At 39.9% G+C, this 127,148-nt stretch overlaps 4 protein-coding genes across 5 annotated transcripts; 2 read left to right on the plus strand and 2 right to left on the minus strand.

Annotated features, from left to right (window-relative positions):
• Positions 1 to 11,983: 11,983 nt before the first annotated feature.
• CRLF2 (cytokine receptor like factor 2) lies at positions 11,984 to 27,799 on the minus strand. The gene is given in 9 exon segments (XM_061459970.1): positions 11,984 to 13,312; positions 13,315 to 13,498; positions 14,527 to 14,611; positions 16,568 to 16,682; positions 18,360 to 18,522; positions 19,229 to 19,368; positions 20,924 to 21,096; positions 21,863 to 21,974; positions 27,632 to 27,799. Coding segments are annotated over 9 exon segments (1,134 nt in total). The 5' UTR covers positions 27,708 to 27,799; the 3' UTR covers positions 11,984 to 13,226.
• A 28,554-nt stretch (positions 27,800 to 56,353) lies between these two features.
• On the minus strand, positions 56,354 to 87,977 carry LOC133272558 (interleukin-5 receptor subunit alpha-like). Of its 2 annotated transcripts, none has more exons than XM_061459799.1 (11): positions 87,514 to 87,977; positions 79,563 to 79,763; positions 79,057 to 79,211; positions 78,775 to 78,922; positions 78,130 to 78,238; positions 77,860 to 78,044; positions 76,127 to 76,263; positions 65,436 to 65,580; positions 59,180 to 59,267; positions 57,556 to 57,649; positions 56,354 to 57,055 (listed from the first exon to the last, which is right to left on the minus strand). In XM_061459799.1, exons 2-11 carry the CDS (start codon positions 79,663 to 79,665, stop codon positions 56,933 to 56,935), a joined length of 1,287 nt encoding a protein of 428 aa, XP_061315783.1. In that variant the 5' UTR covers positions 79,666 to 79,763; positions 87,514 to 87,977; the 3' UTR covers positions 56,354 to 56,932. The 2 variants fall into 2 exon arrangements, with proteins under 2 accessions (XP_061315783.1, XP_061315784.1); XM_061459800.1 differs by having other exon boundaries at positions 57,563 to 57,649; positions 87,514 to 87,976.
• A 10,241-nt stretch (positions 87,978 to 98,218) lies between these two features.
• LOC133272562 (granulocyte-macrophage colony-stimulating factor receptor subunit alpha-like) lies at positions 98,219 to 105,309 on the plus strand. The gene is made up of 9 exons (XM_061459808.1): positions 98,219 to 98,415; positions 99,179 to 99,308; positions 99,400 to 99,575; positions 100,320 to 100,459; positions 100,703 to 100,741; positions 101,676 to 101,814; positions 102,367 to 102,454; positions 102,977 to 103,058; positions 104,013 to 105,309. Exons 2-9 carry the CDS (start codon positions 99,181 to 99,183, stop codon positions 104,082 to 104,084), a joined length of 864 nt encoding a protein of 287 aa, XP_061315792.1. The 5' UTR covers positions 98,219 to 98,415; positions 99,179 to 99,180; the 3' UTR covers positions 104,085 to 105,309.
• Positions 105,310 to 109,691: 4,382 nt separating this feature from the next.
• On the plus strand, positions 109,692 to 121,634 carry LOC133272559 (granulocyte-macrophage colony-stimulating factor receptor subunit alpha-like). Its single transcript, XM_061459801.1, has 10 exons — positions 109,692 to 109,861; positions 110,608 to 110,701; positions 113,345 to 113,474; positions 113,560 to 113,735; positions 114,560 to 114,699; positions 117,821 to 117,859; positions 118,853 to 118,982; positions 119,453 to 119,549; positions 120,294 to 120,372; positions 121,204 to 121,634. Exons 2-10 carry the CDS (start codon positions 110,617 to 110,619, stop codon positions 121,276 to 121,278), a joined length of 951 nt encoding a protein of 316 aa, XP_061315785.1. The 5' UTR covers positions 109,692 to 109,861; positions 110,608 to 110,616; the 3' UTR covers positions 121,279 to 121,634.
• Positions 121,635 to 127,148: the final 5,514 nt, after the last annotated feature.

Below are 127,148 nucleotides of genomic sequence, written 5' to 3' on the forward strand. Positions count from 1 at the left end.
ACACAATTCAGGGCACAGTCCTTACATGAGTATGATCTTTATACCAAATTTTGGGGGAGACAGAACATTTTCAAAGCACATTTTTCTGTTTTCCTCTTTTGTTTGTAATGTAATCTAAAGAATATTTTATGTAGCACCATTCTCAGCACCATATATGCTGTTCAGCACCATTTATGCTGATCAGCAAAGTAACTTTTGTTGCTCAAAGACCTTAAAACCAAAGAGCATATGGAAAAAAACCGTCCTTCAGCAGTCCTATGGCATGAGGAGTTTCAGCTCTACAGCTGAAGTTTGCCAAGCTATAAACAGCTAGTGAGTTTTAAACTGTGTAGTGATATAATTTTAGCTAACATTTTATCTATCTCCTGCACTATAAACCCACTATAAATGTTACCAGAGCAGCATTAGAAACTAAAGAAGAATTTTCAACCATATTTTATATAGTTACTGAAAAACATGAAATAACATCAGTGACAGATATTTACTTAAATAAGTACTCTGTAAAGACTGTCCATTGATGGCATGTTCTTGATTCTTATGTTCAAAACTAGGTTTGACAAAATGTTCCAGGCCCTCATCATAATAAACTATGTTAGTTTCTCTGTCACAGCACCATGATAAAGTGAAGTCATAATCAGCATCTGAATACATCATGTATAACGAGGATATGCTTCTTAAGAGTGAGATCCGTCACACAGGTTACACTGAATGTTTTATAGATTCTCTGATCTTATTTTTGGCCAACAACTTTTTTTAATAAGCTTGAAAGGTATTCCATCTCTGATGTAATAGACCTGATTTTAGGTGGCTGAATATGGAGACAGACTCATAAAAGTTGATATTCAGCTTTTAAAAATTTCTGAACGGTTATAAAAGGTTTGAAGCATAAATTATTCAGCTAAAAATATTTTTTAATAACCCAGACAAGTCCTGCCTCAAAACAATACAAGTAAAAATAATGTAGAATTTTTCTATCCACATTAAAAATATTCATATTTGGTATGTTTTCATTTAATATTATTTATTTTCATCTTTTGGAGAATTGTATTAAATTATAATAGTATCTTATTTCTTGAGATCAAAAGAATCTGCATTTAATATTAATAGGGACAATTGTCCATATGGTCTCATATTATCTTATTGGAACATCAAAGCTTGTTTTGGATTTCTTCTAGTACCCCCTGGGCAGATCCCATGTTCACATGGAAGCTATTGGCTGAGATTCAGGACTGACTTTCATGTTGGAGGAGGAGAAAAAGACTTATCTCATACCTATAAATGGACCACCAACAGATGCTTTGAAGATGGGATGGAGGCAAAACACGCACTATGCGTGAATGATTACTTAGGAACTTCTTTCATGTGACTGTTGGGAAGAAGTTTTGTTTCTAATGGACAAACCTGATGACAGACCTGGGGAAACTGGACATTTCTATAAGCTTTCATTGCTGTTTTGCTTATGAGTGTAGGCATATTTTGAAAGCTTTTTCATGTGTAGATGTTGTATACAGGAATGTCTTTTTTGAAAGAGTTTTACAATGGCTATTGACATCCATTATACGTATTTCTTAAAAGCCCCTGATAATCTCTTAATTTATATGTGATCATTTTCAAAATGCATTTAAATGTGATTGTGTAGGGTTGTACATTCATGTGTAAGGTTGGACATTCCCTTTCAAACTCACCCATGTGAAAGTTAGTGGACTAGACACAGCTGACTGTCTTAGCTGCACCCTACTCAACAGAGAGAAACAGGAACCCTCAGAAGTTATCCAAACTGATTTAGGCAGGGAGGGTGAACTCCTCTCTAGAGATACCTGTTACTTTCCATAGGGAGACACTAGATGATTTGCTTAAGTGGATGTGAGACAGTAACACTTGGTCAATTCAGCAAGCTAAATGACTTGCTTTCATACCAGTTTGCTTTTGGAGACATTGCTCAAGATGTCAGAGTGTTTGTCTAAGACATTGTCCCTAGATATCAAGTGGAAAAGTACTACTCAAAAAAAATCTTACTGCAGCTCATGAGCTGTTACTGACAGGGAGGTTGTGAATGCTCCACCCCTGGCAGTGTTCAAGACCAGGTTGGATGAGGCCTTGGGTGATATGATTTAGCATAAGGCGTCCCTGCCCACGGCAGGGAGGTTGGAACTAGATGATCTTAAGGTCCTTTCCAACCCTAACTATTCTATGATTCTATGATTCTATGATTTAACATTAGACTTTGGGTAGGTTATTTCCTCCTTGCTGAATAACTGTTAAGTCTGATGTGATATCTGGAGATCAGGCACAATACTATGGGCATCTCAGGTGATATGAAATACCTATGTCTGTACCTATATCCAGTACCTGAATTCAGATACTTATGTTTAGGTACATGCAGCTTGGTGCTCAATCTGACCTGCACTGCTCCCCTAGCATTAAGAAGAAACTTCTTTTGTCTATAATTTACTTGTTGATTCAGGAGTGTTATGCATCCATTGAAGTTTAAATGCAGGCTCACATCTCTCTCCAGCTAAAAGTTACAATATTATCTCAGCAGAAAAGCTGGATTTGTTGTATTTGCCCAGCCTTTAACCTCTTCAGGGAAGAAAGAGTAGGGTCTAATTCAAGCAACAATAGCTACCTTTTGTCACTACTTATTCAGGGAGCTACCTGTTTCTCCCTTGATTGTGTATGAGGTCACCAGTATGAGAAGAGAATCCCAGAGAATCTTTACGTAGTTTTTCTCAATCAGATTTTTTTAAATGTGTGTTCAGATGATGGCAAGAAAGCTGGGTGCTCATTGTATGGGATCCTGTGAGATTGATAAATGTCCCTAGGGATATTTAAACCATATGCTTCACCACAGTGTATAGAAAACTACACTCAAACTCGTGTTTAAAAATAAACAAGAATATAGAAATTATTATAGTGAAACAAATAAACAACAAAAGAAATATGCTAGCCTGTTCTGCTGTTTCTAGTATATACTTTACATAGATAGGTACAAAATGTTCCAAGTAGGCTGAAGGTGTAGCCTGTTAACCCTCATGCTTTAATCTGAATTTAGAATAGGTAGTGTGAATTTAGGTTTATGCGTTTTTTCGATTTCTTAAATTTCCCATACTATTTAAAGATACTATGATGATATCAGTAAGACATCTTTACTGGAGACTTTGAAAAAAAAGATAAACACTAGATATCCAGAAGGAAAAATATTCCACTGGAATATATTATGGGGGAAAAATAGCAAGCAAACACAGTTGCTGTTTTTTGAGAAAGTTAGAAGTAATATTAATCAAAATGGAGAGCTCATTTTCTCTTATTTTTAAACACCTGAAAGATTATTTTTTCAACATTTGTCTAGAGAAAGCGCTGTGATCCTTTTGTACTTAAAATCCTGTACTTAAAATACTTAATATTTCACATAATTACATAGATTTCATAATATTAAGCTAGGTAGAAATTGAAAGACAGTACTCTTGTGTACATATCCCACTGGAGTGTAAACATAAGCATCATGGAAGATTTTATCCCTGAAGATTTCATTGCACTTGATGCGATATTGCTGCACCAGGGAGAACCACCCATTTGAAGGACGTTCTGAGGGAAAGTGTCCTAAGTGATTTTTCAGGTTGGGTTTGTTGGAAGAAATACAGACTGCTTCTCATCATGTCACCAGAGAATATACTAGAAATAAATAGAAAATATTTTATTTTTAAGAACATGTGATATGCAAGTTTGTTACTGACTTGATGTTTTAAGTAATCTGTAGTATTCACTGGAAACTTGCAGAAATCAAACTACCTCTTTATCTTCATCAAACTTTGTAACTTGCACTGTCAGTTCAGATCAGCAAGGTCACTCTTTGTCTTCAGCTGTCTAGCACTTCTTATAGCCATCCTTGATATGATGTGCATGCTGATGTTATTTAGTCCATAAGACGGCTTAAGGCTCCTTAGACTTTAAAAAGTTAATCTACTAAAGGAATAAACTGAACTTCTATGCAAAATAACATAGCATGTTGTGATGATATTTTTCCAAAATACCCAGAGGCAGTTGACTATTGTCAGAGTACTACAAGGACAGAAATACATCTGATACTACTAAGATGCTCTCTACATTGGGGTGTGTGGTCAAATAGCTTGTCTGTATCTTAAAGGACATATTTTTATCAGATTTGCTAAAATATTTTGCCCTTCAGGCTGACTTTGTTTACAAAGTTTCTTCCTTGTCTTCAAAGACTACTCTGCAAATGCCTATATAAATGCTGACAGAGTGCGTGAATGACGTCGGAGCATTTGTATTTCATCTTCAACTCTTGCTTCTTTTATAGCCATGACAGTAAAATCACAAGACAACAAAAGGTTTGTTTTCTACTGAGAGCTGAATTTACTACAGCATGTGTGCTTTTCCTTCCTTGCTCACCTAACTCCCTGTTTCTTTTTTAATTCAGCTTTTTGCTCTTAGTAGATGTTGCCTTTAATTCTGTGCACTCATGGCATGGTTTCTAGTATAACAGTGTTCCACACTCGGTATTCTCTTAAATATTACTTTACTAAATGTAGCAAACAGTAATTTATTATGTTATTGTTAAAGAGACTGCCACCTTCCACAACGTGGTATTTCTTACACTGCTGCAGATCAAAAATGCAGATGAACCTTGCATTTTACATATACACAGAAGTGTCACCTGTGCAAAAGAATTTGCTTATCTTTAGACAGGGATCTTGAAAGGCTGGAGAAACAAGGTGGTAGAACTTCATAAAGTTCAGCAAAGAGAAATGCAAAGTCCTGCTCTTGAGGAAGAACAACCTCAGGCATCAGCATAGGCTTGGGGCTGACCAGCTGGAAAGCATTTTGGCAGGGAAAGCAAAGCTGTTAAGAAAGGTAGCCATGAGCCATCAACAGACCCTTGTTACAAAGAAGGCTGAAGACATCTGGGCAGCATTAGGCAAAGCCCTGCCAGCACCTAGAGGCAGGTGATCTTTCCCCTATGCTTAGCACTGATGAGGTTCATCTGGAGTCCTGGGTTCAGCATAGGGGTCCTGGGTAAAAGAGATACATACTCTGTACTCTGTGGTACAGTTAATGTAATTGCAGTACAGAATCACACAGAGGCTTATATAAGCAAGACTTTTAGTCATAATTTTCAAATGTGTCTTTCCAGTCAGATTGCTCTTCTTTTCCTTGAAAGAGTAATTTAATTTTTCTATGAATTTCCCTGTTGCTGCATAAGCAGCACTGGAACAAAATGTTGTGTAAGTTCTCTGTCTTTCAATTCCTTTGGTTTCTCAGCTTCAAAGAACCACATCAAACATGCAACAGAACAAACACCAACTGGATTTTCTTTCAGCATGCAACAGAAATCACATTCTGCCAACTGCCATGCAGAATATGGGGAAATGCTGCCAAATTCCTCCTTGACATACAACAGAGCCCACTAACACCGAGATAGTTTTATGAGTATGTTGCATGATATTTTGCTTGGCTTCTTTAAATGCATTTTCATATCAAACCAAATAGTGCTGTAAAAAACTGATATATAACATCTGAAGCAAGATCATACTGTTGAAACACATCATTCAGTTGTCTGAGTTTTGTCTCTTAAAGCTACGACCCTTGCATGCTTCCACTTTCTCCCCATTCCCTTGAGTTCACTGCTGGGGACAGCCTTCCCACTGAGTACCATGAAAACAGAAGCAGCACCTCTTTTAGGATGTGAACTGTGAAAACAATTCTGATTTCACTTATTTCAACCCAAGATGTGGAATAACTTCATAGGTGTGGGTTTAATCAAAATTAAGAAGAAGACTCTCTTCTGACTGTCTCTTTTACCTCTTCTTTTTTTAATCTATATCATATTAGCTGTGCTACCTGTTTTAGTCTAGGGGGTAGTAACTTGCTGAGATTTTTCTGATGTGGAGATCTTCTCCAATACCTGAGTATTCAAATCTTTTGTGTTGTTGATTGTCATCTAACAACTTCTGCAAAATAGCATGCGAGAGACATGAGACATTTGCACACGTTGAGATACCATGAGCGATAACTCCGCTCTCAACCATCTGATAGACCCTTTGTTTACTGCTGCTCTTTGTACTGAAGTTCAAATATTTTGGAAGGAATAGGGGAAAAATTGCACAAGAAGCCCCTCAACTCAGTGTTAGTTTTGTTATGAACAACATCTGCAGAATATGGTAGGAAACAAACCCATCTGTTTCCAGTGACTTTTCTGTATTGTGCCTTTCTACTGACTCATACACAAACCTGAAACCAGGCTGTTTAGGGCGTTCTCTGCTTAGTTGTTATGTAAAAAGCCCTGGGAAAACTCAGCACGCAAAGATAACATAGAGTTGGAGCAGGTATTAGTAGGCCCACAGTAAGGCTGAGCTTCACAACTTCTGGATGAAAGATCTTTTGGATGGAAGTGGAGATTGAGGTCTTGGATACCTACAGAGAGAGAAAACCCAAAACATCCATTTTCTAGTGGTAACATTATTGTTCATAGCAAAATTTATTGTGAAGTAGAGGCAGGTTTTTGTATCTATTGGTTTCATCTGGTCTATGACAATTTAATGCACTGGAAATGTGATTGTTTATGTAGCAGACTGGTGTGCCTGGTTCTGCTGTCCTCGTCTGTGTTTTGCATGGATATGCACGAGATGCTGGGCAATGCCTGTGTGACCTAGTAAGTGGATGTGGTGTCCCACTGCCTCTATGAATGCATTTAAGTGAATTGAATTAAATTAGTATTTGAAAATCCACCCTTTAAGAATTTCAGGTGAGAAGCACCATTTACTGTTATCATTGTCCAAACATAGCTTTAAAATTTAGGCCTCCTTGTGCACGCAAATTGAAATTTTCCCTTCATCTCACCAGGGAGGGGGAGTGACCCTCTCTCACCCTCTCCCTGTTTAACCCTGTAGCTCACCAGTTAGAGGACTCAGAAGATGTGTAGAAGTCAGGTTCTTACTGCTCTTCTTTGTACTAAACAGGACCTCTTATTAAAAACCATGATATGTTTATGTATGCTGTTCTCACCCTTCTTTTGAAGCTTGGTTCTTTTGCAGAAACAAACCTCTTCCAGACTGGCTGGCTCAGAGGGGTAAGAGCTGTACCCCTCTGGTATGGCTCTGCAGCCCCAAGATGCAGATGCCCACCAAAAGCAGGGCTGATTTTTTTTTGCATGGACTTCATCCCACTAAACAAAGTTACTGGACAAAGAAGAGCTGTTTGTACTGAGATATAGCAGTGTATGTAATACATGTTCCTCCCCCCCTTACTACTGGCAACTTTAAGATCTTCTCTGGATAAGAGATATACTAGGGACAATTTCTAAGTAAGTCACATGTCTTGTATGGATATGGGAGCCTCTGCAAGTATATTAGGGATATTTCATCCTTTAAGGGGGTTGTGCGGAAGTGTTTGCTCTTATTTATGCAATTACCTAGCATTGCAGAAAGCTAATGTTAGGACATAGCTCGTTCTGCCTCTCGACCTTACAAGACCTATTGCCAAAAACTTATCAACCTATCTTGGTTTTTTTTTATTAAAAAGCTGAAACTGATTATATTCTTCCTTTTAATAACCTTTCACAGATCACAGTGATAGACACTACTTTTTAACTTTTTAACCAAAGTCTTTTTAAGAGAAATATAGAGCAAGAAAGCATTTATCAAAATATGGTGATCCTTGGAGACCACATAGCAGCCTTACAGCATCAGAAGGGGGCCTACAAGGTTGCCAGAGAGGGACTCTTCTCCAGGGACTGTAGCAATAGCACAAGGTTTAAAATTCAACAGGGGAAGTTCAAGTTAGATATAAGGAAGAAGTTCTTTACTGTGAGGGTGGTGAGGCACTGGAACAGGCAGTCCAGTTCTTACTGCTCCATCCCTGGCAGTGTTGAAGGCAAGGTTAGATTAGCCTTTGAGCAACCTGATCTAGTATGAGACATCCCTGCCCATGGCAGGGAGGTTAGAACTAGATGATCTTAAGGTCCTTTCCAACACAACCCATCATGTGATTCTATAATACAAAGAAAACGGAGGAAGAAAGCCAAATAGAGCCATGAGACAGTATTTCTTCCTCTTCTATTTTGTATAAATGTAATATCATTCAGAAAAAAAACATATTCCTCTGGTCCCTCTTCTGCTAACGTTTTCAACCTGACTAGATATATACTATATTTTTTTAATATGGCGCTTATTGTTTCTTTATCACACGTATCCTTCATGTTTAGGAAACCAGAAACTCCCGCTATGGAGCAAGTGGGCAAGAATCCAATCACTAATCTCAGGGATTTTGATTTGACAGAGAAATGGTGGTATTTCACTCAGAAAGAGACACAGGCTTGTCCATCTGCAGCCCATGACAGAGCCTCTTCAGGGCTGCGGTGCATGGAGAGAAGCCAGGCTCTGCCTCCACCTGCTCCATTGTCCTTGCTTAGCTCAGGTGAGGAGGAGAGAGAAACCCCAAACAGCTGCTCCTTCCTGCGTTGCAAGTTTGGGGCTCCTCTCTAAGCTTGCCACATGGTGAGCATGGATGCACACAGGGACCAGTTGCTGCTCAGAGTGAGTCTACACCTGCTATTTCCAATTCACAAAACCTTGTGCCAGCAGCTGGCTACAAGAAAGTGAGCTGGAGCAGGTCCTGCAGGTGACACTAATCCATCTCACAAATTGTAAGGGTTACAAGAAATCTCCAGGAGAGGACAAGTTATTATTACATTTCTTCTCCTATTGCATAATACTGGGTTTTCAGCAAATAGATTAGTCAGTGGTAGGTGTCTACTTAGATCCTCAGTGACAAAAGGTCAATTAGGGTCATGTTTGCTTTTCTTGTAGAAAATGCTGTTTGCCCTTCTTATTTTGGCAAGCTTAGACCTGCATGGCTTTTCCCAAAAGTATGATTGTATCTAGTTCAGTGTTCCAAACTTTCAGAGAGTGTGACCCTCCGTTGTCATCTTTGCAGCTCATGTAATTTTTGGAAAAAGGGAAAAAGCAAAATAGGCTGTATTTTGCATGGCTGAGTTTAGTGACTAAAAATGTAAGCCACCAAGAACAAAAATCAGGGATAGTTCTGAAATCTTTTATAAGTACACTGTAAGAAAATTCTAGGCTCATTCCAAAAGAAGCAACCATTTTCTGCTCAAAATTAAGCATCTGAAAATTATGTAAAATGTATTTCCAAATAAATTGAAAAACGCAAATGCAATTAAAAAAAAAAAAAGAAAAAACAGAAACAACAACAAAAAAAAAAAAGAAAAAAAAAGAGGGAAAGCAGAAGTTACTAGACTGGCTTCAATACATCCTGTTACTTGTTTAAAAAAAACCCACGTGATATCCTCCTATTCTTCCTCTCACTGAAACTCAGACATCAAAAGCAAAGCAAACAGTATAGAAGTTCCATCTAGCAAGGTAAATAGGTTCAGTACTGGTATAGTTAGCACATGAGGGATAAATACAGTCTGTTTGTTGTGCTATTGAGAAAATACAGTTCTATTAGTCTGAGCTACCATACAATAGACCTACAATATTTCCCTTTCTGTAGGATATAATTAGGAACAAGTTGTAGCATCTGAGGAACTCATGCCTTTGGAGAACATGACAACTTTTGAATAAATAAGAAGGAAGATGTGAAACTTGCTGTGTACCCTTCTTCTCACTGTGGGGAGTCGAACAGACTCTTTCCTGTCTGGCTGTTTAATTTGCTCATTTGTAGAAACCTGCTCTGAGGAGGGGAGGAGAGGAGAGGAGAGGAGAGGAGAGGAGAGGAGAGGAGAGGAGAGGAGAGGAGAGGAGAGGAGAGGAGAGGAGAGGAGAGGAGAGGAGAGGAGAGGAGAGGAGAGGAGAGGAGAGGAGAGGAGAGGAGAGGAGAGGAGAGGAGAGGAGAGGGGACAGAACAGAAGATGATGACACAATGATGAAAAATGTCAGATGGGTGAATAGGAAAGCCTCAGGTTGCTCTCTTTCTGACTTGTCACTGTTTGTGGCAGTAGCTGAGAGCAGAAAACCAGTCTGCTATTCTGTTCAGTAAACCACATGGAGCAAAGGCTCTTGAGTTTTGCTACAGAGCTGCCCATCACTCTCTTGTCAAATGAACATTAGGCCAACAGGCAAAGATACATGAGAAAGATTCATTTTATAATGTAAAGAAAGTGCCTTTTATTTGAACAGGAAGGTAATACGCATCAGTTTGTCACAATCTTAGAAGATATAGAGTTTTATTGGAAGCAGCTTCTGAATGGCTTGGGTCCAAGGTGATACCCTCACAAGTCTATAGCCTATATAAGAGACAGTCACTATTTGGTTCAGTATGTCCTAAAAGAGAAACCTGAAAATGAGGTTGGGGTGGTTGGTTATGCAACATAACTGAAAGAAAACTGTGTTCTCAAACTTATCTGGCTTGCTAGTATTCCTCTCTGAAGTGTCAGATGCACCTAAACCTTCTTAGATTTGGTGTAGAAAGCATACAATTATATTTTCATCGTGACATTTTGTTCCACCCTTCAGACACTTTTTATGTGGGTTCATATTTTCATACTCTGATATTTTCATTGATCTTCCACTGAGCAGTGGTTCAGCGTGAAGCCACAGTGTGCCCAGGAGTGCTGGCTCCCAGCTGTTCATGCCAGGAGTTGGGGCAGAGAATGCCATAGGCACCAGGTATCCTTTCTGAGGAAGCATTGCCTGCCTGGTGTGGCTGAGGGCTAGTGGGCTCTACATCTCATCAGAGATGGGCTACAGCATTTCCAGGAGAGCAAAGATCAGTGACATGCTTGGGTTCCCTCAGCTTCCCCAAAACCCACAAGCAATGAGTTTTGCTACTTGGATATGTGTCTTCTTGTACAATGTTTGACAAAATCATCATCGAAATTTGGGAGAGGACACTTCTTGCTGCTTAAATTGTGCTCTTCATCATTCTGTAGACATTTTTCTAGAATTTGACAAGAATGGAAGTTTCTGGGGAAAAAAAAATGCTTTGATTTGCATTTTAACAATTCCCAGTGGTTTTTTTTTCTTCATAAAGGGTTGTTTTAAACATAAATATTTGAGTTATGTGGGGTTTGTATTTGTTTTATTTCTAGTCTGATATATAAAATGTGAATATTGTTGTATACATACACAAAAAGAATCTTTCTAAAGTATAATACAAGATATAATAGCTTGTACTAAAAACAAATTACTAACATTTCAGTTCAAAAACATTGCTTAAAGAGCACACTTCAGCATAACTTTCTTCTTTTTTTTTCCACAGTAAAATTTTGGAAAATATGCTAAAACATTTTGTGTTCAGAGAGAAGAGTATTTGCTCAACAGAAAGTGGTTTAATTAAGGTATCTAGCTAGCTCTGTAGACAGACATATGTGTGCATGGTTCAAACATGAGGTAACTAAGCAATGCATTCTCAGCTTTACTTCCCACTGTTGTTTGAACCATTACTGGAACAAGTTCTTGTCTGTTGTAAATCACTGTAACTTACTTGGTTCTTATGCAATAATGCTAATTTATACCAGATGAGAACAGCTGAGCTAACTTCTGCTCATCAAATTTTGTGCAGCTTGAATTAGTTCAAAATCCATTGCATTCTTACAATGCTGTTGAAACTTTTTATGGTTATCTTTATAAAATATTTCCAGACATGTGAGGTGTAAAAAAGGCCCAAAAATTTTTGAACACATCTGTTCTACGTAGGAAAAGGCAGAGACATTTTCAGGATTATTGGAAATCCTTTGTTAGGATGTTACTCTTGTTAGTGAACAATCAAATCTGGGGGAATGTCTAGAGAAACTTAGGGAATTTGCTTGAACTACCCTTCCAGCTAAGTTTTGAAGGTATTGGCCAGAAAATTTCTGGATTTTAAACACTGGGTCACTTAGAAACATATCTTGAGACCTAATGATCCATGTTACTGTTTACTATTCTCAAAGAGTTCTGGAGTTAAAGTGTTTTAAGCGCTGAATTAAAAGTATACTCATTGCTGTAATTTTTTGATAACATGAAATTTCCAAGGTACACTGTAAATTAATCTATGAAAGTATGCAATTGGAAAAGCTTAGTCAACTGATAAGGTAATTTAATGACTAACAAATAGGTAAATGACAGGTAACTAATTGGAGCTAATTTAACATATAATCATAGCATATCTACAAGACCTTACCCATATCATAGATGTTTTTAGCACTTAAACTTTTTTACAAAATTTGTGTTCAACCATCATGTAACCTAAATGATAGAGGGAAACTCAGACTAGTCAAGATTTTTTTCTAAAATGTAATCGATTAGTATATTTCATTTTAAATTTAAAATTAAGCATATTTTAAAAGATAGTATTCTTAGAAAACATAAAAACGTATTTTGAGAGCAAAAGGCCAGTATGTGGAATACAAATGATAAGTGCTAATTTGGGTCTACATCTTCTGATTGCACTAAAACCCAATTTTAGATAAATGCAACTGAGTTAAACATAAATATTGATCAAAATTAACTTTAGCTTTCTAGAAGAAGTTGCTTAGTCATGCAAAGACTGTAAGATGCTAAGGTCCTGACCTCAGAGGAGGCTTATGAAGCCTTGCTGTTGTGGAAGAAGCTGCCTACTTGCAGGATAAAATGTGATTCGGTACTGTACATCCTGAGCCTTCTGTTCTTAGACATGGGGCTTATTCCTTATAAAACCTCTGATGCCTGCAGTGCAGCACAGGGATCACAGTGGGAGAAGCAGCTTACAAAAGCAAGCACTTCTAGTCTAAGGAGTATCCTATCACTGCATTCCTATCACGGTATCCTATCACTGTGAAAATGAGCAGATTATGGTCCGGTCTTCATGAGACAAAGACCATTAGCAGAAAAATCCCTTTATTTCTCTTTCGTTGGGAAAGAATAACAGTTCAGTTTGCATTGCTCTGCGTACTTCATAAGCACAAGGACTGAGTCTTGGCTCTGTGAGCCATATTACAGAGGAGCTCTTGTTCTCTCCTGTCCATCACAGGAAAATGTGGCTCTGTTTAGTCTAAGAAACCCCAATCAGAACAATAAATCTTACCTCTGTAAATTATTAGGACCTTGTTTCAAACACTGAGCCTACCCAAATGATCTTAAGTGCTGGGAAAGTGCAGATTTGAAACCAGATAACACAGCCTTTCTTGATGCAAATTTACTCATGAGAACCTTTTGTATTTAGCCACACCCCTAAGCTCATCAGGATCTTTCATGTACTTTCCTAATAATTTCTGTATTATGTGGATTTTATAAGATCACATACATGTCATCATTCATTAAAATTTGGAAGCCAGCAAAAGAAGCTATAGTGTTGGACATCGGCATCAGACAGCAAGCTGAGCTTCTTTGGGGTCATTATTTTCAGTTGCTCCCGAAAAAGTGAAGGTTTTTTCTAGAGGCCTGTGTTCCTTACTTTTCTTCTCATCTTCTTGCGGGCTTTCTGCCTCAGTGATGCACTCTGGCTCTTCATATTCTAGCTTGGTTTGCACCACTGCATGATCAGTTTTGTCTATCCATTCCTAGGAAAATGAAAATGTTGATGTTGGCAGGGACTGAGATATCAGTCAAAAGAGACCTGGTTGCACAGACATCGATTTTCCTTTAGATATGGCACCTTTACAGGATAAGCCATAGTGAAGAAGATTAAAAGGAAGCAATATAGAGAAGCAGGATATAATATAGCAGGACACAAGTAAAGCAGACTAGCAGGAAAGCAGACAGGATTCCACAAATGCATACAAACTCTTATTTGCTATTGAGACCACGTTAAATACAACTTCATATTTAATCAGGGCCTTTAAGAAACCTTGAATGTGTTAAACACCTGGCATTCCTTCCTTGAAGGACTCATGCATTCTTTGACCCACATCCTGACTTCATCTAAATTAAGACTGAGCTTACATGGAGATTTAGGCAACATAGCTTTTCTGTATTAAAACTTCAGTATTAATTTGCATTTCATTCTTTCTTCTTCAGTTTCAGTTTAAAGCTATCTTATATATAGAAAGTTTCATTTTGCACTGAAACATTATTACTACTCTCTGATATTGTCATTGGGTTTAAAGATGTAAATATTTGACTTGTCTCCACTTAGAGGAAACTTAATAGTAATTAAGATAAAGGCAGCCCAATTTAATACAGAAAAATATATCACATATGCTATGTAATGAACTCAAGAACAGTAAGAAAACGAAAGCAAAAACTGTGGCCCATACATTTGACATCCTTTTTGTGTCTAAAGGTTTAGCACCCATACACCTCTGTGGCTAAGAGAGGATGCTGCTTACTCGTGCCTCCAAAGGCATGAGTGCCAACGCTGGTTCAAAAGTAAGTATCACAGCACTTCACAAACATAAAGCAGCACTGCACTGATTGTATGAGCTCTGGTATTTGTTCTGTGGATCCTCTTGGTGATGTCGCATGAGGGGAAGGGCTTTTTTCTTGGGTCAGAGACTGGGTTTTCTTTGCGGAGCAAGTATCAGTATTTACTTTTAAATTATTCTCAACACTGCAGAGATTACAGACTTGCTAGGATAGCAATGTTTACCTGGAAGTTTCCATTATAGTCACTGAAGAGATCATCAAATATGTGTTTTGGGTCTGGTACAGAAGGCATGACTGACTTCTGAAGCCTGCAAAGAGGAAAATAAAATACAAATTGACTTTTGTTGTAGTGTAATCATTCATACAAAAGTCTAATTCAGCACATTTCTGTAGCCACAAATATATTTTATATGACAGTACTCTAAGCTTGGGTTTTTTTGGATGTGTTTTAAAGTCAAAAAGCAATTATAACAGTGTGATAAAACCATGAGGCTAAGAGTGACTGTTCTGCTAGATTTCCAGCCAACCCCATCCTAGTAAAATCTGATCTTTATACAAACTTCCAACTAGCCGGTAAGTGCAATTCTGCTCCATGCAGTAGTCAGAGATTTACATTCCCTGGTGTCGTGGTTTAAACCCAGTCAGGTAATTCGTTCGCTCACTTCCCCCCCTTTCTTTCCCTCCCCCTGCTCCCGGAGGGACAGAGAGGAGAATCGAAAAGAATGCAACTCCCATGGGTTGAGATAAGAACAGTTTAGTAACTAAGGTATAACACAAATCACTACTGATACCACCAATAATAATAATGATAAAGGAAATAACAAGGGAACAGAATACAACACCTCACCACCCGCTGACTGATAACTCGCCCCCCAAGCCCGACCAAGCTCCGACCGATACCTCCTCCAACCCTGCAGTCTCCCAGCCCTTCCGGCTAACTCCCAGTTACATCCTGGGCATGACGTGCTGTGGTATGGAATACCTCTTTGGTCAGTTTGGGTCAGGTGTCCTGTCTCTGCTTCCTCCCGGCTTCCCCTCCTCCCTGGCAGAGCATGAGGCTCACAAAGTCCTTGGCCAAACCAAAACATCGCTATCAGCTCTGTTCCCGAGCCGAAAGTCAAAACACTGCACTGCACCAGCTACCAAGAAGGAGAAAAATGACTGCTACTGCTGAACCCAGGACACCTGGTCACATTCCCCTAGACATGAACTTGGTGCAGAAGCCAGCTGTACTGGATGACTTAGTGAACGCAAACGCAAACATGAAACATAGAATTATAGGAGAAAAAAACTCAATTTATGATCTGAAGAGTTTACCAGAGTCCAGCATACTTTCAACTCTGAAGATAGGGAGTTTTTGGTTTTTGTTTAATTTTCTCTCAAAAAGGCCAAACCTGGGGCCCTTGCAGGGTTCTTTGTTATTTGGTGGGTTGTTGTTTTGTTTTGTTTTTTTTTTTTGAAGTCTAGATTCTAAACTTGAACACAGTCATTCAACTGCAAATCCAAATATTGATACAGTCTTATTAAAGTCAAATGCATGGAAGCTTACTTCAGCCTACAGCAAGCAGACACTGAGTCTCACGAAAATTGTATAAAAGAATGTCAGTTCATAAGAAATAACCAAATTAATTGCCTTTTCATAATTTAACAAGATTATTGAAAAAGAGAAGTAATTAAATGGAAGAGACAGAATTTTATCCCGAAATATTGTTTTTTAACAGAGCCGTTCAGTTTTTTATAATTTAAGGGATTAGTTTTTGGAAGGCCAGTATACATTATCCTTCAAATAGTAATAAAGGTACTGACTTCCACATAGAATCATACAATCATAGGATCATAGAATCGTTAGGGTTGGAAACGACCTTAAGATCATCTAGTTCCAACCCCCCTGCCGTGGGCAGGGCAGCAAGGCCTCGTCCAACCTGGTCTTGAACACAGCCAGGGATGGAGCATTCACAACCTCCCTGGGCAACCTATTCCAGCTCCTCACCACCCTAACAGGAAAGAATTTCCTTCTTATATCCAACCTAACTTCCCCTGTTTAAGTTTTAACCCGTTACCCCTTGTCCTGTCACTACAGTCTCTAATGAAGAGTCCCTCTCCAGCATCCCTATAGGCCCCCTTCAGATACTGAAAGGCTGCTATGAGGTCTCCATGCATGACTTTATCAGATAAGAATTTTGGTGCTAAGAGACTTGATCCTGAATCATAACTCTGTTTTTATGACATGGCTATTTATTAGTAACCAATAAAATTATATTTACCTCTGCCATTGACACAGAAGAATCAAGAGGATAAGCATCATTAGAAGTACTGCCAGCAAAAAACTTAACACAATTACTGTGTTTGACTGAGGTTTTATATCATCACTACATGAACCTAAGAATAATCACAAAAATGTATGTGAAAAAGTTATTTTTCTTTAACAGAATTTCTAATCACGATACAACATTGAATGCTGTTAAAACAAAACAGAAATAAAAAGTTTTAAGAACAAACAAGACAAGTTCAATCATTCAATTGAAATTGAAAAGCCATCCTTCCCCAAATCTTGCAAAAGAAGAAAATTGTGTTTTTATTTATCTAAATTGACCTGGTTCAGGACAAAGGAGCAGGCTCACAGGCAAGGAGTAGGTTCATTATGAATGAATTGAATATTTCCATATCTTCATCAGATTGCATTGACAGTGATAAGCAGCTTTGTGCTAAGATCTATATTACATACACTGACTCACAATCGCCAATGCTGCTGAGGTTTTACATGTAGCCTGAATGTCTTATTTCCCAAGATAAAACAAACAAACAAACAACATCTCCCCTATCTATCTCAGCAAACAAAAAGGCAGCAAACCACAAGTGTCAATGTCCAGAATGTAAATGGTGGCAGGATATCATCTAACACACAGGTATGTAAAATTAACGCATTTGTACACTTTTAGCATTCTCATTGTTTATCCTGCAGCTTTTGTAATGCCACCTCAAAACTCTACCTGCTGCTACTGACCTGCTTTCCACATAAATGCTATAAAAACTAAATGATTATTCATGCTGAAGAAACCATCCAGCCTGTTCTGCCTGCCTGCTTTCGTCAGCTTGCCAGAGAGCCACAAAGAAAGTAAGGTCTTCAGAATCTGTGAAATTTCTTGAATCCAGCTTTGTTCAGAGCTTCCTCTGATGCTAGATTGGGGTGAACAATAACTCATCAAAGTCCTGAAGTGCTTACCCCAGTGAAGGGGCTGTGTTAATGTCACTTCAGATCCAGGGGCTCCCAGAATGACTAAACAATTAGTCTGCTAGGGGCTTTTATGAGTGCACCTCTCAGAAGGTGCACAGGGTGACATCGTCTTCTGATTTCTGGCTTTCATTTGCCACCACATCAGAGGACATATTTGCAGGTTCACCATTTGCATGGTGAAAGACGTTTCTCTGGAGTTCAGCACTGTGCCTACTACTAGTGCACAGGATACACTTACTTGAGATTTCATACCAGCTTGTGTATACAGATATTCTTCAGCTGAGTAATAGCCCACTGCATGTTTGAGAACTCAGATCTGGGTACACTGAACACCTGGTAGTTTTGATAAAACCTAGTAGGTGGCATTTCGTTCTTAGCTGATATGACACGAATGTGCTGGAATGCATCTATGAGCATCAGACTTCCATGACCTCTGGTCCTGTAGTTCAACTGGATGTATTTTCAAAACAAACTGACTTCAAACTGGGGCTTCAAGGGCTTTCTTAGGGTTCAGGTTTGATGTTTACATATCTTATGTGGACACCCATGCATCACTTCTATGTCATTGCTGAACCCTAGACACAATTGTAACACAGATAATGATACTCAACTTTGCTGATTATGGCATAAATTGAGAGTGTTATGGCCCATCAGGATCAAAATGGACACCACTTAAACATGGGCATTTAGACATCCGCATTAACTTTCTTCGATAACAAAAGATGCAACATTAATTTACAGCATGTTCCCAGCGTCCCAGCCTGCAATCACCCCTTCCCCATTTGTACTTAGACAGTATATGAATGTAGCACAACTGTTACCTAATAAGGTGCCATTCATCCAAAATGTTTCTGCTTCCCAGTCACTGCTGTAATTAACTACGTTGCAGTAGGGCACTAGCCTCTTCAGTCTGACCCGGAAAGAATAGCATTTTCTTGAATCAAAGCCTTGCTCTTCAACACTGCAACACTTAGAAGTTCTGGACTGAGAAGGAAGGTGTATCATCATTAATTCTGGTTTTCAAGATGGTGCTTCAGAATACTATACCCAGTCATGGTCACAACAAGGATAAAGGATAGGCCAACCCAAAACCTCAGAACTGAATTTTAACTACTCGGAGTTTTGAGAAATTCTGTTCCTTGACTGACTCTTCACTATTCATATCCATTCCTTATGGTCTGATACTGAGTTGTAGGTCAACAATCATTACTTAGTGCACTGTTACAGTTGCATATTTACAATATGCAAAGACACTTCAATTCAAAAAGTATATACAAGTTATATTTAAGAATGGAAAGCTTAAGTCAGTTAAATAATATTTGAAATTCTTAACAGCTAATTTCTGAATAAATAAAAATTCCATGTCCTCTCTTTTCTTTCATTCTATTTGTTATTTTCTCTCTTCTTTTCTCTACTCTGCATTCTGCTTTTCTTCCAAAAGATCTTCTATTTTGAATGTATAACCTTTCCTTAGATTGTCCTCATCTCTTTGGGTAACAAGATATAACTCAAAAAATATTTTTTTCTGTCACGACAGATATCCAGGGTCTTAAAAATCCAACTGTTTTCTACTACCAGTAATATATCAAAGTATAGGATGGGAGAACAATTTGAAAACAACTCTATTTTACGTTCTCTGGAGATGCTACTTCCCTTCCAATGTTGATTAAAAATGTCACATCCAACTCACTTGCCACTGTTTGTCAAACTTGCTTTTGTATTGAAGCTCAAGTCTCAAGCACTTCACAGCTCTCTCTGGCGTATTACAGCTTACAGTAACGGTGTCATCATTCCAGAAGAAGGTCACATTTTCTGGTCGATTGGGCTTTACTAAGAAGAGAGAAACAAATTTTGCTATAGTCTCTTAAAAAGAAGTATTTTGCAGTTAAAATTATTGTTACTCTTTCCTTGATGTTTCCAAGTACTAAGTGAACAAGGTGGTCTTTCTTCTTGGAGGGTGCATTTTTGTAGCTCACCTGCTTATTAAACATCAAAATGGAGTTTGACATGGTGACACAGCTCACAGTTCAAGGTGCCACATTCAAAGGTAGACGCTATCTCATGTCAGGAATCTACTGCGTGCACTTAAGAGCTATAATCTCCTCATACTCCCTGCAATCAAGAGGAAGAAAGAGACTTCCTAACTGGAAAAGGACTGACAAGTTCAGTACCATAAAATCTACAAGACACAATTGTGCAGATGCTGGAGGCTATGTGGGGTACAGTCTGGCATCTGCAAAAAGCACTGGGTGCCTATCTGTGCACAACAGAATATACTCCTCACTATTTCAGATGAGCCAAAATGCATGCAATGGTTTGATCTATGAAGCTTGTAATCTTCAGTAGCAGAAAATACAAAGGTCAGAAGAATGTTATCTGCTCTCTCAATCCTTCTAGTTGCTTTTTTGTATTATAAAAATTCTGCCTTCCTAATTTAAAGACTGAAGTCCTATCCTTGATATTTTTGGTTTGTTACCTAACCCTTCTGAAATTCATTTTCCTATCAGTGCATATTTAATACACAAAATTGGAAGATCAGGCTGCAGCTTTCCATAATTTGTCAGATATTGGTAAACTTATGAGATCCAAAATCATTCTCAAAGTTAGATACCACGACAGGTTTTTGTTTCATCCCTTTTGCTAAAACATTATTAATAAATGTTAATAATATATTTGGATTTTTTTCCAGATAATTCTACATTGTATATTTTCTGCATTATTTTTTCAGAAAAAAAAGTTTTTCCACTTTAAATGATGTAATTATGTGAAATTCCACAAGATTTTGACAAACTAATCTCACACTAGATGTAAAATATGTATTTGGGGGCAGGAAAAACAGGAACATCTTTTCTCTACTAGTTGAAGGATGTCTTTTATTCTGTCAGACTCTACCACAGTGACTCAACTAATTTTGTTGTCATCCAATGGTGGTTTTATGACAGCCTCTTCAATAATAAGTAGTTTGCTGCCTTGCATCACATGGAAGATGAAAAAAGAATGGAAAATTGAAAATATGAGATCACACAAGCAGAACTAAGACAAGAAACTGTCTAATTTTATTCATTTTCCTGATGTGAATACTGAGCAGGCCTGGACTAGATTTGTCACACCCATATACTTTAGTATTTTTGGTCTGATTTTTAAACTATGCTTTGGGACAAATCTGACTGTATCACCTCATTTAGCTGCCGCTGCACACAGGTCTGAGTAACTACTAGTAACCCCAAGGGAGGAAAATCAATATGAAATAGCTATAGTTTATTTTGACACACACACTAAGAATATTTTGTACACCAGTATAACTGATTTCTTCTTAAACTAAGGAGAACTAGAGAATCAGTGAAGACACTAGGATTACAAAAGTAGTTGTGATTTATACACTTACTATAAAAATCAGATTTTAGTCTTTTAGAAAAAAGCTCTTCACTTCCATTGTTATTCCTGATAGAGATGGCAAGGGTGGGTCCTTCTGTCTTAAAAAGACATCCAGAATTATAACCTTGATCCAACAAATATGTGGGACATGGCTTCCAAACTTTGTACTTGCTTTCATCAAATCTATGAATGAAATAATATTGGTGAATGGAACACTCTTACCGGTTAACACAAGTTAATTCCTTTTTGTTATTCTTTCTTTTTCTTTTCTTTCTTTTCTTTCTTTTTCAAATGATGCTATCAAGGGAAGTCTGCATATGGAGTTTCTTGAAGTAGCAAATTTCATAGTAGTGTGAGGGAATCCATTAGCCAAACCTCATTGACTTTCCAGCCCTGGGTTTCTATGCAGTTTAAAATAATCAAGTTTCCTTAATTTTCTAAAAAAGAGAATGACTTTCTCAAACAGATGCTTTCATGAACCTGTTTCCAAGATTGTACTGTTAAAAGTTCTTTCACATATAGTACCCAGAACGTAAAGGGAAGATCACGCACTGTGACTGTCTTAAACAAAAACGTTCAATTTCTATTAGTGTCCTGGGTTCAGTAGTAGGGTTTAAACCCACGACAATTAGTCATTAATGTAGTCAGTTAATAAGAAAAATATGCACATATGTGAAAAAACACTTTCAGTAGTGTAATTAGCATAAGCATTTAGCACACTGACAGGAGAGAGTCAAAACTTTCATATAATGTCTGCTGTGACTGGCTGGTCAGCAGGCTTATTTACTTGTACACTGCTGTAGCAGGTTGTGAAGATGAACAAGTTTCGTTCTGGATGATGAACAAATGCTAAAAACATTTTCAGGTATAGTTCGCAGAAGAGTCAACTTAAATATTTCAGCCTACCAAAGTAAATAAGAAGAAAAGAACAGGTATTACAAATACTCACGTATAAGAAAATGACACATTCTCTCCAGGAAATAGCTCTCTTGCTGCCCATGTGATCTGCATCTTCTCATTATTGAAGTTGATTATTGTGGTGCTGATGGCATTTTTCCCACCTACCCATGACATTAACAGAGAATATGATTTCAAATGCTGTTTGTATGAGAAGCATCCCTTGACATTGGTAGGCAATCAGTATTTCAAAGATATGTATGCAATAGACTCAGATGATCATAAAACAAGAAGACATAAGAATATCTAAAATGCAAGGAAAGAGAGTAAAATAACCTAGAGACATTGAAATTAAAATCTCAAAATAACAAAATGAAAGCACGCACAATTTGTTGTGTTTGCATGGCCGAGTTTTGGTAGCAGAGGGTCTACTAGGGTAGCTTCTGTGAGAAGCTGCCAGCAGCTTCCCCTGTGTCCAGTAGAGCCAACACCAGCCAACTCTGAGGTGGGCCTGTCTCTGGCCAAGACTGAGCCCATCAGTGATGGTGGTAGCACCTCTGGGATAATGTATTTAAGAAGGGGGAAAAGAGTTACTGCGCAGGAGCAGATGTACCCGGAGAAAGGAGTTAAAATGAGTGAAACAGCCCTGCAGACACCCAGGTCAGTGCAAAAGGAGGGAAGGAGGTGCTCCAGATCCCGGAACAGATCTTCCTGCAGATCACGATGGAGACCATGGTGCAGACTATGGCAAGGCAGGCTATGCCCTGCAGCCATGGAAGTCCATGGTGGAGCAGATTTCACCTGCAGCCTGTGAAGAGCCCCATGCCACAGCAGGTGGATGCCCAAAAGAGGCTGTGACCTGATGGGAAGCCCATGCCTTTGGAGGCTCCTGGCTGGAGCTGTGGCCCCATGGAGAGAAGAGCCCACGTTGCAGCAGGCTCCTGGCAGGACTTGTGACCCATTGGGGGACCCACGCTGGAGCAGTCTGTTCCTGAAGGGCTGCACTCATGGAAGGGACCCACACTGGAGCAGCTTGTGAAGACTCATGTTGGAGAATTTGATGGAGAACTGTCTCCCATGGGAGGAACTGCACGATGGAGCACAGTAATAGTGTGAGGAGTCATTCCTTATGGAGAAAGGTGCAGCAGAGATGATGTGTGATGAACTGATCACAACCCCTATTCCCCATCCTGCTGTGCTGCTTGTGGGAAGGAGGGAGGGAATTCGAAATAATAAAGCCCAGGAAGAAGGGAGGAGGGGGAGAAGGTGTTTTAAGGTTTGGTTTTATTTCCCATTACCCTACTCTGAATTGACTGGCAATAAATTAAACTAATTTCCCCAAATCAGGTCCGTTGTGCCCATGGCAGTAATTGAGTCATAGCCAACTAATCCAGGCTAATCTGTCTAATTCAGAACCCTTACCAGGTGAAGGGTGGCAACTCAAAACTCTTACTTGGACTTGGACACCTGGGTAGCCCCACTGAAAAACGCAGCAGTGAATTTTCTGTTTTTTTGGAGGGTGGGCTCCACATGCAGCGTTTACCCATTGTTCTCCAGCTGTGAGGTTACAGCAGTTGGCCCAGGTATGTGAAAGATCCACTTGCACCAATTTCTAGTGCTAAGCAAGTGATGTGGGTTGGGTTTGCATTGCAAGACTGGTCTCAGGTTGCTCAGCATTGTAGGAACGCTAGTACCTGAAGTCTGAAGGGAATTGTAAGGAAAACAAGTAAGTTTACTGGTGAAGAGTAGGTGCTTGCAGATGTCAAATGTTTAATAAATGTTTGGGAAGATCTTGTAGAATTTACCATGAAAAAGTGCCTTAATTGCTCTAAGGTGTTCGGTCAATTTGGTCAAGAAGGCTGTACAGGTACAGCAAAAAAAGGAGGAAAAGGAAAAAGGGCATTTATAACCTAGGTAGGCAACACCACTAAAGAGAAGAAAGGAGAGGAAAAGTGTAATTTGAACACCTCCAGGAGTGAAATACTGCAATGATATATGGCTTATGTTTCATTACTCCAATTTCAGCATGGTAAAATAATATTGTACTGCTTAGCCCTTCTCCATGAACTTTCTCTTACTGGGCATCATAAATAACACTTTTATTTGGTAAACTGTGTTTATAGGTAAAGTGGTGGAATTAACACAGACAGCACCTGTTCATTAACTGTGAGAGAGAGCACACAGAATTTGCTCATGATTTTATTTATTTTCTTAATACACCTGAGGAAAACAATGGTGCCAATATTTACACTGAGTTTGCCTCTCAGATACGTGCTGTGTGCTTGGGAAGCTCCTTGAAACTGCAACTATGTATCCCACAACTCTGACACTGACAACAGAGAAAGTAAAGATTTTGGTAAAGTGGTAATCCTCTCTTCCCTCTCTGTATAGGCCAAATTTTGAAGTCCTTTTTCAGGGTGCCACATTTACCCTCAATTCTAGTGTAAAAAGAACACAAGCATCAAAACCCAGAATCCCACAAATTTCCTTTAATGGGATGTTTGATCTCTTCAAACTTGCAATGAGTGTTTGGCTCTAAAGGTGAATAATAAGGAATCCAGAGGGACCACACAGAATTTCCACGCACTAAGGAGCAGATATGCCATAAAACCTGAGGGTCTGATCTGACTGGTCTGTTGGAAGGAAACAAAAGTCACAACTGCATTCTGAACCTTGGACAACACTCATTATTCTCTTTTTTCAGTCACGGTATGATGGCTTTGTACTACTTCTTAGAGGCTGCAATTCAGAGATGCACAGTAAATCCTGGGGTTGGCAATGGATATTTTTTGGATAACAGGGAAGAATATCAGTTTGGCTCCAGTCCTGCAGTGAGGACATCATCATACTGATGAACTTTGCAAGTTATGAGCAGTCCACTTGACTTGAGCAGGATTACTCAGAGCACATCAGCTTAACAATACATATAAATCTTTCTAGGATCTAGGATTACATAATATGTAAGAACCTTACATATCGTGAATTGAAACTCTGTGATTTTAGCATTTAAATATAAGCTCCAGCAACTGCAGTTATTTATGTACTAAAACGGAAGCTAATGCATTATGAAATATGTTAATAATAAATAGAACCACTTAATAGAAATAAAACAGAAATTTTAATAATCTAACATATTCTCTTCTGTTCTCTAGTTTTTAAGAACTTCATATGAAATCAGTTTTTAACATAATTAACTGTGTAGGACAGAAAAGGCTTTACCAGTCTTTTATTATTAAAGACTGTGTTTCTAGAGCTCTAGTCAGAGCAGTTTGCTACTGTGCTTTCTAATTTCGTGTGTTTTGTAGCCTTTTTGAATGTAGTATGAGTTGTGTTTTGTATAAATTGTCAGTAAATATTTTCATATGTCTTTTCAACTTATAGCATGTATGTGGTGCACAATTCACATTTCTACATGGAAAGGTGCGTAGCCCAAGTGAGATTTTAAAAGTTTGGATTCAGTTGGCATCAAGTCCTCTGAGGATATGTACAGGTTATCTGAAATATGGTAACTTTTTTCTGATGATCTTTCTTTTGCCTTTAACTGAAAGGTGGTTAGTTTCCTTTCCTTTCCTTTCCTTTCCTTTCCTTTCCTTTCCTTTCCTTTCCTTTCCTTTCCTTTCCTTTCCTTTCCCTTTTTTTTTTTTTTACTTTTTTGAAGCATTTATACACCTATACTTCTGGAGTCAGAATCATTCATATATTTGCTTAATGGAAGGAGACAGAGAGAAATAAAATGAGATTTTTATTAATCCACCTTTAACACCATAGATGGTCCCCAGTTAATGTGCCAGCAGCTCTTTAATAATTGTAATCATTTAAAACATTCTTCTATTCATGATCCTATAGGCACACAATAGACCAAACTAACACATTCATCATTATTCATTGTATTATGATAATGGGTAGATGGAAAGGTCAAAAATATTATGAATAGGCAGTCCCTGGGCTAATGAGGTGCGGCAGCAACTTTGTGCCTGAGGATGACTTGCAAGTCTGTCTAGGTATGTAGTATGCTGCAGTGGTGTAGTACACATACCAGTACTCTGGAGCATGAGCTTCAGGAAGAATTATCCAAGTCCACATCTTTGGTAAAACCAGACTGGGACTGGAAGGGCTCCACAAAAGGTTTTAACCTCACAAGTACTGCTGGGCTTTTCTCCAGACAGAGAGGTGTGCAAAATACCACTATGGTGTGTGGAGAAAGCACTTTTACAGGGGAAAAAGAAGAAATTTCCCTGAGCGAAAAATTATGCAGACACAACCATGCGCAAGAATATGAGCAAGTACATTCCACCTCCAAGACACTTTTCACAGTTTATTACTGAGAAAAGATACTCTTGAAGGGGAGCGTAGTAAAAAGGTCGAATGTCATGGAATAGAACAAAAAAAAGAGAAAAAGGAGGGGCAGAATATTAATCTGCAAAGATAACAGAATGGAACATGCATGTACTGGAACAGTTGCAACCTCATTGAAGCACAACAAAGAAGAAAAACTACTTTTGATTTCCTAACACTGATGAAACTTGATAAGTAACCGCATGTTGAACTTCCACATATCGACGCACACTGTGTAGAAACCACTGGAGAGCAAAACCTAGATCTGAGCCTACAGTCCTTGGTTACCCTTAATACTACTGGTCTATCAGAACAGATTCATTATATTAATAGGAACACATGTAAGTCAAAGAGGAATTCTTTGCACACAAGACTGTTGACTTAAATGCACAGGACAGGCTGAATAGAAAACATCTTTTCAAGAAAAGGAACAAGGCAGCAAGACAATTTTTTATAGACATTTTGAGACAAGGCATAATCCTTATAATGTACAACTTTACATCCTTACAACCCATCAAACTGAGTGGTTTTTTTTTTTTTTTTCAGAAAATCGCTGACCATTGCTAGGTATGACAACAACTTTAAGCATCAAAACTGTAATTTTCAAAATTTGTTCCACAAAGTCATGCCACCAGTACAGCATGCCTGTGGGTGGTTGCCATCTCAGGACAGCAAAGAGTCATGTCCTGTCACAGGAGAGCCAATGACTCACAAGGGCAATTAACACTGAAGAATCAGGTGGCGTTGCATTGCCAGAAACAGTACTTACTGTACCTAGAGCAGAACAGAGAGCTGATTATAGGTTGATAAGAAGAAGGCTTAACTTTAAAGTACCTCTTTCTCTTCATAAAATGAATGACAGGGAACTTGTGGAAAATTAACATGAGTGAATATTAGATTATCGGTCTATGTGTTGGGCTTTGTGATTTCTATAATAATCCATTTATCTTTGGCAAACTGTAAATAATGGCATTGCAGACAAGCATATGAAATATTTAGGGGTTTAATGTTTTTATTAATTTAATGTTTAATTATTTTTTTGTCTTGATGCTTTTCAAGTGCAATATATTGCTGGATATTTTCCCAGTGTGTTAATTCTTCCAAAATACTAAGCACTGAAGTCTTACCTGAAATCTGTTTGACCCATCTTTGTTCAATGTGAAGGCTAGTCTTTTTTTGACAGTCTATTTTGTTATAACCTATGCCTTCAACAGTAAGAAGTCTTACTTAAAGAACAGACACAAGTTTAGCATGTTCTGCCCTGATTTTTAATTAGAAAATTCATAGAAATCTGTCATTATCATCATTGTTATTGGGATTTTTTAAGAATCTACTTTCATCTATCTCTGCTGGATATCAATTTCTGTTTAGTGGATTCTTTTCATCAAATTAATTAATATTGTAACACATGAGGTAAAGTATGCACAGAAATATTGTTAACTAATATATCAATTTCTTAAATAAATATCTGGGGATTTAAACTTACCAGGAGATTGTGACTGAGAAGCCACCAGGTTGCCCAGTGTGAAGAGCATTGAACATGCTTGAAAGATGAGTCTCATGGTTGGAATTACACAACAAGAGATGAGTAATCTTAATCTTTGGATTTTACTATTTGATTACTTTATACCAGAGGCTGCAGGGAACTAGAGGAAATGACTGCAGGAAATAAAACAATGACATATGTCTAGCTATAAACAAATCAGAAGGGCAGGACTCTGGAATGCACACCTTTTACATACTATGTTAAAAAAAAGCAATTTCTCAGAATATCTCTCTTGTCAGCACCTTGCTTTATCTTTTCACAGCTGTGTCAGTCAGTGGTGACAGGAGCCCTGATCCAATTGAGGGCCAGGTCATTGTACATAGCTGTGATCACATTATTTCATGGATGAAGCACTGACCTCAAAGTGCCCAGTGACTAAGGGTAGGAGAGGTACAAACAGCCTGCCTCCCCACTTACAGATCAGGAGTTGTTCCTGCTAGCAGGTGTTTATACTGCCACTCCATATGCCTAGTGCACTACTGCTGGCTTGAGCAACTTCTTTCCCTAAATCAGAGGAAGAAGTTGAAGGTCTTTTTGTGACAGAGAGAGATGAGCTGCTAGGGGTAGGCAGGCTGTTACATAAGAGGAAGCACTAGGATGAATTTACTCCTATGTTACCTGGACACATATATGTTGATGTAGCTTCCAAATACATCCATATGCATAATATTTTATATATATATATAAGTACATATATATGGCTTGGTTTGGCTTTGCTAGCAAAGATTTGGGAAGGGCTTTACCTGTGCTTACTACAAGCATGATGACCAAGGGCATGTGGGATAGGCAAATCTGGTTGGAAAAAAGCTGCTTAGGCAATCAGGAAGTGTCCAACCAGGACTGTCATTTCCTGGGGCAATATACATATACACACACACTATACCTATACCTTATACGTCCATATACCTAAAATTATACATAGGAAGTGGGAAATAGAACAATGTTTTGCCTGAGATGAAACCTATTTCAGAACCAGCAGAACTTAAAATCTTATAATAGTCAAAGTTATCAGAGACCTAGAATCTGTAGGTCTGCAGCAAACTAGGCTATGCTAGTAGTACAGCAAGCAGGAGCAGTAGAACAGTGAGGCAAAGCAGTTGGTGCAGCAGGCTCAAGAGCCACACAGTGCACATGAGGACAGTGGGGAGTCTTCCCTAGACTAGCACCAGTCCAGACCCATGAGATGAATACCTGTTAGCAGTCAGAGTCTGCTAGATGCCCTCCTGGATCACATCTTCTAGTCTAGGCTCACCCAAGAGAAATCCAGGGCTCCATTGTGTGAGCAAAAGCATGGGGATGATTTGAAGATTCACTTCACAAAGTTGGTCCTAGTCTGAACTAAGTCAGTGTGGCCCTAGCCTTCTGTTCTTATCCAGCAGGATTTCAGGAAGATAGTCCTGAGTGAAAAAGCACTCTTCTCTGGGCTTAATAGCTTCTTCCTTCACGTCCTGGTAAAGGTATGCAGTTTACTTTTCTATGGACACATGAAACAGGCAAGTGCACCCCCTCCCTTCAATTCAATTCTCTATTATGCATCACACAACACAAGCTGCTCCATGAAATCGAGAGGCAAAAATATAAATGGTAGACCTCAATTCCTATCTCTGTTTCCTAGGTGGCCTCAAGGTTTTTCTGTGCTGGCATCAGAAAAAATACAGGAACCTTCTTCTTACGGAGAGACATGCTTGGGCAGATGAATGACTCAGTCATGTTGTATGCAAAGTGGCCTTTGTGTGCAAAGGCACACACACAATCCTGCATTCTGGAGACCTCTTCTCCTGCACTACATTTTGCCTCCAGTTTCTCAGATGGGGAGAGTAGAAGTTTGTCTGCCACACATGGTACACACAGGTAGTAGAAGTTTTTCTGCCACACAGGTAGGGAGCTGGATTATGGCTGGAAATACACCCAGATGTGCTTCCATGATTTCTGTTTAGGCTTATTTTCATTCCTCTCAGAGCCTTCCCTAACATATTCTCTGGCCTTTTTAACCCAACAGTACTGCTTGCCAGCTGAGACCAGTATCAGCTTTGTCACATCATCAAAGTCTCCAACCAGGTGTTGTGATCTAGCTGTTTACTTTTCTTGGGCTGGCTACTTTCGTTGCCTTATCCATTGCATGTCCCAGGAAGACCTTGTATTCGAATCTCAGTGACTCTTGGAAACCCCAGCATAACTATCTGACACACATACAGTAGCTGTCAAGCCCCTGCTTTGATCGAGTTCCTCTGGGGGGTGCATTAATTCCTGTAACTAAAATAACAAACACCACAGAACTGAAATACTAAACTAGGTTGTAGGTGATAGATAATGAAAAGCTGAAATAGCTCACTGTTTCCATAGTCAGCATTGCAGAAGCCAGTGAGATAAACAAATGTAGACAGACCTCCAGAATATTCTGGTTCCCCAGGACATGGTAACTCCCACATGTCCCCATTTGAGTTAAAAATACAGAACATGTGTCTTGCCTTTCCTTCCAGAACCTGTATTTTGAGTGTGGTGGAAATAAATTTGTCCTGGTCTGCTTTTCTTACAGATAAAACCTCCTAGACTGCAGACCTCTCAAGACAGTTCATTCTTTAGGGAAAAAGGGTTTGGGGAGACTGTGTGAAGCTGAGGCACTATTGAGATATTTTTTCATTTGAGGTCTTTTTCTGCCTGTCTGCCTACAGGAATGTAAACGACTAATTTGCCCACAACCTCTGGGTCATTGCTTCCATGAGGACAAGGGCAGAGCATTGTCACAGCGTGCCCTCTCTTCAGGGCTCACACGTGGTGGAGTATTGGCATGTTTGGCCTGAGAAAATAAGATCTATCTTAATATTGCAATTTTGTGCAGGAACAGGGAATGCAAAGAATGAAGGTGAGTTGAATACCTGGAGCACTGTGTTCAGCTCTGGGGCCCGCAACACAAGAGTGATGTGGACTTACTCAAATGAGTCCAGAGGAGGCCATGAAGATGATCAGGGGGCTGGAGCACCTCTCCAGTGAAGACAGGCTGAGAGTTGGTGCTGTTCAGCCTTGAGAAGAGAAGGCTCCAGGGAGACCTTATAGTAGCCTTTCAGTACATAAAGGGGGTCTACAAGAAACCTAGAGAGGGGCTTCTTACAAGTACATATAGTCACAGGACAAGGGGGAATGGCTTTAAAGTGAAGAAGAGTAGATTTAGATTAGACATTAGGAAGAAGTTTTTCACTGTGAAGGTGGTGAGACACTGCACAGGTTGCCCAGAGAAAGTGTGGCTGCCCCATCCCTGGCAGTGTTCAAGGCCAGGATGGATGGGGCTTTGAGCAACCTGGTCTAGTGGAAGGTGTCCCTTCCCATGGCAGGGGGGGTTGGAACTGGATGATCTGTAAGGTCCCTTTCAACCCAAACCATTCTGCGATTCTATGAAAATTAGCAGCCAAGGCTTGCAGTTTTGACTGCCAGTAGAGAGCACTCTTAATGTGATATCCAGAGGATGAAGACAATGCAAGTAAAGCATGTAAATCTAAAGAAGCCCTTCTGATTTCTTTTGCACTTTGGATCAAACCACAAAAACAACCCTTGGTCCTCTGCCAACTCCTCCACCCATGACAGCAGCTCTCAGAGGTGGCTTCACATGCCAGCTGCAAACCCTTGCACCCTTACTGTCTTCCTTCCTCTCTTTTTATTCCCCTTCCTATTCTTTCATCAGTGGTGTAAAATAGGTCTTTGATCACAAGACAGTTCAGCAAAGTAAATTGTCTCGGTTTATTTTTTCCTTTGCTTAAAACCTAAACAGTCAACTTGAGCAACTTGCATTTAATGTTATTTACTCACAGCCTTGGTAACAGACTCCACGAACAGCCCCACAGGCTGGCTGAGCATGATTTCATGTATTTGGAAATAGCTTCCAGGTTTGGTTGCTCCATCACCTTCCCAGGGATTGAGGTGAGGCTGACCAGCCTGTAGTTCCCTGGTACTCCTTTTCCTTTTTGAATGTAGGAATGATGTTTGCTTTCTTCCATTTCTTAGAAATCTCTCCCATCTGCCACCTTTGTCAGCACGTATGGATGCATTCTATGCAGCCCAATGGATTTATGTATGTCCATTTTGTCAAAGAGTAAACAGGGTCCTCCTCTGCTACGAATGAGTTTTCTTTGCTCCAGACATTCCTTCTGGTCTCAGGGACCTGGGATTTCTGAAAGCTGGTGCTGCTAGTAAAGACTGAATTGAAGAAAGTATTGAGTGCCTCAGCACTTTCTATATCATTTGTCACAAAGTTCCCTGCCTCATTCAGCAATGTCATTCCTTAGTCTTTTTCCTTTTGCTATTTATGTACATGTAGATCCTTCCTTACTACCCTTCACATCCCTTAACAGACTCAACTCCAGGTTGGCCTTGACTTTCCTAAACCTGCAAGATCAAAAAACATCTTTATGCTGCTAGGTCATCTGTTCCTGCTTTCACATCTTGTGCACTTCTTTTCATGTCTGATTTCAGATAGGAGCTGCTTGTTTATCTATGCAGACCTCCTGCCATCTTTGCTGCTTTTTTTCTTTCCATCACTTTCCTGTCATTCATCAAGAAATTTGGAACAGGCCAAGCCATGGTAATACAAGGAAAGACCCACAAGTGACACTTTTTGAAGCGATTACACAAAAGCATGAATTTAAGAATGCCAGGGACCCTTGAGGATTAATCCTCTAAGCTTTGCCCGTGGGTTGCATATAAGCCACAAAAGTACAGTAGAGGTCTTTACACATGCACTTTGCAGCATATTAAAAAGGGGAATCATGTTCTCCTGTCACAACAACAGGCTGCACTGACTTAAGTTGAATAAGTTGATTTGTCATGGAGTGATGGGACTCACTATTTTCTAAAAATGGGTCATTGTACCCTTTATCTCACCCACTCCAAGCACACTAAAATCACTTCTTGTCAATGCTAAAAATTACAAGGGATCATCACTGCATAAAAGAGATTATCTCTGCTATTTTATGGCCTGTTTGTGGAGTCTTTTACCAAGTCTGTGGAAAGGCTGTCTACAAGGCAAATATCGAGAGTTCTGACTTCTTATGTACAAAATGCCAGTTGATTTTATCCCATAAAAACACAAATGACAATTTAGGCATATTCAGTGTCTAAAGTTCCACAAACACCTATTTCTTTCTCTAGACAAATTAAAAACAGTTATATCCATGCAACCTGACTATCTTAAATTGACAGGCTGATCTCTACTTTGCAGGAATTTGCCTCAGAGTAAGAAAGTAGTGGTTGTTCTAGATGAAGCAATGATTAACTTGCTTGTGTATGCAAACACATTACCTTTCTAGCTTTAAGATGCAAGTAAGCTTAATCACATACATGATTACATTGCAGAGTTTTATTACTAAAGAGGACTGAAAGTTTCCTGCTGCTTTGCATTGGTTTGCATGATATCATTACAATCTGTCTATCAATACTTGTTTTCTGAACTTACTGGAAAGTGAGCTTTCATTCATTCTCAGGCATTGCCCAGTAGCTAGTAGCAGCCACAATAGGCAAGCATTCAAAACTGAGCTCACTAAAAATACTGCAGAGAGCAGTATGTAAAAACCTTATTTGCAATCGTTTGTACCAGTGCCAGTCTCATTCAGCACTCTTTTATACCTGACTGGTACCCAACTGCCACCAGTGACAATATCTGTGCCAAGGGAAGGGCAACATTAAACCAGACTCCATATGTACTACATCAGTAGGTAAAGCTGTCTCACACAAAATTATTGCAAAAGGTCATTATTAGAGTTTCAAGGTGAAATATCCTGAAGTCAGAATAAAGAGTGATGTATAAGCTAAACCTTTATTCAACTCATTTTGTCTGCGTACTGCATACAACTTAGCCACATAAAGGTGAGAGCAGAGAGCAGAAAGAAATTGCTTTTTGAATGGATCACACCCGGATCGTGAAGGAGTCTTTTATGTCTTGGACCCTGTTTGATGTGCGAAAGAATATGGAAGGTATACGCTGAATGAATCTGTGTGCTACAGATAAGAATAGTCACATCCTGAGTAGGGCATTTGTCTACACATTGGAAGTTCTTCACTTTGATAAGATCTGTTACTGATACTAACAGCCTCTGTATAAATTTCAAGTCCTTACATGAAAGAATAAGCATGCTTGGCCATTGCAAAGAAGTGTGTCAACAGAAATACTTCAACAGAACAGAACAGAATAGGAATAGAAATATAATATTTCAGTTGGAAGGGACCTACAAGGATCATCTAGTCCAACAGCCTGACCAGTTCAGGGCTGACCACAAGTTAAAGCATATTATTTAGGTCATTGTTTAAATGCCTCTTAAATGCTGGTAGGCTTGTGTATTAATCACTTCTCTAGGAAGTCTGTTCCGGTATTTGACCAATGTCTCTGTAAATAAATGTTTGACAATATCAAAAGTAATATTTTGGTTAAAGTTAAGCACTGTTTGAAGACATCAGACACAAGCAAGCACTCAACATCAAATTAAGAATGAACAAGGTATAAAGTACTGAAACATAAACAAAACACTTTCAATGGGTAGTGTACAATAATATACAATTCTTGCAATAAGGGGTTTACTTGTTTCATGTAGAAAGTCTTTTCATTATTCTATTCAATAGTGCAAGTTTAATTTTTTAGCATATCACTTGTTTAAATTTAATTCTTGCCATATGTACCCTTAAAAATACTTGTAATCCATACTACATTTTTGTTCTTAGTATTATGCTTTCATATCCTGAGGCAAAGAATAACAATTATAAATTCATGGATGCAACTGAACCCGTTTCTCTTTTTGGGACATCCTCCATTTTTTATGTGTTTTGCATCAAATGGAAACCTGACAGTCACCTAGACTTCTATTCTCTTTCTCTTTTCCCATGTACTTATGTTAACATTACATGTGCAGCCCTTCAACTGGAAGTCAAAATATTGCCCTACTCCCACATCTAAACTGAAAATATGGTAAAGCAAATTTTACCATGTGTTCTAAACAATCTGTAGAAAGTGGAGGAGTACTTGCATACAAGTGCATTTGTAATGATCTTTTTATTACATAACCCTTAAGATTCTGTAAGATTAAATCCTTAAGATTCTAATAATATACATTAATAATAATAGTTAAGACAGTGTGATTTTGTGATTACAGAAGTACAGTCCAGTAATGATAGGAAAGATCAATTCTGTTACTTTCAGTTGCTCCTCTTTGAAGAAGTCTGCTTCTTTCATCCCCACCATTGAAATTTTTGACCTATTTTTTAAATGTCTAATCCTCTGGCACATTCCTTTTCAAAATATCCAACACAGCTTCTCTTGCTCTTTCTTGGTAAAAGGCAGAGCTCCTGTCATCCTGGAAAAACCTTGTATTGCAGGCAAGCGACTTTATTCCCATTTCCTAAAATGATATACCTCAACACATAGACAGAACTAGGTGATCTTTAAGGTCCCTTCTGACCCAATCCAGTCTATGATTCAATATGGGACAAAGGTCTGACTTATTAAAGAATATATCAGCAGTAATAGGTCGGAAATTATGGCAGATTACATGGGAGAAGAGGAAACTTACATACTCATTTTCAGCCTGGAAGAAAACATGTTTTACTAAAGTGAGTAAACAAAACAGAACAAAAAAGCAACAAAAAACCCAAACAAACAAACAAAAATACCCAATAAGAAAACAAAGGAGAAAATAAGCATCCTCAAAGTAGTCACTGGTATTTCTACTGCTCAAAAGAAGAACAAGTAATGGAGCCAATACAAAACCAATAACCTTTCCTTCTCCCACCAAAAAGCTATTTTATCCTCTGTATCTCATTTTTCCCCAAGTCCTTACCTGTTGCTTGCAGCAAGCAGAAGACCACACCAGTAATATGCCAGGACATTACTTCAACTTTCAGAGTTCAAACTAATTTGGAATGCAGCCAAAACCACACTCAAGGCAAAATAGCGAAACACCTCCTATAAATCACAAGATTTCTAAGAAGGAAGATCTTTAGTTAAATAACCATCTTGAGACTGGATCATAGCCTCTTCCATAAGTTACTCACCAGCTGGGGCTGCACTACTGACATCCTAGTCTGCCTTCCAGGTAATGAGAGAAATAATATTGTTTCTGAAAATAAACTTTTATATCCAAAGAATAAGGAAACTGCAATGACCTATTTATTGCAGAGATTCATAATTATCATTGCCACCATTTCAGCCTCTGGAGCACATTCAGTTCTCATTTTTAGTGAGGTCATGCATAATGTAACTTCAATTGAACTGAAGGTATTGGAAAGGGGAAGGGAGTCAAAGAGTAAGATTTGGTCTTGTTTTGCTTCTGTGTTTGTAGAGAATACTCATCCCATGAGCACGATGTGAGGGATGAGCCTGCTAGGAAAGCATGTTGAAAGCCAAGAGGGTTTTGCCTGCGATATGCACATCATCCCTAGGGCACAAAGAAGACGGGCTTGAGATGAGCATTGGACAGGTACTGATTTCATGCTGACATTCTCACTAGGTGTTGCAGGTTCCTGTGTGTACTGATGAGTCCCAAATGGTTAGGAAACTCCACGAAATGCACCCTGGAACTTCCAGCTGGTTTCCCGCCCCCTCCTCCCTCCACTGCTGCAGACATTGATCAAGGGGAGATAAGGATTTAGTTTAAGAGCTCTTCCGGAAAAGCATCTGCACATGCAAGTGTTTAGAAGATACAAAAACTAAGATAACTTTAAGAATGATTTTTTCCATACTACTTTTAACTTCTTACAAATGTAGTTGCTTTCATGCTTAATGCAGTTGCTGGAATTTTCTGCTGCTGAATGACAAATTTGACATTCTAAGTCAAGTTAGATTAATGAAATAGCTGTTTTGTTGCTTACAGTCATTTGGGTTTTTTATTCCTTCTGTACCTTCTGTGGTGCCAATGGTGTGAGCTACAGCATAAGCAAAACCAGCGCTTATGACCTTCCAGCTAGCAGTACATTTCAAGAAGTTGGGCTCCAGTTACAACACGCATTGACTTAGAAAATCAAACCCCACCAGGTTTTACCCACTCCTGATATTACATTCTGTTGGTGTTTCAGCAGCTTGCTAGTGGAGGTTGTGTTGAAACAAGCTAAATGCTTTCCACAGTTATTGTCTGTGCTCAACTGTTAATAGCAAACTTCTGTGATATCTGGAACCAAGCATACTAAAAAAAAAAAAAAAAAATAAGCTGTGCAAAATAATGCTAGACTGAGTAGTCAGTAATCTCACCAAGATGACTGCAGATTCTTATCTTTGGAAAGAATTTCATCCTTGCCTCAGGTATTTGTTTTGAAAGATGCAGGTACCACACTCATTTCATTCATCAGGCAGTTTATTGCATTTGCTTTTGTTGGTTTTTCTTCACAAAAATATCCTATCTAAAAATTACAACATGCTAACAATTTCATTCTTCTGAAACTACTGAGCAAGGACTTCCAGAAACAGACTTTATTTTCAGAAGTGGAACTGATCTCCGCTCGTACTTTCTCTTTCAGAATTTTTATTTACTTTCTCAAATCACTATATTTCGTCTTCCACATGGAATTTGACTAAGAACCAGCATTTTTCACTTCTAACAAGCCTAAATTAAATCACAGGAAGATCTGCAAACCTGGTACTTGGAAGTGAGCCTTGTGGACTTGTGATGCACTGAACAGTTCATTCTCATTTTCATAACAAATGAAATCTCTCATGAACCAACTGAATTTGCTGCTCCTGAAAAATCCTATGTTCCACCATTGTTGTTGACACTGTCCTAAAAATATTACAGGCTACAGTCATTCTTTGAATATATTTTAATGCTCTTGAGTTTAAATCTTGCACAAAATCTGATAACATCAATGGTATTTTGAACAGTCTTCCCTTGACCTTGAAGTCAGATATTGAGTTAATTTAAACTAAGATTAAAATCAACATAGAATTTACGTCAGCTGCAGGGCAATACAAGAATCAGAATACTGGAGCAGGGGACCATGAAGGGGAAATATGCAGGGAAAAGAATTTCCTTATGCTAATGTTGCTACCAGGAGAAAAATATACTTTAGTTGCAAATAGCACCTGCACTGCACAAGTAGCATTTGCTACAGATAGCAGTAGTCCTTAATTTTCTATGCCTTGAAACAGTGGTGGGTTTTCTCAATACAACTTGGGAAGGGGAATTGAATCATACGGAAACTTTGGAGGACCCTGAGAAGAGCTATAGAATAGCTGTAAAAGTTTATGATTTTTATCAGGCAAGGGTTTGCTTCTAAGATTGTTATCTGCAACAAGCAGCAAGCAGGGAGCAGAGATCTTGCAGGCCAAGATGACACCTACAGCCTCTCATCTGAAAAGAGAGAAAAACAAGGCCTTTAAGATTTCTGCTTGCTCTAGGAGGATCATATTATTTTCTTTACTTCTCCCTGTTCTTTAGTAAGTATCAGCTATTTTGAATGTACCCTCCAGAATAGGCATATTTCTGCTTTAACATAACCTGCATTTAGTGAAGGGTGATTTCAATCTGACTAACGACAAACACTTCTCACGCAAGATTGCTGTGATTCTTAAAATGAGCAAACAAGGTGACATAGCAAGTGCCCACCTCTCCGAAGCACGGCTTGAGGCTGTCCAAGGAGGAGCAGAGGCTTTTCTGTAGAACAGGCTGGTGTGAGAGCTGTCATTGCAAGGATCAAGAGAAACCATGTCTTCAATCATGAGCAACAGCCTCCAGCATTTGGCAAGTTAAATGGAAGCAGGTTTGGACTCTGATAGGTATCAAAGGGGTTTTGATAAATGAGAAAATGCTTCAGCCTTTGTTTATTGAAAATGTTAGGCCTCCTTGAACATACACAGAAGAATGTAAGCACCATTTAGCTGACACAGGTGGACACAGGAGCTCTATCCCTCTCATGAGATGCTTGTTCACAACCTTCTACATAGCTGATCTCAGCACAGTGAGCTAAGGAAAATAAATATAAGTAAACAAAGACAAGTAAATGCACAAAAATGAGGACTAGGACCATGGAAGTAGAATATTTTTAAAAGTGAGAGGAAAAGATTATTAATTTAGAAGCTTATGTTATGCCTCTGGTTTGGATTTGTGTTTCAAATGTCTTCCAAACTACACTCATGATTTCATGCATAATAAGTGTGACATGAAATTACAGTGACTGCTGATGCAAATGAAGTAATTGTGCATGCCAATTATGTGTTACATGCCTGTTGCCTTGTTTGAATAAGCAATTACTGAATTTATACAGACAAGCATGTTAACTAGGAATGCATATTAGGTACATAATTACCACCACTTAATTCAGAAAATCGGGCAAAGTAGAATTTAGCTGGGGGAACAGTTATGAATCTTGTCATTTTTCCTAGGCATAAAATTCTAGTTTCATTATATGAATTTCTTGCATTTATACCGGCTTATGCCCCAAAGTGATATAGAAAATTAAATAAGCTCAGTGAAATCAGACACATGCCTAGATAAGTGTAGGAATGGTCATTTTGATTATTTTGGCACTCTTCAAGTTTTGCCTGCAAATTTGAGGATGCAGCGCTATCTGTCGAGAGCTCTGAATTTTCTACTGAACTTCAGTTACCCACTGGCAGATTAAGCAATCTCACATGCTGTAGGGCAAAGGAGGGAGAGGACAGCCAACACACTGAAACATAAATTTTAGCCAGAGCGATGCCTGGTATTTTCTGCCCTTGAATGCTTGGCAGCCTTGTATTGCCAGGTTGCACTTTTGTGCCTGATCTGAGAAGTGCTATCAGCCAGTTCCACAACATCACCCACAGAGTTGTGATAAATCCTGGATCAGCCAATATCTTGACCACTGGCTGGACTGCATGGATTCATCAGTTATATTTATAATTCTCAAAATGGTATAAATATGTAAAAGCTCAATTCTGTTATAAGATCTCCTGCAAATGAAGTCGTAACATGCATTTGTCAATTTGAAAAGCAAAACCTTGTATTTAATTATTCCTGGTTCTGGCTCTGTGTGTAGTCCCAGTGCTAATCAGGCATTGATAAATCTTAAACATGGATGTCAGTACAGAAAGAAGATCCAGAACTACTTATTTTATAACTTTATAACCTATATATATTTCATATTTTATAAAATAGTTATAATTGTTATAATAATTATAATTGTTTTAAGTTATAAACTAGATATTTTATTAATTTTTATAACTATGATAAAATCAGTAATTTAGTGCTCTTTAAAGGACTCCCAAATGAAAGCCACAGAACTGGCAGGATTCCCCCAGACCCAATCTCATAAATTTGGGTTTTTCCCACTGAGAATGTATCATTCCTTTTAATTGAACTGCTTGCGTTTGTAAGGCAATGTGTGCAAGAGAGGAAGATAAGTCACGTATTTAGGAAATTGCCTGCAGGTCCTTATTAGAGCTGAATTATTTGGGCTATTTTTCTTGTTTCTAAAATTAAGAGAATATGTTGGCAAAAGCTCCCTGGACTACAGAATCACAGAATCCTAGAACGGTTTGGGTTGGAAGTGACCTTAAAGATCATCTAGTTCCAATCCCACTGCCATAAGCAGGGACACCTTCCACTGGACCAGGTTGCTGATATATCCAACAAGGTGGAAGGATTAGGGATCCATCCTTTAGCTTCCATGGAAATCTCAGCAGAGGATTTCTGAAATACATCACTTACGCTGTCCTCCTTTCTGCCCCTGGTGTTAACAGTGTATGCTCCATTTTTCACCACTTGAGATTCATGTTGCATAATTATATTTGGAACTCTGGTGTGCTCCTAAAGATGTGAAAACAATCTAGTTGTCTCTTTAAAAGCAAAACAAAAGAAAAGAAAACAGAGCAAAACAAAATGAAAGAACACAAAGCAAAACAAAACAAATCCCCTAAGCCACTTTCCCCTCCTCTCCCCTCCTCTATACCCCCAAGGAAACCACAGTGGGTCTGATTAACTAAAAACCTAATTTCATCTGTATGCAAATTAAAGGAAACAAGAAGTCACTCTGACTTACCATCATTTCAGAAAAGAGTAGTTATCTACTCTGAATTTCTTCAGTGGTCAATTTGGTTTATTCATTCAAGTGCATATTTGACATTGATTCCCTCTCTTTATGACAAGATTTAAGACCTTATCACTTCCGTCTCTGGTAGATCTCCACCATAATTTTATGGTGAATGTATTTATGTTAAACCCATAGCAATTGTTTCCAGACTTGTGCAGCCTTAGGATTGCTGCATCCACTTCAAATTTGTAAAAGGTTTGTGTGCAGATTCTCTTCATTTTTCCCAGGTTTTGAGTTGGTTTCATAAAAGACAATGTCTTTCCTGCCAAACCTTGTGTCACTGCATATTCCTGCATAGACCTAACAAAGCCTTGTTAATATCAAAATGTTCTTGTAAAAGATGAGAGTATAAAAGAATTTTTTTTCTGTGTGTAACTGCCATTTTTCTTACTTTTCTTGTGGAAAAATTGCAAATGAAATCTAAAAATATTTTTGTCTTTTTGACAACATTTTGCACTGGTATGTTTTTCTCAAAGACAGAATTGTTTTAAATGTGAAGGATTTGATTTCAGGTAAATATTCTGAATGCTTGCAAATTACCATTCTGATAAGTGCATAAATACAGTACACTGCTTTCTGTTTTGTCATTTGGCAGCTTTTCTAGACTGGGTTTTTATTGGAGAAGGTTTAGGCATCAATACCCAGTGGTGTTGCCTTCATTGAAAAAATGCAAGGATTACATGTAAACATGTGCCTCTTACTTGATGAAGAGCTCTGGTTAGTGCTATGTATTTATTTATAGCCATATATTTTAACTAGTTCAAAATTGTTAAAAATTGCTATTTAAAAAAAATAAAGTTGCAAAATTATTACTTAGTGAAAGTTAAATTTTTCAGTGACTTGAGGTTTCACAAACCCCAGATTTCTCTTTTACGTTCTACCAGTTAATGAGGAATTATGTTGATTCATGTCAGTCTTGTGATGTTATACAGCTTCTTTCATCTGTTCTCAAGTGAACACATATATGTTAAAGTTTATGAACATAAAACTGCAAAGGAAGTTAACTTCACTCATTCATTCTTCTGGTTTGAGTTTTGAACAAAAAGAAACTAACCAACTGTAACTTGAACTATTTGCCTGCTTGTTTCAGCCCATGATAGCAAAATTTAACTTCTTCGTAAGATGAAAAATGTGATGAAAATTGAACACCAGAGTTTTTCTTACACATATTTTTTTCTTTCCATTGCCATAAAAAATTATAACAATCCTACATGGGTTTTTTTAAGTCTACAATGGAATTCAATATTTGTATTTTATGCCTGTTTTAATTATTTCTTCCTGTTTTTCACATATTTTATTTAAAAAGATTTCACTTCTTTGTTTTCTTTCCCATCTTGATTAGAGATAAATTTCTGATACAGAGGAAACTACCAGCCATGCCTTATTAGGGATTCCCATGTCATATTAATCCATCTGAAATTTTAGGATCTCACTAAAAATGATGCTGTCTCAATTCTCAACAGAAACAGACAATGCTGGACACTTTGTGAGAGCCTTTTGTCCTGCCTGCCATAGGTTAGTCCAGTACACCTGAATGTGATACAATGGCCTGGTGAAAAGTTGGGCTTTATTCAACTTTGGAAAACTTTGTAGTTCTAAAGGAAGCTTGCAGACAAATGAACATTTAATAATGCTCCTTTGCCATGACCAAATGGCTGCCTATCATACAACTAGCTAAAGATGATTCTGTCACCTCAGGCCCCAGTTTACCTGTATTTCTGGAAATCTGAAAAATAAAAGCTTGTAGTACTTAAGCTTTAAAGCAGGCCTCAAGGAGAATGATGCTCAAGTGTGGAGGTGAGAGTTAAGAGACTAAATTATATACTCTGTAGACGATCCCACTATAAAGAGAATGGAGGTGCTGTTCTAGGATTTTGAGATCTGGTAATTCTCTATCATCAGGGAAGGGGATTTTGCATCAGGGAATGTGGTTCATGTTGTTCATCTTTTGCTATCTGAGCTAATAACAACATAATATTCTTGTCCCTATCAATGACTAATTACCCTGAATATTCCCACTCCGATTGTGACCAGTTAGCCAATTCTTTATCCAACAAATGGTCCACCTTTCAGATCTTCTCCTACAGTGGGTGGTTCTTAATTCTTTCATCATACAAAAACACTCAAAACAGGGTGATATCTTAACTAACTGTCTCTAGGTAGAATTTGAATCTGTCTTTTACTTTTTTTTTTTTCCTTTTTTTTTCCACAAATATCAGCTATTTTGGGGCTGCACAGGAACTTTTCAGCCAGGACGCCTTCTTGCTTTCTTACCGTATGATCCAGCTGCAGTTACTATTGACTGCTGAGAGGGCCCTTCTGTATAAGACTAACTGGAAGTGAGGTATGAACGAGATAATATTCTTAAGTAGGCAAATCTGCTTAAAGGAAGAAGGGGAAAGCCAGCCTCTACAGACAGCCTCTTGCAATACCAGCAGCTTTGTTTTTTTTCTTGACAGCCCCCATTTTGTTTTCTCTGTGAGTTGTTTTAAACAGGAAGTAGGGGCCCTTCTTAGAACTGCAGTAAATGTAATTGAATTTCAAGTGTTTTCAAACAAACAAACCATAGAAAAGTTGCGGATGGGGAAATATAAGCAAAGTTTTCTAAAATGCTGTTGTACAGGCAAACACATGTTTTGAGTTAAGTTGAGCTCATTTCTTGAAACAGTATTAACTTTGTGATGGCCACGACCAACAGGCATATGGGGAATGGAGGGTGGCAGTGTTTATCAAATTAGATCTAAAGGGGAAGAACACGTATTTATGTTCCTTTACTTTCTTAGTATTTTTAGAAGGCAAACTGAAAAGGACAAGTAGAGGCTGGGAGGGTTTATGTAAAGATCATATTGTTTTGGGGCTGGAAAAGAAGATTCAGCTTTTGTTAAAGATGGTCTTTTCAAGATGACCTTTTATATTTATTGCAGTTTAAAAGGTGGTATTGCTATGGAAAATCATGCTGAAAAGTTTTATCTGTTTTTCCTAAAACTTTTCGCCTTTCATTTGTTTGGGCATGATAAAACCCCTGTGAATATGAATGTAAGCAAAGTTGGTTTTATGCTACATTGACATTTCATAGCTAGACAGTTATATTCCATGCTTTTCTTTCTGAAATCCATTCAGCTACAGAGAATTTCAGCAATCCATGGATCATTGCAGTTAAATAATGGTTGAGCCAGCCCTTTGCCCTGTCTCAGTTACATGCTTACAATAGAAGGTGCTTCAGTGATGTGGAGTAGTCATAAAATCTAGTCTTGGAGAGTCTAAGTAAAAAAGGCTTCCTGGGATCATATACTCACAAGAAGTTGGTATGTCACATCTCTATCAGTCTGCATTGCTGATGAAAAACAATTCTAATGGGAATAAATTCTATCTTTAAGTGATTTAGAAGCAATAAATGCAAACCTCCTACCTCCACTCCTTTGCACTGCCTCTCTCCCATATAAACCCATTTATGTTGTTTTAACTGAGTTTCAGAGTAGAAGCTTTCTTGGTTCACTTATGTGACAAGAGGACCAAACTGGCATGACTTCACTCATAGCTAAAGAAGGGTCAGCCTGCATTTTCAGTGCTTTGTAATGCCAGCATTGATTCACCTCTCTTCTGCATGAGTGGAAAACAGTGCTGTTACAGAATGCCTTGGGTTTATCTTTCTTTCCACTGGTGTAAATTGCTGCCTTCAGTGAAAGTCTAAGTAATGGAAGTTTTCATTCCGCATCTATCATTTATCAACCGTGAAACTATGAAGGACATGATTTTCCTCACTCTTTCAATGCAGGACAAAGCTCACCTTATGCTGTAAGGAGGGCTGTGTGTGGGCTGGCAGCTGCCCCAGCAGAGCCAGCCCAGGCTGCAGCCTGTCCCTGCCATCCCTCTCACCGTGAGAAGCAGATTAAATGTTAGTCAGGCTCACACTCTGTCCAAGTTCTGTGTTGAAATGCTAACTTCAGTTAAGGATGAAGAAATTTAGATTACTAGGGATAATAACAAAAGCAACTAATAATTTCTGCTGAAGTCATGTCACATTAAGCAAGAGAAGCAAGGTTTAGTGACACCTGATTCACAGTACTTACAGAGAAAAAACAAACAGATCAAGATAGGCTTTTTTTTCTTTTTTCTATGATCTCCAGTTTCATTATCTCCTTTATCAAACAACAAAGCAGATAGCAGAACACACTAAGCAGGTTTTAAGTTTTGGTTTGAACAAAATGGATTCTTTCTGCTCCACATCCACGCTCAGGCAGCATCTTTGGACAAGTGTTTTTCTTTATCTTGGAGGGGTATGAAAAAGATGGAGGAGGGAATCAAAACAAGCACACAAGTTGTAGGTGATACACTTCTGCATGGCACGTGTCCTCATACAGAGATAGGAGCTGCCACAGCCAGTGCTATGTCTGTATCCACAGCACAGTGTTAATAACCCTACTAGTATGGCCATTAAAAAGACCCCACAGAAGGTCATGTGCCTCTGCCCAAAATCATGGGTGGCTGTTCTGAAGAACACTGTTACTGAGCCAGGTTATATTTTAACCTTCTTCACCAACTTTCTGTAGCCTTTTAGGGAACAAATTCCAGGAAGAAGATATAGGCCACACCTGCTCATACTCCTATCGAAAGCGATGAGATTATCTACGATTCAAAACCTATATATTTTCTTCCCCTTGTAGGAGCTAAGCTTTAAATCTCCTCTATGTTCTATCCCGGCGAGACCACAGCTTGGTCTTCCAAAAGCCCGCTCCTCCCCAGGTACACAGGGCAGCAGCCCCTTAGCCCTTTCATGTCCAGTCTGCAAGAAGGAAGTCCCAGAGCAGGTGAGGAAGGAACCTGGCACTGCCAACCCAAGCACTCCTCCAGCTGGCATACTGCAAGCAAAGCATGTAAGAAGGGGCCAAGTGTAGTGTGAAGCCTCCCCACGTCTGAGCCACACAAGTGTGCTTGATAGTTCTTGATGAATCAGGGGTTACTGTATTAGACTTTTTTAATCATCCTGTGAACCCACGATGACCATCAGCATCCACAGCTCTCCTTGGCAAAGATTTTCGCATCTTAACAATGCATGTTATTTCATGCAACTATTTCACACCTTTCACCCCATTGTCTTTTACTTTCCAGATTTATTGTATTCTGTTAAAGTTGGACAACCAGACCTGCATGCAGTTTTTGAGCCTCTGATACAGCCTGAATTTTCACAATGTCATTATAATATTTATTAGCTTGCTCTTTCTTACCTTCTTATTAATTCTGAATATTCTTGAAACCAATAAATAAATAGATACAGAGCACACCTGCATGCTACACAGGAAAAAAAAGAGATAGACAATCAGTTTGTCTTGACAGGATGTTTGTGTTATGATTCGAGAGATCAAATTGCTGCTTTGTATCAAGTATCATCTGGCTTTGGAAAAAAAAAAGAAACAAAACAGAAACAGAACAAACCCCCAGACTATCAAGCCCAGACAGTCAACCAAAACTAATATATTTTAATCTTGTTGCTTATGTGATTTTTGTAATATTGAAATAACATTTGCATCAGGAGCTTTGCGAAATATTTCCTGCTTGTTCAATTATACTTTCTTTTTACGCCAAGGAAAATATATCTTCATTCTGACATAAGACTCGGGTGGCACTGGCCCCTCCCTTCTTCTATGGATGACACTGAGCTCTGAAATCACCCTCTACCCTTCTCTGCTGAACAGGCAGAGTTTGTGCAAAACTTGCATGCGCTTCTCAGTGTTTCAGTAGAATAAAAAAAATGCCGTATACTCAGCGAGAACTTTGCTGTTAATTTATTTGGGGGTGAGATTGATGTGCCCTCATAAAGTTTACGTGATAGTTCAATTTGAATTCACCACAAGTGCAAACATTTCATTTTAATGGCAGAGCAAGCTGAACACACCTTTAGGATGTGTGCAACCACAATAATGAGATGTATGTCTTTAAAATCAGATCTTTAATATACCCATATTATTTCCAAACAACTCAGTGTTTCTCTAACTTGGGTTCTTTGACAAATAATGTCATTCTTCTACATGCATTGTAAAACAATTGCTTTTTTTTTTTTTGAGAGCTGTTTCACTCAGCTTCAATTAAGAAAAGAACGTCTTTTATAGAGGCAAAACCCCCAGCATTTTAAGTCTGTAATTCTTTTATTCTGTATTGACTACAAAATCAGAATCTAGTCTTCAACGTTGTTATTGTTAGGTGTGAACCATACCAATCAGCTCATTAGATGAAAGTTTCTAAGTATGTGTGAGACTAATTTAATTGAATTCAAGAATTTTATCTAATCTTATTAAAGGTCAGATCTTATGCATGTTATATTACAATTTATTTTGATAATTTCACTTCTCTGAGTTGCAGTGTGTCTTCAAGAATTTTGAGCCTGATTTATTAGGTAAATGAGGTTGGACTGATCATGATGTGTGCAGATATGGACCTATGTCTCTGTCACCTCTTCTTTTTTTCCTCTTAATCCTGCTAGCCATCTTCAGCCAGAGTTCAACTGAAGGTAAAAGATCCACAAATATTCAGTGTTCACAAGCTTTAAAGAAGTAGTCATCAAGGGAGAAGGCATAGTCTGTGTCAGGACAGCTCATTCAATCTTCATGGCAATGAAAGAATCCCAATAGGCAAAGGATGTAGAGTACTTCTGTTAACAGTGCTCGTTTGTTTTACTTCAGCATTAAAACACCAAATTCAGCTTTATATAGCCAGTTTGGAACAAAATACCCACATGGTAATATGGAAGGATATATTTTTTTTGCTTATGACTGTATCTCACAGATCAAATCAGCTTAGTATCACATACTTCATGTTCTGAGCTCCAGTTCTGAACTGACTTTAGATGTCACAAATGGCTATTTCAATCAGTCAGGAGTACATTTTCAGTGATGGTTTTGAGCCTTGCATCTGCTCAAAAGAAGAATTATGAAAATGGCAGGACCTTCAAATTGTCAGGTATGTATGTATATGGTCAGCACAGGGCCTCTTATGATGACAGGTCTGAGGACATATGCTGATACATCTTTGATATAGCTATTTTTCACCTGGTATTTCTTTTTAACTAACTTTATGCCTTGAAATAGAGTCCCTTCAGTAAGAGGGATAGTAAGAGGGAGCTCCAGGGAGAAAAGTAGAAGGAGACAGACAGCCATAGGTGGAATGAACTATCCTTTGGAAATGTCTGTCTTTCTCTATGAGATACAGAGGGGTTCTGTTTTTTAAACACAGGCACCTCACTTAGGTGGGATGAATCAGGGTATAGGTGTTTGCATATTGCTCCACACGAGGCAACCTTTGTCTTGGTAGAAGGCTTGCCATACAAATATGTCCAGTTTTTATTGATTAAAGAGGCTGTCATGGTCATCATGATGATGTGCAGGTACAAAACTACCTTGAAGGAAAGGGAACAAGAAAGGATGTACAAGGGATCACAGCAGGAATACAGGTACATAGATGAGGAACTAATTCATTGCTGTTTCTTACCATCATCAGGGAAAAAAAAGTACTAAAGCCCTGATGTGAGATCAAACAGACTAAATAATATAAAAAAGACCCAAATGTAGTGTTTGCCTAGACATCAAAGGGACTGGTTCTCCAGTCCCCTCGCCTTCTGCAGTGACCTATGCTCAGGCAGGATGAGTGAAGAGTGGGTGAAAATTCAAGTGCTCTCAGGGAGTAGCCCTGCACATGGCTGTATTCTGCCTCACGAAGTACACAGCTGTGAAAAACCCAACTCTCTTCTGTCAGCCTGAAAGCTGTTACCTGCCTCTGACGCCATGTCCTCAGTGGTCCTTCATCCTGTGGACTGACACATGGACGGAGGAGCACAAACCAAACCTTTAGTATCCCAGGATCAGATAGTTGAGAGTAGAATAAGTCTGTCATCCTGGGATCTCACAGGCTGGATGACAAAAATTGTATATTGTGGGGTCAGGATGTCATAAAAGACATTTCTCCTCAGAGTCTCACAGTAGAGGTGCAGTAATTTTAAATACGTGTGTGAAACAGTAGAGATCGGAATTGCAAAATACATTTCTTCATACAGTCTAGAATAAGTTTCCACTTGAGCTACACAGTGGCATTGTCTAAAAAGTAGCTGACTGCTTGAAATGATACACATACATGGTTCCAGGAAAGAAAGACAGTCTGAATGTGTTTCAAGAACAGGTAACAGATTTTTTTTAGGATTACTGACATTTCTGAATCAAAATGTGGCTGAAAAGAATAATTAAGAGCTCTGTAACTACAAAGCTAAATTTCAGACACTAGTTAGATGACCTAGAGGATGTATGTGCCCTGACATCTAGTGGAGCTAGGTGTACATTTGAGACAGGTCCGTGATGGAGTCCAAATGGATATCTATGTGCCCAAGTCACTCAGCAGAGAAGCAGCAGGATGCCATCCTACATGTCCATGCTGGGAGCTCAGTGAGGTTATGTGAGTTTGCGTCCTGAGGCAGCATGGATGTAGTCACACAACAGTGCACAAGCAAACAGCTCCTCTTGTATATTACTGTTCTATGGAGACAGCTTGGGTATCTGCATGTCTTGCAGTACGAAGTCACTAAAAGCCAGATGTACAAAAATTAAGCTCCTCAGTGCAGAGCTGCCTGAGGGCCCTGATTTATGAAGTCCAGTGACTTTTGCTGCAGTACACCACCAAGCAACTGTCCTCTGCTGAAGAACTGGCTAAAGGAACATTGTGAACTTTAATATGAGTGCAGGCGTTGTGGTTGTGGTCACAACAGCTTGGCAGCTTGGCTGCTGGCATAAGTTTCTGTATGCCATTGATGCCCTATCGGGAGCAATCTGCAAAGGTCAGAAAAAAAAAGTGGGGTCCATAACTTCTTGCAATGCAGTAGCACGACCCACTGCCAAAGGTCCTAACTTAGAAAGGAAGAAATGCAGAAGAGTCTTACTTTAACACCTGATTTTCAACACAGCTGATGGGTGTCTTTTTATTTGAAACATAAATTTTTTACAAATGCTCCAGAAGCTAGAGCAGCAGAGTAGCATCAATGGTTTGCCAGAGGAATTTGCCAGTTACCTGTAGCATATACAACAGACTAACAAGGATTTGACAGAGACAGTGTGAATACTCACCACAGAGTGTGTATGGGTCTTTCTACAAAAAGGTTTTCTTGACATTCCCTGGCTCTGGGATCTCTGTGGCTGCTAAGCAGTCCTGTGGAATAGTTGCCTCACCTGGATTTTGCATTGCTTATTTAATGCGTACAGTGTTACACACGCTCTCTTTAAAAGTTTTTGCTGCCAAAGATAAATGTGCTTGGCTTGAGAGTTTGCTTTTGTGAGGTGACTGACTGACACCTAGTGTTTAAAATTTACTCGCATGGAAAAAAATGTACATAAAAACAACCCAAAGGGGTTATTTTTAGTAATAAGAGCTCCTAGCTGTTTCAATGTACCATCCCATCAGCAATGCTGCAGTTCCAGGGCTGAGGTGACCTAGAAATTAGCATTTAAAAAGATCACAGGATATACTGAATTACTAAATCAATAATCACCGTGGCCTGATAATCACCATGTTTTCAGTAAGTTAATGGTCTTAAGTGTGCTGCCTCTACCTCAAACCTTCTTATGCTGGTACAACTAACCCATAGCTGTAATGCTGGGAGGGAAGTGACCTGTCACTCATGAGTGGAGTGGTCCTGGCACCTCTATGCTCCACAAAGACCAGCAGTGCCCTACTTTCCACTTTTAGTACAAGTCCCTGTGCTAGGAATATGGCAGGAGATGAAGAAAGCAAATTCCCCAAACAGGTTAACTTAAAGCCTCTTAATTACCAGGTCTAACCTCCTACCAGCCGCAGCCTTTTTGTTTAACACACACAGACTTCAATCTAAAAGTATCCAAAGTATAGGTTACATATGGGACAGGTATTCTGTTATTTTATTCTTTATTGATCTTCATGAAGAAATAAACTGAGAGAGGTAAGGATGCAAATAATTTACATTTTTTATATAATCCTAAATACCTCATACTTCACAGGCTCATCAGTTAAGTAGGGCAGATTTACAATGCAATGAAGCTGACTACATTCACAATATTATGAATATATGCTACCATGAATTCTCATCAGCTTGCTAAAGGTGGGCACAATTCTGTTTATGTCCATCTCTTCCTATCATTGGCAGATGCTGTAACAGTCCATGCTATATGCAACACTGTTTCTTTTTATTAAATGTCCAAAAGGGATCAGGGATAAGGCTTTCCCATCCTGTGTGCTTTGGTTTGTTTGTTTCCTTTCTTAATCATTTTGTTCTACAAAAAAAACTCACCCTTTGATTCAGGATGTTACTGGAACTAAGTGGATAAAGCCTCTTGCCATACTCTTGCTGGAAGTCCAGGCAGCTAGTTTTCCCACAATAACACAATGAAGATGGACTGGGTGACATTATGAAGCCACCCAGTTCTGAGGTTTTCTAGGTTTAGATGTTAGCTGAGCAGCATGCCTTGCTGTTCTCCTGAAGACAGAGGTCATGTACTTGGTTTCAACATCAGCAGTGAACTCATTAATCCCTCAACTGTGAAACAAATATGATACCTCAGTGGCTCCTCCAACTGCTCTAAAATACACATGCAGTTGATCAGTCAAAATGACCTAGATCAGTGATCCATTTTCTCTCTGATAGCAGCAGTAGCAGGCGCCATGCAAGAAAGTACAAAAAGGCAGATATATTCTCCCTATGTCTTGTAATTTATAGGTGGAAGACCACGAGTCAGAAAAATTGGCTTTTTATTTAGCAAGTCTTTGATAGATATTTTTTCATGCTTGTTTATCCAGTTTCCTTTTGAACATCTTCAACATCCTATGGCAAGCAGCTCTATAATTTAAAAATTGTGTAAAGTTTTCCTCACATAGTAGCCTTTTGCACAAAACCAAGTATGAAATGAGTATCTATTAACTATTGTGGTCTACAATATTTACATAATCACCACATTTCTCATTTTCTCTGTCAAGAAACCCAAATGACAGCCAGAAGCCCAAACAAGCTTTAAAATACAACTATTTTTCATCTATATGAATGCAAAGTAGCAAACTAATATTTTGAGGTTATGAAAATATAATGGTATTGCTTTATGGTCTTGAATATTAATTCTTTTCATTCTTTCTCTCCACTTCCATCTCTTCTTTCCTTCTTTGTTAATGCCTTGTGTTGCTTATGTATTATACCTACATTTTTTATGTTTAAATGTTTTGGATTTACTGCAGATAAATGACTGCATTCTTTACAATATTTTGCAAAATTAGAGGATTATAATAGGAAAGCTGAGTAAAGTTATAGTAGTTTTGACTCAAAGGTGTTGGCACTTCACTGCTCTATGTCACTCTAAATGTTTTCCTGAACTAAACGCCAAAATAATATTTTCTAATTATTTGTGCAATAGTTAGGGGTTTAATCACCTGGCAGGTTTCAGGAGAATCAGAAGCATGGTGATGGGCTTTATACGCAGTTAGCACTGAAAGCTGTGATGGGATTTTGCCTGAAACTAGTGAAAACATGCTGATGTGTTTATTCTGATGCTAATTCTGATGCTTATTCTGATTGCTCTCAGTGCAACCTGGTGCTGCACCAGCCACCAAAGTATTTTTATGTTCTCAATGACACCTTTATCTTTGGAGTTACTTTGTAGGAGCCACCTCATTTCTTTAGATATTAGTACAACAAATTGTACCAGTCAGCTAGCATTGTTTATACCAATACCAGCAGAAAGCACGTAGTAGAGTAATACAGGCAATACACTAACAGTACAACATGCACTGAACACTTGGTCCTGAGGAATACTGGTAACTTTTTCCATACAAACAGCATTATCTTGACAATGCTCTTTCCACATGCATACACACACACTCACATGACTTTTCTTTATTTGCTGGATACATTTCACTTTGGTGAAACTTACAATGCTATATAATTATGTGTAAGCTAAATGGGTGCAACTGCCAGCCTTTCTACTTGATAGTGAGAAGAATAATATTGTAAACTCAGACTTCAGCCTAAATAGGTGGCCCAAGATTCTCTGCCCTTGCTCTTGATCAAAGATATTTTTAGTCAAAACTGAGGTTTCTGGCTTAATAATGTTGATCTGAAACATGACTAGATATGAACTGTGACTTTAACTGTGCTGGAAAATCTCCCAAACACAAAGGCTACACCTGTGAAGCTGTTCTTTAGCTAAGGTATCTCCTTTCACCTGGCTAAGGAGAGCAGAATAACTAGGTCATGAAAAGCATGTTTTGCTAATGTGATCATCTAATCTGAGTCTGATCAGCTAGAGTTTAACAAGAAAGAGACAGGCACCCACAAAGAGGAGAGTCATCTTGTCTTAACACCTGGGCTAGGTTGGAATGATGTATTTGCTGACAGTCTTCTTGCATTATCCCAAGGCCCTGGCCAGCTCTGTTTGATTAGACACCCAACCTTGAGGAAGCTAAAATTAGGGAAGTTGGATCTTGTCCCTAATAAAGGCCAGGTCTTCAAGAAAGAGAGGAGGGCAAGTTCTTTAAAGATACCAACGCAGTTAAAGCGTCTTGAAAAGGAACATTTCTCTCTGAAAGTAGGTAGGTTGTACGGTAGGTGGCAGCAATGGACAACCTGACAAGTCTTAGCGCAGAATCCCTTTGCTAATTCCCTTTGGCCTCTTTGCCATTATTCTCCTTTCAAAGAAAAAGTAGGGGCTTCAGAAGCTACAGTAAGGTATGCCTGATATTTACATAGTCACTGATGTTCAGGGAGAAACATAAGCATTTAATAATACTCCTAGCTGTAACTCCTTGTGTGCTATATGTACTTGGAAGAAGTGGGGACTTGGAGGTGAAAGTATAAATATAGCCAGCCATGACTTATCACAAGGTCTTTTGATTCCAGAGTCCTCTGTATATGCGTAAGTGGAGAGAAGAGCAATCTATGTGCGATGCACTGCCCAGTGTTTCATCAGGTTGTGTCTCTTCAATAGCAGAAGGTGAAATCTTATGCGCAGGAGCTCCGTTCACAGGTACAGTGAAAGCAACTGCTTAAATTCACAGGAGCAAGCCAGATTACCTGTTTAAGGTTTTTATAGAATCATAGAACAGTTTAGGTTGGAAGCGACCTTTAAAGGTCATCTAGTCCAAATTCCCCTGCAAAGAGCAGGGACATCTCAGACTAGATCAGATTGTTCAGAGCCCTGTCCAGCCTGATCTTGGATGTTCCTAGGGATGGAGAATCTACCACATCTCTAGGAAAACTGTTCCAGTGTTTCACCACCCCTATCATAAAAAATTTCTTCCTTATATCTAGTCTAAATCTACCTTCTTTTAGCTCAAGACCACCACTCGTACTATTACTATAAGCCCTGTTTAAAAGCCTCCCTCTGTCTTTCTAATAAACCCGCTTTAGGTACTAGGAGACTGCTAGAAGGTCTCTCCAGAGTCTTCTTTGGGCTGAATAAACTCGCTCAGCCTTTCTTCATCAGAATGGTGCTCCAGCCCCCTGATCATGTTTATGGCCTCCTCTGGACTCACTCCAACAGTTTCATCATTCCTGTGCTGAAGACACCAGAACTAAACACAATACTCCAGCTGGAGTCTGATGAGAATGGAGTAGAGAGGGAGCATCACCTCCTTCAATCTGCTGGTCATGCTTCTTGTGATGCAGTCCAGGATACAATCATCTTTCTGGACCGTAAATGGACAATGCCAGCCCATATCCAGCTTTTCATCCATTAGCACTTCCAGGTCTTTCTCCTTAGAGCTGCTCTCAGTCCACTCATCCTCCACGCTGTATTGATACTGGGGATTGACTTGACCCAGGTGCAGTAGTATGTATATGCTTAAATGTTTATTGCTACACTGAGGATGGCACAATTTTGCTTTTGGATAATTATATTTCTTTACATAAGTATTGCACATAAATCCACTATTGGAGAATAGATCTAAGATAGGTTTATAATAATATTCTTATTTGAAGGAAAAATTAGAGCATTTAATAAACAAATCAATCGTTTCTTAGATGGGTCCAGATACTGATATTTTTATTATCAAATTTGCACTTTAGGATTAATTTTCCAGACAACTGATCTTATGATATTTCTTTTTATAATGTGTGTCTCTGTTGGTTGCCATATGCATGTGAGCAAACTATGTGTATTGACTGAAACTGAGACTTCTGCTAAGCAAAGCAATTTTAATCTAAAAGAGTTATTCTATTTTCAGGTAAAATAATAAAATTATTTTAATCTATAGGTTCTGGCTTATTTCAAATCCTGGCACTGGTTTTAGGCTTCAAGCATTGCAAGCCAAAGCTATATAAATTATACGTTTATAAAATATATTTTAAGGAACAATATAATATTCACTATAATATCAGTGAAGTCTGGATTCCAGATGTATTTGGCCAACGTGTGGTACTTCTCTACCCCACTTAGCTCACACATGTTCTGATTGTTTCGTTATATCACTTTTATATCCTCACAAAGAAAGGAACCTGTACTTTCATGACACTTGTTTTCTATATGCTTCTTGTAATGACTTTCAACTGAACTACTAATTCTTCCCTACCTTCTCAAGAAAAAAGATTTGGATTATGGCTGATGGGAAAACTGCCTTGTCTACCCATAGAGATAGTGTCTGACCATACAAGAGAAAAATGAGTTGATTGTGGGTTTTCCCATCTGCACTCAAGACAGAGAAGGAGGCATTACAGGAGTTGTCAATACCGAAGCATTATTCAGTACCTGATATCTACCATCCACCTTCTCCCTGGTGATTTGAGTAGGCCTCAGGCTGACAGCTATGTAGAGAAGAGCACCAACGTTCAAAAGTAAGGCCACCCTAACCTTCTGTAAAAAATACAGTGCAACAGTAAAGGTAACACTACCTAGAAAAGTTGATTGTTTTTTCCTGAGGTCATGAACTTGATCTTATGGCAAACAAATTCAATTATAATCCCTTTGTTGTTCAGGCATTTCCAGCTTGAGCTCTTGAGATGTTACCAGCCATTCCTAATATTAAAGGAGAAAGAGTGCAGTCTTCTCCACTGCGATGAGGGAGACATTATACCAAAAAAAAAGCATATTCAGGTAAATTAAAACTCTGCACAGAAATGTAAACTGAATGTTTCAGAAGCACAAACAAAAGTTTTATATTGTCCTTTTCAATAATACTAAAGATGTTGTAATCAAATACTTCCTTCAACCAATATTATCTTAAAAATGGAGAAATTTTACCGTTAATGAGAGCAAGAATTTTTTAGGTAGTTTCCAAACTGTCCAGACAATTAGGTCCATCATTTACTTGTACCTCCTACATATTAAAAAAAGTCTACAGAAACATGTTCCTTGCAAATTTAAGGCCCTGTATTCCTTATTTTGTAGCAAAATAAATACTGTCTAAACTAAAAGTTAAAATAGTCTGTCCTGGTTGTGTACCTCAAAATGAACTGGCATGGCTCCCCACCTCATGGAAATGGCAAGGGAAGACAAGGAAAATTAAATAGCAAATCTTGGTGAGCTCTCAACTTTTAACTCCTCTGAGTTATACTTACTTAAGCAATCAAAATACAGCCAAAAACTGTTTTCTTTACCTTGTTTAAAGTTGGTTGTTTTTTTTTTCTTTTGCTAGCTGCAAAAGAATAAGCCCATCGCATTAAAAGACCTTTTATCTTCACACAACTCTTCTTTCTGGTTGATATCTGCTTACACAAAGCAGTGCCTTAGAAAGCAGATTTTGTTTAGAGTTTAAAGAACCTTTGTGAGCTTCTCTGCTGTTTCCAGAGACATTCATTGCTTCCACCATCTCTTAAAATCACTTCAACCAGATGTTGAATAGCTAGTATGAAATTTGTTTGAATAGCCAGTCTTCAAAGGCATTGATCTATCAGACAATATTTGGAAGTTATTGCAGCATTATGAAACACTAAGCCTAATTCCATTTTAACTCAAGTGTACCTGAATATTAGATCATATTGTATGAGGTGTTGTAATTTTACAGGGCTGAACATCAGTAGTAGTTAGAGACAAACTGCAAGATAGTGCTTTGCCTTTGTGATCCAAACCTCATTTTGAGTTGCATAACATCAGAGCTCAAAATACTTCAAATTACTAGGCTCAGACAAACTCCAATATCAGCCATGCTTAGGTCTGATAGAATATTCTCCGCCTCATAGAAAGGTAACTCTTGCGTGCAGATAAAAAAAGTCTATTGTCCCTACAGACCTTCTAATCCAGATTCCTTCAAACATTTCTGTTGTTGAATGTTCTCATCTCTGTTCTCTTCTGGTGTTCCCATAGTAGCATCTGAGTACATCTCCCTTTGCACTGACATTTGATTCTGTTGGATAAAAACTGCATTATGCACAACATCTGTATTCAATGGTGTTACAAATTCTGAATATTTTTACAAGCATGCTGCTTATTTGGTGTATGAGGGATTAGTACAGATTACTTATTCTGTCATGTAACTAGAATACAGAGATCATATGGGTTACTGTCTCAATCTAAAAGTTGCTCACAGGCAAATTTGCCTAGCTGTTTTGAGGACTGATTTTGTTGCTTGTCACCATCCAGGATGATACGACTATGTACCTAAGTTTTATGTCAAAGTTATAGTCTAACTTTTACAGGCACTTTAAAACACGCTAGAGATTATACTCCCTTGAAGATTTCCTCCACCCTCTCTCATTGTCCTGTAACCTCCGCAAGCTTTCTGTTCTGTTCTGATTTCACTGCAAACATTGTGCATGCCTTTTCCTCAATGTTTCATGGAAATAGCCTGCTGCTCCAAACGTAATATTGCCCCATTCCAATCACAAATCATACCATATGTGTTACCCAGTACCTGGTGGTGTCATCTGCAGCTAACCAAGTTTTGATATTATCTGAAGGATGAGGAACAGGCATGGTTATAACTTCCAGGCATTGATACCTACAAGAGAGTGGTACAGACATGAAACTATTAATTGTCTGAAGAACAGCTCGGTCAATATTGCTTTGTAATAGATACACCAATAAACAGGTATCTGCCATTTCTAAAGCCATTCTACCCTATTTTGTTTCACTGCAGACATTTTGCTCAACATTTTTCCCAGTCTTCTTCAGCCTGTTTTTTAGCCTGCTAGAGATTTAAAAGAACAGTATGAATATGCACAGACATTTGTTTTCCAAGCAAAGTGAGAGCTTGTTACATGCTACTACTATTTCTATAGGTAAAAAAAATCACTCCTATATGTCGTTTTCATTGTTAAAAATATTACCTGTGAAGTGTGATAAAAAGAAAAAAAAAAAATCAGATGACAGGGAGCAGGCATAGGATCAGAAATATCTTTAAACTCATTTGCTGAAGTCTAGCAGAATTAAGGTTTGAGAGTGAGCGGTGTTTGCACAGAACCATGAAAACTTTTTGATTCAACACAAAGGATTATCTGTTTGGTTTGAGTACTATGTAAATTTTACACCAAAAATACCTATCAGCTGAATCGCTCTCTGGAGGTTAGAGTCACTCCTCATTATTTGACCAGAATATTGGTTTATGTTTAGATGCAGATGACTTTTAATGATGTTTTGTTTGCCACAGGGGAAACATTTTATTCTGTATTTCATTATTAGTTCTTTTAGATCTATATTTCCTTGAGTCTTTGTTTACTGAAAGATAGAGCACATGATAACTTCTTTTATCTTAATCAGAAATAATATTGAGTCATTAATTAAATAATTAATTTACTTTTAACAGAGGCCATGCCATACTGCACCCTTCAAATATTAAGGCATCTTAATTTATCATCCTATCCTGAACAAGTTTAATTTTCAGTTCAAGAAAGCTTTCTCTGCCATGTCAGTAGGAAAGGTTTAGTGGCATGGAGGAAGTAGATTGCATTAATTGTTGGTGGGTGTAGGATCATTACTATTATTTTGCTGTGCTAATAGTACAGAAAAGCAAATTCAATCTATCAGCATGACTTCCCTCTTTTCTTTCTTGTAAACTGTCCAGCTTGCAGTAAAAGACTGCTGTAGGTAATAATTATGAAACAAAACTGGTCAACAGGGCAAATGCAGTTCATCTTTGGCATTGTTAATGTTGGTGGCCCTGAAGGCAGGACATGCAAAAACATGGTGTGAAGCCACATGGAGGGTAGAGAGAGAGCAGTAAAGTAGGATGAAAGAATATCATTTACAGAAATGCACAGAAAGTCATCTGAGAGTAGGGTGCGAGACTGAAGCCCCAAGGATGGGAGCTGTGAGATGACAGCGATGGGGTTCAGTATCTTAAACTATATCTTAACACCTAGAACCCTTTTGTCAGAACATCAGTTGGAAATGCACTGTTACACGCTTCTTGTAAACATAATTTATCTGAGAAGGTCTGTGGTTGACTTTAATCCATTTTAGAGTTTGTTTGCCCTCACCAGGAGCTCTCTTTCACCAGAAATTTATAGTACCTTCCAAAAACATACACTACCTTCTACATGCACGTATCAGCAGACCTCCAAGGAAAATCAGGAGACAAAACAATGTGAGGCTTAGCAGAATGACGTCCACTGTCTTCTCTTAAAAAGAGGCAAAGGTAATGTTAATAATGATGTGGGGAAGTGTAGTTCATAAATGGGTTAATTATATATTGACTGATAACTATTGTGCTATTCCTGAACCTCCACTGATTGAAAGAAACATTTTCTGGAGCTTTTTCAGGGGAGCGAGGGGCTTCTTACTTCAGCACTGTTCCTTCTTCCTTGTAGCCCTCAGCCTTGCTGCTGTTTTCATCCAGCACTTTCCCTTGCTTCCTGTGCTCCAGGAGACTCCATCCCTTCCTTTCCCTGGATTTAATCATAGAATCATAGAATAGTTAGGGTTGGAAAGGACCTTAAGATCATCTAGTTCCAACCCCCCTGCCATGGGCAGGGACACCTCACGCTAAACCGTATCACCTAAGGCCTCGTCCAGCCTGGTCTTGAACACTGCCAGGGATGGAGCATTCACAACCTCCCTGGACAACCCATTCCAGTGCCTCACCACCCTAACAGGAAAGAATTTCCTTCTTATATCCAATCTAAACTTCCCCTGTTTAAGTTTTAACCCGTTACCCCTTGTCCTATCACTACACTCCCTAATGAACAGTCCCTCCCCAGCATCCCTATAGGCCCCCTTCAGATACTGGAAGGCTGCTATGAGGTCTCCATGCAGCCTTCTCTTCTCCAGGCTGAACAGACCCAACTTCCTCAGCCTGTCTTCATACGGGAGGTGCTCCAGCCCCCTGATCATCCTCGTGGCCCTCCTCTGGACTTGTTCCAACAGTTCCATGTCCTTTTTATGTTGAGGACACCAGAACTGCACACAATACTCCAAGTGAGGTCTCACGAGAGCAGAGTAGAGGGGCAGGATCACCTCCTTCAACCTGCTGGTCACGCTGCTTTTGATGCAGCCCAGGATACGGTTGGATTTCTGGCTGCAAGCGCACACTGAAGCCGACTCATGTTCATTCTCTCATCAACCAGCACCCCCAAGTCCTTCTCCACAGGCCTGCTCTGAATCTCTTCTCTGCCCAACCTGTAGCTGTGCCTGGGATTGCTCCGACCCAGCTGTAGGACCTTGCACTTGGCATGGTTAAACTTCATGAGGTTAGCATCAGCCCACCTCACAAGCGTGTCAGCGTCCCTCTGGATGGCATTCCTTCCCTCCAGGGTATTAACCGAACCACACAGCTTGGTGTCATCGGCAAACTTGCTGAGGATGCACTCAATCCCACAGTCCATGTCAGCAACAAAATGTTGAACAAGACCGGTCCCAGCACTGATCCCTGAGGGACACCACCCGCTACTGGTCTCCAGCCGGACATTGAGCCATTGACCACAGCTCCTTGTGTGCGGCCACCCAGCCAGTTCTTTATCCACTGAGTGGTCCATCCATCAAATTGATGTCTCTCCAATTTAGAGACAAGGATGTCATGTGGGACAGTGTCGAACGTTTTACACAAGTCCAGGTAGATAACATCAGCTGCTCTACCCCGTCCATCAGTTCTGTAGCCCCATCATAGAAGGCCACCAAATTGGTCAGGCAGGATTTCCCCTTAGTGAAGCCATGCTGGCTGACACCAAGCACCTTGTTGATTTTCATGTGCCTTAGCGTGCCTATAGCATCCCTTCCCATTATCTTTCACATCCCTAGCCAAGTGTAATTCTAACTGGGCCTTAGCTTTCCTAACCTGGTCCCTAGCTTCCCAGACAACATCCCTGTACTCTTCCCATGCCGCCTGTCCTTGCTTCCACTTATTATAAGCCTCTTTTTTCATTTGAATTTTCCTCAGCAGCTCCTTATCCATCCAGGGAGGTCTCCTGACCCTCCTGCTGCACTTCCTTCTAGTTGGGATGCAACACTCCTGAGCTTGTAGCAGGTGATCCTTGAATATCAACCAACAGTCTCGGGCCCCCCTGCCCTCTAGGGCTGTGTCCCATGGAACCTTACTAAGCAGGTTTCTGAAGAGACCAAAGTCTGCTCTTTTGAAGTCCAGGGCAGTGAGCTTGCTGCACGCTCTTCTCACTTTCCTGAGGATCTCAAATTCAACCATCTCATGATCGCTGCATCCAAGGCTGCCCTGGAGTGTCACATTTCCAACGAGCCCTTCCCTGTTGGTAAGCATGAGGTCAAGCATGGCACCTTTCCTTGTCGGCTCCTCTATTACTTGCAGAAGGAAGTTGTCTTCTACACACTCGAGGAGCCTCCTGGATTGCTTGTGCCGGGCCGTACTGTCCTTCCAACAGATGTCAGGATGGTTGAAGTCCCCCATGAGGACAAGGGCCTGCGAGCGTGAGGCTTTTCCTATCTGTCTATAGAGTGCTTCATCCGCAGGTTCTCCTTGATCAGGCGGTCTGTAACAGATCCCCACAGTAATGTCTCCCATAGCTATATTCCCTTTAACCCTGACCCACAAACTCTCTGTGGACTGCTCACCTGTCCCCAGACAGAGTTCCATACTCTCCAGCCTATCCCTAACATAAAGGGCAACTCCCCCTCCCCGCCTGTCAGGCCTGTCTTTTCTGCTCTCATACGCTGGCCATGGCCTGTCCTGCCACTGCGTACTTCCATCCAGCCCTGATTCCTCTCTCTATATGCTATAGACACTCTTGCTGCTACTCCAGCTGCTTCTGGATTCTTGCTGTTGCCACTTCCCACCTCCATGCATCATGAGGCCCCGTGAGCACCCCTTCACAGCTGTAACAGGTTTAAGGCAAAACAAAAATAAAAGCTTTCTGTCAAAAAAAAATATTCTCTTTGACCAAAAAAGTAACATTTGGTTTTCATTATATTTACCTTTTTTAATGCTGCTAGGCATAGTCCTAAGGAAAAGATAGCAATACATTTTTATATTGTTCAACAAATACTACTGCTCTGTACCTTGCATTCCTTCCTGCAGAAATACTCAAAATACCAAAATATCAGTGTCTTCAGCTGACTCAAACAGATATTTTTGGCAACTTTATTTGTCTGTTTAGTACCTAGCTTTAGAACTACAGTGAGCTTGGATTATTTTGAACTGAGCACTTTGAAGAAAAACAGGAAGGAACAGCTCTTAAAATGTTAATAGTCTAAGGCCAGTTAAACAGTGGTTTTAGGATCAGTCTAGATAAAATTCAAAGAATAAAAGAATTTGAAAAAGTTCCTAGTTTGAACCCATCTCTAGCTTAAACCAAGGATATTACAAATTTCCACAAATTTCATATGAAACCAAGAAAAAACTCACAAACTTCTAGACAATACTGAGTATAATAGCCTGTGCATTCTGCTAAAATACAAAACTATGCTTTATTCACTTTAAGATCAAAAGGGAGTTTTCCCCTTCTTGTCTTTTGAGATTAAGGCTCAGAAAACATATTCTGAACAATATCTGGACTGGGTAGTAGAAAACCTTTTGTTCTGCGTCATTCTGCTAACCCCATGTCACGTACACACCCGAAAGAGGAAGCAGTGGTCTTTGCATCAACTGAACCACAAAGAGGTTTGTTTTTCTTGCTTTCTTACTTCATGCATTTTGGAAAAGAAGGAAGAAGAAGCAGCATGCAAATTCTTTCAGGTAGACCAATTGGGGGGGGGGGGGGGAGGGGGGAGCTTCTTTTCAGATGTAAATGGTTCAACTCAGTCACAGATAACAGTACTTTGAAATCAAAACAAGTGGCTTGGTTTGCAAAAATGCAGAACACCTCTGAACTACCCTTAACTTCAAAGAGATCTATGAATGCTCAGCAGCTCTAAAAATTAGACCAATTATTTCAAGTTTCTATAAATGAATAAAGCTGATTAAACTTTTCTTTTTTAGCAGAAAGTTTCTATACTGAAGAGATCAGTTCAGTTTAAATTATGTTTTTTTTTCAAGGACATATGCTAATTCCAATGGAAAGTGAATGTGTTTCCCATGAGAAAATTAACAAATTCTTTTCATGTCAAAGGAACATTTCAGAACAAATATTTTAGTTATGTTTTGAATTATGTTATTTCATTTTGATGTTTCAGCTTGTTTAATTGGAGGCTGAAATGCCTCTTCAAAATCCATTCTTAAAAAAATATAGCACATATCCTAGATGAAACACTGGAATGTCATGTAGAAGCAAACAAAAAGCAGGTCATTCCACACTCCTTCAAGACTTTCAGCAGAAGAATTAACACATTCCAAAATAAAAATAACAAACGGATGTTTTTTCCTTTCATGTTATTCCACAAAAAGATTCAATTCTTTCAATTCACTGTATCTATGAAATTAGGTATGTGACTTTCATGTAGTTATCATGAATTATACTACTAATACCAGGGTTTTTTTAAATCTAGGCAATATTAAAATACAGTTCATAATGTCCACTTTTACATGTTCCCAATTAGCAGAAAGAATATAGTTTCGATGGAATAGAAACTAAAATGGGTAGAAAACTTTCTCTAGACATGGGAGATATTTAAAGAGGTTTTCCCAAGCATGTGACTGCTCCATGTAATATACTCATAGCTTCATTTTATAAAAGTTACTGTTTGTCTCTGAGCACAGAAGGAAGAAGGGACATGGCTGTGTCATGTGAACTTGGCATATATGCAGTACGCTCCAGGGGTAAATCAACACTCTGCACTGAACACATGAGGATATTACAGCTTGTATGCAATGGTGGTCTTGTTGACCATAAACTGTTTCTGAAGTGCGGGAAACATGCTGTGATTGTTCAACCTCTGCAATAGCTGTAGCAGAAGCTGGGAAAGCAGCAGTGTTAGAAAACAGTTGAAGGACAATTACAGCTGCTGAGAAGGTTTGCTAGGCTGGAACCAGGACAGGTGGTTGTTTAACTTCATTTCCTTCTTCTGGTGAGAGGCTGGCAGGAAGCAAGTAAATCTACATTCCCCCACCAGTAAAAGCCCTTCTAATTTTTCTCCCCTCCACTGTCTATATATCACACTAGGCAGACCCCTCTGCTGGCCATGCTACCATGCTAGGCAATCCCTATCTTCAGTGAGAAGAAAGAAGCATCTCCAAAGGGCACTTCAAGTCTCTGATGGCCTGAAACGTGTTCTCTCCTTCCCCACAGTGGACATACGAAATAACTAGGTTTCTCTCTCCAAGCACTTCACAAATGAAATGTTTTTGAAATTAGATGAATGAATCTGGGGCAATATAGGTGGCAGCTGAGCAGACTATTGGGATGCAGTGAGGCACCTGGTAAAGTAGGCAGACAATGTATAAACCCAATAACTGAATTTACTTTCAATCCATTGCAAAAAACAGTAATGTCTGGCCATTTATTTCGTGTGTCTTCAGATAAATATGTACTTGAAGCTCAACAGATCACAAAGACATATTCCAAAACACAGTCTGTTACATTAAGTAAATATATTTGTCTTGTTCTGTTTCACTATCAATAGTATTGTATTTTTTTATTATTATTATTACTTTTGCATGTCAACCTGCAGAGGCAAACCTGTGCATTAGTTTCTCTCCATAAATATAGCACCCCTCCGTTACACTACCTCCCTTTTAGCTAGTCTGACATCACCTGACATCAGGAAGCCGCTGCATGTGGAGGCATTTTTGTCATCACAAGAAGCACAAGTTTTCCTTGTTAGTACATGAATGTTGAAATCTAGTCATAGGAGGTGAAGGAAAAGTATTGCAAGGCTCTTATTTTGTTTGTGCTGAAGTGAGCTGCAGGTGCCAGAGCATATACATTAATTTAAATGAGAGTTAAACCATTTCCTACCTCTTCAGATAAGAAATTACTCCCCTGATATACTAAAAGAAATGTTAGATTTAGTCCTTAAGGACCATGTGATTTGGTGAATAGTATGACTTCTGTGAATTTCTTGTCTTACTAACTCCAGGTAAAAGTATCTATAGGGATGCTCGGGCTGTCCCTAGCAGGGCAGTCAGGGCAGTGTTCAGAGCTTTTCATTGGCTGACCATTATTGTTTTCTAAAGGCTGCCAAGAGTTAGAAGCAATTTACTTCAGGAGAAAAGCCATGTGCAAGAGTGCCTTAAGATCAAGGAAGTACAAGTCATTAGACAAAAGACTGCCTTTTCCTAAAGCACCTAGAGCTGTGTGAGCCTGGTGCATGACATGGATCTCTAGGTACTGCTATGATACAATAATACATCAAGGAGAAAACACGTGCAATAATAAATATGTTGAATGATATGGATCATAACATATCTAATGATAAGGCTTATGAACAATAAATACATGATAACTTACCATGATCAATAAGCACTGGTTCACTCCATTCACTCCAAATCTTGTTTCTTATGCATTTCTCTTTCTTTACCCTTACTTGTGCTGCACATTTTCTTGCTGGTTTATGAAACGGATACTCGTATTTCTCTCCAGTGACATTTACAATCTTTCAAGATAGGTTTAGGGGATTATTTTAGGTGATTTTTCATTGCAAATCAGACAGATATAAATCTAGGGATGTCAAATACTATTATTTACATCTCTAATCTAGTAGGAAGAGATTTTCAGAACAGGTGTTCACATCCAGACACAATCTGTCTCTTACCTGCCATGTGTTAAAACTCAGGACTGAAATGGAAGAAAGCCTGGAACTGATAAGATGGAAGGACTTATCAGCTATAGTAGGACAGTAAGAATTTCATTTTTTACTACACCAAATGTAGGACAAATACAGTAACTACGAAATTGCAGGTTTCAAGGTTTGGTGTGGGTAGTTTGCTATACCTGCTTGTCCAATAGAATAAAATCTTGCATTTTTCAGCTGACTGTTGGTGAGGTATATCCACTAATTTTGTGACTACTTTCAAATATCTTTAATTGTGCCTACAAAAGAAAGCATGACACTTCAAAAGATCAAGTCCACACAAGAAGTGCCAGAGTTTAAAACAGAGGGATCTTTGAATCATTCATCACTTTTGAAAACTGTAGCTAACTTCTGTAAATAAGTAATGCTAAGAATTTAAGAAGGAACAAATAAGAAAGCAGAAAACTCCTGCTCATAAAAATTAAAAACAATGCTAGGAAGCTGCAGAGAATTAGAAAGTATTCATCTCAGACACAGAGGATCCCAGAATCTTTGCATCTTGGGTGTTAAGAAAGCATGGTGAGGTAGTATCATAAGTCCAACTTTAAGAAAAAGGGATGTTCTGCTCTCCTCACACTGACCAGTGTAGTGTGGATTTGATCCTGTGTATTATGCCATTTCTTTCTCTTCCTTCATGCTCTTTAAGGCCTTTACAGAGCTGGTGCCAAACATAGGTCCAAAAGTTCACATGCTGTTTTCAGAAGTAAGTAAAAATGGGGGAAAATCCTTGGGATTTCAAAAGCAAACTGGAAATTACTACAAGGGTTGAGTGCTAACCAAGAGCTGTGTCTGAAAATCTCTTCCTAAAGAGCCAGTAATAAGCTTATATCATCATAGGAAATTTCCAAAATGCAAGACTCAAAGGCTTCTTATGAAATTACGTAGACCACCTTCTTGTGCAGCAACTTTCAGTCACATCTGTCCAGAACATTTGTGGAGGATGTCTAATCTATTGTCCATAACTCTATAGAGATCCATCCCCAAGCAGCCTCAGAAACCTGTTTCTGTGGTAGGCACTTCTTGCTATTAGGATACTTTTCCTGACTTTTAGCCTACTTTTTCCTTGCTTTGAGTTTAGTCAGTCATTTTTTATCCTACTCATAAGGTGGCATGGGTAAGTCTGATCCCTGTACTCTTTTATTTACCAGAAGGCTGTTAACACAAGTTACACTCGCTTACACTAGAACATGTCCCTCAGTCTTCCATTCCTAGAACTCTCACTGATGTTCTCTCAAACTTCTTCCCAGCATATTTATATGTTGTGGTGATGCCCAAAGCACAGTTTGAAACTTCAGATGAAACTCAGTATCTAGAAGGTCAAATTAGTCACAACGTACATCTTACATGTGACATATCTGTCATATAAATCTGAGTAATTTGACCTTTGTGTAATAACACATGGAATGATCGAACCAGTTGGTGGTTTGGTGTAAACCACAGACATTTTTTCTTCTCTCTTGCTGCCTGTACGTTAATTCTATATTTTGCTTTGACACATCTGACCTCTACTTCCTAATCATAGGATTTTTCTTATTACTGAATTTTGGCTTGTTGATTTCAGACTTACCCAATATTTCAAATTCTAATCTTTATGCTTGCCAACCCTTCCTAGCTTTCAGTCACCTGCAGATTTAACTCCCTACTTTTAAGATTTATCAGTCTGTATCACAGTATTATTATTTGTGCTGATAAGTATTCAGCAAGTCATCTCTTTGGGTATTCAGAATAAATAAATAAACAATCAACCTTAATCATTATACTCTTACTTGTTCTGCAGCAAATGCCAATAAGCCTTCTTATGAATTCCCTAATAGCTCAACTCATTAAGTCTCTGTGACAGATATTAAGACATTGTTTTGATCAGGAAACAGAATCTCAAGCTTGCTTCATGCTTCCCCCTCCTGTGTCTCCTGTAATATTGTGTCGTGGTTTAAACCCAGTCAGGTAACTTGTTCACTCACTCCCAGTGAGTGGTGCCAAGCTGACAACAATCAAGGTCCGTGTTCGTCTCCCCCCCCTCCCTGCACCGGGGCTCTCCCCTTCCCCGCTCCCGGAGGAACGGGGAGGAGGATCGAGAGAGTGCAACTCCTACGGGTTGAGACAAGAACAGTCCAGCAACAAATCACCACCGCTACTATCAGCTAAAACAATGATAAGGGAAAATAACAAGGGAAGAGAATACGATACCACCGGCCAAGAAAACGAGTTCCACCCGGAAGCCCCTGTCCTTCCGGGCAACTCCCAGTTACCCCCCACCCCGGGCATGACGTGCTGTGGTATGGAATACCTCCCCGGCTAGCCCGGGTCAGGCGCCCCGTCTCTGCTTCCTCACAGCTTCCCCTCCTCCCTGGCAGAGCATGAGCCTCACAAAGTCCTTGGTCAGGGTAAACATCACTTAGCAACAACCGAAAACATCGGCTTCACCAACGCTGTTCTCAAAACTAGAAGTCAAAACACAGCACTGCACCAGTTAACACAAAGGAAAAAACATGACTGCTACTGCTGAACCCAGGACATTATCCACCCCTTATTCCATACCATTCACGTCGTGCTCAGATCCCACATTTTCAATACACCATCGCTCTCCCACATATATACATCCATATACATACAGACCAAGAGGAAAAAAAATCATTTTCTTAGTGCATGGACCAATCCCTATAATGCTGCCGAGTCCATTCGGTCCATGATGTTCCAAGTTCATTCTCTGTTGGGATGATGGCTGGAGGGAAGTCAGGGCCAGTCGCTGGTGACCTGGAGACATCTAGTTGATGGGCTATAAAAGCATTACACAGCAGGCAACAGCATACAATTGAGTTCATTGGCTGTTTTCCCCTAATATCAAATCCCCTTGAGGTATACATCGGACTTCCCCATCTTCCCGCATTACCCACCAAGTATATCCAGGTCCCTGAGCAAAAGCAATCCCACGAGTGGGTTTGCCTTTACCTGAAGCAGGAATAACCCAGACTGTCTTCCCCAGCAAATTCTTCATATGCACCACGGGAACTCTGTCCCCCTCTACAATATGTAAAAGTTCTGACTGGGCTGGGCCAGCCCTGTTGGCAGATCCTCTGGTGTTGACCAACCAGGTGGCCTTTGGTAAATGTGTATCCCAATGCTTGAAAGTTCCCCCACCCATCGCTCTCAGTGTAGTTTTTAACAGCCCATTGTACCGTTCGATTTTCCCAGAGGCTGGTGCGTGGTAGGGGATGTGATATACCCACTCAATGCCATGCTCTTTGGCCCAAATATCTATAAGGTTATTCCGGAAATGAGTCCCATTGTCTGACTCAATTCTCTCTGGGGTGCCGTGTCGCCACAAAATCTGTTTCTCAAGGCCCAGGATGGTGTTCCGGGCAGTGGCATGGGGCACAGCGTATGTTTCCAGCCACCCGGTGGTTGCTTCCACCATGGTAAGCACATGGCGCTTGCCTTGGCGGGTTGGTGGCAGTGTGATATAGTCAATCTGCCAGGCCTCCCCATATTTATACTTCAACCATCGTCCTCCATACCAAAGAGGCTTTAACCGCTTGGCTTGTTTAATTGCAGCACATGTTTCACACTCATGAATAACCTGGGCAATAGTGTCCATTGTTAAGTCCACCCCTCGGTCACGGGCCCATCTATATGTTGCATCTCTGCCCTGATGGCCTGAAGTGTCATGGGCCCACCGGGCCAAAAATAATTCACCTTTATGTTGCCAATCTAAGTCCATCTGAGCCACTTCAATCTTAGCCGCTTTATCCACTTGTTGGTTGTTCTGGTGTTCCTCAGTGGCCCGACTCTTGGGTACATGGGCATCTACATGACGTACCTTCACCACCAGATTCTGCACCCGGGCAGCAATATCTTTCCACAGTGCAGCAGCCCAGATGGGTTTACCTCTGCGTTGCCAGTTGCTCTGCTTCCATTGCTTCAACCACCCCCACAGGGCATTTGCCACCATCCATGAGTCAGTATAGAGATAAAGTACTGGCCACTTTTCTCGTTCAGCAATGTCCAGGGCCAGCTGGATGGCTTTCACCTCGGCAAATTGACTCGATTCACCCTCTCCTTCAGCAGTTTCTGCAACTTGTCGTCCAGGACTCCATACAGCTGCCTTCCATCTCCGATGCTTTCCCACAATACGGCAAGAGCCATCAGTAAACAAGGCATACTGCTTTTCACTTTCTGACAGTTTATTATATGGTGGGGCCTCTTCAGCACGCACCACCTCCTCCTCTGGTGACATTCCGAAATCTTTGCCCTCTGGCCAGTCCATGATGACTTCTAGAATGCCTGGACGACTGGGATTTCCTATTCGAGTTCGTTGTGTAATTAGTGCAGCCCATTTACTCCATGTAGCATCAGTTGCATGACGTGTAGAGGAGACCCTGCCTTTGAACATCCAGCCCAGCACGGGCAGCCGGGGTGCCAGGAGGAGCTGTGCTTCAGTGCCAATCACTTCCGAAGCAGCTCGAACCCCTTCATAGGCTGCCAGTATCTCTTTCTCAGTTGGGGTATAGCTGGCCTCAGATCCTTTGTATCCCCGACTCCAAAAGCCGAGGGGTCGACCTCGAGTCTCCCCTGGAGCTTTCTGCCAGAGGCTCCAGGTAGGACCGTTCTCCCCAGCTGCAGTGTACAGCACATTTTTTACATCTGGTCCGGTTCGGACTGGTCCAAGGGCTACTGCATGAACTATCTCGCGTTTAATTTGCTCAAAGGCTTGTTGCTGCTCAGGGCCCCATTTAAAATCATTCTTCTTCCGGGTCACATGATAGAGAGGGCTTACAATCGAACTGTAATTTGGGATGTGCATTCTCCAGAACCCCACTGCACCCAAGAAAGCTTGCGTTTCTTTCTTATTAGTTGGTGGAGACATTGCTGTTATCTTGTTGATCACATCTGTGGGGATCTGTCTATGTCCATCTTGCCATTTTATTCCCAAAAATTGAATCTCCTGTGCAGGTCCCTTGACCTTACTCCGTTTTATGGCAAAACCGGCTTTCAGCAGGATTTGGATTATTTTCCTCCCTTTCTCAAAGACTTCTTCCGCTGTATCGCCCCACACAATAATGTCATCAATGTATTGCAGGTGTTCTGGAGCTTGCCCCTGTTCCAGTGCAGTCTGGATCAGTCCATGGCAAATGGTAGGGCTGTGTTTCCACCCCTGGGGCAGTCGGTTCCAAGTGAACTGGACACCCCTCCAAGTAAAAGCAAACTGGGGCCTGCACTCTGCTGCCAAAGGAATGGAGAAAAATGCATTGGCAATATCAATCGTGGCATACCACTTGGCTGCTTTTGACTCTAGTTCATACTGAAGTTCTAGCATGTCCGGTACGGCAGCACTCAATGGTGGTGTGACTTCATTCAGGCCACGATAGTCTACTGTTAGTCTCCATTCTCCATTAGACTTTCGCACTGGCCATATGGGGCTATTGAAGGGTGAGCGGGTCCTGCTGATCACCCCCTGACTCTCCAGTCTACGGATCAGCTGATGGATGGGAATCAGGGAGTCTCGGTTGGTGCGATATTGCCGCCGGTGCACTGTTGTGGTCGCAATTGGCACTTGTTGTTCTTCAACTTTCAGCAACCCCACAGCAGAGGGATCTTCTGAGAGACCAGGCAAGGTGGAAGGTGGACAGCTGCTCAATTTCCTCAGTCTCCAAAGCAGCAATACCAAAAGCCCACCGGTACCCTTTTGGGTCTTTGAAGTACCCTCTCTTGAGGTAGTCTATGCCGAGGATGCATGGAGCCTCTGGACCAGTCACAATAGGGTGCTTTTGCCACTCCCTCCCAGTCAGGCTGATTTCAGCCTCCAGCACAGTCAACTCTTGGGATCCTCCTGTTACTCCAGAAATATAGATGGGTTCCACCCCTTGACAGCTTGATGGCATCAGGGTACACTGTGCACCGGTATCTACTAGAGCCTTATACTTCTGTGGGACTGATGTGCCAGGCCATCTGATCCACACAGTCCAGTAAATCCGATTGTCCCCTACCTCCACCTGGCTGGAGGCAGGGCCCCTCTAATGGTCGTCACAGCATTGGACACTTAAGTCGTGTTGAAAGGGATTATTCTTCGTTATCACAGGAGCTGGAGTAAAATCAGCTCTTCCACTCCATCTGGGAAACTGCTCACCAGAGACTGAAGCCGTAGCTCTCATGGGACGATCAGTCTTGGCCCTTGCTCCCCTCTTCAGTTCACTCACCCGTTCCTCCAAAGCTGAAGTAGGTTTTCCATCCCACTTTGTCATGTCTTCTCCGTGATCCAGCAGGTAAAACCATAGGGTACCCCGTGGCGTATACCTTCTGTATCTCCTCTCTTGAACAATAGGACGTCTTTTGTTAATAGCTGAGACGCGTGTTGGTACACGTGAGGAGCTGGATAAATCAGATACATCGTCCCTCAATTTGTCGAGGTCCTGGGACAGTTTTTTCACAGCTGAGATGATGGAAGGAGTGAGATTGTCTTCGAACTCTCGGAGTTTATGAACCATTTCATCCACTGTTAGTGGTACTATGTCATTCCAGGTCACTGTTGCCAATGAATGGGCATATGATGACGGTGCATTCCGTGTAAGTTTTCGCCACATGGGTCGTGTACATTCAACTTCATCTGGATCTATAGGTGTATCCCCGTTATTCGGCTTGATGTGATAGATCATCTCTACGATGGCCGATTCCCTCAGAGACTGGATGCCTTTGTCTATAGTAGTCCACTTGGCCGAACGACTCGTAACATCGTCCTTGTACGGAAACCTTTCTTTCACAGCTGCCAAGAGCCTCCTCCAAAGGCTGAGGGACTTTTTCTCTCTTGCAATTGCTTTGTCAATTCCCCCTTCTCTAGCAAGTGATCCCAGCTGCTTGGCTTCTGTACCTTCTAGTTCGTGACCATCGGCCCCATTGTCCCAGCATCGGAGTAACCAGGTGATGATGTGCTCCCCTGGTTGACGGGTAAAATCTTTTCGCATATTCCGCAGCTCGGTTGAGGTCCGAGGTCGAGAAGTTACTTCTTCTTCTTCTTCGTCATGTGAGGATGACTCCTGATCAGATTCTGGACCGGGTGGTGAATTCATTGGTTCTTCATCTCGCTTCACCCTTTTTGCCTCCTTTTTGCTTGTTCTCTTGCGTACAGGGGCAACTGATATTGGTACGAATTGGTCCTCTGGTTTGGCTGCAGTGATTATCACTGTGGTTTGAGTAGCGACTGTACTTGTTGCTGGGGGTGGTGTAGCTACCGTGCTTGGAGCTGGGGTAACCGCGCTGTCTGTTGCAGTTGAAGTTTGAGCAGCTGCTGTACTTGCCACTGGGGTAGCTGCGCAGTTCATTGCAGCCAAAGTTTGAGTAGCGACTGTCACTTTGCCCTCAAATCCGCCGACATTCTTTTCCTTTTGAAGGTGCTGAATAGTGTTGAACAAGGCCCTGTAAGCATAGGCCAAGCCCCAGCACGTTGCCGTGATTTGTCCATCTCTGGTATGGCCAGAATGACCACACACCTCATTTAAGTGTTTTACTAATTCTTCTGGATTTTGCAGTTGTTCGGTAGTGAAATTCCAAAATACTGGAGGGGCCCACTGACCTAGATACTTGCCCATACTATCCCACACACCCTGCCACTCATGGCTGTCCAGCCTCTGGGAAAGTCTCTCGGCCCTCCTACATCGTCGTTTGACCCCAGACAAGACCCAAACCTGAATCTGCTTAACTCTTGAAATCAGTAGTGGGCAAAACACACTCTGTATGCGTGTTAGCATGGTGATTCCCATCACCATCAGCAAACAAGTCTCAAGAGCATTAAAAGGCCATTTAAAAAATTCAAAACTCTCAAATGTAAATGGTCTGGGGGGACGACTAGGAGGGTAAAAGGATGTCTCCTTCACAGGTTGAGCACCTGAGAAGGAGAAAAAAGATGTGTAATTGCTAAGCACCTCCATCATATACCTCCCAAAGTATAAAGGTGGTGACCACACTGGGAACATAAACCAGATCAGTTTCATGATCAATGATTCTATTGTATTACAAGTCATTACCATAAAGTACAATGGGATAAAAACCTTAGCCCAAGCCCCACACTTGAAAAACACTAATACAGCCAATACCGGATGGACGTAAGATATGGTATACTGAAACTGTGAGATCAAGAGGAAAAACCTTGAGAGCCAATAAATCAGCATTGTGACGAGTGACTATCAATCCAGTCAGATCTGTTCTTATCTCAACCCCTCGAGCCCCACGTTGGGCGCCAAAAAGAACTGTCATGGTTTAAACCCAGTCAGGTAACTTGTTCACTCACTCCCAGTGAGTGGTGCCAAGCTGACAACAATCAAGGTCCGTGTTCGTCTCCCCCCCCTCCCTGCACCGGGGCTCTCCCCTTCCCCGCTCCCGGAGGAACGGGGAGGAGGATCGAGAGAGTGCAACTCCTACGGGTTGAGACAAGAACAGTCCAGCAACAAATCACCACCGCTACTATCAGCTAAAACAATGATAAGGGAAAATAACAAGGGAAGAGAATACGATACCACCGGCCAAGAAAACGAGTTCCACCCGGAAGCCCCTGTCCTTCCGGGCAACTCCCAGTTACCCCCCACCCCGGGCATGACGTGCTGTGGTATGGAATACCTCCCCGGCTAGCCCGGGTCAGGCGCCCCGTCTCTGCTTCCTCACAGCTTCCCCTCCTCCCTGGCAGAGCATGAGCCTCACAAAGTCCTTGGTCAGGGTAAACATCACTTAGCAACAACCGAAAACATCGGCTTCACCAACGCTGTTCTCAAAACTAGAAGTCAAAACACAGCACTGCACCAGTTAACACAAAGGAAAAAACATGACTGCTACTGCTGAACCCAGGACATATTGCTCTGTAATACTGCTGCAGTTTTCTTCCTTAACATTGCCTCCTCCCCTTTCTTCTTCTGGGATAGGTAATTACCATTTTAATCATTGTCAGCTTTGATACTGATTCTCCTCAAGTCTGCCTTAAAATCCCCTCACTTAGCAGGCACCCTTACATGAACAGGATACCAAAGATCTAGCATGAGCCTCCCTTGATCCCTCTGCTCACTGCCTTTAGCACTTAGGAGCTTTGTGAATAGAAAAGGACAAGGCCTGGGATGTCTCTGGCATGGATTTTTAAGTATTAGAGTTAGGAATGGTTTAGGGAATGATAATTAGCTGCAGAGATGACCTAGAAGAAGGCTACCTGTCTGTCTCCTGGAAAATCCCCAAAAGGACTGGGAAGCTTTGACATGTCCGAATACAGACCTTGAGCTCCTTTTCTGTGTGTTGCAATGACAGAGCATAGGAAATGCCAGCTCTGCTCTGGAAGCTGCCTAGCGCTGTTAGTACTGCATCTGAATTAATAAATCCTGCTGTAATTTATAAAGACAGATAACTTTATGTGATCAATATTGTGTCTTTCCCATTACACTTCTCCTTTCTACCATGTCTAACAAAGGGTGGATACATATCAATTTATTTATATGCTCTTTCAGAGTTTCATTGTCTTTTAAGTGTTTGTAGCCAGTTTAGATAAGCTTTTTATTGTTAGAGTACTGTGCACTGACTGCAGATAGCAGACTGTGTGTTAGCAGAGATTTAGGTTCTTAATCAAACACAGAGCTTCAAAGACAGCTTGAATGAAAACTACCATATAAACCTGAGTAATTAGGTTTCCGAATCTTTAGGAAATTCACATTCCAATGCACACCTGAATTTCATACTTACCATATTCTGAATTAAGTGCTTAGGTTTGTACTTTTGTGGTTCAAATAAGAATCTGCATGAAAACTTTTCAGCTCTTATTTACAGGTAGTTTAAAACTGCCACTAAGTAATGCCAGGTGTTATTTAGTCACCATATGGAATAACCTAAACTATAACACAGTTCTATTTCTTACTGGTAAATCTAAAAGAAGATGCTGATACACCATAAAGATTTTTAAATATGTATAATGTATGCGAAAAGCAGGTGTGATTCTTTTAGTGATGCATGTAGAAATAATTACAATGTCCTTTTTTTCCCCTAAAAAACTATTATCAAACTAGCTGCTAAACTTTTCTTTTTATCAGTACTCCATTTTCTATAAAAGTCAATAATCTATGAAATACTAATGTAGAATTCAAATTCAAGATGAAAAGGAAAAAAACAACCAAGCCACTTCAATGCAAGCATGACTCTGAAAAATTTCAGAAAGCGTGTTGATTTTCCATTTTTGACCAGAAAAACAAGGAAAGTTGGATTATTTATGAAAGACCTTGGGATTTCTTTAAAGTTTCTTTGACTTTTAACTCCATTGAATTCAAATGATGCCCAATTTTTATGGCAGTTATGCAGTTTAAGTGCATTATTATAGTTAAAATATTATTACCTTACGATCTGTTATTTTCACTTCATACAAAAAACACTTGCTACTTGCAGAACCAATTGTAGGCGGGGGTTTCCAGTGAATTTGAATACTTCTGTTTTCAAGGGAAACTGAGATGTTGATAGGCGGGTTCAGTTTCTCTGAAAAAAAACACACAGAGAGACCTTCTGGAACACATGCTCTTTCTCATATTTATGCTTATGCAAAACAAACACTGTGCGTTAGTCCTTAAAATACTCAGCTGACTATTTTGGAGTTTTTCACACCCAAAGGAGTCATTCAGTGACTCATTTTCCTTAAAAGTGCTGTTCACTAAGTAGCATCCATTTCTGAGCCAAAATAAAGAAAATTACAGGGGTTTGTTTCATGCCCAGGAAGAGGTGGAATCACCATCCCTGGAAGTGTTCTAAAAACATGTAGATGAGACCCTTAGTGACATGGTTTACTGGTGGACTTAGCAGTGCTGGGGTAATGCCTGGACTTGATGATCTTAAAGGTCTCTTCCAACCTAATTTATTCTGTGATTCTATGATTGTATGTATCTTTCTAGGGAAGGTAGTAGGAGTGGACAGGAGAAGCAAGCCCTTTGATTTCACTCTCCAGAGTCTGTATGGGTAGCAAGGAGACCTCCGAGCTGCTTCAGGCTCCCTGCCATGTAGGATACATATTTCTTGTCGGATACTCCAAGTCTGCCCATAAGCCTGATAGTATAACTTTGAAAGAGAATTAATTTCATCTCTCACTGGGGGGTTACTGAAGGGATACAGATTCCTGGCAGTATATATGTTTGATGTATGACGCTTGCCACAGATGCTTAAGAAAACTTTCTCTCTTGTAAATGAGCACACAAGTACTTGCTACAGAGGAAGAAAGATGTGCCTAGGACATGTAAACGAGTAAACAAAAAGTCCCCCTCCTGTCACTATGTTCACCATGAACGTAGAAATGCAAGGAGTGTGATGGCAATGGGTTTTTTTAAAGAGGGACAAGGGGTACGGTTGGAAGCAAAGAACATATGAGTTCCCAGTATTTTAGTTTCTGGTTTAGATAAGCAAGTCTATAGTTACTTTCTAGCATGGTGAGTGTTAGGGCAGTGATCATAGTACTCTAGTGTGCTGGAATACTCAAGCAGCCTGAGCCCTCTCTGGCTTCCACTACATTGCAGGGAGGAACCACTGTTGGAGTTTTCTGAAAAAGCCCTCCCAGCAGAGGCAGAAGTGCACAGCAAGTCTCTGTAGAGAGGGTCAGCGAGGTCTGGGGCTGACATTTCTGCCATGTGATGCCAGAGGGGAAAGACAGAGAGACACAGGCAGGGTGAGTGGCAGCACTGCTGGTCCATGAAGCCATTGTGCTTGCTCCAGTGGCTGCAGCTGCATGAAGCTGTGGCATTCCACAGGTGGTGTATGCCACATTGGGGTTTCCATTTTAAATTTTGTTTTCCCTTCCCCTTCTTCCCTTGTCTCTTTGATCAATGATCTTTGTCTTTATGCCAATGTATGGTGCATGGGAAACAAGCAAGAGGAGGTAGCAGTGTGTTCAGGCCTGAAGGGCTATGACAACACTGCCACCATACAGACTTGGGATGCCTCCTGTAACTGGAGTGCTGGAGTGGAAAGATACAGGTTTTTCAGGAAAGGCAGGTTGGGGGGAGAGGGAGGGTATTTCTTTCCTTTTCAGACCAATGAAATAACCAATGAATTAACTTTTCATAATAGGTAATAATAGGCAATACTTACCTATTGTCTGAGGTGTAAAAATTTTGTAATAAGACAATCTTGAATTATTCTTCATACCTCTTACAGTTATGTTTAAATTGATTTTTCTTGATGGCTGGAAATATATTTCTTTCATATGGCAGCCAATATTTTTCTTCCTTGCATTTTTTATATATTGCTGGCAATCAAAATCTTTTCCTATGTGTCTGTGAGAAGGAAATATAAGTCCTGTAAATCAAGGTCTTAGCTGCAAAACCATGATTTCATACTTGTTTTGCACAAAACTCTTACCTGTATGAAAAAAAGATCTGTATATCTTCAGGAGCTTCTGCTTTAATATACCAGGTGCAATTGAAAAAAGAAATGTTATATATGATGCATGAAAAATTCTGAATATACACTGCAACAAAAAAAAAAGGAGTAAAAAGACTGACATTTATTTTACATAATACCATGATGGATGCCCTTACAAACCCATTATATAGCCTTATTTTTAGAAGTGTGAATAAGTGGGAGGTGGGAACAAATAGGTCATTCTGCTTTTTGGACAATGGCAGTACACCTGCTACTAACAACAAAAGCCTTACTAACCCACTTAATGAAAAATTAACCCAAAGAAGTAGATTAAAAAAACTGCTCTTTCAAGATTTCCTGAAACTGGGTGATACGGAAGGCAATCTTCAAGACATGAGTTTCGAGGGAAAATGAAAGAGTTTTTGGGTCTTTTCAACAGCTTGCTCAACAGAGCTGGAGTTTTCTGAATCTGAACTTGTCTAATAAAGGAAATAATTCTGCAATATTCCAAGAAGTTATGTGTCATATTCTTAACAAATCCATACCAAAGTAAAAGTGGAATAATAAGCTTTTGGAAATTATGTCTCCAAGCAACAGCAAACACTATCATGATGTCTTAACAACATGGAGGAAACAGCTGACCTGGAGGTGCCTTGTAAGTAAATGCTGTCCAGCCACTCTCCTTAATTACATCATCTGTTTCTTTTGCAAAAAGTTGTGTTTTGACTTTAGCATTAAAACCAGAGTGTAAGTTAAGGTTTATTCTCTTTTTCTTCTTTTGCAGTCTTTCCTAAGAGAAGAAAGAAGGAATTGCATGAAAGTAGACAGTACTAAGTATTGAAAAGGAAATTATGCAAATTTGTCTACTGAATGAAGTAATACATGATTTCACTTCAAACTATGTGTAACCATTGAACAACTTACTTCATTCTCGTGAGTGGTATTGAAGAATTTGTAACTCAAAATATACTTCACAGTATACTTCTCAGTTTCTTCTTTTGTCAGGTTATTGTTCCAAGACAGAATGACTGCAGGCTCATGCTTGGAAATCCACACAGTGTTATGTAGCTCAGGTGCATCTGCAATTACAACGATATTGCATAGAAGAAGAAAGGTCCCACCACTGTGTACGCAAAGGATTTGGCTCTCAGTAAGGCTTGCACACTCAGTAGCTCTCCCAGGAGCTCTGTTCTTACAATGAGCAGGTGGTTTTTCAGTTCTGCTGGATATGACTCACTTCAGCAATGACATTCATGTTTAGTTATTTGCAGCTCTCAAAATGTTAGGCCATTCACTTTTACTTGTCTTGGACACCCCTCCTAACAGAGGTCTCCATTTCTCTTTATGGGCTATAGAAAGTGCTTTGGTAACAAGTTCAGATACCTGGGATGGCTAGTGTAGGATGAACTGTTATTTGATATTTTACTTACCTCCTACACCTTGTTGTTCACTTGCCAGGCTACTGGAAAACAGTGTCTTACACTGGAAAAAGGTTATTATCAGCATGATGGGAATGACTGTAACATGTGCCATAGCACACTCTTCGTGCCACACTGTCTGCAGAAACTGAGACTCTATACTTCCAAGTTTGGTTGAAAAAGCAGTTAGAACATCATGTTTTCATTTTGCACCTGTGAAATAATATGAAACAGTCACTTAACTACTTAAGTGATGTCCCAGGTATAAGAAATAAATATAAAATTACATATATTTAACAGGTCTTGTTGTTTGGTGCCTTTTATACCTGGGATTTTTTATTTAAACCCACTCTTTAATTGGGTGTCACGGCAAAAAAGAACATGTGTGCCATACCAAGCTAGTTTTGGAATTACTGCTTAGATTGCAAATCAAGACCACAGAAATGACACAACTGATACTGAAAGCAGGCAGTTTGGGTAGCAGCTACTTGACATAACTGTGGCTAGATACAAACCCAGCAGCTGTATCCATATATCCAGCCCTTAGTGTCAGTAGAATGACTGTCAGTTCTAGGTTGTGAATCGTGTTACCTGGTTTAGGCATCTGCTTTAGGAAGATATGAATCAAAACAGCCTGAAATGAATTCTGTCATTTGCAAAAGCAAGTATCAGCAAGAGTATATCATGTGTTTGCTAAGTTTGGGATACAGTGAACAAACATATTCCACTCTGATCAAAGCTGGTTTTAGAAAGACATAATTGCGGTATCTCTGATCCCTGAATATTCCTTCAAAGGCTGCTTCACCATGAAACAACTTCTCAGGCTTCTGAATTCTTTGCAGAATTAATATGCCTCTGTGTTTGGGATCTTTCACTCACAACTAACTAAGTTATCTTGGCTCTGATTTTTTTTCAGTAGTAAGTCCTCAGACCTACTCTGTGCGTGTTATCCAAGGACTAGCAAAAGTACACCTGGTGCCATACCAAAATGCTCAAAATACACTGATTAACAAGTGGCACTGGTCATGTAGAGGAAGATGTGTGAATGTTCAGCACATCCAAAGAATTTGCAATGAAGTTGCCTGGAAAAAAATATATACACATACACGTACACTCATACAAATACATACAGATTAATTTATAGTGCTATTTTGGCACAGTGCAGTGAACAAAAGTTCTTTAATGAATGCTGGCATTGCTTATGAAGTGCTATGAAAAATCATAACAAAATGCTTTAAGACAGAGATTCCCCCACCTGGTTCATTCTGGTACTGATCTCAGCTGTAGCAGCAGCAGCAGCTGTAGTATGTGTGCTACACCATGCACACAGTCAACCCAAAAAGTGAGTAAACTCTCCTACATGCTGTGCCTCTGAAAGAAGCCAATTCTAGTTGCCTGGAAAGGGAAGGGGTGAACTGTGCCATTAATGGTGCTGTCTGTGGCAATAGAAAAAGTCAAGGAAAACATAAATTGAAAACAAAGAGCTTTCAAGGGTTTATAATTCAACATGTAGTGGCTGTAAAGAGCTCATCCATTCCCATGAGATGGAGCAAAAAAAAGTAGTTCTAGGAACAAGTATGTCTTTTATTTAAATTAGGAGAAAGGGAGAAGTGAAGATGGAAAACACTAAGCAAGTTAAAATATTTGTGCCTAACATTAACATAAACATTGTGGAAAACTCAAGTCAAAAAGGGACCTGATATAGGAAAACAAACAAAATAAATCTTAAAGCAGCAACAACTTCTGGTGTTAGAAACAAGAACTGAAATAATCTGTGAGGTAATACAAGTAAATTCAGTTGGAGAGAGAAAACACAGGGGCAGAGAGCAAAGATTTTTAAAGTCTGGATAAACTTAGAAAAAAAAACCAAAATTGAGTCCGAGTAAGACATTTCAGAAGAGATCTCTGCTGTTTTCTGGACATTACTTGTTCCTAGGAGTATCTTTTGTACAGCATTGAGAGGCATTTCTCAGTATGCAATAAACTCCTGCACCTTGCTCTCACAGGCACTGGAATGCTAGTGTCAGTAGGCTGTGAATAGGACTTGGCAAATTTGTAGAAAACAGTACACGAAAAGCTACTAAAAGGTATTAGAGATGGATATACCCTCTAACATCCCTAATTAAGTCACTGTAGATGCTGGAATACATGGAAAATGGGTTACAGAAGATGGCCAGATTTGTGGATCGCATCTGCATAGCACCTCTTGTTGGCACTGCTGTAGGCAGAACAGCAGATGGAGTGCTGGGCAGACCCCACGGAGTATTCCTTGCGTTTGTATGCAATGAACTGGTCCACAGAAAAGCACTGCAGCATAAGGACACTCAAGGTGACTAGGAGGGAATGAAAAGCCATCTATACATAAAAGGTTTTCCATTTACAACTTGTCAAAGAACACGTATTTCCATTTATGCCAGCACAGATGAGCAGAAAGACAGAACATTTCTTCTTAGATGTTCACAGATGACTGTGTGTTTTTAATCCTGTGCCATGAAGAGCTTTATGTTAGCATATGGTGCTGACATTCAGTCTATGAGGTGTGAGATAAAATTCATTGCCTGACAATATTTTTTTTAATAAAAGGGTCTCTGGTCCTTTTGTCTCTGGAGAAAGGCACATTAGCCAAATATAAGCAGTCCAGTTAAACTAATGGGATAGAAATTATGTCCATAGTCAAAAGAATGTAAAAAATAACCATTAAAAAAAAAAAATTCATTGTCAAAAAATACTTTTTTTTTTAAGTAAGGAAGTATTCCTAATATTTAAAACCAGTACTACAGTTATATTTTACTTTGTTTTGTTGTTGTTGTTGTCTTTTACTTGTCCAATTGCTTTCATCGCTGAGCTTCAAATATAGCCAGTACCTTTTGGCTGCTGCCTTACCTCTGGTTTACCATAGCGGTTGCTGGAATAAGAGACAAGAGAGGTAACACAGGGGGAGCTGCCAGCCCATCTGCCACTGCAGCTGCAGAGATTATAAGGGTTTGCACAAAACCCACCTGATGAATCTGGGAAGTAGACAGGGCAAGAAAAATGAAAGTAGCTAAACCAATCTTCACAAAACTTAAGAGCTACTACTTGGAGCGTGAGGAAAATGAACCATTTAGATTTAAAAATTCAGGATACCTGAGTGTTTCCTGAAGTGTAGATCTGTTCATGGTCCTTGTGTCTGAACAAAGTAATTTTGAAAAGTTTGTGGAACTAAGTATTCTATCTTCCTAAATACAAAAGTTAACGTTTTAAGAAACAGCAATATTTAATATTTTCTTTGGAAGGAAAAAAAAAAAAAAAGAAAAGTAAAATTGACCAAAAAAAAAAAATAAAAATCAAGTACTCTTTAAAAATATATTGTGCCTGATTTAGAGGGTAAATTCAATAACTAAGCAATGAAATCTTTTATTCATGGCTCTAATACACATTCTTAGCTAAGGGGAATCACTGGGACTGATTGTCTGATTAAGACTACCTGAAACTTATACTTCATTAAAGGCTGTCAATTCATATTTTTCAAAGCCCCCATATTTGACAGTAGACAATGTAGAAATTGATTAAGAAATTATGAAATAAACAATACAGGTCAAACATTTTCACGGGTTTGCATACCTAAAGAGTCAAAACAGCAGCACTATTTATTTTCTTCTTTCAAAACGTACCTTCATCTTAATGCCTGTGAAATCCTGGATACCTAAGCATTGTTTGGGCTGTGAGGCAGGAGAGATCACCAGTGGAAAATGTCGTACACTATAATGAGAAATTGATTCAAGAGAGTTCCCTTTTTTGCAAGATGCCCCTCAGGGGCCGGTTTCCAGTGCCACTTCCTGCTGTGGGACCAAAGCACACTTCTGTATACACAAACACTATACAGTTCTTCAAAATACCTTGAAGGAGACACAACTCTGGATGACTAACTCAGTTCTCAGAGCTGTTACTGTTTTTTCTCTTTGCATATGAAAAAGATTTTTAATTTTTTCACATATTGTAATGAGTTTTTATCTTCTATAAAAGAAATTAAATCACATAGTGAAAATGGTGTCTATGAAGATGTCCCAGAAAGATCATATCCTACTTGCCAATGTTCTCCTGCTTTTTCAGGGGCTAATGAGCATTTTTCACTGCACCAAATTAAAAAAACAACCAAACAGACAAACCCAAGAAGACACAAACTAGACAGATAACCAAAAGTCACAGAACCAATGGAGGAAAAAGAACAAATAAATTTTACATTTTCAATAGTTGTTACTGTCTGGTTTACTCTTCACACCTGAAGCTTTGTCTAACCCACCCTTTGAAGTTGTCCTACATTTACATGGTTTATTTTGAAAATGAAGTTAGTTTGCAGTTATCACATATGCAATTGCAAGCCATGCAGGCATGTTATAAGTGGCATTCTGGGGGTTTGGCTGCCTTGGTAATAAGCGGGTTTGAAATTAATTTACCACTTTATTCATGAAGCTGACATTTTGCATTCCAGCTTTCTACCATAAGTTGAATTCAAAGGGGAGCAATGAATAACACTGTTGTTTGTTTGGTTTTTTTTTCCGGGAATGTGGTTTGGAAAGCTATACCTCTTTGTTCACATTGAAATAGTTACTCACTGAGAATCAGATTTTGGTGCAAAAAATTAACCTAAGGTGTCAAGAATGCATTATTTACTGCCTTTAAAAAAAAAAAAAATTGCCAGATCTGAGTAGGCTATTACCTTCTTAAACATCTCATTTTACAAACACTGCTACAAAAGCACTGAAGAGATCAAGGAATATATTTTCTTTCATTTACTAACTGGTGCAATCACCTCCAGAGCATAGAAGTTGTCTCTTCTGCTTTGCTTTTCCCCATCTTTAGCTACTGGGCACATAGCAGAGAAATGCTGAAAAAGTATCCCATGCATCCCCCTTACTCTGATGGCTTGTTAGGTGAAATGGTAGAGACCTAAGGGTCTTCACCCTCATCCCAAGCAGAGGTTGTTACATTTAAGTATGGATAAATTTTTGTTCTTTCAGTATGTGTGTTAAAAATACATGTTAAAAAAAAACCCTAACAAACAAACAACAAAAAAACAAACAAACAAACAAAAAACACAGCCAGAATCACGTCATACAAAAGCCCAGTGGAATGTTTCAGCTTCTTACTCATTAAAGCCTCAAAAAACTACTGCTTTGCATCTTGGGTATACAACACATGCCTCTATTTTTTTAGTAACATTTTTTGCTGTGATTAATGTGACTGGATTAGACATATTCCCTTATACACAGATTCAATAAATTCATTCTGGCTTTGGAATAGAAAAGAATATATTAAGTTCCATGTGTTTTTTACTGTTAGCACCAGATAATTCAATTATACAATGTAAGGCCAAACCAACAGCCTTTAGCTCTAATATCTTGAATCCAACCTATCCCTTGTTCTGGAGTACATGAGACATGAGCTTACACTGGTGGTGTACAAAAACCATGCTTTTCTAGCAATGACCTAGATAAAGGAAGGTAAATGCTTCTTGAGAACCTTGACTATATTTAGAAGTATGTTGTATTTAAGACTGGGACTTAGAATCTCAAATCCAATGGTAATAAGTAGCAGATCTGTCTACAAGCCCAGGACTTCATTTTTAAAATGTAGAAAACATATTTTCTCTTTTTGTCTTCTGCTTATTAGCAAAACATGTTCATTCTACTTGTTTTAAGTGTGGTTTGTACATTGAATTGATGGTAGCGCATTTGTAATTGCAGCCTATTTCTTCCCATTTTCTTACACCAATAATATACTATCATTGCTGACTTCAGAGAAAAACCATTCATTTTGGTGGTATGTTTTCTGGAGTTTTCTTATAATTTAAAATAATTAAAGGAAGAAAACTACACCTCAGGAAGGGGGTTTGCGGGGCTCATTTGTGGGGTTTTTGTTTGTTTTGCTTTTATCTTTTAACACTGTTTTTTTCCCCACACACATTGTTAATTTATTCAGAAATGCAAGAATGGGAGCATTCAACACTTCTTTCCATCCTTACAAGAATCTTGAACTGAACCATCATTCTGGTTTATCAAAGTGCTGTTTTGGAACCACGTATGGATGTGGGCTGATCAAAATTGCATGTCATATAATTAAAAATATCCATAAAGCCAGTGCATTGTGCAGTACTTCACCCAGGGTTTAGCTGCCTGTAAAAAGAAATTGCTGCAAAGAATCCACAAAGCCAGCACTCTAAGCAATGCTTAGTACATGGCGGCCCTTTCTTTTGTAGTCATCTGAACCCTGTGCTGAGCTACTTCCAGTGAAGTTCCATGCATGTGACTAAAGGGTGTGGTTTTTTCCTTCTCACAGTCCCTTGAAGTCTAGTTTCTTGTATTAGTACAACTCATGTTTGCAATCACGTGCTGGGGATATTTGGGGTGCTCTTTTGTTCCACCTCTGTTTACAGAAAATCTCATCTTTTCTTTGCACTGATGTGAAAATGAAAATCTTTCACTGCAAAGGGGTAGTGAGGCAGGCTTGAAGTATATCAGTAAGGTAATGTCCTGAAAGTGATATGTGCTGCTGAACAGATGGAAATTTTGAAATTGCAGTTTTCTCTTGCAGTGACTAAATTACCGCCATTTGGGTTTCTTAGTCCTGTTTTGAAGTTGATTTCATGCTTCTGTTTCACATAATAGTGATGGCAATTGTCCATGTGGCCTCCTACTCTGCAGATGCAGTCTTAAAATATAACGTTTCTTTTGTTGTATATTCCTTTTGTAACACTTTTTAAACTAGGTAGATGCATGTGTACGTATATCAATACAAGGCTTGCCAAAGAATGTAATTTCTTGGAGAAGATGTCTCTTTGTTTTCCAAAAATTATCAGCTACAGCAAATAGCCATTTGTTGATGCTGAAAGTAAACTTCAGATACAATGCCTTCGTTCTAGTTTCTCTGTTTTAATACATCTGTAAATGTTAATATAAATTACAGTCAACTCCTATGTGTAAAGATTTGTGAGACAGCAATGTGCAGGTTTGGAGTACACTGTAAAGTATGCTGACTTTGCATCAGGAGTGGGAATGAGCCCTACAAAGGAATGCAATACTAATGTAAGCATGCTTGTTCTCAGCTAATCAGGAGGAATCAGTGAACAGTTTGAATTATACAGGTAGTACTGATAGCATTGTGATTACAAATCCATTAGGCTAAATAAGACACATTTAACACCTAACTTAGGATATGTACTACTTTTAATGAGTGAGCGAAAGGGGAAGGAAAGTTGAGAAAGAACAGATCTCTAATCTTTTCTGAGTGAGGAACTGAGGCACGGAAAGATTGTACAAGTTTTCTAAATTATACCAGAAATAATTGAAATAGCTAGGAATTGTTACTATTCTGAAATTTTCACTTCACACTTTGTGAACTACATAGAAAAATTCAGAACACTGATGAGTAACTGATATCTCATCATGCACACATTCCCTCTGTGGTAAAGTTCAGATCAGTGATGAATCACAATAATTGTGATGGCAAGCAGCCTTAAAGGATAAGGCTTGAGCAAATGACTTTTGAGCAAATGACTTATCTTTTTGCTTGAAAATAATAGATATGCATCATTAATATTTCTAGAAAGAGACCCTGCTGTATTATAAAAAATATATTTCATAACTATGATCCTTCTTTCAATGGAATTCATGAAACATTGCCTAAAAACAGAAAATTTATACACACTTAAGAACATATATATTGGCATCTGATTGGTAATTTATACTAATATTCCTGATCATATAGTCAAGCACTGACAACAGAATACTTTATACTTTATCAGCTACAAACTTGTGGATGTGGAGGAAGAAGTTGGGTTAAAATCTGTCAGTCAGAGTGGGGCTGCTGTAGCCCTGACTTCTTCGACAGAAGAGGAAGGCAAGGTTTTCTGCCTCTGGGAAGAATTTGACAGAAGTGAATTAGCTTGCCTGAACTTTAAAAAAGGAATGTTGTTAGGACATACCTTTGGCATAGTTTCACAGATGTTGCCGTCCCTCCATGATTCACTCCTTCAGTCCCACAGGAAAGACATGCACTTTTCTGATGGAGATGAGAGGATACAGCCTTCTACAGTGATGTTTCCAAATGCGAGGCTTAGGTAATTCCCTATGTAATATGTTGGAGAGGCCCAGTGAGATATGCTTCTCATTCTGAGGTGATTTCTTAATGTAGCTTGCCTAACATTTTCAAATCCTCTCCTGCACTCAGTCCAATGTCACTTGCCCTTTTCCCACAGATCAGCTTACTCAACTCCTCATACGCAGCCAGATCAGCTAACTAGTAAATTAGTCAGATCCCTGATCAGTCCCCACTGCTACTTCCCTTTCCAACCGTTAGTATTGCATTTGATCACTCAAGGAGTACCAGTTTGTTAATGCAAGAGAATTCAAAGGTGCCTGGCTGAGTCCGGCTTCTCATTACTCTGTTAAACTGCACCCCATATTAGGCCAAGTTATATTAATTTAGCCACTTTCATTTCATTTTTTCTGACAAGTATATGTGCCTAAATGTTTTTCTTCCTTTTAAAGAGTTGTTCCTTCATTTAAAAAAGTTTATTTCTGAAGAATCACTATAAGTGTTCCAATAGCTGGAAAAACATAAGGGGAAGATAAACACTATGCAAAAGTTTTAGAGCTGGCTAATTTGTAGTAGGTAACCTCACCACTGAAATTATCAGTACAGGTATTAGCAGAGAAGTCATTTGTGGCACTGTGCAAAAATCTATCTCTACATCAGCAGGTTAAGATTCAGCGTTGATTACTTAGGTATCTGTCAAAAATCCTTAAGTTTGGGCTTGTAACTTTGAGTTCTGCTCAAAAAGAATAAGGATTAGTGAACTTGTTATGACTTAGTTGCCTATTACAGGTGTAATCTCATCCCATAAGGCAGAGCAAATGTATTATTCCCTGGATAATTCAGAGTCTTGCCCTTTTGGCTGAGGCATTGGATCAGACTTGGATATAATTTTTACATTGTTAACATTAGAGATGACTTCTACACTGTGAGTTTGGAATGACTTTTCTAGTAACAACTGACCAGTAGATATCTATCAGGATCTCAGATTTGAGATAATAGCCTCATACTTAAACCAAAGCCTCTTTTGAGTACATTACATGAAGACTATTCAACACTTTATCTTCTCCTAAAATTGCTAGTAACCTGTTTTAGCTGGATCATTATTTCTGACAAGCATAGTATATTAGTGAAGGAGCAAGAAACATCCCTGCACAGTCTGACCTCTATTTTGATGGTGCAATGACTGTACACAGGTGATGTCTCAGAAAAAGTGCTGTTGAGCTCCAGCTCAGTTTCAATTCACTATTCTGTTTACTATAGAAAGAGAAAGCAAAGCACTAAAAACTTATTTTAAAATAATTAGGTGTAGGTGGCTAGATGTGGTGATAGGTGTTGCCAGGACTGCAGGGGTGGCCTCTGTGAGAGGACACCAGGGGCTTTCCTGTCTACTATTCCAACCAGCTCCAGTAAATCTACAGCAGAACACAGCTGATCTAGCTCATATAGTGTATCTCTCAAGCTTGAACAACAGCTCATGAATGAGGTACTTCTTAGAAGAAAATTGCCTTAATGCAAAACTTTACTAGAAAGTAAAGATTAGAACATGATAAGCCCTGGTTGATAAGAAATGCAGAGGAAGAACATCATTTATTTGCTTCCTTATTATTTTCTTACACAATACATAGCCTACACAGTACACATTTCTCACACAATTTTCCTAGCCTGGAAAAGACCGAAGAACCTGAGCACAGTTCTCTGTGAGTCGGAGTAAAATAGTGAGTGCATGGGAAAGAAATGAAAGTATTTATGCAACGGCTGTATGGACACAATTTCAGACTGATGAATATTATCTTCTTAGTAATAATCAAATTATTGTCATTGCATCTTAAAAGACAGAGGAATTCTGACATGAAAAAATGTCTTTTCAGTGGAGAATATACTCCTTTTGATGCATCCCAAGATACGGCTGGCTTTCTGGGTCACAAGTACATATTGCCGGGTCACTTCCACCAATATCCTCAAATCCTTCACTGCAGGGCTGCTCTCAATCCCTTCATCTCCCAGCCTGTATTTATAGTTGGGATTAACCCAACCCAGGACCTTGCACTTGGCCTTGTTGAGCATCAAGAGGTTTGCATGGGACAACTCCTCAAGCCTGTCAAGCTCTGGATGGCACCCCTTTCCTCTAGCCAACCAACTGCACCACTCAGCTTGGTGTCATCTAACAACTTGCTGAGTGCACACTCAATCCCACTATGCCATTGATGAGGATGTTAAACAGCACTGGTCTCAGTACAGACCCTTTAAAGGCACAACTCATTACTGGTTTCCACTTGGACATTGAGCCATTGACTACTGTAAGTGTTTGTGTACACCCACCCAGCCAATTCCATAGCCATCTAACAGTCCACATCTAACAGTCCATCTCTTAAACTGATAGCTCCCCAGTCTAGAGGCAAGAATGTCATGGGAGACTACACCAAGGGATTCACATCAGGATGACTTAAAACTGTAAGTTTAGAATGTGTCAGCAGAAATGCCCAGCATAGATAAACCTGAATTTAATGCATGGAGTGGGCCAGTGCTGCTACTTACAAAAAAAAAAAATTTGCACCTTTTCTGTCAGAAATTAGAGTGTGTTTTGTCAGTAAGTGGGCGGGGAAGAATTAAAGCAGAACAAAACAAACACAAACCAAAGGGCAGAGTGTCTACGTAAGGGATGACTGAGTGCAGTCAAGAAGAAAATTTAAGCCCTCTGAAGACTACACATTGCAGCCTTCTTGTACACAGGCAGTACGTTGCTGGTTTCCAGGCTGAGTAACCAGTCTTTGTTTCTGTTACCTGAGAAGATTCTCATTTTGGCCACATGATGGTAGCCTAGGATCAGAGACAAGCAAGCTAAAGCAAAAAAATAAAGCAAATAGAGTGAAAAAAATACTTGTAAACTGAAGATTAGGGACTAGTCACCGCCACACTGAGAAGCTGAGCTTCTCAGTTTCCAAGTACTGTAATACCCATGATAGGGCTATCTAGTGTACCTACTGGATAACCCTATGCTGAGATATGCTGGGTCTGCAGCTCTGCATTGTTACAGATAAATTGATACTTAGTAAATTTCTGCTTACACTTTCCTTACCATGTGAGGTCAGCCTACCATTAGCTGCAGTTGCCTACAGTTTCCCGTTTCCTTTTAAACTGCAAAACAGAAGGAGTAAAAGGTTTAAACAAATCTCCTTGCTACATCTCAGAGTGTTTTCATTAGAAAAACAAACAGCTTTTGCTGTATGTCACAAATAAAGGAAAAGGAGGGGTTTGGACCAAATCAGCAGACTGTAGCTTGAGGAGACCTACTGGCATTTGCAGATATGAAAAAAAAATCAGCCAATATATTCTTAGCACTGTTTCTTGAAGCGGTATAAACTCTGCTTGTCAGATTTGAAGCATAGTTTGGAAATGCACCAAATTGTCCTTCAGACTACATAGCAGCTAAGGTGAACTCCATCATCAAGTTGAATGGCATCGTGGTTTAAGGCCAGCTGGCAACCCAGAACCATGCAGTCGCTTGCTCATTCCCCCCTTCCTCCCCCCCACTTCTGGAGGGATGGGGAGGAGAATTGAAAGAATGTAACTCCCACGGGTTGAGATAAGAACAGTCCAGTAACTGAGGTATAACACAGATCACTGCTGCTACCACCAATAATAATAATGATAAGGGAAATAACAAGGGGAGAGGGCTGCTTGGAGACCTCATAGCAGCCTTCCAGTATCTGAAGGGGGCCTATAGGGATGCTGAGGAGGGACTCTTCATTAGGGAGTGTAGTGATAGGACATGGGGTAACGGGTTAAAACTTAAACAGGGGAAGTTTAGATTGGATATAAGGAGGAAATTCTTTCCTGTTAGGGTGGTGATGCATTGGAATAGGTTGTCCAGGGAGGTTGTGAATGCTCCATTCCTGGTAGTGTTCAAGACCAGGCTCAATGAGTCCTTGGGTGATATGGTTTAGTGTGAGGTGTTCCTGCCCATGGCAGGGGGGTTGGAACTAGATGATCTTAAGGTCCTTTCCAACCCTAACTATTCTATGATTCTATGATTCTAAGAGAATATAACCACTCACCACCCGCTGACTGATACCCAGCCCGACCCGAGCAGTGATCTAGCCCTTCTGAGTAACTGCCCCCAGTTTATATACTGGGCATGAAGTGCTGTGGTATGGAATACCTCTTTGGTTAGTTTGGGTCAGGTGTCCTGTCTCTGCTTCCTCCCGGCTTCCCCTGCTCCCTGGTAGTGCATGAGTCTCAGAAAGTCCTTGGTCAGAGTAAACATTACTTAGCAACAACTAAAAACATCAGTGTTATCAGCGTTGTTCTCAGGATGAAAGTCAAAAACACAACGTTGCACCAGCTACTAAGAAGGAGAAAAAATGACTGATACTGCTGAACCCAGGACAGATGGTTTGGTGAAAACATCCATGTCTAGGTCAAGCACTGATTTTGAGACTCTTATTTACAAGACAGGGTGAATTTTCATTAATTCATACATTCCATATAGTTAGTCTATAGATTGTCTATACTGAAATTGATTGCATATTTATTGTTGACTCTGTATAAATACTGAAGGTTCTAACTTTTTCAATCCATTTCACAATAAAGGAAATTCACTTGACAATAAATTAAGGCTTTTATACTATCCCAGTTTTTTGTATCACAGTTCATTATAACAGTTACATTATGACCCAGTTTCTCCGGTGCTGAGCTCAGGGTTCCAAGAATAATTCTGTTCTGAGAATCTGCAGGGTCCAGTTTCAAGAATTACAGAAGTTGACACAGATGTCTCAACACTATCTTTATCCTCTAGCAGGACTCTTTTAATTCCTCTACAGAGCTGCAATCAGAAGAACTAAGTTTTTCTTCTCTCTCATTTCCTGTTTCATGAAGACAATAACTGTACTGGATAAATGCAATGGCCGGTAATTCACAAGGTCTCTCAACCTCCCAGACACTGCTATAATGCAATTTGTCAAAATAAAATTTTGATGTAATTGTGGATTTCTCCTACTTATGCTGTTTATGAGCATGCCTGATGCAAGTGCTGTTTTAAGAACTATAAATAAACATACAGCATAGCTTTCCTCAGATCAGTGCCACTACTGTTTCATGTGCTCTGGAGTGTGTGTACTTCAGCCCTCACTTTCTTCAGGAAGGTGTTTTTCTTGCTGAAGGGACTTCAGCAAAAAGCGGCATCAACTTTGAAAGACTAAGTGAATTCTGCATCTTCTTACTGATCCCCCTTGGCTTTCTCAGCAGTTTCACTCTATGAGGTTCAAAGAGAATCTCCTGATTTCTATTTGAAGTTACATTAACTTTTCTTAGTATGCTTATCCCATGAATTTTTTCATGCAATCACCTTCTGTTCTAACACGAAAATGTCACTGAGGAGAAACAACTAAACTATAAAATCCTCCTAATATCAACTTCACCACTAGCAACATTGTATTTGTTTTTCTGGGGAAACCTTTCACTGGAAGACAAACACACACTTGGGGTTTTCTTTTGGGAGGGGTGTCCTGGGTTCAGCAGTAGCAGTCATGTTTCTCCTTTGTGGTAGCTGGCGCAGTGCTGTGATTGGGCTTCCAGCCTGGGAACAGTGCTGGTGATACCGATGTTTTTGGCTGTTGCTAAGTGATGTTTACCCTGAACAAGGACTTTGTGAGGCTCATGCTCTGCCAGGGAGGAGGGGAAGCCGTGAGGAAGCAGAGACAGGGTGCCTGACCCAGGTTAGCTAAGGAGGTATTCCATACCACAGCACGTCATGCCCGGGGTGGGGGGTAACTGGGAGTTACCTGGAAGGACACAGGCTTCCAGGTGGGACTCGTTTCTTGGCCGGTGGTATCGTATTCTCTTCCCTTGTTATTTTCCCTTATCATTGTTGTCGGTGGTGGTAGCGGTGGTGATTTGTGTTGTACATTGGTTGCTGGACTGTTCTTGTCTCAACCCGTAGGAGCTGCACTCTTTCGATCCTCCTCCCCGTTCCTCCGGGAGCGGGGAAGGGGAGAGTCCCGGTGGGGGGGGGGGGGGGGGGGGGGGGGGGCCTCGATTGTTGTCAGCCCGGCACCACTCACTGGGAGTGAGTGAACAAGTTGCCTGACTGGGTTTAAACCACGATGAGGGGTTACTTTAAGTCTCACAGAAATCAGTTTGCTGATTGTTTGATTCTTCACACCTTTGAAAGTGAAATGGAGAATTTGTTTTCTTTTGGTCTTGTTTTTTTTTCAATTGCTATGTTTTCACAGGAATTCTGCATATCGTTTTGCATCTGTTCCCACAAGCCTTTAATGAAAGTTCTCTGCAGAGTCTTTTAAGCAAACTGGTTCTTTTTAGAAGAAATGGAATAAAAATGATGCAATACCTCTTAACTAAGAAGAAACTGCTGACTGCCTGCACTCATACTGCATTACTTCACCTGCTATTAACCATGATAAAGGCATAGGCATCATCCACCTATCTAAACCTTTTGATCTGTTTTGCCAACCAACCTGTTCTTTTAAAGTGGAGCTTTATAGTGAACTTTCACTTTTTTCCATTCATTATTGCAGAGAAAGTATCCCAACCAGGGCAGCTTACAAACAGTGGATGGTGGATGAGTACATTTTAAAATGTTTTCTCTACTTGAAAGCTTTCCAAAGAGAGATTTCCAGCATTTTATTTGGAAATTACAAGTCTAAATAGAGCTTGAAAACTAGCTCTTCCCTGAAGTAAGCAAACAGCCCAGCATTCACAGAAGTTCTGTGAAAGACGGACAGGCACAACCAATTCTACATGCTGAGCTCAAGGTGAAAATCACAAGTGAGTTTATCTTAAGCCATTCCTCAGCCTGGGGGAGAAACACTAGTAACATGAAACATACTTGTAGTAGTGGCCTCTACTGAGAAAGACCATTAGTCTGTGGACCATTGCAGAGGTTTTCATGAAAGCTATTCCAGGTATTTACTTGCAAAAGCATGTCCTTCCCACACACACTCAGGATGTAGAAATGCTGATACAAAAGAGAAAGGTAATAAAATTGGTGCTCTGCCTTGCATCGGTAGACTACCACTTGATGCTTGGGTTTTTTTCTTTATCTCATCACTAAGCAGAGCATGAGTAATGTGCATGCTGGATTGTCATGGGCGCACTTGTCTTACAAAGTGTTACAGCTCATCTGGTGCCAACTTGGTATCTTGCCACAAGTACTAACAAGGCAGAGCTGGGTTGACTGATTTTTCTCTAGTCAAGATGTTGTAAGATTTCCTTGGAAGCCAAATGGAGAATTCACACTAGTCATAAGATCATCAATTAGCTTTTGTTCTACCTGAACACAGTAATATAAAAGCATGTTTCACAATCTGATGATTATCTTTCCGTACCTTATAGAATGGTGACAGAGAAACAGAGCTGAAAACCTTGTTTTCCATAAAACCTGGCAGTTGGTCTGAAAGATGTGCCAGTTTGTACCTGACACAGAACTCTCATCAGGAAAGACATTTTCTTTCATTTTGGCAATTTCACTTGTTTCCTAAGGTTAGGTCATGATTTTGAGGGTTTAGTTGCAAACAATTCATATACTGTTTCAGAGAAGATGTAGTGAGTGCAACTTCACAGAATCACAGAATCGTTAACGTTGATGATCTCTAGAGATCATCTGGTCCAATCGCACTGTCAAGGCAGGGCCACCTACGGCAGGTTACACAAGAACATGTTCAGGACATGTTTTGAATGTCTTCAGAGAGGGAGATTCCACAACTTCCCAACAGGGCAGCCTGTTCCTGGGCAAGTTTACCAGGTACCACATCTTGGAGATAATTTAAATAATATGGCCTGAATCAAATAGAAGGACATGTTCTTCCTCTGTCATTGACGACAAAGAAAACATCCTTAATTTTATACTGCATGGTCCCACTCATCTGTTTAATGAGTGGCTTAACCTGAAGGCTCATGTGTTGATATAATGGCAAATTACCTAGTGATACCTATGGTTCCAGATCAGGTTCCATATTTTATCGCCTTCTTGGAACATAGACAGTGTATATCAAGTGTCTGATCATCTAGGAGTTTGTACGTACCACTGATGGGATTCAAACTCTTTTCTGCTCTGGCTTTTCTAAATCCTTCAATTTCTTTAACTTCCTTTTTTTTTTTTTCCTAGGCAATTTGCTCTTAACAGGCTCAAGGACAAGATGTGGAACCAACTGACATTTTGGAAAACAGCAATCCTGCTGATGAACTAGAGAACATAACCCCCAAATTACAAGAAATCACTGAACTATCACAGTTGTTTTCCTGGATAATTCATCTGTCTAGCAGTGTTAAATGTTCTGAGAAATTTTCATTTATTAAACTAGAACATAATAGCAGCAAAGTTATAGACTGTGTCCATTACACAACAACTAGTATTTCCTGCCACACTGAAAGCTTTGACATCAGTGTGATTACATACTTACATCCTTTCCTCAGAAGACCTGTTTCATTCTGTGCAACTTACAGATGCTTATAAGAAGCAGTTGTTTAGCTGTGAACCTACACAGTATTGTTGTCATCCGGCTGGGCAGGTTGTACATACCTTATAGAAAATGAGGTTTCAGGATCGCTGATATGAATCTGTCCCCAAAACATAATTCGCTCCAATTTTGTAGATATGTCTACAACAGAAAGTGAGAAAGAGAACAAAAAGCCTTACTTCTGTAGGTCCTGAAATTAAGCGTCTTAGCAGGGAACACGCTAGTGTCCTGTTGTAACCATATAAATAAAATTGAGGAATTGAGACCTGAAAAAGGGGAAACATCTCAAGAACACCCCCAATTCCTCCTTTGCCCAGAACAGCAACAAGAACAAAGGCTGGTGGGAATGAAGCTGTACAAGATACAGACAGAAGCAGGACAGATTTGATCAGATTTAATACTCCTCTTTCAGTGAGATATAACAGATTTCTATAGTAAAACTAGTAATCCCATTTAAATGCTGTTGTCTACTTTAATAACTTCATTTGCCTGTTCAAATTATTGAAAGGCAGTTGCGACGTTTCTCAGTTCACAGAGAGTTGGTTTGATGGACAAACACCTTTCAGGACACAGGCTCACTCTTCAGTGTCAAGAGCAGTCAAAATAGCAAAAAAGCCTTGGGCTTACTCATTTCAGAGCCTGCTAACAAGAGCAGTTGTGGGTATCTGTGACTGGGCAGTCCACAACTGACTGTGCTAGCACCACACTGTGTATGCTGACTTTGAATGCAGTTGGAAAGTGGACATTCAGACTCTGAAGACAGAGGACAAAAGTCATTGCAACCTTCCTGGGACCAGGGCACCAGCACAGACAAGTGACATAGTGTTGATTTGGTACACTCAGGGCATTTGCATATGTATTGGAACTTGCCCTGGTCTCTTCACTGAATTCACCCAGCCCAGAAAAATTATTACACATGTCAAGTGAAAAAGTTGTGGAGTCTGGTGATATTGATTCGTTACACATCTACAGGAAATGAGGCTGGATAGTGCAAAGCTGGGAACAGCTGTTGGGAAATCCAGAGCACTGAGTTTATTCTCCTCTCACTACCTGTGACCCTAACCAGCAAGCAGAGAACAGTGTTGTGGCTTAAATGATGATACCTGATCTAGGCCTGAACTGAAAGGTAGATGCACATATTCACCTTCATTTGAGGTTCTGCCTAGTAGAAACTCTTATATGAAAAATAAGTGACAGAAATGAGTGAAAAATACGTAAATGAAGTGACAATGAGAGTGTCCTTCTTTTCTCACCTATTTGTCTCCATGGTGAAAAACAACGGCTGTTACCATGCTTTTCCTAGTCACATTACAGAAGTACAGGGTAAGGAAAATGAGGAAGATGTAGGCGGGTTTTTACACCCTATTACATAAGCAGTTCAGAAGAACTTAATGAAATCACATTGCCAAAGTGCACAAAAATACACCACCAAGCCAAATTCACACCTTCCATCCTTTTTGTTCACCATTACTGTAGCAGCCACAAGGAAACGGGTTTTCAAGGAGGAGGTAAGTTTGCTTTTGCGTTTGTCTGGTTTTCTTTTCTATGTTCCTTTCTGGATTTTGTTCAGTTTTTATTTGTTATTCTTTATTTTTATTTTACTCCAAAGAAGCTAGGCAAAGGAACACTGTATTTTGTTATTCCTACTAGTATTAATGCTGTAAAAGAAATGTGAGGGGTAGATAGATACTACCTCCAAATACAAGTTTTGTCTGCTGAATCTCTTAGCCAAAATTTTGATAATATGTTTTTTCTATGGTCTGAAAATAATTATATAAAAATATTCTAAAATTAAAAGTTTCCAGTATTATTGGCCTATCCACATAGCAGTATTTTGCTTCTTAAGACCTGCATTACAACACTGAAGAGTGCCTATGTCACTTTGTCTTGAAAAGCCAGTCAAACTGGAAATGTTCAAATTTTTAGCTATCTAAGTCCATAAAGGAAAATCATTGTGCAGAGTGAATCTCTTCTGTACTGCATTTAGACACCAGTAGACTAGAAGTGTGTCAGTGTCCTTTCTCTTATTACAATTTTAAAACAAAGTGCAAGGTTTTGGGATTTTTTCAATTACATACCTTCCTTTTCATTGATTATAAAAATCATAGCAGTACTGAGACATGGTAAGCTACATGGTTGTATGTTACTTATAATCAGCAGGTTAGTGGACAGTTTTTATTCTCACCTAATGAGCTCTCTAATCAACCTGGATGAGAATAAGCACTACAACAGGATTTCGACCTCATTGCTATTTCCAAACTCCTAACATGACAGTCTCCTGTGGACATGCGTCAGGATTCAGAATTCTCTAAGAGGTAACTGAGTGGCCTGTGCTTTTGCACAGCGTCTAGCAGAAGCTAATTTTCATAGAGAGTTTAAAAACCACAGTGCAGAAGGAAAACAACTTCACACAGAAATACTTTAAGTTTTCTTAAGATTTTGATCAATAATCTGCACAGGAATTATTTGATGCTTGTGAGGATACTGAAATGCTTGCACTATGTATTTTATTATCATTGTCAAACAACATAAGAGACAGTTCAGGAGGAAGAGTACACTACAGAGAAACTAAACTGTTTGCATCACTACTTACAGAAAAGGATCATGAGAGTATGGCCTTACCTCTTTTTTAAGTAAATAATGATAAAGTGACAAATACGGAGTTATTAAAAGAGGAGTGGTTAAGCAAGAAGCCATGAGAACAATTTAGCTAGTCCTCAAGTATAAACTAGAAAGAGAAAAACGTCAGTGTCTCCTTGAAAGACCTTAGATAAACAAAGGATACAATAGTGACTGTCTTTGTTATTAGCTTTCACTGCGTCATGGTGCCTGACTTGATTAGAGTTGATTAAATCGTAGTTACGTCTTCAGCATCTCTAACAATGGCAGATAATCCTCATGGTTCAACACAAATAAAATCACAGTAAGCAGGTAACTGCAAGACCCAGACAATATGCAGTTGGGTTTACTAATCAGGTAGCTAAAAAACTACTAAATGAGTTTGCAGATATCTGCATGATTTGTGCATTTATACAGTCTTTCTGCAGAGTGAACATGGGATATTCTGATTGTTCACAGGCATGAATGGGACAGCAATTGAAAATTTTGTCTGTGTCATTTTTAATGTTTCCTTCATGAATTGCACTTGGCATGTGGGCAGGAATGTTTCAGGAGATACCCAATATTTTCTGCACTGGAAAACCTCAAGGTAAGTCGGTCTGCTTGAATCTAGGGAATTTTGGTTTCTCTCTGACAAGTGACATTGTCAATATTTAACTAATGCAATATGTCATGTAAAGGAAAGAAGACTTCACAGAATGCCAGAATTACATCAAAGATAATTATGGAAGGCACACAGGATGTAGATTCCAAAACGTGACAATAGAAAATAAGGCAGCTTATTTCCTGGTAAACGGTTCTAGAAATGCACAAAACATTCAGTCATATAAGAAGGTGATTTTCCTGTACAAAATTGGTAAGGACTTTTTATTTTCATTATTTTATTTCTAATTTTATGCTAAGGGAATGAAGAATTAATCCCTGGGGGAAAAAAAAAAAATACATTTTTTAAATACTGCTTTTCAGAACATGGGTTAGGGATTTTTTTTCTTTTCTCCAGCCTCGATAGCTGAAAAGTCAAAAGTGTAAGAATGAACAAAAATAAATGAATGCAGAGACAATCTGAAATCATAAGTCTGGGAACTGTGAACATTTCAGTCAAATATTTATTCTCTGACAGAAAGGTGTCATGTTGCAGAATAACTAGCTAAGGATGGTTGAGTGGGACTACCTAGATCTCATAGTTCTGTTCATCCACAAAATATAAAAGAATCAATTACCTTAATATTGTGAGCAAAAACTTTCATTTTTTAAATGGAAGAATTTTGCTAATACGAAAAAAATTAAAAAAAAACCCTCCGCTTAATATGAACACAGTCTATAAAAAACCCTGCACAGATTATATGTTGAATTCAGTAAAATCTAAGCAATTGCTTGTATTTTTTAATTTTATATACTGTTGTTGCTGATACTCGGGGTTCCTCATCTAGAGTGTTAAATCAGAAAGTTCTGTTTCAGAATATGGGGTGAATATAAAAACTCTGGTAAAGCTGCATTAAAAATTTTTAATCCAGTTGCTTGAACATCTACCTATATTTTTAAAAGGCAGAGTGAAGAAAGTGATTATTAATCATTAGTATTTCTGATTCTATTATTGTAGAAAAACTCACCCCTCCATCAAATGTCACTGTGAACTGTACAGAAGCTTCTCATGGTTGTGAAATTCAGTGGCAACCACCTCGCACAAGTCATGTGAAAAGACGTGATTGTTTCAAATATGAAATTGTCATAGAAAGTAAGGTAAGAATAATAATGATTCTTAATAGTATTTTGTATGCTTTTATTTCCACACATACCACCACACAACCAATACCCAGTTCTTTTTCCCTATTTGACTAATCTCTCCTTTTTGATGTGTAGTGTCCCTCTTGCACACGAGCTGAGGACTGCTGCCCCTCACAGACAGCAGCAGCAAATTAAGGGAATACTTCCAATCCACTGTACAGCTGGTCAAAAATAAATACATTTTTCTCTTGTTTCTAGGCTGATCCTGAGAAAAACATCAGAAACACATCTAGAACAGTAAGTCTTTATTACGGTATAAATCTATTGTTTATGCTGGGTTGAAATTTTATCTCTATCAGAGCATCCTCCAACCAAATTGTTTTGGTTTCTCACTGCCAGTTTCAGTGTACTCTGTATGCTGGTTTTTGACAAGTTTCCTAAATTCAAAGTTTTAAAATGTTTTTTTTCTAAAGCATAGTACAAAAAACACCTGCATATGTGTAACTTCATGATACTTCTATGCAAGTCACAAAACCTTCCATTTTACAATCTTTTGTAATTCCTACTCAATTATATATATGCAGAAATATGATCCGTAATTCCACATTACACTCAAGACACAAAAAATGTGGAGAACTTTGTTCTTTATTAATAATGTCTGGAAGGGGTTGAGATGGAGGAGGCAAGAAAATACCCCCTGAAAGATTAAGCCAGTGTAAAGAAAAAAGACAAAAAATATATAACCAAGGTTTCAAGAAGGCTCAATATTCTTCTGAGAAGGATTTCAACATATGTAGCGATTTTCACTTTTGTATAATCTGGCCATCAAACTCTATCTCAGTTTTGAAAACATCCACAGTAAGGGAATGCCAGACCTTTAAAGAGCTACCTTATAGTAAAATAAGCCCATTACAGACTAAAAACAAACTATTGTTTTGTTTTTTTTTTCCCCAAATCCCTTTTGTTTATCGAAGACTAAGGAGTCAGAGAAGCATACTTCATATTTCATCTTCATATCACCACCAACAAAATGTTCAAACAAAAGGAATTAGGATGAAACAAGCTAATTTACTAAGTGTTTGGGTTTTGTTATTTCACTCTAATCTGCCCACAGGAATACACGCAAAATTTTCCTTTGTAATTTTTTGCATCATTGAATGAACCTGACATATTCTTAACATCTGTACATCTAGTTAATAAAAAGTTCTCAGTCTAGTTGTTTTGCATTTAGGAAAGCAGCATCACAGGAAACTCCTACATATTTGGGAGCTTCAGCACAAGAAAAAGGTACAGTGTCAAAATCAGAGCAACTGACAATGGTTGTTTAGTGAGCACCAGCTGGGGAGAGTGGAGTACACCTGTAGAGTTTGGTAAGAATAAAAATCACTACCCTGCCTTAGTTTTCCCTCAGTTATTATTTGTCTGCCTCATTTATTACTTCATACTTAGAGATGAAAACACATTGATATTTGCACTTTAATATACTACAATAAAAAGAATTTGCCTATCTCAGTATGAATGAGTTCTCCAAGCATTCCGGTGTGACAGTGGGTGCTTCTTGCAAGGAGATAGTGATTGAAGCAAAACTCTTTGAGATCTGTTGTCAGCTTTTTTCTTTCTACCATTTATACCTCTGGCTTTATAAACTTCTGTTTTCCCCGTTAATGCTCTGCCATCCTGGATTTTGAAGGACTCTGTAGGCCTCAGTTCCTCACAAAATGCTTAGTAACATCTCAAATCGCCACAGACCACATACTCTCAGCCCCATTCTTTCACATGTTATGGGGCAAGGAGGTGCTAAGCTAAATAAGTGACTTCATCCTGATGCTTGATGCTATAACGCAAAGCAGATTGCACATAGATGTGAAATCATTCCTCTTCTGTGATACTAATGAACACTTTGATGACTTCTTGTCTTTCAGGAACAAGCCAACTTACATCTGCTTCATCATATATGTTATCTCTGATATCAGTGCTGCCAGTAGGCCTTGTACTTTTTCTCTGCTCAGTGTAAGCTTTATTCCTTGTCCAAAGATTTTATTCTGTAGCTGAAATAACACCACTTTCCCCCCAAAAAAAAATTTATGGCCTCTTTCTAAATGAGAGGAGGGAGGGGGAAAATCAACACAGAACTATAGCAGGAATCTTGACCCTCAAATTGGTTCTGTATTTCTGGTTCCTAACCTTCTTACCCACTTGATCTGTATAACACAAAACTTTCTGATACTGGGACAAGGCCTTATATCATTGCTGCTTTCCTGCCATTAGACCCTGTAATGTTTTTTGCTTTGAGGATATTTCATATTCAGATACTTAAAAAAGCAATTTCCAATCATTCTCTAGTAAGTAATAAAATAAATTATTATAATTCAAATTCTGAACAATGAAATGACACCATTGTGTTCAGCCTATGTAATTTTGTAGTTACTTTTTCACTACTTTTGTCCTTGAGGAGTAAAATAATACCTCAGGAACACTATTATATGGTTACACTAACATTTTTTCTGCACCAACCCTTTTTTGTCACTGTAGAAGATCTTATTTGAAAAAAGCATCTGCTATAATACCACGGCCAAGAGACCCATTCTATGAGCTCTGCCCAATAGATTTCAAGGTATGTCTTCTTTCCATTTGACTGAAATTTGTTGTAATTAAGGATCCACCGTAGTCTCAAAGGTATGACCTAAGTGCCAGGAAGGTGCACAGAAGTAAGGATAATTTTTTTTTTGTTCTTGAGACATTGAAAGAGAAGGTCAATATTCTTCTATTCTCCCTTTTCCATTCTGAAACTGTGGTCATTCATCTGCCTGAAGCATTGGAGAAATTACATTTTCACCCTGTTCTCCCTATAAGCCACATGCTATCACTAGAATAGTGCTGAGCATAAACTTCTCAACACATTAATAATACAGACTGTTGGCCAGCTGTGAGGAGAAAAGGGACAAAGAAATCTCCTGCTGGACAAAAAGAGTTGTGCCGTAGTAGATATTGACATCCATGTTGGTATTTGGCAACGATGCTGAAAGAGGAAAGGTTCTTAGGGTATGGTAAGCAATAAAGTATAACAGAGAGCTGAGAGGTTCTAGTTTATGCAGAGATGGAGAGACTTGTAAGCAGCAGCAACTGACAGGCATAGCAAGAGCTACCCATCCAGATATGGAACTGCCCATCTAGAGAGCATGCTGCAGTTTCATCCAATTTGCAATATGCAGTCTTTTAGTTGGCTACAGCCAGGTCTGGAAGCAAGAATGTATCTGCAAGGACACTGGATCACTGGTGGGCCTGTATGCAACTTTTTATTTTCTGTTCCTTCATCATGTTAACATTTCTATGTTGCAAAATATGAGTTTTCTGGCTTTTGACTTGAAAAGTCTTTTGTTCCACTCTAGGGAGCTCATCTTGGAAGGAAGACCTAGACATGTCTACTTCCTCCCATTGATGGAGTCCCATTGTAGCTTCTATTTAACAAATTACAAATCCCTGAATGACAGGAAACTTAGAAATTGTAATCTCATGGCTAATCTTGTGCATGAAACACTAACAAAATTTTTTCTTCTTCTTTTAATAGACAGAATATAAGAATCAGTCAATAATGCATGAAACTGAAGAAACAATAGTAATTATTGAAGAAGTGACATAAAGGCATGCAAGAGAAAGAAGCAACCTGAATTCTTTCAAACATGTATACCTTTTTGATAAAACACAGCACTGAACCAGCTACTTGAAGTACATTAACTCTATCTACCCCAGCTTCAACAAGGACAGCAGCAATTTATAGGTTTCTCATATTTTTTCCCTCTTGCAAACAGAGAGAATGACGTTTCTTGTAGATGTAATTCCCCAAGAACTTATCTTTAAAAGCCTCTCTCTATTTGACTGTATTTTCCATTAATAATTTTGGTTGTTTGGACTATTTTTGGTTTTTTCTTCTGTCCATGTTTCTGATGGGGTAGAGTTAATTTTCTCCCTAGTAGCTGGTGAAGTGTTGTGGTTTGGCTTTAGTCTGACAACAATGCTGATAACACACTGATGTTTTGGTTGTTGATCATTAGCACTTACCCTGATCAAGGACTTTTCAATCTCTCATGCTCGCCAGTGGGAAGGGGCAAGGGAAGCCAGGAGGAAGCAGAAACAGGACACCTGATCCAAACTAGCCAAAGGGGTATTCCATACCACAGCACATCATGCCCATTATATAAACTGGGGGGAGCCACCCAGAAGGCCCAGATAGCTGCTCGGGTTGGGCTGGGTATTGGTCAGCCACTGGTGAGCAATTGTATTGTGCGTCACTTCTGTTTATTGGGCTTTTTTCCTTTCCCCTTTTAGTTTTATATTCTCTCCCCTCGTTATTTCCCTTATCATTATTATCACTATTAGTAGTAGTACATTGTACTTTGGTGATTAAACTGTTCTTATCTCAACCCATGGGGTTTACATTACTTCAATTCTCCTTTAGAGAGGGAAAAGTGGGGGGGTGAGTGAGCAGCTGTGTAATATTTAGTTACTCACTGGGTTTAAACCATGATAGCATTTTTTGGCGCCCAACATGGGGCTGGAACAGTTGAGATAAAAACAGATCTTTTATTTGCTCTCAGAACTGGTCAAGCTTGGTCTCAGATTTGCATTATCTAATACCTTACTTTCAGTATGCTTTCCCTCCAGTGATATTTATCATCCATGGGACCTGGACTAAGGCTCTCACTTTGGTGTGCTTTATAGTAATGGCTTGTGATACGATAGAATTGCTGGTTGTGAAACCGATCTGGTATGTGTATTAAGCATTGCCATCACCTCTATATTTTTGGAGCCATCTAATTGAAACTATTAATAATTATACCTTTTGCCTTTTCTCCTTGGAGGGCCAACCTGTGGAGGAGACCTCCTCCCATATCTTCCCCTTTGCCACCAGGCATTTGAAAATTTTAAAGCTTTTTAATATCCTTTGGATACCACTGAAACACCACATAGATGCTCGTGTACCCAAGAGTTGGGCCACTGAGGAACACCAGAACAACCAACAGGTGGATCAAGCGGCTAAGATTGAAGTGGCTTAGATGAACTTAGATTGGCAACATAAAGGTGAATTATTTTTAGCCTGATAGGCCCATGACACTTCAGGCCAACAGAGCAGAGATGCAACATATAGATGGGCCCGTGATCGAGGGGTGGACTTAACAATGGACACTATTGCCCAGGTTATTCATGAGTGTGAAACATGTGCTGCAATTAAACAAGCCAAGCGGTTAAAGCCTCTTTGGTATGGAGGACGATGGCTGAAGTACAAATAGGGGGAGGCCTGGCAGATTGATTATATCACACTCCCATCAACCCACCAAGGCAAGTGCCATGTGCTTACCATGGTGGAAGCAACCACCGGGTGGCTGGAAACATACGCTGTGCCCCATGCCACTACCCGGAACACTATCCTGGGCCTTGAGAAACAGATTTTGTGGCGACACGGCACCCCAGAGAGAATTGAGTCAGACAATGGGACTCATTTCCGGAATAACCTTATAGATATTTGGGCCAAAGAGCATGGCATTGAGTGGGTATATCACATCCCCTACCATGCACCAGCCTCTGGGAAAATCGAACGGTACAATGGGCTGTTAAAAACTACACTGAGAGCAATGGGTGGGGGAACTTTCAAACATTGGGATACACACTTACCAAAGGCCACTTGGTTGGTCAACACCACCAGAGGATCTGCCAACAGGGCTGGCCCACCACAGTCACAACTTTTACATACTGTAGAGAGAGATAAAGTTCCTGTGGTGCACATAAAGAATTTGCTGTGGAAAACACTCTGTGCGATTTCTTCTTCAGCAAAGACAAAATCACTCATAGGATTGCTTTTGCTCAGGGACCTGGATACACCTGGAGGGAGGATGTGGGAAGTCCAGTTTGTATCTCAAGGAGATTTGATTCTGGGTGAAAATGGCCAGCCAATTGAACTGTATGATGACGTATAACATTTGATATTATCACTTCCATGGCCGCTATACACCCATCACTGTGCTGAGCACCTCGTGGCACCCATCTCCATCGTTCCAGATTTGCGAATCTGAACCTGACACCCTTTTGATCACCACATTAACAAAGAATGAACTTTGACAAAACTGGGGAAGGGCAGCTGTAATGGAATGGGAGTGAGCTTCAGCATGAAACAACCCAACACCACACATCATTCATCTTGTCTGTCCAGAGAGACTGTTACAACAGATGGAGCCCCAAGTCATGGTCTGAATGAACTCAGCAAACATTTGTAGAGATGGTCCGTAGACTAGGGAAATGATATCTGTGTGTATATATATTTATATCTATCAAAAGACAGGAAAAGTGATGGTGGGAAGTGTCATACCTGTCATGATGTGAATGATATGGAATAAGGTATGGATGCTGTCCAGGTTTCGTTAGTATAGAGTCAATTTTCTCCCTAGTAGCTGGTGCAGTGCTGTGTTTTGGCTTTAGTCTGAGAACAATGATGATAATGCACTGATGTTTTAGTTGTTGCTAAGTAATGCTTACCCTGATCAAGGACTTTTCAGTCTCTCATGCTCTGTCAAAAAGGAGGGGCTCAAGAAGCCAGGATGGAGCAGAGACAAGACACTTGACCCAAACTAGCCAAAGGGATATTCCATACCACAGCACATCATGCCCAGTATATAAACTGGGGGTAGTCACCCAGAAGGGCAGATCACTGTTAGTCTGGCTATTGATTGGCAGGTGATGAGCAATTGTATTGTGCATCACTTGTGTTCATTGGTTTTTTTTTCCTTTCCTCTCTTAGTTTTATATACTCTCCTCTTGTTATTTCCCTTAACATTCTTATTATTAGTAATAGTAGTAGTAGTAATATATTGTACTTTAGTTATTAAATTGGTCTTATCTCAACCCATGGGGTTTACATTCTTTCAATTATCTGATACCTGTCAGCAATCACATTTTAAGCTATTTTTTCATCTACCACAGATATGAAGTGATGAAAAGTAGGAGGAAATTTTTGGTTTTGTAAATGGCTGTGAGCAACATTTAGAGCATGTTGTGCTGAAGGATGTAGCAACATAATTTGAAGGCAACAAATAGATTTATGAGAAAATTGTCTCCAGAACACTTGTCTCCTGAACAATACTTGTATGAGAAAATGGTCATAGAATCATAGAATGGTTTGGGTTTGAAGAAACCTTAAAGATCATCTAGTTCCAGCCCCATGTCATAGGCAAGGACACCTTCCACTAGACCGGGTTGCCCAAAGCCCCATCCAACCTGGCCTTGAGCACTGCCAGGGATGGGGTGGCCACAACTCCTCTGAGCAACCTGTGCCAGTGCCTCACCACCCTCACACTAAAAAATTTCTTCCTAATATCAAATCTAAATCTCCCTTCTCTCAGTTTAAAGCCATTCCCCCTTGCCCTGTCACTACGTGCTCTTGTAAAAAGTCTCTATCCAGATTTCTTGTAAGCCTCCTTTAAGTATTCGAAGACTTTTATAAGGTCTCCCCTGAAACTTCTGAAGGCTGAACAAGACCAACTCTCTCAGCTTGTCTTCACAGAAGAGGTGCTCCAGCAGCTGACCACAACACTTTGAGTGGGAACATCCAGCTAATTCCTTATCTACCAAGTGGTCCATTGTCTTTCCAGTATAGAAGCACGGATGCCATGTGGGACAGTGTTAAATGCCTTTCACGACTCCAGGTAGATGATGTCAATTGCTCTTCCCTTGTCTACCAGTGCTGTAACCCTGTTATAGAAAGCCAGCAAATTTGTCAGTCATGATTTGCCCTTAGTGAAGCCATTTGGCTGACACCAATCACCTCCTGGGAGTAGGAATGCGATTAAGGTATCCTTTTCCTATCTGAGGGCAAAGACCCAATATAACACTCAATGGGAAAGGATGGTAACAGACTTTGGTAGCACCATTAATAGCACCAGCTTTGCTTCAGAATTTATTTTTTTTTATTTGTTTCTATTTTTTGAAAGCCTCAGCAAAGAAATCCCCTGTGTAGGACAGTTCCCACGTCTGTGTGGTAACACCACTGTCTTTGTGGGCTGTTTGGATTGTTCTGTTGCAATATATTTCAGTTTAAAAACAAAAAGTACCCAAACCCTAAAACCACAAAACCCAGACTTCCTTATTGTGTTACTAAGGTACATAACCTGTGAGAGCACCAGATTGAGAGATGCTCTTCTGCTGCCTGCTCTACAGGCTCAGAAGATCTTCAGAGTGGGAACATGGGGCTTTGCCTTGGGTGCACAAGAAGCCACACAGTTGAGGTATCAGCTGGAGAAAGAGAACCCAGCACTGGACAGATGTGCTTGTCCCTGTCCACCCATTGCAAGACGCATAATTCAAAAGACTCATATACTGGAAGTTCATAGCACTTCCCAGGACCAGACTTAGGCACAGAAGAAACATACTGTTGCCCAGGGCAGGAAACGTCCCACAGCATCAGTGCTAAATGGTGTGATGAAAGGGTGTCCAAGATACAGACACTGCCAAGCAATCCAGCTACAGTCATCAGCCAACTGTGGCCCAACTGCTTCTGCCAAGAAATCTCCATAGGAGTGTAGAGTTACAGCTCTCTCAGAAACACCTACCCTTAAAACCATTCCTAAAGTGGTGCAGGATCAGTAAATACAACTTCAGTGTGATTGTTCCTAGCCTTTCTTCTTCCCAGCACAATGTCTGTGTCTGCATGGCTCACTGCAACTCCCTCCCCTCTCTGCTCCTGCAGTGTAAGTGAGCAGAGCTCCTTGTTTGGATGTGTCATGGATGGAATAGGTGGGAGACTGCTTATCACTCTGGGAACTGACCTATTGGAGAACGGAGACCCAGGGTGATGAAAGGAGAGAAGACGACTTAAACTCTGTTTCCTTTGTTTTCCAGAACCCCATTTGATTCTCTGTGACATTTCCCAGTGCTCCCAGCTGCCCTGATGCTGGCTGGGGAGATGGGACAGACCCTGGCTACCAGCTCTCACCCACCATGGGGAGCCCCCACTGCTCCCAGGCCCCAGAGATGGTTTGTACTGAGAGATGCTTTGTACTACTCAGTATTATTTACAGCTAGAGAGAAATACCTGCAAAAGAAAAGGTTTCTTTGTACTCATTGGATTCCTAAGAACAAAGTGGTTCTGTACAACAGAAAGGAAGATTTAACCAGCTAATCGCTTGTTCACATTATATGAAATCATGAGTTGTGCAATTACAGGAATTTGGTAAGAATCAGGAGGGAAGTGATGAATGTCATATCTTGCAACACTTCCGACAGTACGACAGTTCCCCAAAACGCAAGCAGTAAGGGAAACAGCCCTATTTATAGCCATGCAATCATTTAAAATACCAGTCTTTTTATCTTCTCTGATCTGGAAGAGTATGATACAAAGATAAACAAGATAAAGATGCTTTGAAATAGAAGGTAGGTCTATCTTCATCTTTCCATCTATTTTGTTTGCTGAGGTATTCAATGAGACTCTAAGAAGTCCGGTGCTGGAGGGGTGATGTCCCTTTGTCAGAGGAATACATGGAGCTAAGTTGAATGAAGGTTTTTTTGCAAATAAAGTACTGTCTGCTAAGAAATGTCCTAGCCACACTTTTCATTTAATTACTGTGATTGATACTGAATTGTAGGAACTAGATATCAATGCTAGATCCACTTTAATGTATATATGCAAAAATATCCTTGAAAGTACAGGAACTTTCATCAAACTTAGCATACTCACTGTTGGGTAACTTGAGCTGATTGATATCGCTGTGATCCATTTTGGTATTTTCTGTTTGCAGCTGTTTACCCATCTGCTTGATGTCTATTCATCCTAACTTTTCTATATGGCAGATAGATAAATTAGACCTTAAGAGAGCAGTCACCAAATGTAGGTATGTAACATTTATGCAGTGGTCCCCAGATCAGCAGCTTTGTAAATCATCAAAACAAAATGTTTTGTTACAGAAAAGTACAACTTCTTTAACTTTGTTGCTGTTTATTTGAACATTTCTCTGACTGTTTGAGAAGTCTGTTGAATTTTTCCTCCCACCAGAACTCAGAGATGGTCAGACAGTGTAGAAGCAGGCATATGAGCAGGTCAGACTACATAAATTTAGGAAAGAGTGGTTCACATCCACATCTTTCACCTTCATCACGTTTCACTGTTTTCTGTCTCCAAGGAGGAAGATATGGTTGCTCCTCTTGCACTCATCTTCATGACTCAGTGGATGTTGCTGATCACTCAGTTGTGTGTTGGCTGGCACTGCACAGACTGTGAGTAGAACACTTTCATGGAGCAGTCCGCTGAAGGGGAGTGTAATGTGCTTCTTATTATGAGTAGCTGTGCTTAAATTGCCTTCTGCCTTATATGTCATGAGTAATAACCTCTACACCCAAAAATCTGGGAATCTGCACCTTACTGGTCCTACTATGTGATACTTGCAGCAGAGATGCCAGACTCACCTATTATAAATTTGATGCTGAATCAGTGAAAAATGGAACTGAGTTGGATAAGAAGCATGAATTTTACTGAGGACCAATGTTCAGTGACTGCAGGAGATATTACCAAGACTATAATGGTGACACCATGCTGATTATCTCTAATCACCTCCATCTTCTATATGATCCAACATAACTTCTAGGAGGATCTGTTGCATGACTTTACCAAGCATGGAGGTGAGACGTGCTGGTTAGTAGCTCCCATGTTCCTCTTTATGACCCCTTGAAATGGGTGCAGTATTCTCTTTTATCTGGTCACCAATATATTGCCTGACTGCCATGAATTTTTAAAGGTGGGAGAGAGTCTTGGGTGACATGCTTTAGTGTGTGGTGTTCCTGCCCATGGCAGGGGTGTTGGAACTAGGTGATCTTAAGGTCCTTTCCAACCGTAACTATTCTATGATTCTATGATGGAGCAACACCATCATAAAATATGGTGATTGGCAACAACCACCAATATGATTGGCAACATTAGCCAATTCCTTGGGGCCCTAAGATGCATGTTCATTGGGTCCCAGGGATTTATGTATACTCAGATCCTTCAGGTGGCTTTAAACCTGATCCTCTTTTATGAGGGAAGAAACTTCATTTCCCCAGTCCCTGCCTTGAGTAATGTTCAGGTACTTGAGATGTGTGGGAAAAGTGATTTCCAGAGAACGAGTCACAAATTTGTTGAGTTCCTCAGCCTTCTCCATGTAAGTTTTCACTAGTTCTCCTGTCTTATTTACCAGGGGCAGAACACTTTCTTTAATCTTTCCTCTTTGACCAACATACCTGAAGAATCCTTTATTATTAATTTTTACATTCCTTGCCAAATTCAGTTTAAATTCAGATCCAAACTTTCAGTAGCAGACAGGAGATCTAGAACTCGGATCCATGGCTTACTTGAAAAGTGCCATGACTTTATGAAAAGGCAGCTTCTGATTCTGATTTAGTCTGTTTTCAGTGCTTATGCAGAGAAGACAGCAAACCAAGCAATTCCTGTTTTGCAGCTACTGTGTTTGTTAGGCAAATTCACCATCCTCTACAAGGTGTGCAGATACTTCAAAGCAAGTCATGAATTTTTCCTCTTAGGATTATAATTTTCCCTGTACATGTGTTACTCTGGCTTTAGCTAAATTTCCTTCCTCTGCAGCTCAAAGCTGTCTCCATCCATTTGGCAAATACTGTAAATCTGATTGGGTAGATAATCTCCAAAATTGTTTCAGGAACAGGAACTATAAAAGGAAGATATTGGTTTTGACAGTCTATTTTACATGAATACAAAAGGGGTGATTTACACTACACTACTGTGACAAGCAACATGACAATGTTTCTCTGAAAAAAAAAAAAGATTCCTACAAGTAGCTCAACAGTTTTGCAGTCCTCTGTTGCCATCTTTTCAATTGCCAATTCTCTTTTAATTCTTTGTGCTAATATTTTATTGACTGCATTTAATGTCTTCAAAATGTTACTAAAAATCCAAGTGAAACAGGTTAGTGCCTGTAGCTTTGAAATTCTTCACAGAGAAATCTGTCACATCTTGAATTTTGTCATGGTGTAGTGCCCAACAGTTTGCAGTGTCCTATTCACAATAATGAAAGGTCTGAGAAAGTTTACTCCTCTTTGTATGAGAGGGGTAACATATATGAGACTGTAAAGAGAATGAGGTACAATATCTGCTCATTCAAGCAACATGGAGTTGCATATACAAAATGGCACTACTTCCTATCTCATCAAGCTCAAATTGTTGGCTGATGCCTTCTAAAAGGATAGATAAATCGTCCTTCCTTTTAAAAGGTATGTTTAGTCTCCCTATTGGGTTTTCTTGGGGGTGGGGAAAGGAGTAAATTGTTTGTGACCAGGAGAAGATTCCTCATGTTCATCCCAGGTGGAGGAAGGTATTGCTGCAGAGCACAAACACCTCACAAGTTTGCATCTACACCTACCTTGAGTCTTGAAAAACTCCACAGCTCTGTCCTTGGGTTTCTCTCCTTCTCTGGAGTCCATAGGAAAGCTCCTCATGCTCTTCACTCATTTGACAGCGTGCTGAAGAAAAACTAGAAATGCTGTGGCAGGGTTCTGAAGGATGAAAGACTAATTATTCACTTTGTGGCATTGCGGCACCAGTGTCTCCTTTTGAATAGGAACAATTCAAAGCACAGGGGTAGCCACTTTAGGTGTCAGCCTGTGGTACTGTCAGCTTCCCTGAGGTTTATTTTATCAGATGCAACTATATTCATATCCTTGGAGACTTTATCCATGACAAATTCTTTACTGAATCTGTTAGTGTAAATACCTTCTATGTCACTCCCTTAAAATGAAGCAAGTCATTCCTGACCCAATCAGAAACTAGCTGGAGCTGCAGGTGTGCCAAGATCCTCCAGCATGGAGCAGTCACATGATTTTTACTCATCATGGATATTCCTGTTTCTGCAGGCATGAATGGATCAGCCATTGAAAACTTCTCCTGTGTGATTTATAACATTTCCCTCATGAGCTGCACTTGGCAGGCAGGCAAGGATGCTCCAGGAGATACCCAGTATTTTCTCTACTGGCAGAACTCCAGGTAAGTAGGTCTGCTTGAGCCTAGGGAAGTCCAAATTCTCATTCAATTTTGCCCATGTTTATCTAAAATACCTTGCTGTATATAGATATGATGATGCGATGGAATGTGAGCTTTACATTAAGGATGAAAATGGCAGAAATACAGGATGTAGATTCCAAAATGTGAGGATAGAGACTGAAAAAGCTTACTTCCTGGTGAACGGCTCTAGCAAAGACTCCCTGATCCAGTTCTATGATGAGTACATTCAACTGTATAAAATAGGTAAGTAAATAGTTTATTTATGCTTTATTTTCATTAGTGCATGAGGGTGGTAGCGCATTTTTCCCTGAGAAAGAACCAGGTACCCTGTCTCACCTAGAGCTGAGAGAAATTGTGGCCTCTTCAAGAAAAAAATATTCCCCAGGCAACAGAACGATGAGGAAAATAAGCAAGAAAGCTCTACTGCTGCAGCCTGCCTCAGATTCTTTAGCTATTGCTTATTGGTTTTAGTTTTAGCAAGGTCCACAGGACTTAAGAGATTGTACTTCCCCTGCTGTACTTTCAATGGTGGCCAAAAACCTTCCAACAGAACAGACTGGTCAAGAGAAGTTTATCTGAACAGTGATTTCGGTTTCTCATTGCCAGCTGGGATGGCACACACCACCACTATACCCCTGGTTAAAGAAATTAATATACATACAAAATATCCTAGATTTTCATATGCTCTTTCACGTGGTGCTCTACTTGTAAGCGTCCTGTGTAATTATTTTTACTGTGGCAAATCTTTTCCAGCAAAGTCCCACTGGTTTTGGAATTTTCTCAAAAAAATGGGCAAACAAGGCTACATTCTGTAAGGAGAAGAATTGAGCTATGATTTGTAAGCTCCTGAGTCATATTCCCTGGCTTAGTCCCCATTTCTACTGATTCTGAGGACAGGATTTGAAGATCTATGGTCTTTCAGTTATTTCTAAGAGATTTCCTAAAAAAAAAATGGATACAAATCGATATCTTAACATAGGTGTTACTTGCAATTGCACTCTCTTTTATCAAAGCAAAAAGAGAACAAGTTATTTTAATTATTTGAATTCCTGGTTATATCATTTCAGAAAAGCTCATGCCTCCAGCAAATATCACTGTCAACTGTGCTGAAATTAAAAACAATTGCATTATTCAATGGCAACGACCCCAAATAAGTCATTCTAACAAAGACAAGTGTTTTAAATATGAAATTGACATAAAGTATAAGGTAAGAGAAATTTCTTCACCTACATTTAACATTAATCCATACATTTACCAATGCACATAGGTGAAAAGAAAATCAGTCTCTCTTGCGCAGTGTAGCCTTCCTGATATGTAACACCATATTCCTTTGAGGTTGTACCTTTCAGGCACCTTTTTATGCTATAGCACCCCAGTTTTGTATCCTTGCTCCCCTGAGTGAGATGTTGCTGGAGATACACTAGATGGCTGTGACTGCGTGGAACTAAGAACAGAAGCATGGTTAATCAAGATTTGAACATACCATGACTTTGGCTCTTTCAAAACTCAGAAAATGCATTTATTTCACCAAGACCTGTCGTAGTGTCCTGGAGGCCTTTTAGTGGTGACTATCTCTGTGAAAAGGTAGAGCTGGGATGAAATTACTGAATAGAGGAATGTGCATCCACTTAACAAGTAAAATTTGATGGAGGTGAATGAATCTTTTCTATATATGAAATGTAAATAGCTTATCCAGATATCATATGTAAGCAACACACCCATTGGTCCAAAAGTTGAAGCTGTATAATGTTAATTAAAAGGAAAATAAATGTGAGAGAAAGCAGAAAGGTGGTGCGAATAAACATAGGTTACTGAGGGAGTGATTTAAGCTACTGAAAGTCAATTTCAGACGTTGGCTTTCCAAGTCTTTTCACAGAGATAGGGAAGGAGTGAGATTGCCGTGTTAGGCGGCAAAAGGAGTGAACCTAAACTGTGGCAGAATTGCGGCAAATGACCACAGGGTGGCAGACGGTGACTACAAGGGAAAACCTGCCTGTACTGTAACCAGGTTTGGCCGCTTAGTGGCTGGGTGAAGGCATTCCCTAGATTTCTGCTATTGGGAATTTAGTGTGGATCGGGCTTCCTATTTCATAGCAATATACATAACACCATGAATAACAGAAATTCAATCACATTTTACATGTGTGACGCTGATAAACTGAATTTGCTGAGACTCTCGGTTTCTTCTTCAGCCATGTTTTAAGTTAAGGCTTTATAGATCAGGATATCTGGGAAACCTGAAGGCTAACCTTTCCAGTGAAAATGGAACTAAAAAGGTATCAAACACCTCAGTCTTCTCCACCTCCCTTGTCACTAGGTTTCCCCAACTCAGTGGGCTGTATTCCCCTTAACCTCCCTTACGCTTCCACTGCACTCATAAAAACTTTTCTCATGTTCACTTCCCTCACTAGTCTCAACTCCAGCTGAGATTTGGCTTACCCAATTCCATTCCTGCATGTGCAGATGATGTCTTTGTGTTCCTCCCAAATCCTTTCTTCTACCTTCCGCATACTTCCTTTCTGTCTCTGAGCTCAAACCCAAGCGTCATGCCCTGCCATGCTCACCTGGCACTCTTGCTCTGTTTTCTGCATTCTGGAATGGATTCCTTTTGTGCTCTGGGGAGGCTGTCCTTGTAGATCAACCAGTAACTTTGCACTCGAGGCCAGGGCAGTTTCCCTTGATTACAGGAAAAGCCTGTGGCTAGGAGGCTTTCCCAGGCTGCCTGAAGACGGTCTCATCTGTTCTTTTTCTTGATTGGGAGATCTGGAACAAACAGTGCACCTGTTCTTGTCTGCCCTTTGACACCTGGTCATAAGCTGTCTTCCTGGTTCACCATTTGTCTCAAGACAGAACCCTGCATAGTAAAGGAACTCCTTTATATGAAGCACAAGAACCAGGTTAGCAAGGCTGTTTGCAAGGACACTCACAACCCACTTGGTAGGATGCATCACATATATGCTGAGCAGCCCCCGTTTCTCAAAAAGGGTCCCAAGGTCGCAGAAGCCAAAGCCCTGCCTGTGACACCAGGCACTCAGGTGTTGACCTGTTGGATGATTGCAATTCTACTCAAGCCTTTTCCTCTCATGGGAGGTACTGAGGAGATACCATCTGGGCTTCCTGCCCTTCATTGTCCCTCCAGTGGTTACCCCGGCCACATCTCTGATGCCCACACAGAAAAGCAGGAAGGGGTAATAGTTTAATTGCCAGACAAGTCTGGAAGTCCTTCTGCATCATCCTGGATCCTGGCACCCAACAAACAACAGGCCTTCATCAGGTCAGGAAGTTGGTGCCATCACCCCCTGCAGGAAGGAGTCTCTTTCATCTATCATACATATTTTCTCCTTCATTTTCTAAAATGCAGTACCCTTTAATACATCTTTTCTTCCAAAATTCTCAAAGAAACAGCTGTCCTTCTGGAGCTGCACTTCTGAAGCCTTCCATGACCTCACTGTTTTCATTTCTCATAGATTATTTTACTATAAACACAAGAAAAGGGAGACCGTAGTGTTGCACTTTCCCCTAGACTGATCCCTGTGCTTAAGTTAGGGGTTTTTACAGATTCTAGAAGCTGTCCTGTGCATCAGCATGCCTTGCAAAAAACTGTTCAGGTGCCACATGAGCATGCATGAAATTATTTGATAAAAGAGTTTAGGTTAATTTTATTTTGGTTTAAAATGGAGTAATACAAAATGTAAAATATTAAATAAAATATGTAGCTCTAGCAGACTAATGTGATGGTATAGTCTACAGCTATTAGTTCTGTGTAATCACCACATTTCGTAGTAGTCATTATGGGTATTCGGAAGGGATGAGTGAATTTTTATTCTATAAAAAATGTAATTGGAGGGCAGCCTAAAATATCCCTGAATCCATGTCAGTCCTGAGTATTTTCATCTGAGGGAAAGTAATTTTATATAGCATTTGTAACTAAGTATAGTGACATTTGTTTTAAAATATAAGCATTAGATATAAACTAAAAAGTTTATTTACAGATTTCTACCTTTTTCTTTTCAAGAATAAAGTTGCAGTTTTATTCAGGTCTGGTTTGCTTGGTGTTTCAGTTTACTCATCAATCTGAAATAAAATTTATTTCTCACCTCTGGTGGTCAAGAAAACAAATAGTAATACTTTCTCACAGAAGAATTAGTTATAATATAAACTTGGATTTGTAGGCAAATTATAAATTAGATAATAAATGTTAGATAAATTACTAGTTCTTACTAACAACCTGTCAATTAGATATGAAAGAGTAATGCAGAAAAAGGGGACTGTAGATAAAAATGACTTATTATCTAAACACAAAACTAATCTTTTTTCTCAACTTACAGGATAATCCTGAGGGAAAAACCATCTATACTTCTATACAAGTAGGTTTGCTTGTTCTATTAATCAGCAATATGGGTTAATTTCATAGTGTGAAAAATAAATGGCACTCAAATGCCTTTAAATCATCATGTGTCCGATGTCCTGTGCTTTATGGGATCTTTATAGATTTTATGAATGTGTCAAACTTTAAATCATCATGATATATGTCAGTTATTATACACTCAAGGGCAGAACTTTATTACTATTCTTCAAGTAATTTGAAAAACTTTCCATTTCACATTACATTGGCCACTCTCCCCCTCAAATATTTGGAACAGAATTTGAAGTTACACATCAGTGACAGCAGAGAAAAGACACACAGTGAAAACACCTCCTAGGCATTTAATTTTGTTTATAAAAAAAACAAAGACCACAAAAGCCCTTTGGGATGGAGGCTGCCTTCCAGGTATTCTGCACCTCTGTCCAATCAGTGCAACTTGCACATCCCACCTCTATCTTGAAAGTCTTCAATAGTGGGCGTGTTTCAGTAAATTCTAGTAACACCAACTATTGCAGTCTTGTATTTATTTTACAGGTTTGGCTGGAAAGTTACGCTTTTCCTGAAAAGTCATAGTGCACAGACTGAGGAAGGTGAGGTGCACACAGACAGTTTATTCATCAATTCTGTCTCCTCAGTTCTACCAATGTTGAAATGAGATAGCTCAAGATATTTTTCTGCCTCTGTCAATGTGCTGAGGAAAATTACCAGTACATCATATATACCATTAGAAATTACAAGACGCAGTATAAAATACGAAAAGCTTCTAAACTTAAATTTTTTTCTGAGTGACTGGTTATTTTTAGGATACACAGATGTGTACATATTATGTATATAACAAATATTAACATGTGTAATTTTTTGCTCAGGAGCAGCAGTCTACTTTATAAAGCAATGTTCCCACAGCTTCATGGAAGTTTCATGGGTAAATGGCACTTGCATATTATCAACACCTAGACATGCAACAAAATAAAACACAGCTTTGCTTTGTTTTTAGGAAGGGGGAAATAATCACACGTTTCAAAGATACAACACAAGAAAGAAGTGTCTCTTGCAAATGAGGGCAGCTGGCAGTGTCTGCTTTGTGAGCCCAGCCTGGGGGGAGTGGAGTGCACCTGTAGAGTTTGGTAAGACCAAATCCATGCCTTGGGCTACTCATCCCTCAGTGATGTCTTGTCTACCTCACACACTGATGCGCATCTACAGACACACAGATCTATAAAGGCTTGGCAAACATTTTGCTTCACTCCACACTGCAGAGAAAAGGAGGAATCGACTTAATAAATCTCTTAGCACTCTAACACTGGAAATAAATATAGAAAGTTACACATCTGCAGCTGAAGTGCTGTCATGGTTTAAGTACCACTACCAAGTACCATGCAGCTGCTTGCTGCTGCCCAGTCCTGCTTACTGCATGGGATGGACAAACAGGCTCAGTGTTAATCCTTCCCAGCAGACATTACTGCAAAGGTGCTAAATTAAAGACTTGATCTTTATATCAACATTTACCCATCAGTCACCAGAGTAGATGTTTGACACAGCTGTGCATCTACTCCTCTTTATCAATGATAATACTTTATGACTATTTGCCTTTCAGGAAATGAAGAAATTATTTCTTCTTCAGTATGGATCTTACTTGTGGTAGCAGTTGGGACAATTTTAGTGGCAATTGTCACAATTTTATTCTGCAAAAGGTAAACAATTTATGCATATATTTTGTGTAGGTGCATGAAACATCTGCAGTTCTTAAACAAATGAGGTAGAGGTGTCTCGGTACTATAGATACAACTTTTTCACTCACACTGTACTAGAAATCAATCAAATGAGTGATTCTGAGAAAAGTATGATAACGGTGATGCCCAAAGTCCCTCCCTGTCTGATCCATACAAGTTTTTCCTCGACCTCTTGTATCAACATGGCAAGGAGACCAATTATATGCAATTATATGTTTGGTTACCAGTAAAGATTTTGAAACATTCACTAGCATTGTCCTAGTAAACTGAATGTATCTGAAAGCACACAAGCTAAACAGCTTGCTTCTTAAAATAGACCAAGCAGAACAGAAAGAAAAAGGATGTTTTTCTGCCTCAAACACTTTGTATAGAAATACACAATAATTCAGAGAAGATACTGTTCTTCCAACTTGTGAAAACTTTAGCAGCCACTTTTGCTGGTTGTAGTGACTTAAAGAGCAGGACAAATTCATTTTCCTTTCAAAGAAAATAACTGTAGTGAATCTTTAACCAAAAATGAAACTATTACTACTCAAATTATTAGTATTTTCCTGATATGTGTTCATTCTGTGCTGAGATAATGTGAGGGTTTTTATTTCTCTTCTGTGCTGTAAGAGAAAAATAAGAGCTGGTTCAAGGGTACAATGCTTTTGGCACAACTGTTACTTATTTTTAACTTTCTATTCCATCCCTTTTGATATTCAGGACCGGCTCCTGGAAAGCAGCATTTCCACAAGTCCCAGAGCCAAAAAATGCATTTTGTGGACTGCCTGATAATACAGAGGTATGTTCTCTTTCTATTTAATATTAAATGTGTTAAGTATGTACAAGACTCTACTGCAGGTATTTTTAAAATTAGAAGGAACTTAACTCAGAGAATGACTCTTCCTTTGCCATATTTTGAGGAATTACAAGAGGAAATCAGCAGGCAAATTTGTTAAGAGAAGTCAAATACAATGCTCTTACAGAACCAGAAATTTTCTCCTGTTCTAGTCCCATATGTGCTGGGGCTGATGCTCCCACTGGTAGGTCCAGGCAGCAGCAAGGGCTGTGTTTTACCAACATGAGGCACACATATGTACAATGACACACACATAGAGGACACTAATGCAGGCAGCCACAAAGACCAGCACAGGGGCCTTTACCAGCAGCGTGTCAAGACCACCAGCAGTCACATAAACAGGGTCACAGACATCCCAGTCCTCCTGTTCCTCGCCAGCTGAGGAGGGCTGAAGTTTGCCAGTGAGAAGTGCATAAACCCTCACTTTCTTCAGGTACAACAACCATAAATTTGCAAGCTCCTCACATGTGATCTCTGTGTCTGGATCCTGGGTCGCCCCATCAGGTCACCACATCTCACCTTTGGTCCCTGCAGCTCTCTCCTACCCACCCACTAGTCCCAGCTTCAATGAGTTTTGTTGTTTGAAGTTACACACACAAGATAGAAAGCAAGGTGACACAGAAAACAGTTTAAAATAGGATTTTGTAAGGTAACTGGACAGACTGCAGTGGTCACACGTGGCATTTGACCAGCATGATGACAAGCAGCTCTATCCCAGCTGAAAACACGACACCTTATATATAAAACTAATGGAAGTTCTTATTTTTCTTTCAGCTGATGGAGAGCAAAATTCAGGCAATAACATCTGATAAGGAAGAGATAACATTAGTTGTTGACATATTGAAATAACAAAAATCCCTGAGGAATTTGAAAATGTATTTCTTAGCTCAGGCAAGTGTATATTCCTGTGGAAAGTCTGGAATAATGTCCAGGTTTTCTTCAGTTTCTTCCTTTTCTTGTCAAAACCAGTAGTGAAGCCAAAAGAGAATGATACCTCACATGTAATTTTTTTAAATGCTGTTGTATTTACTTTTAGCTAAGTTTGACTGTTTGGGTGACTTGTCATTTTTGTGAATATGACTGAAATATTTCAGTCAAGAAATTTTAGTTACATTTTATTTTGTTTAAAGAAAAATAATGAGTTTGTTTTATATTAAAAAGATTAAGAATGAATTTATTGAGATAAATAAATTTTTTTTATAAAATTTCTGGTGCCTGAATGCCACTGTTCTACTGTCAAGAATGGGCCTATTCATATTTGAAGTTTTCTTGTATCTCTTATTAAAGCTACTAGAAAATTGAGAATGGGATTGAAAACAAGCTGCCAGAAAGTGGTGGCCTCTAATCAACAGGAATCTCAAAGGACAGGAATAGTCTAAAACCCTAACTGATGCTAGAGCTTACATGTGTTGCAGAGATCATCCACCATTTACTTGACATCAGCTCAGAATTTACTTCTACAGGTATCCAGCTCGTTATGTTCTTACTGCTCACTTGCTTTTTTACTACTTTAATTTAGTATTGTAAAATATTGAGTGCATGACTCAGTTAATCTATGTTCTTTTGTTCAAATAGAGGGGTTTACTATTGAGCTGAACAGTAAGTTTTCAGAGCCATAGAGTTAGGACAAGGTATTGAAAAAACAGCCCAGGCTGTTGTTGAATGCACTGACTGGTCATGAGCAATTCTCCTCAAGGATCAGTGCTGAGACTCACAGCTGTTAGTACTAACAGCTATTTGGACAATGGGAAGAAATGCAGCTTTGGCAAGACTGGGTGACAGCAAACTGAGAGCACCTCCTGATATAGTGGAGGGCAGGCCTGCCATTCAAAGGGTTCTTGACAGGCTGAAGAAATGGGTTGATAGGAACCTCTTAAGCAAATGCAAAGCCAAATAGCTGGGAAAAAAACAGCTGCATGTATCCTAGAGAATGGCTGAGTGACAGGTCTGGGGAAAAGGCTCTGAGGCTTTGGTAGGCAATCAACTGAACACAAACCAGAAGTGTTTCCTTATGGTAATGAAAACTATCCACATACTGGGAGGAGCAGATGCAGCAGTCAAAGATTATTCCCTCTATTCAGCACTCATGAGTCTGTATGTGCAGTTCCAGATTTCAGCCTCCTAGTACAAGCAAGACATCAATGCTGCTGGGAAAGTTCAGCATCAGGACACCAATATGATTATGGGGGTCTTAAGGAACTGGATTTTTTCATCCTGGAGAACAGAAGCTAAGGGGATCTACTAAAGTCTTCCACTGCATATAGAGAAGACGGAACAAACTTGTCTGAGAGTTGCACAATGTGAGAAGAAGGAACAGTCACAAGCTGCAGCAAGAGAAAGTCCAATTTGATATGAGGAAAAAGAACGATTTACAAGGGAAAGTGGTTGAATGGTCTCTGTAATGGGTGTCCAAGGCTCCACCCTTGGATATATTCAAAACGCAACTGAACAAGTAACTGGACCTGACACTGGCTCTGCTTTAAGTGAGAGATTGGACTCAATGACCTTCAGAGGTACATTCCAACCTAAGTATTTCTTTAAATATTTCTCTAAATGGTTCTAGTCAAAGCTGGCCAGTCTTTCTAAGTCCCTGTTGTGAAACAATGGTATTTGTACATGTAAACCAACTGGAAGAGCTGGAGTCTTACTGTGTAATGGTAGTTGCCTACCTAGAGAGCTACTGCATAAAACGTGCCTCTTCCACTTCACTCAGAAGCATCTTCTTCAACATAAGTCTTTGTAAGAGCTGAGTAGTCAGTAGAGACTGTGAGGGCAGCATACAAGACAAGAGGCAAATACCCTTACCTCCTGAGATATCTCTTGATAAACATCAGAGAGATCAGGAGCACAGCAACAAACTATTTTACTGGTATATTTTGATTTCTGGATTCCTTCCTTTGGGAAAGGAGCATATTCCAGCAAGAAAGTAAGACTTTGAGCAAGTAATAGCAGAGCACAGACAAAACTTCCATCTTCGGTTTAAAGTCTAATTCTTTACAAAGCTCAGCCTTGATCTGGAGTTATACCAAAAGAGTCTATCACCTGATTCCCCAGTTCAGATGGCTGGTTAGTGAACCATCTACTTGTCCTACCTGAGGATGCAGTGCTGGAAGCTCACCTTGACTTCTAAGGTGGTCTTAAGACGTAAAGAGAAAATGTTCAGCAGTTTCTCCTCTTATCAGAATTAGCCTTTGAGCACTTTCATTCACAAGAAAAAGAAGTTTAATTTCTGACTAGCCCCATTAATTTTGACAATTCATTTATCTTGCTGCTTCTTTTGGTCTTCAAGATTCAGATTTTGGGGGTTTCACAATATTTTTCATAATTTGGTGAGGAATCACTGACACATCAGGCTTTGCTGTTAAATTGCTTTTCACTTTGAGACTCAAAGGCTCAGATTTCTATACTAGACATTTAAACATAGCTATTTGATTATTAGGCCAATTTTAGAATTATACTAGACATTTGATTATTACGCTAAATACTCCCAAGACTACTTTCTTGCATTGAGGCCAATTGCCATGTAAGAGCCCAGATACATTTTATTAAACCCTTAAATAAGGTGGACACATGTAAACTGCCTTTAGAAATTACCCCTGACCTGAGCTAACTTCTGGACTATGTCCAGGAGATGTTTCAGGACATTGCCTGCAAATCCTGGCCAAACCAATGCTGGGAACAGTTGTTCCTGGACATGTTCCAGTGCTGGGGAGTCTTTCAGTTACCAGAGTAGCCCAAGGCCATACCCCACAATGTCCAGTTTCTATGGTAGCTGGATGCAAGCAGCTATTGGCACACCCACTGCCCTAGCAGACAAAGTTAATGATTGCCTTCTGGTCAAAGAATCACCTGGGAAGCTTTCCACAGCAGATCAGAACAAGGACAATTTCTTAGCAAGTCTGAGTTCATGCTGGACATATGTGTAAACCATCTTTCTGTTTCTCTCAGTATGCAGCAGTGGCCAGAGTTCAAATGCTCACAATCGCTGAAAGAGTGATGGGGTTGTATTAGACTACACTAGTTTATACAACCTTTCATAATATTGTTCCTTGTGGGCAAAATTACCAGTGAAGCATAGTTTGGCTCTAATACATCAAAACCTAGCCATGAGCTATGAACTGTTCAGTGGCTTTCTGTCAGGAAGGGAATAGGAAAGTATAACAAAGAAGATATCAAGATACTCAGAAGCTGGTATTATGGTCTTGTTAAATAGAAGCTAAACAGTTTCCTGCTTTATCCTGGAGAAAGTTAACATACTTCCAACTTATTCAGGAAAGGTGTTACACCCATATTTAAAAAAAGGCCAAAAGTTCAACCCAAAGAACTCATAGGCCTATCAACCTGGAAAATTCATAGTGTGAATGCTATTGGAACACATTTCTGGGCACATTAAAGAGAGGGTCATTGGGAACAATCAGTATGATTTTACCAAGGATAAATGCCTGTGAAAAGTGGGGTATCACAGGGGTCTATCCTGGGACCTGTCTGGTTTAACATCTTTCTCAATGACCGGGAAGAGGTGATGGAATGCATTGTCACCATGTTTGCAGATGACACCAAACTGGGGTGCCAGCTGATTTGCTCAAGACAAGGACTCCCATCCAGAAGGACCCAGACAGGTTGGAGGAATAGCCCAAAGGGAACCTTGAAATAACCCAATGCTCATTTGAATTTACATTGTCTAGAAAAGGAAAAGGTAAAAAATATATCATTATTTAAAAATACGTTTTTCAAAAAGTGTTTGAAAAATCATGCTATGCATTTCCCAGAACTCTGTGCATAACAGCAGCACTTCTTCATCTGTTATAAGCCAGCTTCGTACAACATTTAGCAACTTCTTGAAGGATATGACACAATTGTTTCATCTACTGCTTTTTTGGTTGGTTACATTTCTGAAGCTTTAGTTAGCCTAGTGTTTTTCTCAGACCTCCTCCTAACACTGCAAGTGCTAAACCAACCAGATCACCCTACACTTGTGGACCAAGACCTTTGGTGCTGGAAGGAGCTTTCTTGGAAGAACTGGAGACATCTCTGCCCACCCCTGACTGCTCCAGAGGGAGTCGCAGCTGCTCACATTTCCAGTACTGAACTAGAATAAAACACAGAATGATATATTAAATAAAACCTGCTGGCTTATCATGAACACTAGATAGTCGTAGATAGCTGTAGGCTGTGACAGTTCACAAGGTGTTGAGATGTCTGTTCCCTGTCATCTCAGGGGACATGCTGAAGGGGAACGCAAAAGATTTCATACATATTGAAGGAAGCTGGTCCCCAGTAGATTCACAGTCCTGGGATTGTCCATGGGGGCAGCAGAGCCCATCACACCACCCACTGAGGGAGCACAGGCAGTCAGACACTGAGAACAGGGGGAAGATTGAATTGCTGAGGTGAGTAGCTCGAGAGAGGACGCCTTCAACACCGGAGCAGGGGGGAGATCAGCGTCCAGGAGCCTCAACTCAGAGCGACGAGAGCCACCGAGGGAGCCTCAAGTCCGCGACAGGACCTGCCCAGGAGCCGGCAGCTCAGCTGACGAGAGCGAGCTGTTGACTCACAGGGGGCGGAGCCTGAAGCAGCGGCACCAGCCCTGAGTGAGTAAAAACCTGGCCCAGGGAGCGCGGCGAACAGGAGGGGCAAACGGCGAGGCGGGACAGTTCGCGCTGGCAGGCGAGCGGGATCGTGAGCGGGATGGTGAGCACTTGAGTTGTATGAGCAGGGCCCGGTCCGGGAGCTCTGCTCTGGCTGCACCGGAGGTGGCCAGCGTAGGCACCCAGACAGAGCCGATGAGAGGGGAGGCTGCAGTGCAGAGCTCGGGGTGTAGAGAGTGCCTGCACCGGTCTGGTGAGGGGAGGGTGCACAATGGGCAGGGCTGCACTCGGTGCTCCCTGGTGGAGGTCCTCCTGCAGCAGGGGCTGAGCTGCGGGACGCTGTCAGTAGCTGAAAGGTGTCAGGGAAGCGGAGGGGGAGCTGGGCTGCTTGCTCAAGGCCCAAACTGAGCAGGGGTCTCCAGCGTCCACTGTAGCTTATGGAGGAAAGAAGGAGGCCACTAACCCAGGAAGCTGGGAAACAGTAACAACAACAAAAAAAAAAACAACAACAAAAAACCACAACAAAAAAGGAAGAGGACAGTTAAAAGCATGGGGTTTCCTCCTAAATCTGTTGTCCCCACCCAGAACGGCTTTGCTGTTCTGCAGGGGGCTGATGAGGAAACACACTCACACCATGAACAGCCGGCTGATGCACTGGTAAAGATCTCTACTGGTGCTGCCAGGAAAAAGCGACGGGTCGTAGTAGTAGGGGACTCTACACTGAAAGAGACAGAAGCACTCATCTGTCGGCCTGACCCTCCCTCAAGGGAGGTGTGTTGCCTACCAGGGGCACGGATCAGGGATGTGGCAGAGAGGCTGCCTGTCTAGTAAGTCCCACTGACTATTACCCACTTATAGTGATCCATGTGAGTGCTAGGGATATAGATAGCAGTAGCCCGGAAAGAAGGACTACAGAGCCCTGGGAGAGGTGGTTAAGGTCTCTGGAGCGCAGACTGTCTTTTTATCAATTCTCCAGGATAAAGGGGAGGACCTCAAAAAGGATAGGCAGATTGGCCAGGTTAATAAATGGTTAGAAGGGTGGTGCCATAGTCAGGGGTTTGGGTGTCTTGAACACGGGACCCAAGTTTGTAGGCCAGGTCTAGTGGGGGCTGGTGGAGCTGTTCTAAGGGA

Source organism: Pezoporus flaviventris, unplaced genomic scaffold (assembly GCF_033815535.1).
Source record: "Pezoporus flaviventris isolate CSIRO_AGI_PZ_B2104156 unplaced genomic scaffold, CSIRO_AGI_Pfla_v1 ptg000030l, whole genome shotgun sequence".
NCBI classification, from domain to species: Eukaryota; Metazoa; Chordata; class Aves; order Psittaciformes; family Psittacidae; genus Pezoporus; species Pezoporus flaviventris.

Excerpts from the sequence above, each read along its gene's own strand:
- LOC133272562 (XM_061459808.1), top strand. The coding sequence starts at position 99,181 with ATGAATGGGACAGCAATTGAAAATTTTGTCTGTGTCATTTTTAATGTT. Across the intron at positions 99,309-99,399 it reads CTGCACTGGAAAACCTCAAG|GAAAGAAGACTTCACAGAAT; the intron begins GTAAGTCGGTCT and ends TGTCATGTAAAG. Across the intron at positions 100,460-100,702 it reads AAATTGTCATAGAAAGTAAG|GCTGATCCTGAGAAAAACAT; the intron begins GTAAGAATAATA and ends TCTTGTTTCTAG.
- LOC133272558 (XM_061459799.1), bottom strand. The coding sequence starts at position 79,665 with ATGGCACATGTTACAGTCATTCCCATCATGCTGATAATAACCTTTTTC. Across the intron at positions 78,923-79,056 it reads ATACCACTCACGAGAATGAA|GAAAGACTGCAAAAGAAGAA; the intron begins GTAAGTTGTTCA and ends TTCTTCTCTTAG. Across the intron at positions 78,239-78,774 it reads TACTTACAAGGCACCTCCAG|TGTATATTCAGAATTTTTCA; the intron begins GTCAGCTGTTTC and ends TTTTTGTTGCAG.
- LOC133272559 (XM_061459801.1), top strand. The coding sequence starts at position 110,617 with ATGGTTGCTCCTCTTGCACTCATCTTCATGACTCAGTGGATGTTGCTG. Across the intron at positions 119,550-120,293 it reads ACAATTTTATTCTGCAAAAG|GACCGGCTCCTGGAAAGCAG; the intron begins GTAAACAATTTA and ends TTTGATATTCAG. Across the intron at positions 120,373-121,203 it reads GACTGCCTGATAATACAGAG|CTGATGGAGAGCAAAATTCA; the intron begins GTATGTTCTCTT and ends TTTTTCTTTCAG.